The following is a 144,179-nucleotide window of genomic DNA, read 5'->3' on the forward strand; positions in this document are numbered from 1 at the left end:
AGCTATTTCATGGACAGGTGTGGGCTATTCCCTCGTTATTTCATTATCAATTAAGCAGGTAAAAGGTCTGGAGTTGATTCTAGGTGTGACATTTGCATTTGGAATCAGTTGCTGTCGACTCTCAATATGGGATCCAAAGAGCTGTCACTATCAGTGAAGCAAGTCATCATTAGGCTGAAAAATCAAAACAAACCCATCAGAGAGATAGCAAAAACATTAGGTGTGGCCAAATCAACTTTTTGGAACATTCTTAAAAAGAAAGAACGCCACGGAGAACTCAGCAACACCAAAAGACCCGGAAGACCACGGAAAACAACTGTGGTGGATGACAGAAGAATGAATTCCCTTGTGAAGAGAAACCCCTTCACAACAGTTGGACAAATCAAGAACACTCTCCAGGAGGTAGGTGTATATGTGTCAAAGTCAACAATCAAGAGAAGACTTCACAAGAGTGAATATAGAGGGTTCACCACAAGATGTAAACCATTGGTGAGCCACACAAACAGGAAGACCAGATTAGAGTTTGCCAAACAACATCTAAAAAAGCCATTACAGTTCTGGAACAACATCCTATGGACAGATGAGACAAAGATCAACTTGTACCAGAGTGATGGGAAGAGAAGAGTATGGAGAAGGAAAGGAACTGCTCATGATCCAAAACATACCACCCCATCAGTGAAGCATGGTGGTGGTAGTGTCATGGCGTGGGCATGTATGGCTGCCAATGGAACTGGTTCCCTTGTATTTATTGATGATGTGACTGCTGACAAAAGCAGCAGAATTAATTCTGAAGTGTTTCGGGCAATATTATATGCTCATATTCAGTCAAATGCTTCAGAACTCATTGGACGGCGCTTCACAGTGCAGATGGACAATGAACCGAAGCATACTGCAAAAGCAACCAAAGAGTTTTTTAAGGCTAAAAAGTGGAATGTTATGCAATGGCCAAGTCAATCCCCTGACCTGAATCCGATTGAGCATGCATTTCACTTGATGAAGACAAAACTGAAGGGAAAATGTCCCAAGAACAAGCAGGAACTGAAGACATTTGCAGTAGAGGCCTGGCAGAGCATCACCAGGGATGAAACCTAGCCTCTGGCGATGTCTATGCGTTCCAGACTTCAGGCTGTAATTGCCTGCAAAGGATTTGCAACAAAGCATTAAAAAGTGAAAATTAGATTTAGGATTGTTTAGTTTGTCCCATTACTTTTGGCCCCTTAAAAAGTGGGAGGCACATATAGAAACCGTTGTAATTCCTACACCGTTCACCTGATTTGGATGTAATTACCCTCAAATTAAATCTGAAAGTCTGCAGTTAAAGCACATCTATTTTGTTTCATTTCAAAGCCATTGTGGTGGTGAATAGAGGCCAAAATATGAAAATTCTGTCAATATCCCAATATTTATGCACCTGACTGTATATATATATATATATATATATATATATATATACCAACATGGTGCAGCACTCCAGGCTATAAATAAGATCACAGTCACAGTGGCATAGTGTCAGTCAACGTTTCAGTGCCTTTAATAAGTGGCACTTTCGTCAGGTCGAAAAGCAATACAAGCGTCTTACCTTAAGTAGACGTCAAAACAACACCGAGTGCGAGCGCCCCTGAAAGCGGGACGCACCACCCGTCCCGGCGGCGCATTATACATCACGTCATCATCTGATGAGTCACTGCATTGCAGCCATCACCATGGTAACTAAATATAAAAATAACAAAAACATAAACATGGGCATAATAATACACATGATACAAATATAGGAGAATCCACTTAATAACATAGAATCTATAAAGGTTAAACTAATAACCCATCCTAAAATATTAAAAAATAAATCAAATATAATAGATGTAAAAACTGATAAAGGTCAATAATTACATATAAACAAGCTAAACAACAGATCATACACAGTATTGTAGACCTAAATGGTCATTAAATCCCTTGGGAACAAGGGTCCCTAATTTAAATATCCACCTAGTCTCACATTGGAGAAGCTTGGCTGCCCGATCTCGACCTTGTATATATAATGGAATGTGCAGCTTATATGCGCAATGGTAAACAATTGCTTGTCCTGCGTGCGTACTCGCATTTGCGTACTCTACTGAATCAGGCCCATTGTTACATAATCACATGGTTGTGGAATTGGTGTGGCCGCCTGAGTGTGGTATCACACAAAAGTCATTTATGTAGGTTGGGGCTTTTTTTTTTTTTTTCCTGAATTTTACAACATGAAATATTGGCAGGTGTCAGAATCTTATTACTCAAGCTGGATTTCATCATCTGCTGCAATAATATCTTACAATTACAGGTTGCGTATCCCATTTCCAAAATGCTTGGGACCAGGGGTATTTTGGAAATCGGAATATTCCGTAATTTGGAATATTTGCATACCGTAAAGAAATATCTTGGGAATGGGACCCAAATCTAAACACAGAATGCATTTATGTTCTATATACACCTTGTACACACAGCCTGTAGGTCATTTTATACAATATTTTCAATAATTTTGTGGCTTAAACAGTTTGTGTACATACATGAATTTCATTTATGTTTCATATACACCTTAAACACAAAGCCTGAAGGTCATTTTATACAATAGTTTTAATATACCCTCTAGTGTGTGTATGTCTATATTTGGTTTCGCAGGGGTTAATGTATTGTTCTGTTTGTTCTGTGTTATGGCCAGTTTGCAGTTAGCCAATCAATTGCTTATGGGATAGTTTGTGGAGTTATCCTGGTTGTTTCTGGGTAGAGGTGGTCTCTTGGTTTCCATATCTTCCCTCCCACCCACAACATATTTTTTCTTGGTTGTCAGCTTTGTTGTGGGAAAGAACGGTAGCAGTGGCTGTCTCATTAGTAGATCTGGAGGTGCTCTCCTAGCCAATACACGGGTTAGACTGATTCTACCCTGCTGGCATCAGCGGCACCACTGATGCTGGTGGGACTGTGTATAATTGGTAGGGGAGTTTGGAGTGTGTGTATATTGGACTGACAGAAGGTCCCTATCTAGGTCTGATTGGGTGGTGAGCACCATTATTTCCCTACCTCCTTATATTTTATTATTAAATACAGCTGTCACTTTTTTCCCGCTAATAAGTCTTAGGGCCGTATTCAATTAGGAGCAAAAAGTCAGTTTTTGCGGAAAAGTATCGCCGATGACGTAATTTTCACTGATTTCATTTATCCCCGTATTCAATTTCATCGTCTTTTCACCAGCGCGATAACGCAATGCAATGTAATAGGCGAAAAAGTTTCGCCTATGAACACCAGGCAGAAAAAAGTGCTGTATTGGGGTTCTGGGGTGCAAACTTGCGGGGACCACCCTAAACTCTTTTTACATCCCCCTTGACACTAACTGCGTCAAAAAACACAAAAATTACACAAAGGACACCCCAAAAAAGCACTTTGAAAAAGTGGCCGAAAAAAATAGTTGGGGTACAAATTCAAAAACTAGTGAAATAGCCTCTGGGGGGGTCCTGGAAGTATGAGGGAGTTTTTTTTATATTGCAGGTGCTTGCTGAAGGTGCGTTTATTTGTGAACTTTAAAGCTTTATTTTAGTAACTTTGAACTATGCTTGCACCCATTGTCATGTACCCCAAATTTGATGGGAATACTTATTTTCCCCAAAAAAGTTGCAAAAATCTATTCTACATCACTTGCTCAATGACACAAAATAGCGCCTATTGAGACTATTTAAAAACCCCAAATACCTTTAGCAGGGCTATTCGGGGGTACCCATAGTGAACCCCCATGTCAGAGCATCTTTAGGGGGGTGTCAGGCTGATTTCCCCAAAACTGTCAGAACTTTTTGGCGATTTCCAAATCGCCGGGTCCCATTTTCGCACATTTGCAATTGAATACAGGGATACGCGGGGATGCACGCGATACTTTTTCGCGCAGAAAAGCGGCGAGATGGCGAAAAGTCCGGCAACGGACTTTTCACTCCAAATTGTATACGGCCCTTAGTTTATTTATTTAGCGCAAGCAATGGTTTATTATTAACACCTTCACCTTCGCAAAATGTAGACAGATTTCAGACAGTAGGTAACACTACACCAAGTCGGTAATACGATATTTCTCCCCAGAGGATTGGCAGAATCCAGTTGATGCATTACTTGGACTACAGCCGTCGACTAAGGGGGCGATCTCATTGGCAACACTTTCAAACTAGTTTGGATCACTTGTCAAAAGGGTCTTGCAGCCTGCACCTCCCAACTTACTGATAAGTGATCTATTGCGGGCGCATTCTAGATCATAAAAGAATAGAAACCAAGCACCAAAAAAGTATTATTCAATACCCAAGTTTCCAAATGTGAAGGCTGCTGCTCACCACCTGGGAGTAATGCCACCACTCCCAAAAAGACACACATGGTGCAAAAATGGTTGTAAAGCAGGTGGAAAAAGCGCTGCATACACAAAGGTCACTGCAGAAGTTATAGCATAAAAAAAGTATTTAATGAATCTATTAAAATATTTACCAGTGTGAAATACAAGACAATAGCGATCTAAATTGCATGCAATCTATTCATATAACATACACATCCACATGCTATGTGGTGGCGCTGATAGAACAGGTAGGCAAAGCTTAAAAGTTCCACTGAATACAACAATGTATCACTTCGGAATGTGATAGTGATATATACTGTCCAAAGATAAATTGCCAAGAAACAAATCAGTACTTGTATAGAACCAATGATTTTGCGTATAGCAAAATCATTGGTTCTATACAAGTACTGATTTGTTTCTGACCGTTGTGTATGCAGTGCATTCTAGATCATGTAGGATGCTTTCCTCTTCAATGTATAAAGAGATGTTTTTGAATGTACTACATAGAACATATCTTTCCCCACATAGACGATTTTTGACAGGACTCTCATAGCTGCTTTAAGTGTGGTGAGTCACATGCAGACCTCTGCCATTGGCTTTGGCTCTGCCCATTGGTTCATTGGTTCTGGGTGCAGCTGTGGGTGATTTAAGGGGAGGGGGGCCAGCACAACCCTTTTCTTTATTTTTTCTCTCTTGTCTATTATTTTTATCAGTCATTATTGCTATATATTAAGATGATGGTATCATATAATGTGTTTCTTGTTCTCTGTGAATCTTCATCGCCTTAAGGTTATCCTTAACCTTTGGACTGTTTTGCTTCCAAATCTCCTATTGTAACAAAAGTTGTTTGAATTGTTGATATCGTACAACTACCTTTGTGTTATACCTTTCCAGACAATGTGATACACCTATGATCTATTTGTCATATTCACCTGTACATTCTGTTTATCATACGCTGCTGTAACATTCATTGCTTCAATAAAAATAAATAAATAAGTGAAACTATCACACTTTTGAAAGACTGGCACCTGCAGATGGGAGCAGCCTGAATCATTCGTCATTTTTAGGAGGGGTTAAACTGTGAATTAATAGAGATCAACCAGCAATTCCTGGAAACATACTGTATGTTACAGGAAATCCACCAACCTGGAAAACCTGTTGGACCTAAATCTATTCAAAAGAGCTCCGGGAACAGGGAATGATGTAACGCATCTGATGGAAGGAGTAAGTGAAGGCTTGTATTAGGAGCAAACACAAGTTCTGTAAGAGTATAGCTGTCATCATTTTAATAATATCCTTTGCTGGTTAAGTAAACACCTCAGGCCTGATGCCGAATGGAATGCAACTCATCTGTAATTGCTCCCGCATTGATAAAACTGCGTATATTTTCCCACATGTAGAGCTCTACGCATCACCCGTTGCCATCTGTAGGCTTAGTTTCATAGGCGTCATCGTTATCAGTATGCACTTGTAGCAGACCTGTTACTGGTCTGAGACCCAGGGGACGTAACTATAATGGGTGTATACTCACCTATCTGCAGTCTCCAGAGAGAGCAGCAAAAATCACACTGGAAATACCGGCAGCCATTTTCCCGGTGACTCGCACATGCGCAGAAGAGATGTCCCGGAAATAAGGCACAGGAGACATTTTCCCGGAGACCTGCGAATGCGCAGCAGATTCTGGCATTAGGCCAGAATCTACTGTGCTGTCAGAGAGGAGGGGGCCCAAACGGAGGCTGCACATGGACCCCTTCCTCTCTTAAATCGTCCCTACTGAGACCTGTCTGAATATAGGCATTTATTTGCGTATGCACAAGTCTGCGTAGCTCGCATTGCCATAGACAATCTCCAGAAATCCATGTAAATAACATCTGTTAGTCCCTATTCCATTTTTGATGGCCTGGATAGGCAGATCTTACTGGCTGGATGCGGTCAGAATGCCATCCGCTGGGATTTCGGCGGTCAGAATGCCAATGCAAGCATCCAGAGACTTATCAGAATACTGGCACCGGCATCCCGACCGCCGGAATCTGAAAGGTAAGTACTGGGGTTAGGGGGAGGGTTATAGTAAGGGGTTAGGGTTAGGTTAGTATCACTTACCTGGGGGCATCGTCATTCTAACCTAGACGGGATGCTGCCGTTTGGGATTCTGACCGCGTTGGGATTCTGATCCAGAGCGCCGGGATCCTGTACCCAACCCCTTACTGGCTGCCACTTGTTCACCTGCTGTTTCCTCATTGCTTGATCCTCTTTCCTTTGCCCACTCACCGCCAGTAGGACTGAAGTAGGGCTAGTCCCTGGTAACAGAAGCTAATCTGCAAAGGATGGTAAACTCAGTGTAAAACATGAAGGCAGCCTGTCTGGTTGGGACAGCTGACATTGGGCCATGTTTCAACATTGAACAGTGTCTATTGAGAAACACAATTAACAACTCTTGGGCGCTGTTAACATGACCATTGCCGTGAATATTTCTTCTGTTTCTTTTCTGTATGGTGTTAAGCGAAGAGCTAATAGTTACTAAAATAGCAGCATTAATGTATATATATTCTGCAAGGGGAAGTTGCGTAATACAAGATCAAGTCTTCTGTGATCAACATTTGGGGATTCCAAGAACTCTGAAATACTGAAGAGTCTGCTAAATGAAAGAAGAAGCTTGACGTGTGACTTTTCATATAGGATAATATATAAAAAAGATGAAATAAAATAATGAACTGGCAAAATGTGTCACTTTTCCCAATGCAATTTATGTACTAAGAATAAGGGGCATATTTATAGAAAAAATATTTATGGGAAATTCCCTGAAAACAGCAACAATTGAGCATCACCTGGATGTATGTACGGGGGACAGCAGCAGATAATGGAGACATCTGCTGTGATCTCGCATTTTCATTTACAAAAGCAGCCACATACAGTAGGTGTCTATGGGGGCTAAAATGGCAAAAATTACCAAGCTTCTCATTCCGGAGCGATGGCTTTAGTCATTGTAGCCTCTGGACTACACTTCGCAAGTCTTTCCAAGATAATGATGTATACACAATGGCCACTCACACATGCATGGTCTGATGATCTCAGTAGAGCCGCAGTAGCGTGTTAGCGATCCACCCAGCTCTTGCTCCGATATCTCCTGCTTTCTATATTGGTACATACCAGCAGCACTTCATTTTCCCCTTAAACAGTGGTAACAGTAGTTTCAGCATATTTTAAGGGCATAATTGATTAATAAATAGGCCCCTCTGTCTCCTAGAATACTTAAAACTGGAGTGAATGTGTGAGTAATACTTTCTATTTTGTTAACCCTCTATTGTGCTTGCAGGTACATGGAAAGTGTTTTTATTTTATTTCCTCCAATAATGCAATTATATTATATTATTACATCATTCTATTAGTAACACATCCTACAGTAGACAGCTGAGGGAAACACCTGATAGCATCAATGGCCTTAGAGCATCAAATCAAATTTCATGTTCTAAACCAGGGGTGGGGAACCTTTCTTCTGCTAAGGGCCATTTTGATATATATATATAACATTATTTGCGGGCCTGGTGCAGGCCACACTCCCTCCATGTAACGTCACATGGAGCAGAGCCACAATCGCCGGTGAATACAGCAATGCCCGAAGCATCCTGAGGATGGTCTGGGGAGCTGTAAGGGCAGTGGTGTGACCATCTGAAGCGTCTTAAGGACACTCCTGGAGACACTTCTACATAAATTCTGGCTGCAGGGTACCATTCTAGGCACCCTGCTAGCCAGATGAGGCTAGCAGAGAAAAGCTACGAGGGCCAGACCGAATGCCTTATACGGCCCCCGGGCCTGAGGTTCCCCATCCCTGTACTAAATGTATCACCACTGTGTGAAATATCTGGTACGTATGTGCAATGTTCAGTGCAATTAAAGAATGGTAAAAGTGCCATACACAGGGCAATCATTTATTTGCATTTAATTGTACAGCACCAGCATCCACAGCAACGCTTTACAATTGGGAACAAACACAGCAATAAAACAGTCAGACAATAGGTAAGAGGGCCCTGCTCACAAGCTTATGATCTACAAGTGCATAGGAGGTAGATACAAAAGAATAGGTGCCACAGAGTCTATGATTGGGCAGAAATGAATGAAGAATTTATATTCAGCTTTCTGTGTATTGGATATACAGTAGCATCAGTGCTTTCTTTGGCCACGTAACTGGCTAATAATTTTCCAAAAATGTACACAAAATTGTCGATTTATTTTTTATTATTAAATCATGTGAATAATAGCTCATTTACACTCAGGACCTGATTCAGCAGAGGACGCAGCTAATTTTTGGACGCATATTCCCGCTGTTCGGGAATCTGTACAAGCGCCAGACCCATGCTGTGTAGTACGGGTCTGCGATGTACCTCGCAGTTTGGCAGCAGACTGTCAGTGAATGACGATTTCCTGCCATTTTGAGGCAAAACAGAAGCGTTTCAGCAAAACATTATGGGGGAGTGACAAGGCCAGGATCTCTGTAGGCTGACAGAGATTCCATGGCCTCTTTTTAGCATCTGCGTGACCCCGGGGGTCAATTAGCCGGCCGATGGTCTTGCAGATGATCCAATGTCGTGTTCTAGAACGTAACTCAGATCAGTATTGTGTGTGTATATATATATAAATATATATATAGATAGTTATATACAGTATATATATATATATATATATATATATATATATATATAGTTATATACAGTATGTGTCTTACACTTCAGGACTTCACAGTCACATCTTTCTTATAAGGAGCAATAAATTGCTGTAGCACAACTCTATAAGAAATTCTACCCATAGGAAAAATTACATTATTTGATAGACTTCTTTTACCAGGGAAAACCTATCTGGTGCTGGCTACATATGACACTATGCGATATGTCATTCAATCAGCTGACGACCGACATATCGCATAGTGCATCTGTACACGTGTACAGAAGATATGTGCATCTTTACCTGCACAAATTGTACACGTACTGGTCAATATTAAGGTACTGTATACGTCCTCTTCATGGAACTTCATGGAAAACATCATATATGCCCCTAATTTTGTGAGTCAGCACTTCACAGTCCCGCTATTCATCTAAACTGCCGGTCGCACGTCTGCGACTTTAAAGCCCTTCCCTGGTGTACAACCTGTGTGTGCGAATGTGCAAGGACTGAGAAGCTCACTGTCAGCATCCATACATGCTGACATACTACTCAGTGCGTCTTTAGTCACCATGATCGGTCGCACCCTCAAAACTTGCACCTGCCCTAAGGCCGATTCTCCATATTAATATGGCATCCTATGTGAATGATTCTGCGTCCCTGTATGCAAGCATTGTCCGTGAAATCGTGCAGTGTCCAGCGCACAATCCGTGAAACCATGCAGTGTCCAGCGCACAATCAGGCCCTTTATTTGCGGCAGTTCAGGATTAAAATATACTGACTAAATACTTTCTAGGAACAATGACATTTACAGGCTTCAATATCAACACAATCAATATGGAAGAGATCTTATTAACTTTAATATAATAAAATAATATTTGCATTTAATTAATATCTATAAACTATGAGTTCAAATGTAATACATTTCAGATGCTGCTCCAGAGTGTCACCAGCTGATGTAACTGAGGACCTGATTCAGACCCGGTCGCTAAGTTGCGCTCGCTCTGAGCAATTTTTGCCCGTCTGTGCATGCGTATAATTTGCAGTGCGCGTGCGCAAGCCAGTCTTTGCAATCTGATTTTGGTTGCTCGTATGCCACTATCAGGTCGCTACTTTGAGTGACAGATAGTGCCATTTGTGGGTGGTAACTGGGGAAGGTGCTTGTAAACGGGGGAGTGTTGTCGCGGACGCAGGCGTGTCAGGCCGCCAAAACACCGTTTAAAGGGCATGCATAATTAGCAAAGTAGCGTCATTGTACACGTCACCTGTATGTATTTCAGCCAGCGCTGATCGCTGTGCTTGCGGCGGGGAAAGGCAACCCCAAGGGCTGCGAGCAGCTCCGATGGCTCTCAATGTTCCTGATTAATCATACATTTCCCGGAGATGACGTGTGTTTTGAATGGCAAGGTGGCGTCTTTATGCACCTGCGAGGGAACCCTCCCTCCCTCTAGCCTAACCCTAACCCTCGCGGGGGGTGCCTAACCCTAAGTCCCCCCCGGGTGCCCTAAATCTAACCCTCCCCCCCGCGGCTGTCTGCTCGCGGCGCCCGGCATCCCTTCGATCGGGATGCCGGGCGCCGGTCTCCCGGCGTCGGGGAAATGAGCGGCATCTACATCTAGACGCCGGGCTTTTCACCCTCGCCGGGATATGACGGGATATGATTGCAAGTGCACTTTGCCGTAGCTCGCTAAGACATAGAGTCCTTATGCGACGCAGTGCAAGCGCTTCATTTAAATATCCGGCCCCTTTTTGCTAGCGAGCAGCCGAATCTTGCGATCAGGTCCGAATGAACTCCTGAGTGTCCAGGAGCCATTGATGAGATGATGGCAGCGCAGTTGAGACTAACAATGGCAGCAGCAGGGAGGGTGCACAGTGCTGGTCAGTACCAGGTGGGGGGGGGGCACAGTGCTGGCTGTATCGTGAGGGGGGGTTAACAGTGCAGGCTGAGCCAGGAGGAGGGTGCACAGTGTCGGCTGTACCAGAAGGGGATGCACAGTGCCCACTCCCCCTGCAGAGGGACTTTTCCTCACACCTCCATGGTTTTGGGTACTGGGGTAATAAATAAAAAGTGAATTAATATTGTCCTTTACAGACAGCCTACAAATCCCAGCAAGCCTGCCTCAGCATGATGGTACTTGTAGAACCACAAGTGCCAGAATGCTTGGACATTGGGCCTGCTGGTATCTGTAGTCAGGCTTTTTTGGTGGGTGTCAAGAACCCGTGGACAACTACATGGACTGAAGAAGACCTGATCCAAGGATGTTATGAGTATTACATTTAAAAAAAGGGCTGTGTGGGGGAGTGTTTTTTGTACTAAAGCGTTCAGTGGTCGTGTCCTGTCTTTAAACTTAATTCTTTTTTTTACAGGAGGACTACAAGCACCAGCAAGCCTTTAACGTCCGGGCATGCAGGCACTTGTGGTTCTACAAGTGCCATCATGCCAGGACAGGCTCGTTTTGACTTGTAGGCCACCTGTAAAGAGCAATATAACCACAATTACCCCTGCAACCACCACCCAGGGAGTGTGGGGAAGAGCTTTCAGCCCAGGGCTGTTTTATCCTCGGGAAGGGGGACCCCATTTAATTTTTGGGGGCCCTACTTTCCAAGGAATCCCAGTCGTGGGCTGACCAGTTTTGGGCTGGTTAATTGCGCTGATCCAAATTGTGATATTCTAATCAACTAAAAAAATAGAAGTCTGGTTTATATATAGACAAATATTTAATCATAAGGTAAATCTCATTCATACAATCATATGAAATAGACTACACTGTATTACAATAATCCCAACAGAAGTTGTAATCCTTTAGTGAAATAGATCTCTGTGTAAAAAGAGAAAAAAACACTTGCTCCGTATATATCCAGTAATTTAAACAATGACTGCTAGATGTTATCCAGTTAAAGACAATTGGGGTGATGTATTATAGCGGCACTTATCGTGCCGCTATAACGCTTCCTGCTTCACCTCTTTACCTAGGCGAAGCAGGAAGCACTAATGATGAGATGTATGAACATCTCATCGGCCGGAGCGAGGGAGCGTTAACTCCCCCCTCCGGCGCTACCCGCTGGAGACCGCAGCGCATCAGCCCAGTGCTGATGCGCTGTGTCTCAGTCCCAGCCAGCCCCACTGAGAATGCACAGGATCTCGCAAGTATCGCAAGATCCCACTTGCAGCCCTGGAGCTGGCAGCCAGCGCAGCAGGGACAGCGATGTCCCTGTTGTGAGTATAGGGCATCGCCAGGCTGTAGCTGTCGATAGCGACAGCTACAGCGGGCGGAACGGTCAGGCAAGCTGACCGTACATACATACCCTGCCGATCGGCACTGCTATCTTGTAGATAGCAGATAGCAGATAGCAGTGCCGATAATGACAGGGGCACATATGCGCCCCTTTCATTTACCGCGTAACCCCCGATCATACATCGGGGAGAAGCGATATCAGCGCACATAACTTGCGCTGATACCACTTCTGAGCTTCTTACATCTCACCCAATGTATCAAGTCAATGTAGCAGCCCGCCCATACACACTTGTCGATGGACAGATATGTCTTCAGATATATACGACGTCGTTCACAGACATATCACTGGTACACACTGGCTGACGGGCACCAGATACATATATTGGCGGATCAACTGACTCGGCCAATATATCTGTCAGTGTGTACCCAGTTTAACCCGGGTAATCCAACCTGGGAATCAGCAAACACCACTGATTGGATGTTCCTGGGTCTCACTTGATGATGTCAGCGGCCAAACACACAGGCAGCACACTGCAGATAACAGCAGAGGCAGCATTCTGGCAGCCTGGAGGGGGTTAATACCACTACTGTTATTACAGTGATGTCTAATTGGAGTGATGAAGAAGAGAACTGTACACTATGCTGTCAGAAGCTGCATCATGCTCTCACTGGCTGAATCAAACAGCAGTAAAGCACAAACATTCATGAACTCAGGGCTACACAGTGGTAATCCATCAGCCATGATTCCTGCAATGCTGTGAGCAGTCCCCAAGCCTCCCTTTTGTTCCCTTTTGTCATCTTATCTTTGTGAGTCTGCAAAAGTCAATTTTGACATCCATAGGGTTTTACAAGGCTGACCCGGGTTCAGAGTGAACAGGGCCAACCCGGGAATAACCCTAGTCGAAGGTACAGTGTGAAAGGAGTCTGATCCGAGTCGCAGCTGGGTTGGACCCGTGTTTAAAATCCCAGGTCATAGCCGAGTTTGCGATCTGAAAGGGGTATAATATACTTTGTTTGAAACAGTACTTTATTTGCAACAGTGTATGTTTGGCTGACTCATGTGGCTGGAATTAAATTGACATCTGTTAGACTACTTGATACATTGTCTCTAAGTGGATAATATCTAGCAGAAATTTTTTAAATTACTAGATATACAGCCATGGCCAAAAGTTTTGAGAATGACATAAGTATTGGTTTTCACAAAGTTTGCTGCTTCAGTGTTTTTAGACCTTTTTGTCAGATGTTACTATGGTATACTGAAGTAACATTACAAGCATTTCAAGTGTCAAAGGCCTTTATTGACAATTACATTAAGTTTATTCAAATAGTCAATATTTGCAGCGTTGACCCTTCTTTTTCAAGACCTCTGCAATTCGTCCTGGCATGCTGTCAAACAACTTCTGGGCCACATACTGACTGATGGCCGCCCATTCTTGCCTAATCAATGCTTGAAGTTTGTCAGAATTTGTGGGTTTATGTTTGTCCACCAGCCTCTTGAGGATTGACCACAAGTTCTCAATGGGATTAAGGTCTGGGGAGTTTCCTGGCCATGGACCCAAAATTTCGATGCTTTGTTCCCCGAGCCACTTAGTTATCACTTTTTCCATATGACAAGGTGCTCCATCATGCTGGAAAAGGCATTGTTCATCACCAAACTGTTCTTGGATGGTTGGGAGAAGTTGCTCTTGGAGGATGTTTTGGTACCATTCTTTATTCATGGCTGTGTTCTTAGGCAAAATTGTGAGTGATCCCACTCCCTTGGCTGAGAAGCAACCCCACACATGAATGTTCTCAGGATGCTTTACTTCAGTATATCATAGTAACATCTGACAAAAAGGTCTAAAAACACTGAAGCAGCAAACTTTGTTAAAACCAATACTTGTGTCATTCTCAAAACATTTGGCCATGGCTGTAGACGGAGCAAGTGTTTTTTTCTCTTTTTAAACAGAGATCTATTTCACTAAAGGATTACAACTTCTGTTGGGATAATTGTAATACAGTGTAGTCTATTTCATATGATTGCATGAATGAGATTTACCTTATGATTAAATATTTGTCTTTATGTAAACCAGACTTCTATTTTTCTAGTTGATTAGAATATCACAATTTGGATCAGCACAATTAACCAGCCCAAAACTGGTCAGCCCACGACTGGAATTCCTTGGAAAGTAGGGCCCCCAAAAATTAAATGGGGTCCCCCTTCCCGAGGATAAAACAGCCCTGGGGTGAAAGCTCTTCCCCGCACTCCCTGGGTGGTGGGTGCAGGGGTAATTGTGGTTATATTGCTCTTTACAGGTGGCCTACAAGTCAAAATGAGCCTGTCCTGGCATGATGGCACTTGTAGAACCACAAGTGCCTGCATGCCCGGACGTTAAAGGCTTGCTGGTGCTTGTTACTTTTTATTTTCATGTTGATGTTCTTTTTAATATGTTTTTATAATTAAATATTTGTCTATATGTAAACCAGACTTCTATTTTTTGAGTTGATTACAATATCACAATTTGGATCAGACAATTATTTGTAAACTCCCAAGGGCTCACATACTGTATCAAACCTCCTAGAGAGCTGAAGTACAGAAGTTGTCCATAGCAACCTATTCGCTTCTAACCATCATTTTATAGACTGTGCTAGATAAATGATGGTTTGAATTGAAACTGGTTGCTATGTGCAACTTCTCCACTTTGTCTCTCTTGGGGGGGAGATGTGTCAAGCCTTGGAGAGAGATAAAGTAGAGAAGTTGCCTAAAGCAACTAATCAGCTTCTAGCTGTCATTTATCTAGCACAGCCGCTGACTGGTTGCTTTGAGCAACTTCTATATTTTACCTCTCCAAGAGCGGGATGCCTGACGGATCTCACTGGCGATGCGATGCATTCCACTGGTCTTCGCATGCATACTGGCGTTGGTAGCGCTGGTATGCATGATGATCACCGCAAAGGACCGCTCTGTTGGTAAGAGCATCCGGAATCCTTCTGCGCATGCCGGGGGTGCAGGGGGGGATCTGATTGGATTCCTCTATCAGCACTCTCCCGTTAGAAGCCCATAGGCATCTATCAGGAAGATGGTGTTACCCACTGCAACCACGGGGGCTTGATGCATATGAAAAATGGGGGGGTTTGACTCCATTTCTCCCTTTGATGCATCACGCCCCAAGTCTTGGATGGAAGTCTCCATGGAAGGTGTGGTACATCAGTCTTTATGAGGGGCAGGTTAGACCTCACTGGAGCCTCTTATGGTGCAAGGAAACATAAATAACCTGAATACAGTGTAGTATATAATTCCCACTGATACTGTACACTTTCCTGCTGCTTAGATGGGACATTACCTGCCCAGCAGGAAGAGGGTAAAGGGCCAGGACCAACCCAGTTAATTCCTGCTATCTGGGTTGGGTTCTGATCATCATAATAGTGGGCAATATGTAATTAGCGCCGTCAGATTTTATTTGTGTATCGGGGCTGGTTAATGTAATGAGACTCCTTGCTATAGCGTTATACTCGCGGCTGGTTCAGCCCGGGGCTGGTTTTTGGAACCCAGCTCCTTTTTGCCCCCTATTTTCCACCAATACTAGACCAGGCTGAGATGTTTTGGACTGGTTATGGATTTGAGGGGAGGATCCCTTGCATTTTTTTGCCATACATTTTAACTGTTTATGGTTATATAGACATTCATAATAAAGGCATGTCTATAATATGACTCTCGAACATTTTAACTGTCTACATTTTGACTGTCAACATTTTGACCCTGTTGACATTTTTGTCAGTAGACATTTTGGTGTCGACATTTTAATTGTCTAAATTCTGACTGTTTAAATGTTGACTACATCCACTATCTATCTATCTATCTATCTATCTATCTATCTATCTATCTATCTATCTATCTATCTATCTATCAGCACTGAGGTATTTGGTTTGATGCCCCCTGTGTGGAGTTTGTATGTTCTCTCCAGGTTGGTGTGGGTTTCCTCCAGTTTTCTCTTTCCTTCCACACTCCAAAAATATACTGATAAGTCAATTAGCTCCCGACTAAAAACAAAATTAACCTATAATATGTTTTGTAAGCTCCACTGGGACAGGGACTGGCCACATTTTCTATGTACAGTGCTGCTGAATATGTGTGCACTATATAAATAACTGGCAAGAAATAAATAATGTAAGTAGGATATCTCATTATAATACTTGTATTTTATGGAATAAAACCCCCTACTGATACTAGAAGGCACCTTGAATCTCTGTAAACTGCACTCTGGTGACCTCTAATATCTGTATATGTATTGTAAGGTATATAGGGCAGGATGTACTAATGCTGAAATGCGGTCAAAGCTCAGAAAAACAAGAGATATGGTAAGAACTTACCTTTGTTATCTCTGTTTCTACGAAGTCCATAGGGTCCACAGGGTGACCTTGGGGTATAGCTGGATCCTGGATCCTCGGGCACCACAGAGTTAAAGCTTTTAGCTGCTCCCAGGATGCACTTGGGTCCAACCTCCCCTATACCCCGCCCCCGAGCCACAGGCACCTCAGTTGGTAAGCAGCCCAGGCCGGAGGAGGAGACGAAACAGAGAGAAGGAAGACTGGAACACACAAGAACCATACTCACAGAAATGGGAGACGGAAAACCGGTGACCAGTCACAGAGCCCATATGAAGCCAGGTGCGTCAGGGCGGGTGCCCTGTGGACCCTATGGACTTCGTAGAAACAGAGATAACAAAGGTAAGTTCTTACCATATCTCTTGTTTTCTACTTCAGGGTCCATAGGGGTCCACAGGGTGACCTTGGGGATGTCCCAAAGCAGTCCAACTAAGGGCGGGGACGCTCCTGTGCTGATAGGAGAACCCGGCGCCCAAAGGATGCATCCTGAGAGGCAAAGGTGTCAAACGCATAGAACCTCAAAAAGGTCTGAATGGAAGACCAGGTGGCCGCCTTACAGAGCTGAACAGCAGAGGCGCCACGGCTAGCAGCCCAAGAAGGGCCCACGGACCGAGTGGAATGAGCCTTAACAGAGGCTGGAACAGGTAAACCCTCCTGCATATAAGCCTCAATAATAACAGAACGAAGCCAACGGGCTAGAGTCTGTTTGTTGGCAGGCCAACCCCTCTTGTGAAAACCAAAGAGGATAAACAAAGAATCCGACTTCCTCACAGAACTAGTCCGGTCCACATAAACCTGGAGTGCCCTTACAACGTCTAAGGAAGTCTCCCCAGCCGAAAGATCAGGTGACTGAAAGGCTGGTACAACAATTTCCTGATTAATGTGGAACCTGGAAACCACCTTAGGCAGGAAATCAGGACGAGTGCGAAGCACCGCTCTGTCCTGATGAAAAATCAGAAAAGGGGGACGACAAGAAAGCGCCCCCAAATCTGAAACCCTCCTGGCAGAAGCAATTGCCAAGAGGAAAACAGTTTTAAAAGTTAGCCACTTGAGCTCCACTGACTCCAAGGGCTCAAAAGGAGGACCCTGTAAGGCCCTAAGAACCACCGCCAAATCCCACGGGGCCACAGGTGGCACAAAGGGAGGCTGGATTCTCAAAACACCCTGGAAAAAGGTGTGTACGTCCGGCATAGCAGCGATCCTGCGCTGGAACCACACCGACAGACCAGACACGTGTACCTTCAGTGAAGAAAGACGTAATCCTAAGTCCAAACCGGACTGAAGGAAAGCCAGAATACGCGAAACTCGGAACACCTGGGGATCATAGTTTCTGGCCTCGCACCACTGAAAGTAAGTGTGCCACACTCTGTGATAGATCCTCGCGGAAGCAGGCTTGCGCGCCCTCAGCATGGTGGTAATAACGGAGCTAGAAAAGCCCCGAGACCTCAGGACGGCTGTCTCAAGAGCCACGCCGTCAAAGATAGTCGACCCAGATCCGGGTGAAGACAGGGCCCCTGAGACAACAGGTCCCGCCGTTGAGGTAGGAGGTACGGAGCGTCGATGGACAGGCTCCGCAGATCGGAGTACCACGGCCTTCTGGGCCACGCTGGGGCCACCAGGATCAGTGTGCCTCCGTCCTGTTTGAACTTGCGCAGGACCCGAGGCAGCAGAGATATCGGAGGGAACAAGTAAGCCAGTTGAAACAGCCATTTCACCGACAGCGCGTCTATCAGACTTGCGCCTGCGTCCCTTGTCCTTGACCCGTACACAGGCAGCTTGTGATTGTAACGGGACGCCATCAGGTCCAGCTCTGGCAGCCCCCACTTGTCCACGAGTAGTTGGAATACCTCTGGATGAAGCGACCATTCCCCGGGATGCACATCATAACGGCTGAGGAAGTCTGCCTCCCAATTGAGGACTCCTGGGATGAAAACTGCCGAGAGAGCTGGAAGATAGCGCTCCGCCCAAGCCAGGACGCGGGACACCTCCGACATCGCAGCTCGACTGCGAGTCCCTCCCTGGTGATTGATGTACGCCACCGTGGTGGCGTTGTCTGACTGCACCTGAACGGCCCTTCCGTGAAGAGCGGTGCCGGACGACTGCAGGGCTCTGTATACTGCCCGCAGTTCCAGGATGTTGATGGGAAGAATCGCTTCCTCCGCCGACCAACGACCCTGAAGTGACAAGGAGCCTGTCACCGCCCCCCAACCCCGGAGACTGGCATCTGTCGTGAGCAGAACCCATTCCGGGATCCAAAAGGGGCGCCCCTCCAGGAGATGCGCTGTCTGCAGCCACCAGGCTAGGGACAGACGCACCTCCGAGGACAACACCAGCATCTGAGAGCGGATCCTGTGTGGCAATCCGTTCCATTCTGAAAGAATCAGCCCCTGCAGGGGCCTGGAATGGAACTGGGCAAACTCCACCATGTCGAATGCCGACACCATGGACCCCAAAACTCTCATCGCTGAGTGCACCGACACTCTGCCACTGCTCAGACAACTGTGAATCCGCAGCTGTAAGGAGGAGACCTTCTCTGGAGTCAGAAAAATCCGTTGCTGACGAGAGTCCAGCAGGGCCCCCAAATGAACCATCCATTGTGATGGGATGAGGGAGGATTTCTTCCAGTTGATCAACCAGCCGTGCGCCTGTAGACAAGCGACCGTCAGGTGGAGATGCTGGATCAGTACCTCCGGGGAGCTTGCCAGCAAGAGGAGGTCGTCTAGATACGGTAGCAACCGTATCCCCTGGCTCCGAAGGTGAGCCGCCATGACCGCCATCACCTTGGTAAATACCCTTGGTGCCGTGGAGAGACCAAAGGGTAGAGCCCTGAATTGGTAGTGGTTGTGGAGAATAGCAAACCGCAGAAACTGTTGGTGCGATGTTGCTATAGGCACATGGAGGTAGGCGTCCTGGATATCCAGGGAGACCATATAATCCCCTGGTTCCATCGCCAGTATGATGGAACGCAAAGTTTCCATCCTGAATTTGGGAACCCTGAGAAACCTGTTCAGGGACTTCAAATTGAGGATGGGGCGATGAGAGCCATTGGGTTTCTGCACCAGAAACAGCGTAGAGTAATACCCCATCCCACGTTGAGACTGTGGTACGGGTATAATGACCCCCGCCGTCAGCAAGGCCTCTATGGCTTCCTGAACCTGCAAGGCCTTGGTTTTGTCCTGAGAAGGACTTGTGCAAAAAAACTGGCAAGGCGGCCTGTGCCGAAAAGACAGGGCGTACCCCTGGGAGACCACTTCTCGCACCCAGGCATCCGTGGTGGTATTGTGCCAGCACTGGGCGAATTGAAGAAGTCGGCCTCCCACTCTGGGGTCCCCCAGAGGGAGGCCCGTCCCATCACGCAGAAGGCTTATCTTCTGGCTTGGAAGAAGGGCGCCTAGCACTCCAGGCTTGCTTCTTTGGCTTTGAGGCGGTCTTGGGTGCGGACTGCCTCGGGAAGGACTGACCCTTTGCCTTGCCCTGAACCCGAAAGGAACGAAACGCCGAGCTCCGGACCTTAGCAGGTGTAGTAGCTGAAGGGAGGAAGGCTGACTTGGATTTTGCCAGGGTATCTACTATTTTGTCCAGGTCCGGACCAAATAGTAATTCCCCATTAAAAGGTAAGGCCTCCAAGCCTTTCTTTGAATCCGCGTCTGCTCTCCAAGACCGCAACCACAAGGATCTACGAGCAGACACTGCTGCCGCCGAAACACTAGAGGTCAACAGGCTAGCATCCAAAGATGCTTCTCCAATGTAGGAGGCGGCATCTCTCATCTGTCCTAACAACGCCCTCTGGAAGTCCGGAGCTTCATCCGTAAACGTGTCCTCCAAGGCGTTGGCCCACCCCTCAATGGCCTTGGCCACCCAGGAGATGGCCATGGACGGCCGGGCTACAGCCCCTGAGAGAGAATAAATAGACTTTAGACAAGTCTCCACCTTCCTGTCCGTAGGATCCTTCAGCGAGGATATAGACGGCAATGGCAAAGTAGCACTCCTGATGAGGCGTGTTACATGGGAATCGACTGCAGGCGGAGTTTCCCATTTCTTACAATGCGCTTCCGGGAATGGATAATTGGACGCCAAGCGTTTCTGTGGCAGGAAACGCTTACTGGGCGTCTGCCAGGCCACCGCCATGTGATCAGTCAACTGATCAGACAAGGGGAACGCTGTAGAAGTAACCTTAGCTTTTTTAAAACTAGGATACCTTGACTTGGGAGCGTGTGCCTCATCCTCAATCAGAAGAATAGCCCGCACCGCCTTAACCAGAGCCCGCACATTGATGGAAGACTTAGTGTCTACCTCCTGGACTGAGGCATCTGAGGCTGAGTCATCCTGTACCTCACCATCATCCGAGAACCCCTCAGAATCCGAAAGATGCGCAGCCTGTGCCATGACTGAGCGTTTAGACGCCCTGGAGGGCACGTCACTGCGCTACATCGACTGAAAAGCCGAAGATGCAGCCGCCAAATCTTGGACAGTGTGGGAAAGCGCATCCACCCAGGGTGGAGGAGCTGTCACAGGAGCCTGAAACGGCACCACAGCCGGCTGTGCCACAGGGGTGGACTGAATATACATTGGCAACCCCGCATAAGGACCAACAGGCTGAGACCCCGGGGGAGTCTGCAATAATTGTGGGACACCCGGGGAATGGGGGATGGCAGGCTGGGGCAACGCCCTAGTAGGGGCGGCAGTCGGGACCGACAGACGGTCCGCGATGGACACCAGCACCTGGGAAAACATCGCCCATGGTGGCTCCTACGAAATGGGAGGTTTAAACGTACCAGGGACCGCCTGGCACCGTCCGCACAGGCCGTCCTGTGACAAATCCTCCCTATCCACTCCTGCAGAACAGCGCCTGCAGGAGAACAATGCTGGAGCCCCGGAGTGCTCAATCTCCTCCTCAGACATGACTTAGGAAGAAAACGTGCGCACTCACCAGTGTGCTGAACAACAGCCCACAATATGGCACCGTGTAGCACACAACTGTATGTGACGGACCTCACAAATACGTGATCTATATAGGTGAGGTCAGTAGAAACACCCTTCCCCCGCACACCTGTAGGGCTTGTAGGAGAAGGAAAGGGATAGGTACAGGCTGACAGTAAGTAGAAAAAAGACACAGACAGGCAGCACTAGCAAAAGTCACATACCATGCAGGAAGATATACTCACTGCACCTTTCCACTACAATCAACCTCCCAGATTCAGTGTCTGGGAGGGCTATAGCGCTGTGTACACTGTCCTTGTCGGGGGAGAGGTACACAGGGGGACCGGTCCGCGTGCTCCCTGAGAGTATCCACGCTGCCAGTAAGAAAATGGCCGCTGGAGACCTCAGAGGAGGAGTGGCCCGAGTAGCTGCAGCTCAGCGACGCCAGACTCCGAGCTGAAAGGCGCGCTGAGCTGAGGGGAGGAGCCGCTGACAGGGAAGGCTTCCTCCCCTGGCTAGCATATTTAACCCCCAAGGTTGCGGCATCCCGCTTGCCGCTTAATTACCCTGGTGGTCTAGTGGTCTGGCGGGGTATGCCTTCGATGGAGGGGGGGCCCGCCGCCACCGCTAGCGCCCCCGGGACTGCATTTAAAAGGAACCCGCGCACCGCCGCTAATCAGCGGTGCGCGGCTTACCTGATCTCCCCGGCGTCCTCCGGCAGCAGTCCCGGGGGAAGCCAGAGTCCGGCTAGTACAGACTCTGGCTTCCCCCGCCGCGATCCCCAGTTCAGTGCTGGCGTCGCGGCGCCAGCAGGGAGAAGGAGCGGCAGCGTGGGCGTCTGTACAGACAGCCCATCGCTGCCGCTCTGGAGAAAAAGAAAAAACTGTAGTCAAAAAATAAATAAATGTAACTAAGTTAAAAAAGCTTTAGGGGGCTGCTCCTGCAGACCCCCCCCGCAGGGTGACCCGACTCCGGCCTGGCACCATCTTAAACTGAGGTGCCTGTGGCTCGGGGGTGGGGTATAGGGGAGGTTGGACCCAAGTGCATCCTGGGAGCAGCTAAAAGCTTTAACTCTGTGGTGCCCGAGGATCCAGGATCCAGCTATACCCCAAGGTCACCCTGTGGACCCCTATGGACCCTGAAGTAGAAAACGCAGTTTTCTGAGGTTTGACCTCATTTCCCATCTATAGTTGGTGTTGCCTAGTAGAACCTATGGACTACCTTTCGTTAACAATATTTCCCCTCCCAGGGTCCCCCACGGCCTGCTAATGTGCAGAAGGCCTCCCGGGTTATAAGCCCAAAGGTCCTCTTATGGCAAAGGGCAGGCAATTTTAGAAGAACTGTCCTTCATGATTTTAATCGCAATTGTACACTTCTATCTGTGTTGCATCCAAAATGCGATGCTTGATACATCCTGCTTATATTATCTCATTTAGAAATTCTGTAATGTCTAAAATTATTGACTTTTACAGATTATAACTCCTATTTCCTCATTATAATTATACTGTAAAGATGATTTGAATTGTGTAACACATACAGAACCAGTTTATAAACACTTATCAATGCAGAGCCAATTAAGTAAGAAAACTGTGAGTCAGGTGAGGCAGGAACACCTGGATGTCTGGCATGCTTTCCAGTAACATGTGGGAACGCCCACGATGCACATTATAAATATACAGTACTCTGCTCCTCAGAAGACACTGACAAGCAGAGAGTAAGGACTGAAACAGGTGAGTGCTGGGTTTTCTTCATTCTACTGCTAGTTAGTGTGATTCCCGGTTTTAGTCAGTCCCGACTACTGTCTAAAACTCACACAATGGGAGAGATGCATCGAACCTTCGAAAGAGATAAAAGGGAGGAGTTGCAGTTAGCAAACAATCAACCTCTGTCATTTTATAGACTGTGCTAGATAAATGATAGCTCTAGTAGATGCTGATTGGTTGCTAAGGGCAACTTCTCCACCTTACCTCTGTCTAAGGTTTGATACATCTCCACTATAATGTTTTAGAGAGCAGAGCAAGTTATACTGCTTTTATACCAAAGTTCCGGGTCTGACCCAGAGGTTGGAACAGGGTTTCAATCCGGATCAGACCCGGAACTTCCCCGGTGCCGTCCCAGGATATTTCCGAGTTGGCGCCGTTTACACCGGAGCCGGGTCTGCAGTGACCTGGCTCTTCCGGCATTGAAGTGGAAGCTATGGATCCACACTATGTAGATATATCTGTATATCTATCTCTATGTATGGTTGTTGTAAGCCAGAAGCTTTCTATTCTGATGTGGTAAATCAGACACCGGGGCAGAGTGACACTTCCTGTGCTGTGCTGCTATCCCCCATGGCTGATGTCACAATACTGGGTTGGTCCTGGCCCTTTACCCTGTTCCTGCTGGGCAGGTAATGTCCCATCTAAGCAGCAGGAAAGTGTACAGTATCAGTGGGAATTATATACTACACTGTATTCAGGTTATTTATATTTCCTTGCACCATAAGAGGCTCCAGTGAGGTCTAACCTGCCCCTCATAAAGACTGATGTACCACACCTTCCATGGAGAGATGTAGCAAGACTTGGGGCGTGATGCATCAAAGGGAGAAATGGAGTCAAACCCCTCCATTTTTCATATGCATCAAGCCCCCGTGGTTGCAGTGGGTAACACCATCTTCCTGATAGATGCCTATGGGCTTCTAACGGGAGAGTGCTGATAGATGGATCCAATCAGATCCCCCCCTGCAACCACGGCATGCGCAGAAGGATGCCGGATGCTCTTACCAACAGAGCGGTCCTTTGCGGTGATCATCATGCATACCAGCGTTACCAATGCCAGTATGCATGCGAAGACCAGTGGAATGCATCGCATCGCCAGTGAGATCCGTCAGGCATCCCGCTCTTGGAGAGGTAAAATATAGAAGTTCCTCAAAGCAACCAGTCAGCGGCTGTGCTAGATAAATGACAGCTAGAAGCTGATTAGTTGCTTTAGGCAACTTCTCTACTTTATCTCTCTCCAAGGCTTGACACATCTCCCCCCAAGAGAGACAAAGTGGAGAAGTTGCCCATAGCAACCAGTTTCAAACCATCATTTATCTAGCACAGTCTATAAAATGACGGTTGGAAGCGAATAGGTTGCTATGGACAACTTCTGTACTTCAGCTCTCTAGGAGGTTTGATACAGTATGTGAGCCCTTGAGAGTTTAGAATGTCCTTCACCTCACATGTAGCACATATTTGGATGTTGGAGTTTCTTCTTAGGACTGAAGTTAGAAATGACTAGAGGTGTGTGCAGATCCCCATGTTTTGAATTTGGTAAAACCACCCTGAAGTGTTTTGGTTTGGTCTTACTTTTGATATTGGATTTCTTTAAAAATGGATAAAAACTGCTAAAATCATGAAATAAAAATAAAATCAGAAAATTCCAGTCAACTTTGAGCACCTCACAGCAAATTAAATCACGAGGGATGGATTTACATGCAATCCAAAATAATCGTAATCCGGTTTCTAAATCCGAGTCCCGAACTTGGCGAGAGACCAGAGTCGGGACTCGTTTCGGGTGTGTTCAGTTTTCAGCAAAGCATCTTTGCTCCTCTCTATAGAACTGGCCACAGTGGGAAACCTTTAATAGTTAAGAGATCTTGAAAAACAAAATAATTCTGAAATAGAAACACAATTATATGTTGCTGCATTGTGTCTTATACAAAGTGGTACTGTAGCTTCCAAACGTACGTGAGTTAGATATGGTCATTTATCAGCATTACACCTGAACACATGTACCTAGAAGATAGTTGTCATTTTGAGTCTTCAGTTTATACCTATAATCCATATTTAATGCACTAGAATAAATGCAGCTCTGTTTATTTATTTCAGTGAACCCGGCCAGCCTACAATTACTCACAAGAAGGTAAGAATCAATGCAAATGTAATGTATTTTATGTAAATGAAACATTTCAGTCAGTATTATATTACTTTTATAAGGTGTGACACACAAATATATTAAATGCCATATATCAGAGAGGGATGGGTACGGGATGCCGGGACTCGGGATCCCAGCGGTCAAAATCCCGTCACCGGCATTCTGACAGGGTTAGGATACCGACATCTGTCGGTAGGTATCCTAACCCTCCCCCTCTCCCTACCCTAACCCTCCCTCCCCGGTCCTGAACTTAACTCCCCCCCATGGCCTGTATTCAATTAGAAGCGAAAAAGCTGTGATCCGCAGAAAAGTATCGCCGATTGCGACTTTTAGCATGTCGGAAAAGTATCACCGTATTCAATTCCATTCACTTTTCGCATACGCGAAAACGGAATGCAATGTAATAGGTGAAAAAAATTCGCCTATGAATAGGTGGAGAAAAAAAGTGCAAAATCGCTATTTAGGGGTGCAAAGGTGGGGAAACCACCCAGCACCCTTGGGACAGCCCCCCAAAGGATTACTGTGTCAAAAAACAACTAAAAAAAATAGAGGAACACCCCAAAAAATGACTTAGAAAAAGGGGCAAAAAAGTGCAAAGTGGGGGTACAAACTTAAAAACTAGCAATATAGTCTTTTGGTGGGTCTGCAAGTATGGGGTAGGTGTTTATTTGATTGCAGGTGCTTGCTGAAGAGGCGTTTAAACTTAACTTTAGCGACTTTAAACCATGCTTGCACCCATTTTCAAGTACCCCAAATTTGACAGGACTACTTATTTTCTCCAAAAAAACCTGCTTTATGCTATTCTTCACCACTAGTGCAAAGACGCTAATTAAAGGCAATTAACACAGCTTAAGTACCCCAAATAACTTTATTTACTAGAGCTATTCGGGGGCATGTACATTGGTCCCCAATGTTAGTGCATCTTTTATGGGGTGTCAGGTTGATTTCCTCATTTCCGAAAGCACGCCTGGTTTGCATTCGCCGGTTGCGTTTTCGTGTGTTTTGGAACTGAATAGGGCGAATCGCGGGAAGGTGCACGATAAGTTACCGCGGCGAAAATACGCCATGTAGGCGAAAAGTCTGGCAGGCGAAAAAGTATTGCGGGTACAAAACTAATTGAATACTGCCCCTAGTGCCTAAACCTAACCTCCCCCTCCCTGCACTCTAAACCTAACCCTCCCCTTAGTGCCTAGCGCTAACCCTCCACCCAACCTCGCTACCTACCTTCAGGATGCCAGCGCTGGGATTCTGACAGAGTGGGTACTCTGTGTGTAACCTCTATTTAGGGTTAATCCAGCAAACAGGTGATATGACTATATGAACTGTGTTAAGAATTGAAATATAAGTATTATTATATAACTATTATCTCTGTTTAATGGTTAATATAAGTATAATTGTACCACAAATATGTAATAATATGTGTACTTATACATAACTGGTGGTGTGGGCCAGAATCATCCAGAAGGTTCTGGATGCCTAAAACCAGTTAGAGCTAGTTCTGCTCACTGTGCACACGGACACTGAGGAGAAGTGACAGTTGGAGAGAGGGGTCAGTTAGAGCTAGTTCTGCTCACTGTGCACACGGACACTGAGGAGAAGTGACAGTTGGAGAGAGGGGTCAGTTAGAGCTAGTTCTGCTCACTGTGCACACGGACACTGAGGAGAAGTGACAGTTGGAGAGAGGGGTCAGTTAGAGCTAGTTCTGCTCACTGTGCACACGGACACTGAGGAGAAGTGACAGTTGGAGAGAGGGGTCAGTTAGAGCTAGTTCTGCTCACTGTGCACACGGACACTGAGGAGAAGTGACAGTTGGAGAGAGGGGTCAGTTAGAGCTAGTTCTGCTCACTGTGCACACGGACACTGAGGAGAAGTGACAGTTGGAGAGAGGGGTCAGTTAGAGCACAGCTGACCTGAGGTGACGACTGAAAGAGGCGGGAGTCTGAGACAGGTCCCTGATGTAGAGAGACGGAGCCCGTGCTCTCTAAAGTGGACAGCAGATGAGGAGAAGTGATGAGTGGCAGCCATTGAGTAGGGGGATCAGAGCAGATTTCTGCCCCTTTAAGCAGAGAGAGAACTTACCTAATGTCTGAGGGGAGCAGCCAGAGCTGTCAGTAACCGCTGGTGCTGACTGGAATACGTTGGGAGAGGTCTGTAATCTCTCCACAGTGACAGCCCTATATTCCCTTCTTACTAATACTATACCCACTAACTTATACACAGAAAAGATCCTCTAACATATCATACTATGGGCATAATTGTGAAGGCAGAAATGTCCCCTGCAGCCCTCCTCAGTGACTAGTGAAATAAGACTGCAGCATCTGGGTATATCTAATACTAGACTGCTTACTACTATTATATCAGGAGCTCTGTGACAGAACGCAGCCACACAACCTGGAAGTCAGTCAGCTTCAGCCAGAGCCAGACAGGTGTAAGGCTTCTATAACCTCATTGAGGCATTCACTAAGTACAACAGCCTAAGAAACAGCCTTTGACCTTACATTAAGTGACTGCGTTCACCTGCCTCACTCAGCATATATACAGACAATAGTCACATAACATATAATTATATATACCCTTCAAAACTACAGCTGCAGCTTAACTGTGTGCATCGCATCACCTATATCTAGGTTGTAATACTATTCAGTGGAGGATATTCCCATGTGCAATCATCACCTGCAGGAAGATAACAAAACTATCATTTTATCCAGCTTTGATAAACCCATATATATATATATATATATATATATATATATATGCATATATATGCATATATATACATCAACTTTCTTCACACAGTGATTGTTATGCTAACCAACTTCTCAGTATGGAACATGTAATGTGGAAGTAATGGAGGATCAATAAGTTCTGTTCTGATAGCCATTTATTTAAGGGTTAATACTTTAGCTGCCATATATTATCTCTTTCTGGTCCTTAGTTTGAAGAAGCAAAACAATGGTAAAGGATTGACCATTATTTATTTTAAAGAACAATATAGTTATTTATATGTATTTACTAATATTGTGGTAACACTGTAAGTGTATTATAAAAGGTAAACCAATAGGTACAGAAACTATTACAGTGGAAACCAAACTGTGGGTGGGTAATGTGTATCTAACCCAAGAGTTTGTATACAGTTATATATATATATATATATATATATATATATACAGTATATACAATTAAGTTAGTGAAGAAAGTATATAACTAAAGATTATAGAATAGGTGTCCTCACCCATATTAAAGTATGTAGTAGGAGTGTTATTTATTCAATCCATTTGTAAGAGTAGATATGTGCTTGTGGTTTAATGTTACATTGTGTAACTAATGTGACCATCATTTTTGTGTGAATTATGCATTATATTATTGTGCATCCTTAGTATAACCCTCTTTCATAAGATCTGCGTCCTGAAACGTTCCAGCCTAATAAAGTCTGTATTTGTGTCAGATATATGTCATCAGTAATTTGTTTATGACCGGGTTTGGTAAAAGGGGATAACCTTTCTCAAACATTCTCTCCCACAGATAGGGGTTCTCCCAAGCCAGCCCCTGGTAGCTAGCTATCATATATACAAGGCTTGGGTGGAGGCACTATAGAATTAGCCTAAAAGCATAGCAGACGCACAGATAATCTGAATTTAATAGTAAAGTAGGGTCACATGTGTATGTGTAATCGCAATGCAATCGCTGCATGCGCACAGTGCGACTAACTTGCATGCGCAATGGCAAATAGTCGCTTGAACTGTGTAAACATCAGTATTTTTAAGTCTGATGCTGAATCGGGCCCTTAGTAAACAAACTGACCCCAGATACTTTATTGCAGTGGGGAGAAGCACTTTGCTTAGGAGCCACATAAAGGGCCACATTCAGAGGTGGACGCTGTTGTGGCATTTGATGCAAGTGGCCAAAGTTTTCAGTCTGTGCGTACATCAGAGCCAATCTCCGTCCTGATGGTTACCACTGGGAGCTGCAGAACGAATTTGGATGCAGAGAGAGGCAATTCCAGAGGGCATTCCCGGGAGGTAACTAGGGGGTGGCTACCAAGGCAAGTGCGACTGCTGCTTTATCCGCAGTTGCGCTGGCACCGGTGGCTATGTGCAGACAGATATTCTGCACCTCCATAGGGCTGGTGCAATTTCCAATGGTGCGTCTTTGTATGCATGGTGGCAGATTAGCGCCACAGCTAGTGGGCGTCACAGTAAAAAGCCCATCAGCTGCGTCATTACTATAAAGTCGCAGCTGCAATAGCGTCTGCCAATGGCCTTCACAAGACATACTTGCCAACAATCAGTTCCCTCCTACCGGGAGGGAGCTGATTGTCAGCTAACAGCGGGGGGCGTGCCCGGCCATGATGTCACTTTTGGGGGCGGAGCCGGGGTGGAGCTGCGTGATCGCGTCATTGTAGCCCCGCCCCCTCTTCACAATGCCATTATTTTTGGCATTGTGAACCAGGGGACGGGGCCACGATGACGCGATTCAACGCAAATCACGTCACCGCCCCCCCACTGCGGGGGTTTTGCGTTTATTCTTGGGGGTGGTCGGGAGGGTTGCCGGCTGCCGGGAGGCTTGCCTGCCTTTCCGGGGGGCCGGGAGCGGCTCCCGAAAATCGGGAGGCTCCCGGCCAAATCGGGAGGGTAGGCAAGCCTGCTTCAAGATAAGACCAATTCTACCAGGAAAAGCAGTGTGCCTACCCTGCACACCGTGGCCACGTAGCAAGTAAGTCGAGGGGAGTGAGGAGTGGGTGGGGGGTGCAAGGACCGAGGGGAGGGGGACCGGGGACCTAGAGGGGCCTGTGAAAATATTGTTGTGGGTCCCCCTAGGTCTAGTTACACCATCACACACAGCTGACACATATCGACACAATAGGTTCTGCCAATATTTATCTACTTACCTTTGTCACCTTTTTCATTAACACAGGATAATATGGACATTTCACCAGAAGAGACCATCACAACCTCACCATGCACAACTATTCAGGACTATGTGGAGATTTCCAGAATTCCTGCGTTTCGACTTAATTTGCTGGATATGTTAAAGAATTTTGATATAAACGGTAAGAAGTGAACATCTATTTCCTACAATATAACAATAAGGGGCATATTTATTAATTAGCGGGTAATAGACCCAATAATTATTATTTCTTGATACCACTTATCGAAACAATAAGAAATTAAGGGGGAGATTTATTAAAGTTTGAAGGGCGGGATGAAGTATTGCGATTTTTGCGTTCAAACCTCCAAAAATTAAGTATTGCGATTTTTGCGTTCAAACCTCCAAGAATGAAGTATTTGGAGGTTTGGACTTTCTCTGCATATGCACCAAGCCCCAGAATATAATACATTCCGGGGCATGGATGATGTGGGAAACGCCACGGTGCATGTGTCACTCGATGGATGCACAGGACTTCTGGGTCATAGACTCGGAAGTCCCTCTATCGCAAAAGACAGCACTTACCGGCATGCATGCGATGAGTGGTGGGAAGCATCCCATGCAAATTGCAAAGCTTGATGCATCCCGCCCCAAGCAGAGAAAGTGGAAAGAGATAAAGTACCAACCAATCAAATTTTAGCTGTCATCATACATGCTGTGTTTGACAATTGCTGATTGGTCAATACTTTATCTCTCCACTTTATCTCTCTCCAAGCTTTGATAAATCTCCTCCTGAGGATTGCCAAAATGTATTAATCAACACATGCAGGGACAGGGGCTCCTATAGGGTTTTGTCCCTGCAATGTGCAAAAGTAAAGTAATCATTAATGCAATCACTTTGCTTCTTGGTTCTGGGGCTGGTTGCGCTACTGCACACGTGCAGTCTTTGCCGATATCAGTTACGGTCCCCTGAACATTCATCTTTGTGGTACTTAATATTGGTGGGTGCTTATTATACTCCTTCCCTTTTTTGACTCCTACTACTGATTAGTATTCACTGCATTATTGGCGGATATTGGATGCACATCTAATACCAGCATAGATGTTATGGTGTCAGTGATCCATTGTGCAACTGGGTGACTGCTGTCATACTTTCTCCCCCCTGCAAAGTATTGTTTACTAGTCAATTGTTTTTTAAGTACTACTAGTAGTCTTCTTGGTCCCCTTCTGGGATGAAAATCCAGTCCCAGCAGCAGGCATAGCCCTCCAGGATTCTTCTAGGGCAGGGACTGATGTGAATGATTTAAATATTTTTAAAATGCCTCCCCTCCTCCCCTTTCTCATAAATTTGCTTCGGAATCAAATAATGAAATTAAATTTACTACTAATGAAATATTGCTTTCCCTGCCTTCAACTACATAAATACTCAAACTCCCTCAGGCCTCTTGAATAATAAAAATATTTGTTTCCTGATGTGCCATGTTGGAAGTTGAACTGCCACAGCTGCTGCAATCTTTGACATGCAGCTGCTGAATGCCAAAAAAGTCCAGAAATGTTTAAGGCCACAGACAGCATCTCCTGCATGCCCCTTTAATTTAAAAAAAATATTCTGAACCACCAAGTTGATTTTGTGGGCAAAACATGGGACATATTGTTCACCCATTCTCTCCCCTCATAAATTTACTTTGGAATCAAAAAATTAAATTAAATTTACTACCAATCAACCCTTCCTGTCCCTGTCTTTAACTACATACATACTCCACCTTCCTCAGGCCTCTTGATTAATGAACACATATGTTTCCTTATATGGCATGTTGAAAGTTGAACTGCCACGTGTTTGTGCCGCCCACTGCTGCTGCTTAGGTGGTGCAAATTTTTGGCTTAAATCAGATGAAACCAATATTGTGAGCTGTGAGGTGGTCAAAATTGACTGGAAACGAGTGGAAATGAATGTTATTGAGGTTAATAATACTGTAGGAACAAAAAAAGCCCAAAGTATGTGATTTTAGCAATTTTTATCGATTTGTGAAAAAAAAAATACAGATCCAAAACCAAACCACGCAAGGGCAGTTTTGAGAAAACCAAATCCAGATCCAAAACACGAAGGACATACAGATCCAAAACCAAAACACGGGGTCGGCGCACATCCCTAGTTGCTATAGGAAACTTCTCCACCTCTCTTAGTTTGAAACATCTGCCTCACAGTAATAAAACAAGTATGGGGGTTCCACAAGTTTTGCAGTTTCTAAATAACCAGACTTAGCATAACAACAGATGTGCATTCATGTATTTCAGATGTCTCAATCTTTGAACAAGATGATAGAGAGGCTGCTCATGAGTTTGGTCCTTACATAACTTCTATCCGTGATCTGTCAGAAAACACATTTATCGTGAATCGTGACATAATCTGGGCAAAACGCCTGATGGAGGGAGACAAAAAAGGTAAGCACAATACACACAGAGCCATAAGTGGCAAGATGGTTCTCATGCCAATATACCTCTTTGTTTCCACTGACTGGTATAAGATTCACTTCATGACACGGAATTGATGTAACATAAATTAAAGTCAGTGAGCAGAAAAGATAATTCTGAAAACAGTTCCTGCACAGTATATAGTAGAAAAACAGTGTTAACAGGCAAAGGGTGATCACACCACAGGGGCAGTACTCCATCAGCAGCTGGGCTGCCGCTAGTCACCTCCCTGCACTGAATGGATGCCGCACGCATGTACGCACAGTTGTCACGATCCAGACCCGCTCGCTAGGATGCGTTCACACACAGCCTGCCGATGTTTGCGTATGCAGCGCAGTGCGCGTGCGTGAACCAGTCCATGCGATTGCAAAGCGATCGCCCCATGTGCATAGACACCTCGCTAGTTTGACTGACAGGACGAGGCGTTTGTGGGTGGCAACAAGGGTTGGTCGATGGAAACGGGGGGAGTGGTGGTGCGAATACAGGCGTGTCTGAGCATCTTAACGCCGTTTAATAGGCTTGTATAATTAAGACGCAGAGTCATAGTACACGTCACATGGCTGAATTTTACACTGAAGCACTCGCAGTGCTTGCGGTAAGGTATGGTCTGCCACAAGTGTACCGATTGTTGCATACACTTCTTGGAGATGACGTGTATAAGTGGGCGTCTTAAGATAGGCTGGTGGGCATCTAAATGCATACCGCGATCGCATGCCAAGAAATAGTGGGCGTGCTATTGCCTTGCCGTGCGATCACCGGATTTGCATACTTTGACAGCAGATGGATGCATGCAAACACATCTAGCGAGCGGGTTTGAATCAAGTCCAGTGTCCGGTGCTGTGGAGCACTTACAAATCAACCACAATAATTAGCATGGCAACCCAACAAAGTTGAGGTTCAGGACTTCCACATATCCTGTACTGTGGTCAGTGGCGTAACTAGGGCAGGGCGAGCGGGGTGCTTGCCCTGAGCGCCGTGGGATAGCATTTTTTTATGATTTCTCTAAAATATATGCATATTGCTGAGAAATTATGAGGATATTTAACCATAATAATTATTACTAGCATAGTGAACGATCCATCAATTTAGATGATAAATTGAGTTCCCTCATCTATCAATTCAATTTGTATGAGAGCGTTCTACTATAAGATTATACAGTTATTGACAATTTAATTCATCACAATTCAATCATCATATTTAGCTGGAAAAGTGTATCACTGTAGAGTTCTGTATTAACAAGATACATTGTGTCAGTGGGGTATGAATTTGTAATATGAGACTTTGGGCCTGATTCAGACCCACTCGCGAGCGGCTGTCCGCTCGCAAGTGGGTCGATGTTGTGCACTGTGCATGCGGGAGGGAGCTCTGTCGTGCGCATGCGCGAGACGCGACGAGCGAAGGACTTTCCTTCACTCGTTGTGTCTGATCAAAGGGGGCGTGCTGTCGATGTTGATTGACAGCACGCCCCCTTTGGTGGGCCTCCCAGACGGGGGCGTTCCAAAAGGAACGCCTACCGTCAGAAGCCGGCCCACTGACATCACTAGTGATGTCAGTGGGAGTGATTTTGGCTCTGATAGAGCCAAAATCACTCCGGGCCTTGCGGTTGAGAAACTCAACCGCAGGCTCCGGCTCGCAGTGGCGATGGTCAAGACCATCGCGACCATCACCCTGCACGCTCGTATAGGCTGTGGGTGCTGACCCACAGCTATACGAGCGTCCAGGAGGACCTCATTCAGAGCGTGCGCTCTGCTCAGAGCGTCCGGCTCTGAATGAGGGCCTTTGTTTCTCTTTATATCCCGTTACAATACCTTGGTCAACTGATACATTTTCTAGTACAGAACTTGATATACTTGAACTATATCTTCTCTACATTAGCAGTTAATTAATGGGACATAGTGATAATTACAGCATTTATTTTAATACCTATTTTCTTACTTGATTATTTTCTTCACTTATCTATACCCATTTTAATTAGCTGGATTTGTTTGTAATTATGTGTTTATTAATATGTATTATTAAAGGTTAAGTTTTATTATTATACGTTCATGCAATTATAGATGCATTCCTTTGCAAGGACCCCTTTTTCTTGATTTCTTGATGAATTTGCATTTCGGGTCTGGGAATAGCACCCCACAATATTATAGGATACATAATTGAGCTTTTAGTAATATCTGTATGGGTTTTTTGCATGAATGTAGTATTGATACAATTTCCCTTGGTGCGATCTTCCTTTTGTGTCATTATTAGGAGGACCTCTACTGGGGGCACCATTATTAGGAGGACCTCTACTGGGGGGGCTATTACAGGGGGCACTTAATCGGGAGGGGGAACCTCTGCTGGGGACCACTACTTGGGGGGGGGGGAACTACTACTGGGGGCATTATAAAAGGGGCCTACTGCTAGGGGCACTGCACTGGGGGACCACAACTGGGGGCAATAAGAGGAAGGACCACTACAGGGACCACTGGATAGGGGGGGTCACTACTGGGAGCCTGCATCAGGGGGACCACTACTGGGGGCACTGCATGGGAGGGGGGGGGGACTACTGCTGGGGGCACTATATAAGGGGCTTACTGCTAGGGGCACTGCGGGGACCACTACAGGGGGCACTAGATAGGGGGGATCACTACTGGGTGCCTGCATAAGGGGGACCACTACTGGGAAACCTGCATGGGGGGGACTACTGCTGGGGGCACTATATAAAGGGCACTGCATAGGGGGTGGGGACTACTACTGGGGGCACTATATAAAGGGCACTGCATAAGGGGATACAACTACTGGGTGCACTGCATTGTGGGGACTGCTACTGGGGGCACTGCATAAGGGGGAACACTACATAGGGCACTGCATTTGGGGGGACCACTACTGGGGGCACTGAGTAAGGGGGACCACTACTGGGGATACTGTATAAGGGGCACTACTATGGGCCTGCATAAGAGGGACCACAACTGCATACTGGGGGTACTGTATAAGGGGTACTACTGGGGTTAAGGTGCATATGGATGGGAATGTTCAGCGTGAAAATAAAGGGGTGTGTCATGTTGACACTCCCCATTTTTAAGTGACCGCACCCATTTTTTGCCGCTCGCGCCTTCGTCGCACGCACATATCGGGATTTTGGGGGGGCTCCGTTTTCAAATTTGCCCTGGGCTCCAAATACCCTAGTTACGCCACTGACTGTGGTGTGGTAGCGGTTGAACCTTACTGCACAAGTATTGGTCATATGCATTATTATGAGTCTGAACTCCCCGCAGGGCAGGACACCAGCAATCCTTGTACAGAGAGCAGTGATGCTCTGGAACTGAGGTTGCCCAAAAGCGACAGAAGAGTGAATCTAATTCCACTTTAATAAATATTAGCCCCGCGATCAAGGAAGAGACAACTCATTTAGGTTTCTGAAGTGAGGCAATATATTTAAAATGAATTCCCTACATTTTCCTGACTATGAAAACTTGTCTGAAGAAACAGCTGCCAGTTTTCTTTTATTTATTTCAGAGTTCAAGTCAATTTTGATCTAATGTGATATTTATTCACTGTCTTTTAATGTAATTTCCACCACACGCAAATATTAATTCTCTAATATACTGTATGTCTCACCCAACAGCACAATTCATACTTACTATATACAGGGGAAAAAAGGCTCTTGTTACTATACAAGAAATTGAGACGGGCCTGTATCTGTCCTGCATACCGAACGATTCTGGACACCTGCAACTGTTGGTGAGTTCTGTAAATTGCACAAATTTATTTTATATTTATTTATATAGCACACACATATTCTACAGCCATGTACAGAGAATATTTGGCCATTCACATCAGTGCTTGCCTCAGTGGGCGGGATGTACTAAGCATCGCTTCCGCGTTATGGTACATCCCGCCTCTCTTCAGGTAAATACCGCGGTTGATTACTGCAGTATATATTTACAAATGAGATTTACATCGCAAAGGACAGCTCTCCCGATTTCACACCCCCCGCGGCCGGCTGGGAGCGATCCAATCAGATCCCTCTCAGCGTAAGCGTCCCGGTAAGAAGTTAATAGGCTTCGATTGGGTAATGCCACCTGAAGGTGGTGTTACCTACTGGGAGGAAGCATTCCAGTGCTTAGTATATATGTACATATGTAAAATGCGGTAGGTAAAACCCCTGTTTCTGGGGTTTTACTGCATTTTCAGCTTTAGTACATCCCGGCTTATATTCCCTTATATTCCCTAACACATGGTCCCACATACACTCTAGATTTTATTTTATTTTTTGGCAGAAGCCAATTAACCTTCCAGTATATTTTTGGAGTGTAGGAGGAAACTGGAGCACTCAAAGGAAACCTGCACAAAATCTGGGAGAACATACAAACTCCACTTAGAAATTGAACTCATGATCTCAGGGCTGTGAGGCTGACCTCTACACCATACATGCTGCCCACTAGCTTTAAAGTTCTCACACTCCTTTTTTATATGGAGGCAATTTTTGCGCTAAGCGTTGGTGCATATCAAAACTCAAGGCACATAAAATTAACGTTAGATTCACAGAAGTAATATCTGAACTACAGAAAGACAGCTAAATGGTTCCAACAAGTTTTTTTTGTTTTCATATTTACAAACTAAAAATGGGTAAGAGGGGCAGATGGGAAGGGGGACCCTCTACTTCTATCACATACTGCTGGCATGTTCTACTTTCAGTAGGTTGTGATCTACTTTCTTGTGTCAAAACTAACCATGCTCTACCACACCTTCCCAACACCATTCCTATTTCCTGTTGCTATAAAGAGTATTCAGCTGAGCATTTGGTAAACCGTTAAAATAAATGCTTAGTTGTTAAAATAAAAAGACCCAATTAAACAGTGCAATAAGGGGATGTAGACAGGAAGCCAACGGTCGAAATGCCGACCACTGGCTTCCCGACAGTGAAAGCCCGGTATGGGACTAATGACAGGCGTCTAAATACCGACGGGAGCTCATAGCCGCGGAGGGGGAAGGGTTAGGTTTAGGGACTTCCGGGGGGACTTAAGGTTAAGCACCCGCCCCCGGGAGGGTTAGGCTAGGGAAGGGGGGTTAGGGTCAGGCACCACCAGGGGGAGGTTAGGGTTAGGCACTCTCCCCCAGAGGGTTGGGTTTAGGGTGTGAGGAGGGGGGGCTGGGTTTAGTCAGCTCTGGGGAGAAGTTAGGGTTAGGCACTAAGGGGGAAGGTTAGGGTTAGGCACCCCTAACGGATGGTTACTGGGGGAGAGGGGAGGGTTAGGGTACTTTCTTACCTTAGTCGGGATCTTCATCTGCTGGGCTTAGGTCCGGCGGTAATACATAACGATTCCGTAATAAGGGCCTGATTCAGAGCCGTTCGCTATTTGCGGTCGTTCGTTCAAAAACAAGGGGTGGCTATTCAAATGATTCGTTCGCAAATTGCAGTCTGTTCACACCTCTAAGTCTGAACGAGAGAGCAAAACATACGCTCGTTTATTTGTTAAAAACGCCCTCTGGCCGCTCGCACCATACGTCATATCCGCTATTTATTAGATTAATCGAGTACATCGACCAGCGTATGAACTGCTCGCTATTCTTGTGGTTGGTTTTTGCTACCACAATCTTGCAAGCAGTTCTGGCTATAAAATAACCCAGTGACGTGGTCAATGACGCTGCTGTATTAATTATGCACACCCATAAAACGCCCGTTTTGACCTTTAAGCACGCCTGCGTTCGGATCTCCACTCCCCATTTTCAAGCACCTTCCCCTGTTACCACCCACATACGCCTCATTCTGTCACTCAAAATAGCAGGCATTCGCTATATAGCGAGCACATGAATTTCGGCCGCACTGACTGGTTCGCGCATGCGTATAACGATCCGTGCGCATGCGCAGATGTGCGAACATCGCTCGGAACGAGCGTACTGCCGCTAGCTAGTGGCTCTGAATGAGGGCCTAAGTTTTGAATAATAACGTGCACAGAGAATACATTCATACAGTACCTTACATGTGAATGTGACGCCAGGGTCTGCATCTCAGTCACCAGCTGTTGGCGGTCAGGGCAGTACTGGGTGAGGGCCAGTCTCAGGGAATCCCGCAGGTGTGCATCTGTCAGGTTGGAACATTCTTTAATTTACATAATTTTTTAAGTAGGATAATGCAGATTAACACAAGTGATCCGAGCCGAAACACGACTGTAGTATCTCACGGTATCTTCTCACATGTAATTTTCTGTGGATACCAACCTTCAAAATGAATCTTCTCCTGTCTGAGCCTTGAGAAAGTTTCATCATTAGACTTATATAATATATATCCCCCCCTCCCTAAAACACAGTGGCAGCACCCCTTCCTCACCAAAGCATAGTGGTGCCCTGCCCCCCCCAAAAAACACAAAAACATAGATATGGCTACCTTACCTCTCTCAGAACACAGTGGCCTCTTCTCACCCGCAGCAGCCCATTACATGGCTGGCTACCCTTCCAGGATCTCTGTCTGGCTGTGACCTCCCTGCCAAGCCCAGCAGACAGCAACGTGTGGTGGGCTGGTGAGGGAGGCTGCTTCTGCTGCTGGGCAGGGATCTTGGAGCGGCCGGAACCAGAGGCAGCAGGAGGTGCATGCACACTGGAGATCTCCAGGAACTTTACCAGGACAGACCTTTAGCACAAGGTCTGTCCCAGTATCAACTCTGAATTAGCACGAGACGAGATTGGAGATATGGGGGTCTATTCATGTAGAACATGAAGTGGCTACTGAAAAATATCACTATATATTGCATCACATCGATGTGATATATAGTGATGTTTAGTAGCCATTCATGTACACTAACCAGCCTGATGTCTTCATGTGCCCCTCCACGATCATGGAAAGTAGTGAGAAGACAGACATATCGGGAGCACGATATATCTGTTTCTCGCTGCGCATGCACCGACGTCTGAGAGCAGCAGGTCAGATGAGACCTGCTGCAATGGACACTGGGTAACAGGGGGCGGAGCCAGTGCTGGGTGCTGGGCAGACAGCGGGAAAGTATGCAGCTTCCCTGCTCTGTTCGGTGCACTATACATATTACGCTATCCTGAGATGGAGAATATGTACCCAGGAAAGGAATAGAAAGTTGAGCTTTCCGTTCTTTTATGAATTGCACTGAACATATAAAAGTATGGTGATGCAATTCATACACGAATCGGGGGTCCACAGTAACACCCTCTATGAATTGCCCAAAGCACTGAAAAGTCTCGTTTTCAGCTAAACAGGACTTTTCACTGCTCTAAGAATAGAAATAGTTTAGGCATAGAACCTATAATATGTGAGCTTTAGGTTTGCATGTATATTTATTTTTGATGTTGGAAAGGCTATCTCTTCCCTTGCAACAGGATGTCTATTATCATCTTTATGGTGGAGCGGTAATTTTAAGTGAGGATGCTGGGTGGGGGGGTGACTGTCTTGGGCCCCACAGTTTCTGATTACAGCCCTGCGCCTATGTTTCAGGGTTAATATTTGATTTTCAAGAGATGTCTGGTTCATTGAGGAGGTTTCACTGATAGTGTCTAAACCTTATCTTAGTGGAAATGACAGGTACTTGATAATTGTTCCAATTCTTCAGATGTTACTGAATTTTCCTTCAGACTCTTGAATAACAGCGCTCACATACTTATCGGTTTGCAAGGCAAAGTCGGGATATTTTTCCTGAGGTCCTGCATGTTAAGTGGCTGAAGATACTGTTTCTAAGGTCACTCATCATTAGAGGAAACTGTGCTCATTATTTCACCAAAACATTTGTTATTCCCAGGTAGTTGTAGGTTCATATGACCAAGTTAATCAGTAAAGTCAGCCAGAAATTCCAGGTCTAATAACTATTCCTCATCTCTTAACTGCACGTGCTTATCATCACCCCTCTCCTTTGAAAACTAAATTATTTTCTTTTAAAAATGTGTACCTACTTAGCCAACTTACACCTGTGTGTAGAATGAGATCTGGTTCCCATACTCAAGAGAAAGAGACTGAAAAGGCATCTTTGAAATAGAATTTCCACGAATTGAATTGATCATTTTAAAAGTTATGTCCATGACATTGTTTGTGTCGAGTCCCATGCTTGGAAAAAAAATGCTAGTAAGTGATACAGTGGTAGTCAATGGAATCAGGGAAGTCATCATTTTGTCAACAGAGGGCAATAAATCCATTAACATGACCTGTCATAGCTTTCGCTCCATCTGTAGTGATACCGGCAAGGTACCGGTATTTTATTGGTGATTTAAGATTAGTAACAACATGGTGGAAATAATTATTTCCTTACTTGTAGTTCTCCCTTTCAAAGAAACAATTCCAAGTAGTTTTTCTTTGATGCAGAAAACTTTAAAGACCATATGAATAAAAACTAGTAACTGGGCCATGTCACTCATGTCTGTAGATTCATAGATATGTAAGGATAAAACATGTCAATGGGACACATCTTTCAGTAGCTGTTCTCTTATATTTCTACCCAATGTGTCTATTCGCTGTACAACCGTATATCTAGATAGTTGAAGGTTCCAAGAAAACTCGCTCTCTCACAAACTCCCCTTCAGTCAAGGGCAGAACTATGGGAGACAATGGAGGCGCCTGCCGCCGGGCTCGAGCTCTGAAGGGGCTCCTCCTCCATTGTTCACAACATATTCACCCCACTTAGGGCTGTAACTATGTACCCGGAGTGTACCGTCTCGCCACCCAATACATGGCACCCTTTCCCGGCACCTGAGAAGCCACCATACACTAGTGGAGAGCTCTGTGTCAGACCATCAGCTGCCGTCACCGTCTATCTATAGCCTGTCTGCATGTGAATTGCTACATTACAGTGTCAGCGGCTATGACGGGGGAGGAACAAGTTATAACTTGCCTCCGGGCATCTGGAATGAACACTGCCTTCAGTGAAACGTTTGCTTTCCTGTGCAGTCAGGTTGCTCGCCATGAAAGATGCATTGGTTACATTGTTATAACATTAACTGGGTTTTGCCGGCAATTGTTGCTGAGCTCCTCTCTGAAATGTATATTCAAATACTGCAATGGTTCCCAAACTTTCTTGGTTCGCTGCATCCTTATAGTTTCTCATCAGTTTTTAAACTACACCCCTAGATGGGGTCCTACCTCTCCTTTTCTGGGTCCCACAAAAATATACTTCTCATGTGCCCCTTTTATGCCATCAGAACCCTCCACAAGGTCCTTTGTATACCTCAGTGCACCCTCATGCCCTTATATACCTAAGAGCCCCCTCATGCACTGTTAACATTAACATTATCGGCCCTTATATAACCATCATGCATTTTTATGCCTCAGAAGCTCTGTAGTAATTTTTCTTTTATAAATGTCAGCCACAGAGCCCCTCATGCCCTTATATGGCAGCCTCAGAAGCCCCTGTCATGCCCCTTTAGTTTATATATGCCAGCATTAGAGCCCCTTGTCATGCACTATGTATGCCAGATTAAGAGCCACTCATGCCATTACATGTCAGCCCAGATACCCCCTAAAGGCTTACTTTCACTAATCACCACTGCAGGCTCCAGCATGCTCTATCCACAGGCATCTTGAAATTATGAATTCATTGGTGTAAAAATATAGATATATCAAGTAATTAAGGGGCCTATTTATTATTGGTGGCAGTGGGGCCTTGTAAACTGCCAATTGCTAGCACTGCATATTATCATGGCGATAAAAAATTATTTTGTGTGTCTACTTATCAACATTTTCTTGTTGGGACAGTGGCTCAGAATCATGCAGAAACAGCCATTTCCACATCATTTTTGCTTAATAAATATGCTGCTAAATTAGTGAAAAGAGTAAGAGAAATACTGATCCAGAGTCATGTTGGTATTACCTGGAGGAATTGAGAGCCTTAAAGGTCAATTCATTGTTTAAAGACTCTCCTAGATTATAACAAAGCAAGATGACCTCTTAAAAGGAGGTTGCAGTATATCAGGCGGGATGGAGTGACACAGTATATCAGGCGGGATGGAGTGACACAGTATATCAGGCGGGATGGAGTGACACAGTATATCAGGCGGGATGGAGTGACACAGTATATCAGGCGGGATGGAGTGACACAGTATATCAGGCGGGATGGAGTGACACGTGGGCATTGATCTATAGTCAGTCATTTTACTTATTTCTTTGTACTTTCAATGTTGATGAATTAATGTAGCAAACCCTAACACATTCTCTGTGATTCTTACTTAGCCCCTAGGAGAGAAGACTCCCAACTTCACAGACCCTGAAACATTTAATTTATTTTTCTACATTAAAAATTCTGGAAATCGCTTGTACTCATTTGAGTCCTTTACAAATTTGGGCTTGTTCCTTTGCACACACAAAGATCGTGTAACCATACAGCGGGGAACAGAGGAAAACAACTTTCGTATGGACTTTAAATTTGACCCAGAATACCACATTGTGATCCCAAACCGCTTAAAATATGTGCTGTCTAGGACACAAAAAGCAAACAGTAAGTTGTCAGTGTGTGAACGATGCCATTATTACAGATGAGTATTGATTAGCTTTCCTTATTGTGGTGCCTGTGGCAATCTGGTTAATGGCTGATGCTGGGTCTGATGTGATAGAAACAGCAGATGGAATGTGTTAGCCCTGGGCCAGGACTGACAGTCTGTTCAAACTGGCGCTTGCCAAAGGCGGTGGTATGCTTAAGGGGGCCGGTCTGGGGTTCCAAAATTAACTCCTCAGCCTCCCAGCTCTGCTATCAGCAGTGCCGCACTGTGGCTGCTGCATGCTCTGCACTCTGCTCTCCCTCCGGTATGGGGTTCATACTGGCACCAATAGATGAGTACAGGTGCAAATTGTTGTTTTTTTCCCACTTTTTGGGCCTGATTCAGAGGTACAGTGCAGTCGCATCTGTTGGAGGAGCTTTGGCAGCGATAATATGCAAATGCTAGTTTCAGCTTTCCCTTTGCAAGCCCTGAGACACCCACTTTCAGTGTCTATGCGCGCTGCAACACAGCCGGCGGTTCAGCACCACCGACACTTGCAACAGCTGTATGGCAGGAGCAGTTCTGCGTCTGAACATGGCCCCTGTGGTGGCGGCTCGGCATCTGAGAACACAGCAGCTTTCACTGATATGAGCGTGATATTCCAATTATACGCCCATACAACATGCCACCTCCCAGTTCCACCCAGGAACACCCATGTTTTTCCCATTTACCAGTTCTGATACCAGTGGTCCCGTACGTAATAACACATTTGTGCATACACTGTGGGTAACATATGAGCTGTAAGGGTTTACAAAATACCTAAATACCGGCAGCCGGCTTCCCGACTGTCATATCCCGGCAAGGGTGAAATGCTGGGCATCTAGATGTAGACGCCCGCATTTCCCCGACGCCGGGAGACCGGCGCCCGGCATCACGATTGGACAGCCGCGGGGGGGGGAGGGTTAGATTTAGGGCTCCTGGGGGGACTTAGGGTTAGGCACCCCCCTGGGAGGGTTAGGGTTAGGCTAGGGGGAGGGAGGGTTAGGGTTAGGCACCCCCGGGGGGGACTTAGGGTTAGGCACCCCCCGGGGGGACTTAGGTTTAGGCAGCGGGGAAGGGGGTGGTTAGGGTTAGGCACTTAGAGGGGGGATTAGGGTTAGGCACTTGGTGGGGAAGTTAGCGTTAGGCACCCCTAAGGAGGGTTAGGGTTAGGGGGCTTAGGTTAGTAGATACTCACCTATCCACGATCAGGATTTCCAGCGCTGTTGGGCTTCCGCTGCTCGGAACTCTGCTGATGTCGGGCTGCTGCTGACGGGAATCGAACTGCCGGCCATGGGGCCGGCGGTATTTCATACCAATTCCGCTAAAACATAAAGGGCGTCCTTATGCGACGCAGTGCGAGCACTTCATTTAAATATCCGGCCCCTTTTTGCCAGCGAGTGGCCGAAACTTGCGATCAGGTCTGAATGAGCTCCTTAGCGTGCACCTCTGCACGCTCTATGTGTCTAAAATTACCATTGGTTTCAAGTGCTGCACAAATATGGACTGATAATTGCCAGGGCTGTTATTTCATCAAATTTACAGGCTTATTTATCAATATTATTTTAACTAAAATAATGTGAAATTGGGTGTTTTCATTTCCTTTTCACGTTATTTAAGTATCGCCTAAATGTATGAAAGGGTTTTTGGAGAAGAATTCGCCAAATTCTCCTCCAACCCATTACATTTTTTAAGTAATCAGATTACATTACCCATACTTGTAACTAGAAATACAACATGCTTTAAATTTACAAATGTTCAAATGTAAAGAAAATACTGCAGGAAGCCATGCGATAATAACACTATCTTCAGATGGCGTTATGCAGGATTCCCTCTGGATTCCCGACTCCTTTTCTGCTCTGCCTGACATCTGACAAGAGCAGGTGCCTATCATCAGCCTCTGTGTCTAAATAGACCACAGTCTGATCACATAGGTGTAGGAATAGAAAATAAATGTAATAAAATTTACCTGCACCAGACAGACGGCACTTTCACTGCATCTCAGCTGTCTGCACGCAACATCTGATCGGGTCACAGAGAGGAGATCACCGATCAGCCATCTGGTGCTTGTAAGTTTTATTTTATTTATTTTCTACACCAGGGGTCAGGGGGCTAGGGCAGGCAGAGCAGAGGGGAGAGCAGGGATAGGAGAGGCAGCAGGGTGCCATGGGGGCGCATGCATAAACACATGCTCATTGTATTTTTTCAAAAGGGGATTCGCAAGGGATTTATTGTAACATTCAAGTAAATTCGCTAAGAGAATTTAGGCAAAATATCACACTACGACCACATTTTAAATACGGATTGTAGTAAATATGCCCCTTAGTCACTGGTCTCTTACCCCGCTTCTAGTACACACATACAGTTAAATCAGTATTATATACTGTACATATACTACTGCTGGTAAATGCTGTGTTCAGTATATTGGCTACACATAGCTTCCTCTGCCGTCCAGCTATTGCTGTTCAGATAAATAATGTAATTTCCATCTCTTGTCTTTCTTTCTCCAGTAACTGATAAGTGGAATAATCTCTTAAATAACAAAATCTTCCATGAAAGATCCGAATCAATATTAACACGTGAAGATTTTACCATGCCTGTAAATGCCTTGACTTCAACTCCAGAGTCTTCATACACAACGTCCAGACAAGGCATCCTCTGCTAAAGGGATTCAACCACAATTATCATGAAAGGTTAGTTCAGGGACAAGTGCATTAGCGAGTCCCCATGTGGTACAGAACTCATCTAGTCACTCTGCTTAGCCACTGAGTTGCCAGATGTCATCCTGTTTGGCCAGCAACGTTTGTGGTTACCAATAGGAAGAACTTCCCTGTCTTATCAGAAAATATGGAAATCTTGGTTCATCCATGTAGCATCAATAGCAATGGTCCTGCACTCACCAGTGTATCTGTAACCCCACCGAGGGCTCTGTTTTATCATTTCAACCCCAATGGTGTGGTCGGTCTCTAACCAGGACCGACCACATAGTAAAGGTCTGTCTCAGCGGCAAATTTCCAAATGCCAAAAACATCTGTTGCTTTAAGGCAAATGAGTTGTGCCTGCGAATGTGCTGTGTGGCCGTGTGTGACTGCCGCCTGGTAAGAGTACACAAGGCCACCTGCAGATGAGAGGCAAAAAACAGGGAAAGACTGGCGCTGTGGAGTGTAAAGCAGCTCATTTCAAAATAAATTCATGATAGCAATAAAAATTAGTGCTAAGTGTCTAAGTGTTAGTATAATATGTTGCTATATGTACACATTGCACATGCATTTTTTAACATTAAAATAATTGTTAAAACTGCCTTTTTATTGCGGCAAGGTTATATAACATAATATAACCACATCTCTGATGTTCATTACCCTTTTTTTTAAAAGGGATGGAAGAGCGGAGTAAATACAACAGTCCCATATTACCGCTGGTATCGGAGGTATGTCTCCCTATCTAATCCTGTCTTACCTCCTGTTGTTCCATGGCGCTTTGTGCTTGGGAACGTGGTTCCTGCTGGTCACTTGCAATAGTGACCAACAGACAATGGGTAGATGTATGATAGCGGCACTTAACGTGCCGCTACACCGCTTCCCTCTTCGCCTCTTTACTGAGGCGAAGCAGGAAGCACTACCGATGAGATGTAAGAACATCTCATTGGCCGGAGTGGGGGAGCGTTAACTCCCCCCTCTGGCGCTACCCGCTAGAGACAGCAGCGCATCAGCCTAGTGCTGATGCGCTGTGTCTCTGTCCCGGCCGGCTCCACTGAGCATGCGCGGGATCTCGCAGGTATCGCGAGATCCCCGTGTGCAGCCCTGGAGCCGGCAGCAGCCCCAGCAGGTACAGCACTGTTCCTGCTGTGGGGACAGGCTAGCGCCAGGCTGTAACTGTCAATAACGACAGCTACAGCCGGCCGAACGGTCATGCGGTATGACCGTTCGTACATAGCCCTGCCGCTCGGCGCTGCTGTCTTGTAGATAGCAGCCCGAATAATGACAGGGGCGCAAAGCCCAGACCCCCGATCATACATCGGGGAGAAGCGGTATCAGCGCACGTTATGTCGTACATCTACCCCAATGTTCTGTGCTCACTGTAGGGCAGCACCTATCGGGCTTCAGCAAGGGAACAGCGTGCCTGGTATCTTGGTGTACTTAGGTATGACGTCACTGCTCTGGAATTGTTCTTTTAGTGTTGTAAACCGCTCACTGTTCATGAGTTCTACGCGTTTCATACCATCAAGGTACTTTATCAAGAATGTGTTTGAATTCAACAGGAAGTCCTTTTATCTTCAGGAAAAAAAACTTTTTCTTTTTTTTTCAAAAAAACTTTATTAGTTCTGTTTAAAAATAGACCTCTTTGCATGGAAGTGAGGTCATCAAAAAGGTGGGAAACTGAGTTGAGTTTCTGTTTTCAAAAGTGCAAGTGCAAATGTGCAAAGGAATAATAAATAACAATTTATCATTAACGGTAATAGGGCTCTATTTATTAACATTATTTTTACTGAATGTTTTTATTATTTTTATGAATGTTTTCACACCCTTTTCACATTATTTTAGTTTTACCTACAGTTACTATAGGGCAATTGGAGTAGAATTCGTAAAATTCTACTCCAACCCCTAATTATCACTTATTTTTAGTAATCAGATCGCATTTCCCATAATTGTAATGGGAAATGTGATCTGACCAAAGTTACTAAAAATAAATAGTAAAAAAACAACGGGGAAAGCCCTGTGATAATAACGCCACCTGGAGGTGGCGTTATCCAGGGTCTCCCCCGGTTACCGGGCTCCTACTCTGCTCTAAAAGGAAGCCGGCCCCAGTGATCAGCTGTGTGGTCTAAACAGACCGCAAACTGATCACTGCAAAAAAATAGTAAAAAAAAACACGTCACTTACCTGACTCCATGGACCGGTGGTCGGGGCTCCGGTGATGACTCCCCTCCGGTCAGCTGGTCTCCCATGCTGCACTGCAGCCCGGTCATCAGCTGACCGGGTCATGGTGCAGGATGGGCGATCAGCTGACTGGAGGACATGGAAGACATCACCGGAGGCCGGATCATGCAGGTAAGTGTAATTAAGGGAGGGGGGTCCACGTTCGCGGGGGTGGGACTTAATGATGGGGGCGGGGCTTAGTGCCGGGGGGTAGCAACGGTGGCCGGTCGGCGCGGGGCACTGGTCACGGCATTTTTTTGCGAAAATACCATGACTAGTGTGCGGAGGGGATTCACAGGGACAGAGCTTTCTCGCAAGCTCTGTCCCTGCAAGGGATTTGTAGTAAATCCCTGCAATGCGAATTCAGTTGGTAATATCACACTACAATCTGCATTACAAATGCGGATTGTAGTACATAGAGTACATAGAGCCCATAGTCTTAAAATGTATATTATGTAAAAATATTATTTTATTTATAGGTATAAAATTGTAAATATATCTAAAAAATTGTATATAAAATGTATATAATATGTAAAAAATTATAATGGAACGATGTTATATGTTCAGGTAGGGATTTCTTCATAGGAAGGAAAGCATTTAATTCAATTAATTTTAAGATTGTTTTTCTGAAGATAAAAGGACTTCCTGTTGAATTCAAACAGATTCTTGATAAAGTACTTTGATGGTATGAAACGCGTAGAACACAGGAACAGTGAGAGGTTTACAACACTAAAAGAACAACTCCAGACCAGTGATGTCATACCTAGGTACACGGGATACCAAACGCGCAGCTCCCTTTCCAAAGCCCGATAGGCTCTGCCGTACAGTGAGCACAGAACATTGTCCATCGGTCACTATTGCAAGTGACAAGCAGGAACCATGTTCCCAAGCACTCAGCACCATGGATCAACAGGAGGTAAGATAGGATTAGATAGGGAAACATACCTCCGATACCAATGGCAATACGGGACTGTTCTATTTACTCCGCTCTTCCATCCCTTCTCAAAAAAAGGGACATAAACATTAGAGATGTTATTATATTATGCTATATAACCTTGCCGCATTAAAAAGGCAGTTTTAACTATTATTTTACTTTTATAGGTGCATGTGCAATGTGTTACATATAGCAACATTTTATACTAACATACACGTAACGCTCGTTTTTTATTGCTACACATTCAAATGTGGTTATGATTTTGTGCAATAGTTTCGCATTACAAAACTGCACTATTGCGTGGAAGTTCCTGGAGCCTATTGTAATCTACGGGGACTTTCTTCCACTGTGGGCAAAGTGAGACAGCAGAGATCTGACTATTTCTCAGTTTTTTTCAACTTTTTATAAATAATAGGAACCTATTTTCCTGCTAAAAAATAGGAGAAAATGTCTTTTATACTTTTATAAATATAGCCCTTATTAACTGCTTTGGATCATTAGGAATGGTCGCTTATTCAACCGCCTATAACCAAATCTTTCATTAATAATATAGCCATGAAAGAGAATTCATACACGTTCCCCTCAGGTCTGCACAGTATTTCTTTAACTAACGGAGCTCTACCGAGGAACAGTTTACATTATTATAAACTGATCAAATATATAGATAGCTCATTGTTTCTAACAGCAAGATAATTAGGACACAGAGTACATCCCTCACTTTAGTAAATACAATAGGTTTTAATTTTTGTTTTTATACACTACATAGCTCATGTATACCAATCCATAGATATCAATTATTCCAAGCCTCCTGACATCACAGAGCCATAACTAAACATTTGGTGCCCTGTGCGAGAGAGAGCATTGGCGCCCTCCTGCCACCCCCACTACCACCTCCGACCCAACCTGACTACCTAGAAAAAAAATCACTGGCAAAAACACCCTCTACTCTTTCTTCTGGTATACCTTCTCACAGATTTAGCACCTTGTCCTCTCTTTTCTCTCTCGGGAACCCTTCTCTCTGCTATGGCACCTTGTTTCTCTCTCTCTCTCCCCTTCTCTCTCTCTATCTCTCTCCCCTTTTCTCTCTCTCCCCTTCTCTCTCTCTCCCCCCTTCTCTCTCTCTCTCCCCTTCTCTCACTCTCTCCCCTTCTTTCTCCCCTTCTCTCTCCCCTTCTCTTTCTCTCTCCCCTTCTCTCTCCCCTTCTCTCTCTCTCTCCCTTTCTCTCTCTCTCCCCTTCTCTCTCTCCCCTTCTCTCTCACCTTCTCTCTCTCTCTCACCTTCTCTCTCTCTCCCCCCCTTCTCTCTCCCCTTCTCTCACTCTCTCCCCTTCTCTCTCTCTCTCCCCTTCTCTCTCCCCTTCTCTCTCTCTCCCCTTCTCTCTCTCTCTCCCCTTCTCTCTCCCCTTCTCTCACTCTCTCCCCTTCTCTCTCTCTCTCCCCTTCTCTCTCCCCTTCTCTCTCTCTCCCCTTCTCTCTCCCCTTCTCTCACTCTCTCCCCTTCTTTCTCCCCTTCTCTCTCTCTCTCCCCTTCTCTCTCTCTCCCCCCTTCTCTCTCCCCTTCTCTCTCTCTCTCCTCTTTTCTCACTCTCTCCCCTTCTCTCTCTCTCCCCTTCTCTCTCTCTCTCCCCTTCTCTCTCCCCTTCTCTCACTCTCTCCCCTTCTCTCTCTCTCTCCCCTTCTCTCTCTCTCTCCCCTTCTCTCTCCCCTTCTCTCTCTCTCTCCCCTTCTCTCTCCCCTTCTCTCACTCTCTCCCCTTCTTTCTCCCCTTCTCTCTCTCTCTCCCCTTCTCTCTCTCTCTCCCCTTCTCTCTCCCCTTCTCTCTCTCTCTCTCCCCTTCTCTCTCTCCCCTTCTCTCACTCTCTCTCCTTCTCTCACTCTCTCCCTTCTCTCTCTCTCTCCCCTTCTCTCACTCTCTCCCCTTCTCTCTCTCTCTCCCCTTCTCTCTGCCCTGTCACCTTGCTCACGCTCTTGTGCACAGCTGGCTAAAGAGACTAAAGCGGGGCATACACGGTGCGATATGCACCATGAATGACAATGGCAAATTAACATTTTCACATGCTTTTCTAGAAATTAAGTTTTGGGGCCATTCATCACAAAGGTAATGTAGGAGAGATCACAGATACAGTATCTCCTGCTTACCGTTCACTTCCGATGTGACCCGCTGTCCCACATACACTAGTATGGGGACAGAAATTCATCAAGCTACGAAAATACAATATTTTCTGAGCTTGACTGCGGGACCATTCGCCATCTTCAGATGGCGTTTACTCCCGCACTCGGCGCTCACCTATGGGAAGGAGTTCCGGGTCGTTAAAAAAGATCTGTGTGAACTCTAGGTCACGCAGGTGCACTAGTACTGCTGAGTCAGACTCGGCAGTGATAAGTTTCACTGCTGCAAAAGGAGCAGTGAAGCCATTCGGGGAGACATCTGATTTCCAGAGCAGCTACTCCGTGCCGAAGCAGTGATGAATAGGCCCCTTGCTGCACATATACTGTATTTAGATATCGCACTATATGTGCACTACATTGACTGAGAACTGTCTTGTCGGCTCATGTACTGTATGCAGGGTTGGACTGGAAGCCATTACTTAGCCAAGGGAAGCCCTATCCGATTTAGGACTTTTTCTCCCTATAATAACCTCTTATTGTCTCTACTGTGTAAGAAGATATGTTTTATTCATTTGAATCAGATGTCAACAGCCAAAGTGTGTGTGTGTGTGTGTGTGTGTGTGTGTATATAAAATATATCCTTATAAGGAGTCAGTCCCTCCCAGATAAACTACACATTTGTATTGCCCAACCCTCTTATAGTATAGTGTTATGAGTGACGCTATATTGTATATGTTAAATTATTTAGACTAACCTGGCAAGGCTATTTTTGCTGCTTACGCCTTAGACCCGACAGAAGCACTCAGAGATTATATGAGCGCTTTAGTGTATGCTAACCAGTAGAGAATGGGTCTTGCATACTGGTCACAGCACTCAGCACTGGGCTCTGTACATGGTGACTGGGCTGGTCTATTGCATTCTCCAAGGCACACTGCGGTTATATTGTTTGTGGTCACTCTTCTACTATAATATGTCATCTCATTGCTCTCATTGGGTCATTTTAAGTACTGTACCAACCTCATTTTTGAATATTAGTGTTGGTAATAGTAAATAGGATGGGGTCGTGACTATAACCAACTTTGATTGTCAAAGTAGCTTGTCCCGTCATTTAATAAACATTGACGGGTAATGTTTGATCATCGTTACATAAAACAAGTTGCAATTTATTAAATATATGTGATATTAATTTACGGTTTGTAGCCCTTTACCTTGGCTTTGATTGATATGTTTTCTATATTTGCTGTTGTCAAAAAACAAAAAATACTAACAATGTGTTTATGTTTTACCTGCAAACAGCGGAATGGAAGCCGGCTAAATATGAAAATATAGACTGCGGTCATCAGTTACACAAGAGAGATCCATCATCTTTTCACCACACTCATCAATTCACAACTTGTATTATGCCCATTTTAAAACTGTGATCTCTATGTTAAAGTCATTATTATCTATTATTCTTTACTGGTATTAAGGGATGAGACAGGCTAATATGTAAATCTGGTAACATATAAATGGTAATACAGATCATTTCCATACTCACAGTATACTCTATCTAAAACAATATGGGGTTATTGATTTGCTAAAGTGGAATGCACAGACAGTAAAATTATCAATTATTCCCCAATATGAAACAGTGCCCTAATGGGATCTAAAACAGGTCATATATATGAGAAAGCTGTCGTGCCAGTTGCTGTGTTTTTACTGGCATTTCCCCTTTTTATAAATCAACTATTGCAAACAGAACATTTATTGTGGCACGTCCACAAAGCTGTCACTACAACTCTGCCTACTCAGTAATAGAAGATCCTCCAACCTAACTCGGCAATTTGTTTTGAGTACTTTATTCAGCTCAGTACACAATTTGATAGTTATCTATTTATTTAAAATAGCGGCATTACTTGTACTCAATAGAAAATACATTACTTTGTTACTTTGTTATTAAATTATATATGATTGCACGTGTGATATAACGTGTAGTTTAAACTTTAAATATTTGTAGACACCGTTATTTTCAAGAAAAAATATTCAATATGTATTTGTGTCAGTAGTACCCTGGGTGGTCACAGATAAGTTAGGTGTAGATAGTATCTTACAGCTGAGATGGCAGCTCTTCTGTTGAATATAGCAATTTCATTAGAATAGTTAGCAATTCAGTAGTGAATAGGCAATGGGCAGTAACTTTCCAATAGGGCAATTTCCAATAGGGCAAGTTTGTGTTTAGATGTAACATTGTGGTCCCATCCTCAATTGTAATGTTATGCAATAACCTCCTGTCTAGGCTGTTTTAACATTATTTAACACTAACCTGTGCTGTATCAGTTCTGTTTTGAAAGCTTATACTTCTTTTTCACACTATCGGAAAGTTTCATCCTAAATATTAGTATTACTATCAATTAATTTAGCAAGATCTTGTGTATATACCCAATTCAAAGTTTCTCCAGCTATTCCGGCTATATCAAATTTGAATAATACTTGAAAACAATGAGACTCATAGATAAGTTATGATGCTGATTGGTCTATGGTTTTTATACTACTTCTCCTATCCTTATTTCTAGACTTAATTACTATATACAGTATATAGTGCACTTCTACTAACAGTAGGTGTCCCCCAAGGTTCTGTCTTGGACCTCTTGCATTCTCTCTTTAGGTTAGCTTATCGGCTCTTTTGGCTGCCAATATCTACTATGATGATGATACTGACCTCTCCCCCTCTCTCCTGACTCATATCTCTAACTGTCTCTCTGCTATCTTACAGCACTTTCTTATACTTAATATGTAATATGTCTAAGACTAAAGTGATCATATTCCCACCCTCCCGCATAACCTCACTTCCCACAATTTCATTATTTATTGAATGCACAACCATCTCCTTTAGCCCCTAAGTGCGCTGTCTTGGAGTTATACTTGACTCCTCCCTCACCTTCAAGCAACACATTCAGTACCTTTCACAGTCCTGCCATTTCCATCTCAAAAATATCTCCAGGATCAGACCCTTTCTGACCCTGGATGCTACCAAGACCCTCATACACTCACTGGTCACCTCCAGAGTGGACTACTGTAACCTCCTCCTATCTGGGCTCTCTGACTCCTGCCTCTCTCCACTCCAATATGTCCTCAATGCTGCTGCTCATCTCATCTTCCTCTCCAAATGTTCTACAACTGTCCCCTCTCCCAGTTGCATCTCTTACCTTATCTGCCTTCACACTCCCATACGCCCTCTTTGCTCCGCTAATGAATGCCGCCTCTCCTGTCAACTGATTAATTCTTCCCATGACTTTCTCCAAGGTTTTGCATGTGCTGCTCCCTACCTCTGGAATTCTTTACCTCTCCCTGTCAGACTCTCTGCAAAACTTAAAATGGGCTCTCAGGATCCATTACTTCATGAAAGCCTTCCACCTCATCCTAACATTCTGTCCCATGCTATCTACACCATCTGTGCCACCCATGTCTGTCTACTCCTACTCTTCAGAATGTAAGCTCTCAGGAGTGGGGCCCTCTTACCCCATGTGCTTTTCCTTCCCTTACTATTACTTACAGAAACTAACCCTTGACTTCTGCCACTAAACTATTTGATTGTTATGACCGTTGTTGCAGCAATGTTTATATATCTTGTACTTGTCCTGTATTATCTTGTACTGTGAGTCACTGTTCTCTTGTTCTGCTCAATTGTTTATGTACTTTGTTAGGCGCTGCAAAACCCATGTGGTGCCATATAAATAAAGGATGATGATAATAATAATAATAATAATAATAATAATAATAATATATGTGTCTTGCACTGCTTTCTTTAAACTGTCATGTGTGATCACTGGAATTATTCTACCAAGAAAACATATTCCATATGTATATAGTAGTAACAATTTATAAGTTTCATATCCACATATATAATATATATTATCATGTAACATATAGGACCTAGACACATGCATTATATCAGTGCAGAGATTATTTACAAATGTTCCATTTCCATTTGCTGCCTTTCATTCTTTACAAATTGCTTTACAATATTTTGGTGCAATAATTCCTAGTATCATCTACTTTCCATTTTCAGTAAGGGGCCTATTCATTATGTTAATTATTGGGGTCTGATACATTTTCATGTCCATACAGTGTAAGTGAACAGATCCAACAATTAGGCTGATTAAGTTCCTGCCTAATCTTACTATGATATGATTGGATGCAGATTAAGAAAATGCTCTTGATCCACCTTACACCATTTTACACATCTTTCTTCAGGAGACTATCCTCAATACCGACAGATACAAATCTCACTTGGCAGCTTCTCATCACAATCTTGCATTTTTTATAAATTTCCTTCTATAATTTTATATATATATATATATATATATATCCAATAGTGCGGCACTCACAGCGCTAGTACAAGAAATAAATAGCACATACACAAAGTGTATATCGACATTTCAATCTATATTGATTTTCTTCAGGACATATACAAAAAGCATAGAAACATCTTACCTTTTATCCCAAAGCCCAGCACGTGTCACAACAGCCCGCCGGAGCCCCGACCAGGCACACCAAGATGACATCATCGCGTATCCACGCGACGCACGTCAGTGATCCCATCACCATGATAACAGAGCAACAAAATACATTGAAACATAGACGCATATCACAATAACATAGATTGCAAAGTCACAAGACAATTATATCAAAACAGACTGCGTATAACCTACGCTGCACATAAGCCCTAATCAATAAATAGGAACTATGAGAAAAAAACTATAAAAAAGAACTCTCATAATCAAAGTTGTCAGCATACACATCTTCACATTGAAAATATCAGATATATAGATCATATTCAACACAGAATTTAAAACAAGCAAGTCAAAGGGTGAACCTCATTCATCCCTCTAGGATAAATAACATCAAGGGAGTGTATCCAAAACGCTTCCCTTTTAAGTAAAAGTTTGTTTCGATCGCCCCCTCTCTTAAGTGGAGGGATATGATCGATCATCCTATATCGAAGAGTGACCAGACTGTGTCCAGCCTCCAAAAAGTGGCGAGCCACCGGCTAGTCACTACTTCCATTCAGTAAGGCTGCACGTATAGATGACCGATGCCCTCCCATCCTCTCTTTAAACTTCCTAGCTGTTTTACCAACATACACATAGCCACAGGGGCATAAAATCTGGTATACAACATAAGTTGTATCACACGTAACATGATACCTAATATACAATTTTTTACCTGAGTGTGGATGGAAAAAAACATCACCAGTAAGTAAATAGCCGCACGTAACACATGTGCATTTGAAGCAGCCAGGTTTCTTAGCAAGAAAATTAACTGCTGTGGGTTTTTTAACAAGACCAGAGACATCAGTTTTAACCAATAAATCAGGTAAATTACGGGACCTAGAATAGCATAGCATAAGCTTAAATTCAGATAATCCAAGATCTTTATCTGACTGTACCAAATTCCAATGTTTTTTAGAAACCTTATTGATACTAGATGAAATCACGTTATACTGGGTCACCCAAGGAAATTTATTAGCAACCTCCTTCGTTTGCTTATTAACCAATAAGGCCTCCTAATCCAACCGAAGTACTTTGCGCTTTAACCCCACTAAATATTGATAAGTCATAACCCCTCATCACAAAACGATCAATCAGGTTATCAATTTGTACCTCTGCCTTAATAGGGTCATTGTTAATACGCATAACCCTAATCAATTGCGAATAGGGGATGCCAAATTTCATATTTCTAGGGTGACAACCACTAGCATATAAAAATGTATTCCGATCAGTTGGTTTATTAAACACAGTAGTATCAATATGAGATTTGGTCAGACTAATTTGCACATCCAAAAATTCAATTTGACTTTGATCCATCTTAAACTTGAATTTTACAGGGCTATCTGTGGAATTATGTGACACAAAGACTTCTTCCAACTCTTCCTTGGTACCACACCAAATAAGAAAGGGGCCCTACCATCCCTTTAGGGGTGACCACACAAACCGAAGGGGGCCTAAGAAACGACCAAATAGAAGGGGCGGCCAAAATAGGCGTCAGCGGACGTGAAAGGAAACCGCCCGCTCAGCCCAGGAAGAAATAATCTTTCATTTTTCTTCTTATATATTGTCTGATTGTGAATGTAGTGTACTCTCGAAGGGTCTATCTTTTGTCCCTTCCAATAACGTTAATGATTTGAAATGGCAAAGTAAAAAGCATAATCTTCATTGTAAACTTAAGTTAAAAGAATTTTATTCTAAAACTGAAATTGGAGTGAACCAGCCAGCTGATGTTATTCCGGCTAAATTGAAACATTTGAAACCGCCCTCCACATTTGATCCACTGTCCAATAATCCATCGATTAAGACTTTTATGAGGGTCTTGGAGCGAGATGTCTCCCAAATTGTACAGAATCAAAAACCAGTATACCCTAATCTTACTATGGATGAAAGGAAAGCTTTACGCCGTTTGAGGGATAACGACCAACTAATAATCCGACCTGCTGACAAGGGGGGAGCTATTGTGCTCAAGGACCTCCCAGATTATTGTACAGAAATGTATCAGCAATTACGTGACCCCAGAGTTATTGCAAATTGAGGGGGGACCCTACTGTTGCATTTCGTAAATCCCTTGTGGAGATATTATGTCTTGCTAAGGATGCTTCCCTTATCAATGAGGAACTGTGTACAATCCTACTACCGGAGTTCCCTATTACACCATTGATATATACTCTACCGAAGATTCATAAGGGGTTAGTCCCCCCACCCGGGAGGGCGATTATTTCGGATCGCGGATCTTTGTTTCAACCATCTTTGTTTCAGCTCGCGTTTTGGATACACTTCCTTGATGTTATTTATCCTAGAGGGTTGAATGAGGTTCAACCTTTGACTTGCTTGTTTTAAATTCTGTGTTGAATATGATCTATATATCTGATATTTTCAATGTGAAGATGTGTATGTTGACAACTTTGATTATGAGATAGTTCTTTTTTATAGTTTTTTTCTCAGGTAAAAAATTGTATATTAGGTATCATGTTACGTGTGATACAACTTATGTTGTATACCAGATTTTATGCCCCTGTGGCTATGTGTATGTTGGTAAAACAGCTAGGAAGTTTAAAGAGAGGATGGGAGGGCATCGGTCATCTATACGTGCAGCCTTACTGAATGGAAGTAGTGACTAGCCGGTGGCTCGCCACTTTTTGGAGGCTGGACACAGTCTGGTCACTCTTCGATATAGGATGATCGATCATATCCCTCCACTTAAGAGAGGGGGCGATCGAAACAAACTTTTACTTAAAAGGGAAGCGTTTTGGATACACTCCCTTGATGTTATTTATCCTAGAGGGATGAATGAGGTTCACCCTTTGACTTGCTTGTTTTAAATTCTGTGTTGAATATGATCTATATATCTGATATTTTCAATGTGAAGATGTGTATGTTGACAACTTTGATTATGAGATAGTTCTTTTTTATAGTTTTTTTCTCATAGTTCCTATTTATTGATTAGGGCTTATGTGCAGCGTAGGTTATACGCAGTCTGTTTTGATATAATTGTCTTCTGACTTTGCAATCTATGTTATTGTGATATGCGTCTATGTTTCAATGTATTTTGTTGCTCTGTTATCATGGTGATGGGATAACTGACGTGCGTTGCGTGGATACGCAATAACGTCATCTTGGTGTGCCTGGTCGGGGCTCCGGCGGGCTGTTGTGACACGTGCTGGGCTTTGGGATAAAAGGTAAGCTGTTTCTATGCTTTTTGTATATGTCCTGAAGAAAATCAATATAGATTGAAATGTCGATATATACACTTTGTATATGTGCTATTTATTTCTTGTACTAGCGCTGTGAGTGCCACACTATTGGATATGTCTATATGCGTGAGGGTTGCATTGTGAGGGCACCGGGTCAAGTTATCTGTTTATGTGAGTGCCGGACTTTTTTGACTACTATATATATATATATATATATATATATATTCCCATCAACTGGGAATTTTCCCTTATTTGTGAGTAAAGTGAATGATGAATGCAGCTCCACTCCATTATTATTACCTGCTCCCTTCCTATCTGTACCATTACCAGGTCTTACTACTGAAACACTTTTAAAATAATGTTCATAAAATATAAGAAAGTCAAAGAAAGAGTCAAACCAATGATAATGCCAATTAAATGATCAATGTTTCTTTTCTCTTCGTCCATCTAAATCAGATCCCATCTGTCACACCATGCCATTTTCTACTTTCCTGAAAAAAATTTGCTATATCAGCAATTGAATCTCTCTCTCTGCTGTGTTGTTTAGGTTCTTCATTGGGTCGACTACTTTCTTGCACTGGGATGCATGAATCCAAGTGTCTTTCTCAGCAACTTTCAATGCTATTGTCATTGTCAAAAACACTTGGTATGGTCCTCACTATCGACAACCAGAACGTAAACATTTTCTGACCATAACACATTTTACTGGCTTTATCCCATGACTTTTCTCACTTTGCATTTGTGGTGATATTAATTTTAATGTCTCTTGTTGTTTCTGCAACTGTTGTTCATTTGTACCAAATATTTGACAGTTATATCTTGTGTGACACTTCAAAGTCTCTTGTGGGTTTACAATGATGCATGGCTGTTGTCCAAACAAAATCTCATATGTGGAGAGATTGAGTGGAGGCTTGGGAGTGGTTCTGATGCTGTGCAATACCAGAGGCAATGCCACAGGCCATGCTAGACCTGTATCCTCCGTTACCTTGCTCAATTTATTTGTAATAGTACTATTTATGCATTCTATTTTGCCACTAGTTTGTGGTCTGTATAGGATATGTAATTTACTCTGAATTGTTAATAATTTACACATTGTTTGTAAACTTGCCCTGTTAAATGTGTACCTCTGTCAATCATCTGCAGTATACCTTATCTACAAACAAATTCTTGTAGTAATTTAGTAACAGTAAATACAGGTTACAGCTGTTGAACTTGCTGCGGGGAACTCTTCAAACCAGCTTAAAAACATGCCACAGACTATGAGGGCATATTGAAGATAACAATATTATTGCAGTTGAATGAAGTCTATATTATATGAAATGGAACCTCGGTAGAAGGACTGTGTGATAGTTTTGTAAAGCATGGCTTGACCTGGGTTCTTCTTCAAACATGTAAAGAAGCTGCCTTTTTACCTGTAAGAGAATAGAAGCCAGGTGTATACCACTAGGCCCGTATAAGTCTACCCAACCATCCTTGCCCAAATGGGTCAGCCCATGGACTACCTCTGCCCGTGATGGTAGATAAGCTTTAGGGGCCATTGGCGTATTTCCATCTCTCAACAAAAAGTGGCATCTTCTCGCATCCACCATTTCCTGACGAGTACAAAACTTTTGCATACTAATAAATTACTTGTCAGTAATTAACAGAAACAACGTTAAATTTACATCCTGTGAAAAAATGTTCGTTAGTAATGGTCTGCTTGCTACAACTTTTGCTACCGTATCTGCTCTTCTATTGACCATAACATTGGGTCTTTAATATTCATATGAACCTGAAATTTAATCCATGACTATTGAATGGCCTCCAACGCTTTCATTACTTGTTAAGAGTATATTATCAGAGTACTTTGCTGCAATGGAAACGTCTTAATGTTGCCATAATGGGCCAAAATCAAGAACATAGTCAAACCTACTATATGTGTATATTTATTCTTTTTACCTTTCACAAAGTCACATGCTCACACATGGTGAGTGCCACTAGATAATATATTTTGGCAGAATGAGGGGGACCTAAAGCCTGTGCCTCAACAATACCATCACCTGCTGCCACCACATATCCTATACACAAGTCTCCAGTCTCAGTTTGCCAATAATAACTACCATCTACCGGTATGTACAAAGTAAGATCTACTTCTGATTAAGGTGTACTAATATTCTGATTAATATTATATTATATTAATATTCTGTTAATGATCTAGATGTAAATGTCTGGTCTTAAAATTGTAAACAGTCATGATTGGGCATTAGTAAGATAGTATAGTAAGATGATTGGGCATTAGGTCAACAGACACATGCATATCAATATTGTTCTCATCTTCCACTGACATTCTCATGCACAATAGGTAGGAATGTAGCAGGAATAAGAGCATCACAGCTCTAAATGGTAACATGAAGAGGGGCCATTAAAGTCAATTCCCACTGTGTAAATCTTGCCGCAGAAACATGCCGCGTTTCAGATGAATTCATCAAGGTTGAAACTGCATGTGACACACAAAGGGTTAACTCTTGGCTAAGTACTAAATCCTCTGTCAGATCCACCAGCAGGGCTGCAACTGCACATAAATAGGTTGGTAGGAAATGAGCAAGTGTCCAATTGTACTGTACACTGTAATAACCAATAGACCTTACAGAGATCATAAACAGAGACAGTATAAACTTACATTACAAAACATTGCAGAACATGGACAAAGTTTATAAACATTTCTGCGGCAGCAGTCACGGTTCCCAAATAAGAAGCAGCGTGGCCAAGCCCAAAAGATTGATACTGTTGTTGGCAGTGGCAAGGGTTTAAGTGAGGAAAAGCACATAAGGGAAGAGGGTCCTGCTCATGAGAGCTTACAATCTAATCTCATCTTCACTCCAGAATTCTCAGAATGTATGTGATTGAATCGTAGTCATTTGGAATTCTGTATCTAATACACAAGGAAAGGGAGAGAAGTCTGTATATGGTGCACATTAAATAAAATGTAACCTTTATTAAATATATTAAAATGTGTCTTCAAAGCAAGACAGTAGCGAATTATATTTAAAATATAGTTCAAGAATGTGTGTAAGGATGAAATTCATGTAATAAAATAAGAATTAAATATAGAAACCGGTGCCACTTTTGTGTCTTCTTTCTATATATATGTTGTTATTCTGCATATATTGTCCTAAGAAATATTATTTTAAATATTGAATATCTCAAAGACCCCTTATCCAATAAATTGGTCAATGTAATAGTCAGGGCCGTAACTAGGGTGGTGCGACCTGTGCCATGGCACAGGACACAGCAGGGCAGGGGGCACTGTTTGGGTCTGTCAATTTTCCTGTTTATTATCACTATCACTTGTAGCTTTCTCCTCTTTTATCCCCAGCATCTCCTGGCCTGCCCTATCTCTTCCCTGACCCTTCCCTATGAGGCCATGGCCCATCTTCAGTTGCACTATCTTTTGTCCCTATTTGAAAAATGGGGGTGCCAATGCTCTCTCTGGCACAGGGCACCAAAAAGTCTAGTTACGGCTTTGGCAATAGTCACTCCTAGTATGTACAAATAATTGGGTGGTCCTGAAATTCCAAATTCCGCAGGATGTATCTTTCTCAGGATAAAGATATAAAATTTTATTAAGTTAGATATGACGTGAACTTTAGGGCTATTAATTACCACAAGGTGGAAGATTTTCAGCCATTCATCATCATTTTCACACCTTAGTACAGAAAGATACTGCGTTCAGGAGAATGTAGTATTGAATTCCTTAATGGGTATCCTGATTCTACAGTATATATTTTGACAAGCTCTTATATACCACTTAGTAAATATATTTTATTTGATCTCTGTCAACAATTTCCCTTCTGTTATTTCCATGCAGCTTATCAGATCTGCATGTAGTGGAATTCAATTGAATTCATCTAAAATGCTGATACAGCAGTAGGAAACAGACAGCTCCTTGATGCATCTGCAAATCTAGCGCTGCGACCGAGGTCACAGCCTGGGATTACCATCGCAACCGTTTCGACCATTGGTCATGGTGGTTGCTCCTTTGGCCAGGCTGCGGAAGCTGAATAATACTGCAGCCTGACTGGGTCTTGTTCACTTGCAAGGCCAGAAAATCTGCATACACCAACCAGGAAAAGTTGCCAGCCACACCCTCGCTCCACCCCTCAAATGCCACAGCATGTTAATCATGCTGCAGCTTGGAGGGGTCCGCCTGCAAGATCTCAGTACCCATTCTGCACATGCTCAGAACAGGTCCTGCACATGCGCAGACCCCAAAACATCAGAGATAGTGCTAACCATCAGGTTAGCGTGCATCTCTAAAACAGGCCCAAAGTTTTGTCATTGGGCTACTCTGTTGCTGGATGATCACTGACATATAACATGCATGTATTTGCAATTCACAATTGGTAATACAATTGCCGGCCCCAGATGGTAGGCGTTCCCATGGGAATGCCTCCATCTGGGCAGCAATGCCCCCGGCATGCCCACCAAAGGGGGTGTGCTGTCACTCGACATCGACAGCATGCCCCTTTTGTAGCGAGACCCATAGCGACGGCTTGCCCGTCACTATGCGGGTCTCATGCATGCACATGATGGATCCGGCTCCCTCGTGCGCATGCACACTTGGCCAACATCGACCCGCTTGCGAGCGCACAGTTCTAATTGCAATATATCGCAATTATCCTCAGCACTGCACAGTAGCAATAACAATAATGTTATTTAATTCAGCTCAGTATTCACACAAAATAGCTGCTGATCTTTACACTAACAAACTCAGACACTGTTTCTCTAGCAACTCAAACAAGAAGAAAATCACACTGTTTACTCAAACTCTGTCTCATACACAAGTCAGGATTACATACTACTTGAAATATAGCAGATCTCAGCAATTTTCTCTGTAACAGTTCTCACTAGCTCTCAAAAAGTTCTCAAAAGGCTCATAAAAATTATCTATAATCCTGCAGCTCAGTAGAGATATCTCCCTTTTACATCTTTTTACTCACTCACAACCTCCATGGATCTCAACTGCGGCTCCCAGTGCTGACACATTGTCTCCAGCTTTTAGTCTCAGCTGACATTTCTGCAGTGGTCACTCAGCCAACATCAGTGGTTTCTGACACCTCACCACTTTAATGATAATGCCTTGTCCAGTCTCTTGTCTCTCACAGCAGATTTGCGGCATCTCACCCTGCTCTGCATTCTGCTCCTTAGGTCTGCCTGTCTCAAACACACTGTCCTGCTGCTGACATGTCTCAGCCATAGATGTTCACAGAAACTGTCATGGTGGGTGCCACAACAGGACCTTCCCCTCCGCTACTCACCTTGCCCCCCTGTTTTACCAGTATAATACACCTTCTCATGTACTGCAATATTAGAACACTTTAAAACAGTGCAAAAACATAAAGAGTACAGTAGTAAAATAATTAAAAAAAAATATTAAATAAATAAAAAATTTCTCTAATATTAAATTTTGATCACATGTATTAATAAATCCCATATCTAGCATTATTATACATATACATGCCTATGGACCTTTTAGGGCTCCAGCTTCAGAAACCCCAACAAGACATAACCTTGCCCCAATGTAGAGTGACCATAGGGGTGGCAACAGAACGCTTTGGTCCCTGTACACTCATCCCTTGCCAGAAGATACAGGTCTGTTGGCTTGAGTCTTTCCTTACTCATATGGTGGTTTCTCTGCAATGGGGAACCTCTGATGAAATTGATCCTCCCCGGGCAGACAGTGTCTTCAGTCTGTATTTGCTACTCATGTAGAAGTGGTCTGTTTGCATAGGAATATATCCAATGTCATCATCCCATAACAGAGGTTCAACCAGATAAAATATAGTAAAAGAGGTTTTGTGGCAGGGCAAAATGTGAACTTCACTGATCAAATATTTTAATATTATTAAACTATAATTGTTTGTTATAACATTTGAATCTGTAATATATATATATATATATATATATATATTTGTTTTTTTGTAGAATTGGTGCCTTAATAAAGATTATTGTGGCCATCCTTCTAATCTTGCCAGTTATGGATAACCTCCAGTCACTACCCCCCACAGGTTCTCTCCAGCCTCATCTGCTTTATTTCTCTCTGGCACCATCCCCCTTGTTTCTCTCCAACACATACCCCTATGTCTATCCTGCAGCCCCATCCACCCTGTGTCTCCCAAGCAGCTTCATCCCCGTGTGTCTCTCCTGCAGACTCCTCTACTCTGTTTCTCTCTAGCAGCTTCATCCCCCTCTGTCTCTCCAGTAGCCTCATCCTCCCAGTGTCTCTACAGCTCCAGGCAATGCTCCAGCCAACACTTTTGTCTGCTCCTATTCGCAGCTACTCTGCACTTCAGCAGCACAATGTTAAAAGGTCAAGTGTGCCGTTTAATGAGTTGATAGGACTCCCCCTTTATGCCTGCACCCTGCAGATTACTGTAGTGGTACAGGTACAGTCAGAGTGAACTGGCATGGGGGATATTGGGGACCAGTACAAGTGTCCCCCTTGTACCTCCATGTCATCAGGTCTGCATAACTTGCAGGGCAACAATGTTGGGAGGTATGAATCTGCAGAGCAGGTAAGTCGTTGTGTGTGGCTATTTAAACCACCAAGCTGTTGAGGTTTTCCTTTTGACAATAACAACTTAACATACTGTAATAATCTCTACTAAACTAAGCACAGAGAGACTTGATTTTGTGATTTGGTGTAAACAGAAAAGTCATATTTTTTTTGATCATTGGAATAATCAAAATGGAAATGGTGGCCCAGAAAACGTATGCACTGAAACACAACAGGTGACCCCAACCAAGTGCTGAAGCCCAAGTTGTGGGACAGCATCTTCTCCTACCTGGCCAGGTCCCATCTTCAACTTCAGTTCTTGCATCCTGCTTTGAGTCACACATCTAACAGTTCCCCATACTGTACATCCCCCATATAATATTGGAGAATTGGTACAAATTAGGGATCAGCGGGTTCGGATTTCTGAAATCCAAACCCCCCCGAGCCCACCCGATCCGAGCCGGGAACCTAGTCCGGCTCGGGTTTTCCCGCCTGACTCGGAACTGAGATCGAGGCAAAACGTCATCATCCCACCTTCCGGATCTCGCAGGTTTTGGATTCTATTAAAGGTCCCCCCGTCGGCGCCATTTCTCACTCCGGCTGTGGACAGTGAAGAGGGAGGGTGGGAGTTAGGGCTGGCTGGGCTGTGTTGTGTTGTGCTGTGCTGCTGTTGTCCATAGGGGCTGTGTCCACTCCTCCAAAGTCCATAGGGGCTGGCTGGGCTGTGTTGTGCTGCTGTTGTCCATAGGGGCTGGTTTGACTGTGTTGTGCTGCTGTTGTCCATTGGGGCTGGCTGGGCTGTGTTGTGCAGTCAGTTGTCCATAGGGGCTGTAGTCCTAAAGGGGTGCTGTAGTGTTGTCCAGGGGGTGATCTGTCCATCAGGGGTGCTCCACCCAAGTGCAAAAAAAACATTTATTTCTGTGTTTGTAAATTGTGTGCACTGTAGCTGCACGTGCATCAACAAAGGAGCAGCACCAAGCACCAACCTTGACATATATTTAATACAGTGCATAAGACAAAAAGGGCTGTAACTAGGGTTCTGCAAAAGGGTCAGCTGTTCATAGCACTCATGGGAAAGCGCTGAATTTTCTTGTCACGACTCTGAGTGATATCATTTTTACATATTTACTTGTGAATGTTATTAGCAGCTCAACATTAATATATGACATCACTTTTTTGTTTAACCTCCCTTTAAATGCTATTGCGTCCACCCCTGATTAATAGAATATCATTAATCACTGCAGTCCTAGAAGTTCCACATCAGGATTCCTAGAAGATCATTGTTTTGACCTCGCGGAAGTATTTAATCCTCATACTGTAAGTAGGTGTCAAAATCTACCCTTCCTCATATTCAGAATTATTTTGTGATGACTCAGAAATCCCAGCTTGAAGCCTGTGCAGTCATGCCTAGTGTAAAACTCCGGATGCATTTGAAACCACAGTGTCCTGTCTAATGTTTGTCAGCAGTCGAGGGGAGTAAATGTGTTTAATTTTTACCTGAATGCACATCTTAGATGGCCTCCTCTTGTATAATAAATACATTATAAGGATGACGTTAGTTGCAGGATGAATCGAATATTAGGTTGTGGTTCTGATGCCACGTTAAAAGGATGGAATTTAATTGATAGTTTGTACTGTGCCACATTTTTGAATGGATAAATGGGTAGCGGTGTGCATTCAACTAACCTTTACATTAGAGAAATTAACTACAGTTCTACATTTCTTCTATCCCCTGAACAGTACTGATCTTAGCCAGTGACTCTTAGGGGTAAATTTACTAAATTGAGAGTTTTTAGAAGTGAGTTTTAGATGATAATGTTGCCCATAGCAACCAATCAGATTCTACTTAACATTTAACTAGCACCTTCTAGAAGATAATAGCTAGAATCTGATTGGTTGCTATGGGCAACATCTCTTCTAAAAGTCACTTCTAAAAACTCCTCACTTTAGTAAATGTACTCCTTGCACATACTTGCCGACAATCAGCTCCCTCCTTCCGGGAGGGAGCTGATTGTCGGCTAACAGCGGGGGGCGTGGCCAGTCACTGACATCACATTGGGGGCGGAGCTGAGGCCAGGGCCGCGCGATCGCGTCATCGTGGCCCTGCCCCATCTTCACAATGCCATTATTTTCTGCATTGTGAAGCAGGGGGCAGGGCCACGATGACACGATTCAGCGCGAATCACGTCACTGGCCCCCTTCTTGCTGCCGGGGTTTCAAGTTGTAGCCCTATTATAATATAGGGTAGACACATGTTAGGGATTGTGACCCCTAGTTGCACTGGGAGTGCTGTCTGGCACCCTGGTGCAATTGACCCACATGTATATATGTATTGATAAGTAATGTTTATGTTATTTGATGTGACATATGTGATTAATAGTGATTTGAGGGTTTGGTCTGTAGATTGTGAGGGGCGGGGCAAAGCCACAGCAGAGACAGTGATGATATTTCTTTTTACACACAGGGGCTGTATTAGAACCGGGGGCACGAGGACTGGAAGTTTCCAGATGCAGCGCGAGCAGAGAGAGAGCTCGCGCTGTGAGCGGGAAGGGTAGTGTCGTGCGGCGCTAGTTTAGATATATATAGGGCTGCGCTGGCGCACAAGTCCAGTCTGCTGTTCCCCCCTTGTGTGCCCGCATCGCACTGACCTGCAGGAGCCGGCGCTCTGGTCAGTGGATAGCGGGGCCAGTGAGGGGCATCTGCGGTGGAGCTGAGGACCGCCGCTACTACCGCTGGTGGAAGGCGGGTGTAGGTACGGCTCCTGAAGACGGGGGAGTGTCAACGAGGATCTCCCATCGCTGTTGGCCGCACAGGAGACGGGGCAGAGGAAGCTGTCATAGCGGCTACTGGCCAGTAATAGGAGATCGGCCAGCCGCCAATCAAAGCCGGGGGCGGAGCTCTGACGTGTCTAATGAGCAGCAGCAGCAGCCTGTCAGAGTCACAGCTGTGCAGGAGAGGCCAGCCTTAGTTCAAGCAGCGCTGAGAAGGATGTGAGTAGAACAAGAATACATACTCACTAGAAATAACTACAGCAGTGCATTGGGACATAATAACCCTGAGGAGTAGAATACTCTGGTATATTTATTAAGCCCCTCAGATACTATATATTATAATAAGGGGCATACTCATTTATTCAGGCTATCGCTATACCTATGCCGGATTATCAGGAGGGAAGGCATCTACATAGGGAACAGCTTATAGTCGCTGAACGATAGGGAGAACTATCTTTATGAGTACAGCTGCTGGGACTATAATCCTTATGGAAGCAGCTTCTAAAGCATTCAACCTAGCATCAAGGGTGTGCCCAAGCCAGGATTTTACATTTTACCTTGGCAGCCTATAAACATTGTAGTACTTATATAGCACATCGCCATCTGCTCTGGCTCTGCACCATAACCACAGGAGGAGGGTTTCTGTTACAGGAAAGGAGTTTAATACCACGTGTTCTTATACCAGTTTACTTGGAATACATATATATATTTACATCCGAGACTTTACACAAAGGCACAGGAGGAGAACCAAGACTTTTAATATATTCCAAATTATCATATCGTTAAATAAAAAGGGACATATAAAGGACAGACTTTATCTACAAGGTACTACTGGGTATGAAAATAGTACTTGGACTCTATATATGTATTGGTGGATAGCTAATGTCACAACCATCTATATAATTTTGCATTATAAATGAATACCATCTGTGTAAGCTATATGAATACGTATAAAAGTGGTCTAAAAGGAAATAACTGTCCTTGTTGAGTAACATTTACCTTGTGTATCACTCGGAGAGCCGTGGAATAGTGAACATCTGTCAAAGAAGAACAGAGTAAAGGTGGTAAATGATATAAGAAATAAATGTGATATATAACTTATGCTTATTGAATGACTGTACACCCACACTATAGTTCATATTAATAAGTGTATTACACCAAAGAGTTAATTAGGTTTTTCCAGACAACCTGTAATCATCTGGGTGGAGGCACATTTATCGTAGGGGACCATATACCATACCCCTGTCAGTAACTTAAGGGTTACAAAGTTTATTCTGGGGGGGAGGTCGGGAGGGCTGGGGGATTCCGGGAGGGTTGCCTGCCTTTCTGGGGGGCCGGGAGCGGCACCCGAAAATTGGGAGACTCCCGGCCAAATCGGGAGGGTAGACCAATCCTAACCCATTAGCTGTCTATGGTAACCCATGGGGGGAGGGGGTGGCAGGAGACATTGTCTAGACAGCTCAAGGAATTGATTGGAAGGTGCAGGCAGTCATTGGTCAGTAAATGACTGGTCACTACCCACTTCCTACTGTCAGTGTATAAAAACTCACCAGTGCTTCTACTATGCCAACCTAAGATTAGGGGGCACCTAATATCGCTCATTCAGCAATCATATTTTTCCCGGCCTCCCCTATCTCTTCCCTGGCCCTTCCCCATGAGGCCATGGCCCTTTTTCAGGTGCACTATTTTATGCCTTATTGGGGGGGGATGACGCCAATTCTCTCTCACAGGGCACCAAAAAGTCTAGTTACAGCTCTGCTCCGTGGGACCCCACCTCATCCGAGCTCTGGGAGCTTCCTTCTGGTCACCTGTGCAGGAAGCCCCGGGCTCCTCCTCCTCCTCCCTACACCAGGAAGAAGATTAGGAGGAGGCGGAGGACCCAGCAGGAGCACGGGACGGCAACCATGGAGTGCAGGTGAGTGGGGGCCAGTGCTGGGCGGCGAGGTGGCAGCGAAGCGTTGGGTGCGGTAAGAAGCCCATAGGCTTCTATAGGGTAACGCTAGGTTTTTCTGGAGTTACCCTCCACACCGAAAATAGGGCGGCCGGGGTTTAGTACATATGGGAATGCGGTAAAAACCCTGAAAACAGGGGGTTTTACCGCATTTTTCCTTTAGTACATCCCGGCCTAAGCACCTAAAGAACTTTCTTCAACTGACAGTGGAATGTTCACAGTGATCAGGTCACTCACTGACCAATCAATGCCTGCTCCCTTATGTCAGCTTTGGAGAAGCAGGGAATGTGTAGTGTCCTGTGGGATTGTCTTTCCGTGCCTAGTTCTACTTCTTGCCAGAGGCGTTACAGAGAGAGAAAATACTCCCCTATGAATCACAGCTCTGTTCCAGTATAATTTACATATATGTTGAGTGACATAATCTAGGTGTTACTGGCTGCTTGTTTATTGGCAGAAGCTTGTATTTAGGCGGCAGATTTACCCATAGTACTTTTTGGGAAATCCCCTAAAAACATAATAAAGTACTCTGCTCAACTTTACATATTGCTCCGCACATTTCACCCTCCCTTCATCTCTATGTTATGCCACCCAGCTGCATTAGACTCTAAACCGCTATTGACATTGTAATGAGTTTGGGTAATTGAGTTTCCATCCCACTCAGTGTGAGCCCATGTAGCCTGCAGTGTAAGCAGTCACTTCTTTGACATTAGTCAGCAGAGTTGCCAATGTGTAGTAATTAGGTATTATATCATTCTTTGTTAGAATTCTCCCAGATAATGAAATTGGGGCCATGTGTGAGAGCTCTGATTCTGCAGTTGCACAATGCTGCTGGTGCTTAGGTCAGGAATTGTCCCATGATTCAGGCTATGAATGCTGAAGTCACATAAGTCACATAGCCCCTGGCATATCACCAGCATTTCTAATGCTAGTATAAAGGCAGATCGAGCACAACGCGTTTCACATCTGTCTGTACTAGTGTTTTTATTCTCATTTTACCTGCAGTAAACACAAAAAAATATATTGCATTCTGACAAATGCTTCTAATTGCAACACAGAAAAAAAGAGGACATGATGCCGATTTAGCTGGTAGCAGTAAGCAGAATGGAACGAAAGGCATTATGTGAACATGACAATGGTCTTGATTCAGAGTTTTACACTATTTCTGTTGCAGCTGCAATTTTCGCAGCTGTGGATGTGTGAAAATATGCTAATGCAACAGCCGCCAGCACTTGTACCTGAGTCATGGCAGCTGTCCGCAATAGCATACATGGAGCATCGGATGCAGATCACGTAAACATTGACTTCTCGAGTGAGTCTATGGTCATTTAGATTGCACGCCATAACTGAGCCATATACCTTGTGTATGGGATCTCAGACTCAGGTTGAGGTGCCTCCGAAATGATCATGACTTGCCTGCATTCCTCGTGACCTCCCCCGCACGCTCCCTAATTGTCAATCAGACTGTGAATAAATACATTAGGCATATGACTACGGTAATATACCTTGACGCAGTGGCAGAAAAATCGCTCCAATTGCGTAAACATCTGCGTAGCGCACATCTCTGAATCAGGCCCAATGTCCCATAATGTCTTTCCTTTCATTAGCCCAGATCATATGATCTAGATTTACCTTTCTGTTAGTTAACACTGAGAACAAATCTGGAGCCAGCTTTGACACCCGTTAGCAGCTATTGAAAAATATATCACTATTGAAACGCGTCTGAAGCCTGGGAGTGGTGTCTAACAGAGGGGTGACCATTAACACCAGGTACAAGCAGTACAACGACGCGGTGCCGCTTATGGCTGACTCCAGCTTATGTTCTGTTTTGCCCTGCATATGTGTGCCTTCTAGTAGGAGACCAATCCATGTGATTCTGTTAGTGACATGCTTGTTGTTTTATCTGTTTTTAAGTGCAATGTATTACAATATATGAAGTTTTTATCTTTAAAATGTTGCACTAAATATATTTTTCTGCTTGGTATCCGGTCCGATGGTTGGCAGTAACTATGTCGACATCCTGTACTTAATGTCGGCACCACAGATCAGAGTTAGTCTGCGGCGGGGGAGGGCGTGTGTGTGTTAGGGTTAGGCACTGTAAGTTGTTATGTGTCATCAAGTTGATGTCAATTTATGGCGACCATATGGATAGCTGCAATAAACAAATTCCCATCTTCAGTCAACTGGGTCAGAGGTCTATATACTAAGCTGTGTTAGGAGGTAAAGTGAACGGTGATATCAGGGGTGTTTCTAGAGAGGAGGGGGCTCGTGTGCAGTCTCCGACATGCGCCCCCCTCCTCTCCACCCGGCGGCCGGCAGCGCACTGAGCTGTGCGCGGCCAGTGCCGGAGTTATAGACTCTGGGCACTAGAATGTGCCCAGAGTCTATAGTGTCTGCACAGGTCACTGGGAAAATGGCCGCAGCGGCCATTTTCCCTGTACTGCGCATGTGCAAACTACGGGAAAATGGCAGCCGCGGCCATTTTCCAGTCGCCTTACAGCGCCGGACCCACACGCCGATGTGGGACTCCGGAGAGGTAAGTAATATTATGGGTGCAGGGTGTGCGGTGCGGGGCCCCCCTGGACCCAGGGGCCCGTGTTCCCCGCACACCCTGAACCCATTATAGATATGCCCCTGGGTGATAAGGTACCAGCCAATCAGCTCCTAACTGTAATTTTTCAAACACAGCCTGTGAGATGGCAGTTAGGAGCTGATTGGCTGGTACCTTACCTCCATTCACTTTATCTCCTAACACAGCTTAGTAAATAGACCCCTCAATGTTGATAGGGTGGTATCCATAGTTGTGATTGTTGCAGGCCATCTCGCTGCTGGTCTTCCCCTTTTTTGCTTCTCTTCACCTTTTCCGAGAATGTCTTTCTCTAAGAATCCTGTTCTGCACATAATGTGTCCAAAGGCGTAATCTTGTCATTTGTTATACAGTACGGTCTAATGGAAATATTATGTAGTTACTGAGGAATTTCAAATGCAGACTGTTACCAGGTATCAGCTTGTTTTATTACTGTCAGTAGCAGTAAAATAACACGCATCCGAGTACCACTCTGCCTGCATTATATGGTATTATACTGGTAATCAGAAAATTAAGGTCGTAACCTAACAATAAAAATAGTAAAATTGGGGGAGGTATGTTGTACCTAGGAATGGCATGACCCCTAAATTCCCCTCCTGACTTTATATCTGAATATAACATGCATAGAGCCTTCAGTTGTAATCAAATATCTTTTTATTCCAGATATCTGTAAACAGGTTTAGCCACATAGACAAAGCCACACCTCTTTTCCAGTAAACTGGAGCTGCTCCCATTTCTGATTGCATAGGGGTAAAGGTGTGACAGATGCAAAAGCAAGCACAAGCAGTTTCCACACCTGATTCCATATTAGGATATTGTTCTATGCATTTTATACATTTGTGACACACACTATTGCCAATCACTTAAATGTTCTAAAGGTAAATGTGAGTTGCAAAACATTTTTAAAGGATAATATCACCTAAAGCATAATATTTAGGAAAACATTTCACATGCCCTCAACAAGCAGAACTGTGTGGGTTCACTTCCAAGGACCACTGAGTTTAGGAGAACCCACCTGCCAGTGCTGCAATGGCTTCTAAATAGAGATATGCAGTTCGGTTTTACACATTTTACTTGGTTATGTTCGGATCTCAAAAACTGCATCATATTGGCTATCCGGCTCTAACGTGTTTTGGATAGCAAATATGTAAATCCGAACAGATCCGAACTTGCGCTAATTTGGTGAAAAGAACCAGAAACCTGACCCACATTGTTTACACCTGCACATACCTGTCCCACATCATTTACACCTCCACATCCCTGTCCCACATAATTTACACTTCCACATACCTGTCCCACATCATTTACACCTCCACATCCCTGTCCCACATCACATACACCTCCACATCCCTGTCCCACATCACTTACACCCCCACATACCTGTCCCAAATCACTTACAACTCCACATACCTGTCCCACATCATTTACACCTCCACATACCTGTCCCACATAATTTACACCTCCACATACCTGTCCCACATCATTTACACCCCCACATACCTGTCCCACTTCATTTACACCTCCACGTACCTGTCCCACATCATTTACACATCCACATACCTGTACCACATCATATACACCTCCATATACCTGTCCCATATCATTTACACATCCACATACCTGTCCCACATCATATACACCTCCACATACCTGTCCCACATCATTTACACCTCCACATACCTGTCCCACATCACTTACACCTCCACATACCTATCCCACATCACTTACACCCCCACGTACCTGTCCCACTTCATTTACACCTCCACATACCTGTCCCACATCATTTACACCTCCATATACCTGTCCCACATCATTTACACATCCACATACCTGTCCCACATCATATACACCTCCATATACCTGTCCCACATAATTTACACATCCACATACCTGTCCCACATCATTTACACCTCCACGTGCCTGTCCCACATCATTTACACATCCATATACCTGTCCCACATCATATACACCTCCATATACCTTTCCCACATTATTTACACATCCACATACCTGTCCCACATCATTTACACATCCACATACCTGTCCCACATCATATACACCTCCACATACCTGTCCCACATCATTTACACCTCCACATACCTATCCCACATCTTTTACACCCCCACATACCTGTCCCACTTCATTTACACCTCCACATACCTGTCCCACATCATTTACACCTCCATATACCTGTCCCACATCATTTACACCTCCATATACCTGTCCCACATCATATACACCTCCATATACCTGTCCCATATCATTTACAGATCCACATACCTCTCCCACATCATTTACACCTCCACATACCTGTCCCACATCATATACACCTCCACATACCTGTCCCACATCATTTACACATCCACATACCTGTCCCACATCATTTACATCTCGCCATACCTGTCCCACATAATTTACACCTCCACATACCTGTCCCACACCATTTACACATCCACATACCTGTCCCACATCATATACACCTCCACATACCTGTCCCACATCATTTACACCTCCACATACCTGTCCAACATCTTTATACCTGCACATACAGTACCTGTCCCAGATCATTTACATGGGTTGGGTATGAAATCCCGGCTGTCGGGATGCCGCTGGTCATAATATTGACAGCGGAATCCCAACAGTCAGAATCCCAAGACCCATAAGGAATACAGGTAAGTCTAACCCTAACTCCTACCCTAACCCTTCCTCCCTGGTGCCTAACCTCCCCCTCCCTGCACCCTAAACCAAACACTCCCTCTATGGTTCCTAAACCTAAACTCCCCCCTAGTGCCTAAACCTACAGTAATCTCCCCCTCCCCGCACCCTAATCCTAACCGTCCATCCCCGATGCCTCACCCTAACCCTCCCCCAGTGCCTAACCCTAACCCCGCACCCAAACCCTAACCATGGGATGCCAGCGGTCGGGATACTGGTGCTGGGATCCCGACCTGTCGGGATTTCAGCGCCGGTATTTAGACGAGATGTTGACTACAGCCCCATTTATACTGCCACATACCTGTACCACATCATTTAACCCATTTTGAACTTCACCTGAAAACTGACATGTCTTTTTTGGCCAAATTACGCTAGTTAAACCCCTCCAAGTGCGGGATTATTCATTGGGAGTGGTGTATCAGAGGTTCTGCTCTGTGGGCCTGATTCATTACGGATCGTAACTGCGAATGTAATAGCGATTACACGCGCAGTTCAAATGCGATAGTATGCTAATTCAATGTGATCGCTATGCCGCCGCTGCACTACATAAGGACGCCCACTTTACCTTACACACATCCGTAATGTTTAGCAAGACTGCGAAAACATCGGTACAATCGAGTACCATCACAGCCTCCTGCACACTTGCACAAGGTCTGACCTTACTCAGAAATTCCTAACTTCCACACACACTATCAGGCCTCAGGCTGCATACGGCATCGCAGTGGATAATTTATGCACGCCCCTGCAACGGCGTTCAAACGGACCGGCACGCCTGCGTTTCCCTGACCACCAGCCGTCACCCCTCACCAATAGCACTTCCTGTCAATCACTCTGTGATGGGTCTGCATAGCTGCTGTGATCGCAGTAACGATCGCAGTGGCTGTTTCATGCGCACGCACTGCAATACATACACATGCGCAGTACGCAACAATCGGCCAACTGCGTGCGTATTAGCAGTTGCGTTTCTTGCTGAATCCAAGCCCTGTGTTCCGACATTTTGTCCTCTAGATAGAGATTGTCCCTACCTTTTCACCTACTCAGCAGGGTGCACACAAAAAAACCACAGAAATTTGCAGTGAGTTTGCCATGAGAACGACTCACAGAACCCAACTCGCACCTGACTGAATTCCCGTAGAATTGCTTAGATGAATGTGTATCCACCGGCAAATAATCACTGAAATAAAATGTATATAATAAAATGTATATATAGAAATACACTTACTCTATAATTACCTATGCCTGGTCTCCCACACCCATTATCACTACATAATATGCTTTAAACCTGCTGAGTAATGTTACCCAGCACCACAACATTAACATATACTACACCCAGATCAGGAAGTATAAAAGGTAATCATCATATTAGAAAATAATCAGACGTACAAGGAGACCTAATAGGTAGGTGCCATTTGTCAGATTTCCCACTGTTTACCTCTTTGTACTATTTAAACAGTTGAATAGTATACAGTATAACTTTTGAGAGATAGAATTGTATCCATTATAAACACAGCAGTGAGTGTCTGCATTGTGGGCATTAGGGTATTGCTCTAGTAACAAGGTGGGTTTTCAGAAAGTGTTTACAGATATTAAGGGAAGGGGGTATTTATTGATATGACCCGTTGGTGTAGAAGCTGGGTAGTGGTACCAGCAGAATGTGAAATGGAGGTGAACCTATACCGGTGTCCTAAACCAGGCTTGCAGGTTTAATGGTAACAGCGGTAAAACACTCACAGTGGTAAAGCAGGTTAAACAGCGGTGGTGACAGCCATCATAGATCTTACCCTCTGAGGAGCTAAGTACTGTGTGTGTTTGCGGAGTGCTGCGACACTCAACACACAGTAAGTTGCACAGGTTGCGCATGCTCCGTACACAGGTAAGAGGGCATGCTTAGTTTTTAGACGTGGAGATGTTGCCCATAGCAACCAATCAGATTCTACTTCACATTTATCTAGCACCTTCTAGAATATAATAGCTAGAACCTGATTGGTTGCTATGGGCAACATCTCCACTTCTAAAAACTCTAGGTAAGTATAGTGTTAGGTAAATTTACCTAACACTATACTCTCACAGGGGGATAGTTTACATCAGAGCAATTCATTATTGCTCCGGCGTGGGGACAGCTGCTCTGAAAAGCATCTGTCCCCTCGGTTAGTATCGTAGCTACAGATGTAGCTGCGTTACTTACCTCCTCCCCATCAGCCCTGCTACGCATGTGTGACCCGAGGACACGCATGTGCCCAGCCGCCGGGGAGTCTGTGAGAAGGCGGCGGAGGGATCTGCTTGGATCCCTCTTTGCATCCCCGGAACTCCCTCCCATAGGGAGGAGCGGGGGTACGAGAGCAAGCACCGTCTGAAGATGTCGCTTGTTCTTTTGAGCAAACTCTGAAGACTTTCAGTTTTTGTAGTATGCTGAATATCAGGGGGTCCTATCGGACCCCTGATGATGAATGGACTGGTAACTAAAATATGCGGAAACTAGTGTTTCCACATGGTTACCGGGTTATTTATCTATGATGAATAGGCCCCAATGTGTCGGAGTTTACAGGAGAAAACCAGGAAAAATACAAACAAGTTTATAATGATGAACAGAGATATACACAAATGTAGTCATTAACACGACTCATTTTCCCAGTATAACTGTTGCAATAGCAGATATATATTGAATACATTATCAGTACCTGGCTCATATCCCAATAACGCCCTCATTGGAGACAGGAGGAGACAGATATCCTAAAGGGATGGAGAGTTATCTAAAAGCTAACCATCCAATATTATGGGAGGATCACCCATCAATAGTCTGGTTTCATACCATTCTGTATTTCTAAGGGAATGTCTAATCCGACCCTGAAACTCTACTGGGAGGATAGCAATATAACTTTCCCGGGACTCAAAACATTTTGAAACTAGTTTCTCTTTATCGAAGGTAGTTTCCAACCAGTCCATTTGAAAAATGTGGTGAAGCTTCCCATTGAACAGGTTCATAAAAGGTGGGAGGGGGAGAATCCATGCTTGCAGAATAGATTTGCAGGCTGCCGCACTTTTCGCAAGCAGCAACTTCCGTTTTCAGGTATAATTCCAAAGATCGCCCATTCCGGAATAAAGCATATTTTTAATTATATCAATTTGTTGCTACCATCTGCAGATGGCAATGACTGAACAGTTATTGTGGTGGTACAAGTACTGCTGCAATACTTGTTAAATAGGCTTCTCAATTCAAGCATTGGTAAATCCCCTTCTGGAAATCCTGCATTTGCCCTTGTCCCTTCCACTGCCTTAACCCTCCTCCGTCTTCCACTGTTGGTGGGTCCTGTGGGACCGCACAGTGCAGGAACAAGAAGACAATGACAATGTGAGTCAGTGCTATAACTAGCCAGCACTGCGCCCTGTGCCAGTTATGCCCCCTGATTGGAAGACGTCATGACGTTCCAGGCACTCTGCTAGCCAGTAGCCAATGCCGTGGGACAGCGATGGTGTCACCCATAGAGCCCTGCGCTCAGTGCTTTGGCACTGGTCATATACCTCTAGTTACAGTCCTGCCGTGAGTACCCGCTGTGTTTGCTCATTTTTTTGGCTTTTTCGCATGGTCTTCTCAATTGTCCACCAGCTAAGGGAAAACATTGGCAATATTTACACCTATCCCAGTTGTAATATACAGGGGAGTATTAAGAGAGGAGGGGGCGCATCTGCATTCCCCATCCGGCGCCACCTCCTCTCTCCCTGGCTCCCTGCAACGCATTGACCACAACAGTAGACTCTGGGCACTAGTATATGCCCAGAATCTACTGCGTATGCGCAGGTCATGGGGAAAATGGCACTGCAACACTTTCTTGCGTGCAGGGCCATCAAGACATATGGCAGATCCGGGTGATACTGAGGGGGTGTGACTAAATCGGGAGGGATGGCCACTTCCGAGAAAATGCTATGCGAGACGCTGCTTTGTGCCCATCGACAGCTGGCCCGGGCCCCTGCGGGCCCCATGAACAAGCCCAGTCCCGGGCAGTTAATACCCGCTCCCCCCCCCCTCCATCGGCGCCAAAGCTTACTTGTTATAATTAATTGGTGTTGTCATCCATTAATAGCATCTTCAACTAGAGTGCGATTCCAGAAGTGAAAAGATGTATGTCCCCTTCTGAATATTTTTGGACTTTAGATGAGTCTGATGTTAGGCAATATCTATGTAAAACGAATGTCAGGAAGGCTCCAGGTAGGGTTTTGCGTGAGTTGAACAGTTAGTGAACATTTTTACTGGGATTATTAATCTTTCATTGGCTCAGTGTATTATTGCAGGATGTTTTAAAACTGCTATGATTGTCCCTGTCTCTAAAACCTCATCGGTATTTGGTTTGATTGATTACGTCCCATTGCTCTCACTTCGTGGTTTATGAAGTGTTGTGAGAGAATGATTTTGGGACACCTTAAGAGTGGGTGAGTCATTCGACCAGTGAGTCTTGTAGAATTAAGCTGGGTACACACTAGACGATATCCTGGCCAATATATCGGGCACATTGTCTAGTGTGTACCCACTATGTGCCCTCCTGCGGGTCATTCATTGGGGTCGTTCCATTGGCCTGCAGGCACGGGCGATGGAGTAACCCAGCTACAGATCATGTGGTCGTTCACCGGATCATGCAGTGTGTACCGACCACCTGATATATCGTTCATCAGCACCTTTGGATGTTCCTTTGGCAGGGTGCTAAGTGTGTACCCATCCTCAGACTCAGCCGGCAGACGCACTGCCCATTTCCACTGTAGAGACATAAATCAATGATAACAGCACGTCTTCCATGTGAAATGCTCAGCATATCTGCTTGGTGTTTTTGGAAAATTTTTCAGACTCTTTTTTTTCTTTTAAATATCTTGTGTTTCCCCAGGCTTAGCATAAGGATCCATGGACTACCCCCAGCTAGAGACCAATGTTTGCGACATGTCAAGCTGGTATGATCTTCCGGACATAACTTATCCAACTCCTCCCTACATATCCCTCCGGGAAGACATTGGACCTACCCCACACCCTCCATACATCAGACCTCGGCAGTTCATGGACACAATGAAGAAATTTGATTCAAGTAAAATAAGTATTACTTTGAAATACTTTAGCGCATAGAGATATCCACATTGCCAGCTGTTGTATGTAGAGCCATACATTACACAAACCCACCCTCTACCAGTCTCTGCTCAGATATACCTCAGTGCCAACCATATATTCCATATACCCCCCCGCCTCATTGTTACACATATATTACGCAGCGATACCCTTATTGCTAGCTATATACATAACTCCCAACATATGGTAGGCGGGAATGAATGCAACCTGCGTGTGCCTGGAAAAGGGGAGTGGCCTCCTGGCAAGGGGGCGTGGTATCATGCCATATACTGTATGACATGAGATGGTTGCTACTTCACATAGGTTCAAAGTGTATGATAAGATATATTTCCCGGTGAGCATTTCACATTTGGCAGTTTTGTTTCTGAAAAGCTAAAAATATGTAAAGGGAAAAAATTCAAGTGCAAATATATTTCCAGAATATGTATTTGTATAATATAACTGATTTATGTTTATCATTTTAGTTATCACACTAACGACTGAGAACGTCACACTAGATAAAGAGGTAAAATATAAGAGAATTAGCAAATTTGATTCCACAATTCATGACATGAGATTCAAATGGTTTGTGCTTGATGCGGCCTCCGGACAGCTTAAAGCAAAAGCATTACAAGGCGCAAATGACAGATTGAAAGGTCAGTTCTTGTCTTTTTATCTTATGTAAGTGTAATATCGATAGATAATATAATACCTAGAAATAGGGGGCCCACCTGACACCATCGCCATTGCTTGTTAAAAGTCAGTTATCCTGTCCTTTTATCACTTGCCATAAACAAGGGAGGAGGGTGGTAGGGGAAGGTTTGGGTGTTGCAGCCATGAGTATGCACACGGGGGGGTCAGGTGCCTCCGCAGTCAGTAGAGAGCTTCCTGCAACTCAGCCTCAAACACGTAGCCAAAACTTTGGGGTGCCAGTCAATGTATTAAAGAGGGGTAATGAAGCACTTTACTCCATTCTCAGTCTGTGCAGTGCAGGGGCCATGTAGCAGTCTATTGCTACAGTGCTTGTCCCCTGCCTCTGAGTTCTGCCTTCTCCGTGGTAATCGGAGTTTCCTCCTCCATACAATCTGTTTCCCGTTGTTGTGGACCACAGTAATAAAATAATAGAATTCAGAAACACAATCTGCAGTAGACCAGACTTTGGGGTCTTGGATAGTAGAACAGGGAGGGGGGTAATGGGTATGGTTGAGGAAACTACTGTATATAAGAGTAAGGGGGTAAGTTGTGAATGGGCTTTATCATGAGGGTGAGAGTTAATGCTGTAAAAGCGTTTACATGAAGGGGTAAAGTTTTTTTTACAGTTAATTTTTTATGAAGTTTTTCTCTTTTAGACTGAGGGAAGTAATGACTTTGAATGTAATGAATCAATTGTGGGGATAAGGGAATGTTTATATGGGGAGAGGAGGGGTAACATTTTGAAAGGGATTGTTATGATAATCCTGAAAGAGTTAATGATTTTTTTAGGAGGGATTTTTAAGACTGAGGGTTTAATATTGTGTGGCAGTTTCAAAACTACTCTGTATTGCTATTAACATGCTCTCTGTATTGTATGGCAATCACAAACTCTCTATTGTATGGTGGTCACAAAACAAATGTTCTCAGTAATGTATGGCAATAACAAAAATGCTCTCAGTAATGTATGGTGATCAAAAAAAATGATCTCTGTATTGTATGGCAGTCACAAAAATGCTCTCGGTAATGTATGGAGATCACAAAATAGCTCTCAGTACTGTATGGCAGTAACAAAAATGCTCTCAGTAATGTATGGTGATCAAAAAAATTATCTCAGTATTGTATGGTAGTCACAAAAATGCTACCTGCAGTGCATGGTGGTAACAAAAATTCTCTCACTAATGTATGGAGTTCACAAAAATGCTATCAGTAATGTATGGCAATCATAGACGTGCTCTTTCTTGTATGGCAGTCACAAAAAATTCTCTCAGCAGTACATTGTGGTCACAAAAATGCTGTCAGTGTCATATGGTGGTCTCAATTATGCTCTCAGTAATGTATGGCAATCACAAAAATGCTTTCATTATTGTATGGCATTCACAAAAATGCTCTTGATAATCCTAAAAAATCCTCTCAGTATTGTATGGTGGTTGCAAGAATGCTTTCAGTATTGTATGGTGGTCACAAAAATGCTCTCAGTAATGTATGGCAGTCATAAGAATGCTCTCAGTATTGTATAGTGGTCACAAAAATGCTCTCAGTAATGAATGGCAGTCATAAGAATGCTCTCAGTATTGTATAATGGTCACAAAAATGCTCTCAATATTGTATGCAATTACAGTCAATGGAATTACGGACAGGTGCACCTCCTGTACCAGGGATAGCACCGATGATAGAAAATGATACCTATCATTTCTTATCACAAAAACGCTTTGATGAACTGAAAATGTGGTCCAGCATAGACACAGTGAAAATCTGCTTCAGGTGATGTGAAGCGGACACAGGGCCTGATTCAGGGATTAACGGATTTGCAGAGCCACATACAGTACAAGTGAGCGAGATCTCAGGACCCGTTCTGCACATGGGCAGAATGGGTCCTGCACAGGCCCCTAACAATCAGAGATGTACATTCATCGTAGGATGAGTGTACATCTGCTATCGCTGACATAACAGCTAGGGCCGGCACTATGGATTCTCTGGTTAAACAAGCACATATAGTGCCCGATAATAGGATGGTGCCACAGCAAAGTTCTGACAGTGTGATGATGCCTGTGTACCACATCTGTTGCCCAGCCCATAAAGTGAACAGCCCTAGAAGATAGGAGTAAGAGCGGGGGTGACTGTGTGTGAGTGGACGGACACTCGGTATGGTGCTGTCTGGAATCCTTTACATATGTCAGAAGACATACCCTATCAGAGTTGGTTGTAATGGATCTCAGTGTTGTCTCCACTTGTGTATGGGTGAGTATAACTGGATGGCTACAGAGCATTCATACATAGGATAGGGTTGCCAGCGTGTGCAAATGGTCAATTCAGAGATCAGTTGCACCTCCTGAACCAGGGATAACCCTGATGATAGAAAATAATAACCATCACTTCTCATCATTAAATGGATGATATGTGTTTTGTTTCTTTATGGATTAGTTCGCTCTGTAATGATTTATGTTTTGTTTCTGTGGTTGGAGGGAGGGGTGGGGCTTTTTAAGCTTTCCCTTCAGCTCCAGTTGTCATTGCATGAACGGATGAAAGGTGGGGGCCCCAAACCAGTATCTTGCCCAGGGCCCCATCAAGTCTTAATACGGCTCTGTCTTCAGTCCGCTGGCTGCAAACAAAGGGCCCGATTCAGAGATGGACCCAATGCCGATATTTATGACGAATGAGCAATTGTTTGCTAATGTGCATGCATGAAGGCCGCAATGCACACGCGCATCGTTTGTTTAATGACTATGGGCCTCATTCAGACCCACTCGCAAGAGGCTGTCCGCTCGCAAGTGGGTCGATGGTGTGCACTGCGCATGCGCACGACTGAGGGAGCTCCGTCGTGCGCATGCGCCAGACGCGACGAGCGAAGGACTTTCCTTCGCTCGTTGTGTCTGATCAAAGGGGGCATGCTGTCGATGTTGATTGACAGCACGCCCCCTTTGGTGGGCGTGCCGGGGGCGTGCCTGCCAGACGGAGGTATTCCCAAGGAAACGCCTACCGTCAGAAGCCGGCCCCACTGACATCACTAGTGATGTCAGTGGGAGTGATTTTGGCTCTGATAGAGCCAAAATCACTCAAGGGCTTGTGGTCGAAAACCCCGACCACAGGCTTCTGGTCGCAATGGCGATGGTCGCGATGGTCAAGACCATCGCGACCATCATCCTGCACACTCGTATGTGCTGTGGGTGGTGACCCACAGCTATACGAGCGTCCAGGAGGACGCTCCATTTTTATGGAGGACGGCCCTCATTCAGAGCGAGCGCTCTGGTCAGAGCTTCCGGCTCTGAATGAGGGCCAATGTTAGCATAGAGGAACCATTTGCAAAGTGAGTGACAGGTAGCCAGCGTTTGGGAGTGGTAACCAGGTGGGTGTGGTTAGAAGAAGGCAGGCATGTCTGACCAATGCTGTTACACAGGCGTGCATAAATTAGCCATTGCGATTGCCTTTGCAGCATGAGAGCTCTCTGCGTATCAGGAGAGCTGCAGTGTTTGCAACTGGTCAGACCTGCCTTACATGCTGCGGAGCTGCTTGATGTGCGTCAATGGGACCGATGTTTATGCTGTTGCACGTCGTCATACAAATATGAGAAGGCAGTATTGGGCGTCCCCATGTTCGGCTGAGCTGTGGAAGGCATTAGCATATTTTAGCAACTGTGATCCTTGAAAGAATGCAATTGCGGATGCATTACCGTCCGTCTCTGAATCATGCCCCAAATGTGAACGGGTTGATAATGCATCTATGTGATCACACTGCTCCAATCCTGCACCTATGAGGGCAGCCCTCATTACTATCATAGGCAGTTACACCTACCTCACACTGGGTGCAGGAGATTTATCTGAATTTGACGTCCACTCCCAGCCACACGGAAAACTGGGCAAATCTCCCACACCCCCACTACCCGCTCGCACCCCCTCCACCCGCTCGTATCCCTTTTGCATCTGGGGCAGGGGGCCATGACACGAATCACATTGAATCGTGTCATTGTAGCCCCGCCCTCGCTTTTCAATGCCTGTTTTCTCGGCACAATATAGCGGGGGCAGTGCTACGATGATGCGATCATGCCACCACGCTACCTGCACAGCCCACCTTTCTAGCCACCAAGCCCCCTCTATGCTGACCTTGCTGCCCGCTCGTGGAGGAAGGGGCAGCAAAGTCGGCAAGTATGACTACAGTTGCCTAAATATTCTATCTACCCAGCTGTTTATACCAGCTTCCTAATATTACCCATCATTCTGCAATAGAACAGTGCTTTATAATAAATGATAATTATTTCCTTTTGTATTTTCAATTTGCAGCCACATTTGAAATATCAAGTTATGTTCCAATGGATTCAAATGTAGGAAAAAAGCCAACTACTTTGAAAATTAAAGGCAAAAACTTATATTTGTCCATTAATCAATCTGGTGTTCTGCAACTAGAGGTGAGTCGTTTATCCATGGAATCTTGGTACTTTATAGATAACTGGGTCCTTGGAGGGCAATAATTGGCTCATTGGGCAGGTAGATGGAGGGCTTTGTACAGCAGCATTCCTTACGTGGTTACATTGAAGAGTATCTGTTGGTTATACAGTCCATTATGAAGCACAGATGCTCTATGGTTTGGACCTATATTCAGTCTTTCAAACCAACATGATTTAGCAATCTTACTGATTGATGAGGCACAGAATGCCTTATGACTCTTGATGCACTAGTCTAGGCCTAACCAACCTATGGCTCTCCAGCTGTTATGAAACGACAAATCCAAGCATGTTTTACCAGCTGATAAGTGGGTGGGTATGTTAGAACTTGTAGTTTGACCATAGCCGGAGAGCCATAGGTTGGCCAGGCCTGCACTAGTCCCTTGTGAAATGAAACATTGCATTCCTTTGAATATTAGTTCCACTCACAACATGTTCCTGCACTGTTTGGGTGAAATGTACACTGAGACAGTTTGCTGGCTCCTAACGGCAATGAAGGATGTGAACTACCAGGTGGCAAGCTGTAATCTAAATGATACAACCCAGGAACGGGATGGCCACTGATATGTTTCAAAGCATGCCATACAAATGAAAATGCGGGCATTAAGTACCAATCCCCCACCTCTAATTAATTGATTAATGCCACTCGTATTCTAGGTATTCAGTCTTTATATTATATTTTTGTCCTACTATGTTGATATTTATCTTAAGAATCACCTTGTCCCCCTGAGATCTCATGTCATGACATACAGTATATATTTGGAACTTGTGTTAAAAGATTTAATGGAAGAAGTCTTAAAATGTTTATCCTTGGATGTATCAGCATTTTATGCACCTATTCCACATACAATTGAGTAGAATCAGTTTAATTTTACTGGGATTAAGATATGGGGATATCAAGGAGTCAATGTGATTTTTTTTGGAGTCCATCAAGTTTTTATTTGAGCACAATCATTTTCTGTTTGCCACTTCTTACTATCACCAGTCTGTAGGTACGGCCATGGGCACCAGGCTTGTTACAGGATATGCCAGATTATATATGGGCAGTTTCAAACAGCATCAAATGTGAGATGGCCCATATCAGTTAGTTCTGGTGTTGTGTGGCTTATAGATTGATTACATTTTTATCATTTGGGAGGGGGATTGTAACACAGAAAATAAAAAAAATAAAAAACACAGGTGCTAAAGGATATGTATGTCCAACCCAATATTATTAATTACATTTGAATTTGTGAATTTTGTTAATACCAATAACTTGGTTGTTTTATGCACTATTTTTATGATACAACAGTGAACTTCCTTGATCTCACCTGCAATATAAAGGATGAATGTACAGTATCCTGAAAATGTTTCAAATTTGTAGTTTGCCAAAATGACCTACCCTTTTAAAACATACTCCAAGGACTGTGGATCAAGGGCATTTCAAAAGGCAGTTAGGAAGAATAAACTAAGACAATGTTAGAAATCATTGGAGCACTTGGTTACCCTGAGGATCTACTCACCGCCTCCCTTGAGGATATGAGGAAACATTGAGCTCTGAATTGTTATTCTATTTAAAAAAAAGAAGAAAATAATTGAATAAAACTAGTTTTAAGTTGACTTTTATCAGTAAATATAACAATAACTTTATGGCAATTAAAAATATTATGACATTGAACTATTCCATTCTTAAGACAGATCAATCATTGAACACAGTTATTCTGGAATATGGAGTGGTTATATAGAAAAACAAATTGTAATCTGAAAAGTTATCTAGCAAAAGTGCCTCATAAAGCATTATATAACCTGGTTACACTCAAAGCCTTCTGTTTTTTTATATGTAACAAATCTGCCTGTCTCACATTGGGGTTTGTGAAAATGTAAGAATGCTATGAGATTTAAGGGCATATTTATACATTTCTTTTTTCTAAAATAATGTGAAAATGGGTGTTTTCAAACCCTTTTCACATCATTTTAGTATTACTTAAATGCATCAAAGGGCTTTTCCAGGTATGGGAAATGCAATCTGCATACTAAAAATATACAAATTTGAGGACATGGAGGAGTTTTAGTATGCAGATTGCATTTGCCATACCTGTCATGGGAAATATGATCTGTTTCAGATTTACTAATGGCAAATTGTAAAATAATACTGGAGAGAGCCTTGCGAAAATAATGCCATCTTCAGATGATGTTATGCAGGCTTTGCTCCATATGCCCTAGTCTTGCTCTGCCCTTCCTGCATGCGGCTTCTGTGATCAGCTTGTGTGTCTAATAGACCACAGGCTGATCACAGAGAAAATAAATAGTTATAAATAGAAAATAAATAAAATAAAACTTACCTGCACCCAGGGATCAGTGAGCTTCATCTGTGACCTGGTCGGCTGATTTGTTGAGGTAAAGTGGAATTCCCAGCCAGTATCTCAGCTGATCACTGATCTCTGGGTGCAGGTAAGTTTTATTTAATTATTTTCTCTCACAGATGGGAGAGGGGCAGGAGAGGAGACTGGGAGCTGGGCAGCAGTACATAAGGGATGATTTGGGGGGTGGGGCAGACTCATAAAGGAGGGGAGGCATGGAGGAGAGGTGGCACAAAGGAGGTAGGGGTGCAGGGGGGATTGAGGCAGGGTACAAAGGAGAGGAAAGGGGCATAGAAGAGGTAGGTGCACAGTGAAGGAGTAGCTGGCACATGCACAGACACATTCTCAGAGTTGCAGGGAGGGGATTCGCAGGAACAGAGATTTCTCGCAAGCTCGGTCACGGGATGGGAATTATATCAATTTGTGCAATATTTGCAAATATCAAATTGCAAATTTACTCAAAAATTATTGCACCACAAGCGGATTGTAATAAATATTCCCCTTAACAGACTTTATCAACTGTGATTCCACCTTTCCCGTCTGCATACTGTAATGCTCCTGTAATTTGCAGTATGGGGGAAGAACCACAAAGCCCCTCAAGAATAGATTCTGTGAGCACAGTTTCAATATTCTTAAGGGGTTCAAGTCACATGCTCTATCAAGACACTTTAAGGAGGGTACACAATAGTAATCTGGTTGGACTATGTTTATTTTGGTTGAAGTTATACAGTAGATGTGACCAAGAGGGGAGCAAAAGTGTTTTACTTCCAAGAAGACCTTTGGATTCTTAAACTGGGCATTCACTATACAATTATCTGTCAGATATCTGTCCAATCTGACTTGTTGAAATGAAAACCTGGTAATGTATGCAATGAAATGACAATCGTCCATTTGCTCACAAACACTGGAAAACAGACAAAAATGGACGTTCAGCCAAATTGGTTAAAACACACAAATTTAACCAATTTGAACAATTGTTTTTTGTCCGTTTTCCAGTGTTTAAAATCAAATGATCATCTGTCATTTGCTCCCATACATTACCAGGTTTCCATTCCAACCAGCCAGACTGGACAGATATCTGACAGATATTGTATAGTGGATGCCCAGTTTAAGATTACATGCACTATTTATGGATGAGCTAAATGATACATTCGGGTTCAAGACCTTCAATTAAAAGCTATGAGGTTTTTGGTCTCTTAAATTATTGAGCCAATCAGTATTTTCCTGTGTGGTCTGGATTAGAATGCCATGAAGGACTAGACATCTATTAATTTTGTGGTCATTCATGACATTATTGGTTGTTTTCTTCTGTGTAAATATGTACAATATTCTACACATAAGATTGATAATTGATATACAATAGTGTTAGAAATTCAGTAATGGGGATATTATATCAATATATTTATATACTGTATAGTGACAAAAGCACTAAATAAGTGATTAATGACAGATATATATGCCCCAGGTTCCTATCTTAAGGTATCCATGCATCTGTGACGGATCGTTGTGATGTAGCGATGCGATCTGAAATGCCGACCGGCCACCATCGATGTTCAGCGATCCGTCACAGTATCGCTGAAATTTTACATGTTAAATGTCCCTGATTTGATGATCACGATCATTTTTTGACCTCGTTCGTCATAATCAGGGAAATCCAACATGTTGGACTTCTGCGATCCTGCGATGCTGGGTTACGGCATCGCAGGATCGCGGCAATCCGTCGCTGATGTATAGGGGGCCTATTCATCAACACTAAAATAAAGTTTTTAAGGACATTTTCAGGTTATTTTAGCATTCATGAAGACTCTTAACAGGAAATATCACTGATATCTCCTGGTTAAGTCCGCCTGCATTAATTTCCACACTCCCCATACATTCGTACATTAGTAAGGGGGTAAGGAAATTATGTTATTCATCAAATTCTGAAAATTAATTTTCGGAATTTGATGGAGTTACCATCCGCCACTGTGAGGTGGCGTATAGTAGGTGACACTTACCTGTGTCAGCGTGGGCAGTTCCTCCTTTGCTCCCCTCCGGCGCTCCCTGGTCTCTCCTCTGGCTCCCTGGTGGCTGCTCTGACACTGTGGGCAGAGCTGGATTAAGGCTTTGGGGGGCCCGGGGCACTTAAGACAGGGGGGCCCTAAAGTCTAAAATTAAAATCATTCATCATCAATCACTAGAGAGAGAATTACGGTACAATTCGGTGGTAAATATTAATATTATATATAGCATATAGGTATCCTGTAGAAAGGAAAAAGCTGCACTCCACAGACTTTTAAAATAGTTCAAATTTGTTTAAATACTTACCGATATTTCAAGACCTCTATGAATCTTTTCCTCAGGGTACATATTTACACTAATTTAAAAGTATGTGGAGTGATGCTTCTTTCTTTCTACAGGATACTGTACCTATTTGCGTCTACTAAAGTAGCAGTGCACTCCGGCATACTGTTTCTTTTCCAGAGTGCCAAACTTCACATTTAAAAAAAAGTGACTTACCGATAACCTACATCTCCAACTCATTTAGCCAACTGAAGCCATGTCACTTTTGTGGCATCATAGGCATTGTATAACACAGCGCGGTTGCTGCGTGCTGAACAGCGATGCGTTCCACCCGCGGCACGCAAACCCCTGCGCATGTGACCAGTGTGTGTTAACCAATGGGCGCTTCAAAAGAGAGTTGCTATGCAACATGATAAATACACAATCTGAGTATAAAGAAGCAGGGATAAGCACTCAAAAAAAAACCTGTATAATCCAGGCAGACTATCTTGTCCAGGGGGTAAAATAATATAGGGACTTGGCCATAGGGACACACAAACCAATCTCCAATTATTGTGTCAAAGTACAAGCATATCACTTCTAGCTATACCAGATACATATATATATATATATATATATATATATATATATATATATACACACACACACACATGTACATATACTGTGTGTATATATATATATATATATATATAATTATATATATATATACATACACACACATCTATCTATCTCTCTCTATAGATCTATATATAGATATATATGTATAATATATATATATATATATATATATATATATATGGAGAGAGAGATTTATATATAGATTTATATGTATATGATATAGATCTATATATATATATATATATATCTATATCTATGTGTATATATATATATATATATATATATATATATACATACACATAGATATATATATATACATAGATAGATATATATATATAAATATATATAACAAAAATTGAGCTGCCTAAACGAATAAGGTCTGTCACTGACTTACCCTAACACTGGGACAGACAGTGCACAGACCAGGCTCCCTGCTGTCGTTGTTGAGCCCAGTGCCCGCTCCTCAGTGGTGAATAAGAAAGGAGGCCAGGGTGGAGGACCGGCGCAGGCAGTCGCGCAGCGTCATGAGATGGGATTGAGTTCATGACGCTGACGCGGCGCCACGCATAATGTATGCGCAGTGCAAGCATCTGACCTCTGCCGGCGGCGCCCACAGCCCATTCAAGTAAGAAAGACGGGGGCCAGGGCCGGCGGTGGAGGCGATGCAGAGTCTCCACTTGGAGCCTGGCTTTCTGCCGCAGAAACGTCGTGCGCATGCGCACTAGGGCACCATCGACCCGCTTGCGAGCGCTCAGCGCTCACGAGTGGGTCTGAATCAGGCCCTGTGTTCTCCAGGCAGAAAAAAAAACTTTTTTTTTTTCTTCTAAACTTTACTGTGTTCTGCCTGGAGAATGTTTTTGTTCCTATTGAACTATTTTACACATAAAAATATTACTTCTCATCCACATTGCAACATGCATTATACATTTGAATTTTAGATTTATTTGCTTTTATAGCGATGATGGTTTTAAAAAAAAATGTTTTGTGCACATCTATTGCAAACATTAGATCTATTTAACATAAAATAGGCTTTTCTGAATGATTGCTACAAAAAAGAACACAATCCCTCTGCCTCAGGAAAGCAAGTGGCATTATTCAATTATTTAGAGGTGGGGGAATGGTATTTTAAGCATGTGCTTCCAGTTGTATGGCATGCTTTGAAAAAGTCTAAGGTGATGAAACTAAGTCTAAGGTCAGTAGACATCTAGTTCTCATGTCAGGTCATTTGGATTACCGCTTGCCATATGGCGGTCTTCATCTTTCATGGCCATTACGAGCCGGTATACTGTCTGAGTGCAGAATAGAATCACAGCTACAGTCACCCTAATCAGCATTGTATGCTAATTGTATGGCAGGGTAACTCCTAATCAGCCGGCTGAGGGCTCTGCTACATTATTACAAGCTCTGCAGCAATTTCTCAAAATGCATCTGTTATACATCTAAAAGGTGAATAATACATTTACTATTGGAACTTTTTTTGCACTCTTTAGAATACCTGATATCGGAGAATTGACTCCAGGATATTCTACCCCTAATAGTGAAAACAGTGTATTTAGGGCCTGATTTAGAGATGGGCGCTAATGCTGCCTTAGCAGCGAGTTTGTAGGTAGCGGCTGTGCAGAAATATGCAAATGTTGCCGCTGCCGGGTTTTTTATTGACAAACCCACCAGCGGCTGCGTACAAAGACGCAGCTCGGTCGCAGCTCAGTCAATTATCGGACTTCAGAGTAAATCTATGGTCGTGCGAATGGCGGTGGGAACTAAGACTGAAGCCACTGTTACTGGATATTGGATGGCAGTGACACGCCTGCATTTGAGCCCCCACCTCCTCATTGCCACCTACAAACGGTCCCTGCCTGTCAGTCACTTTGCAGATAAATCCTCTCTGTGAACGACAAATGAAAATTATTCTTGACGTACGGTATGTGTAGTGCAACCCGTACACATGCGCAGATTATCAATAATCCTTCAAACTGCGTAAACATCGATATTGTGTCCATCTCTGAGTCAGGCCCTTAGGTAGAATCATGCTTTTACCCTAAAAGACTGTTTCAAATTCAGAGCTACTGGGCTATATTTACTAAAGTGCGAGATTATAGAAGTGAAGATGTTGCCCATAGCAACCAATCAGATTCTAGCTTTATTATCTTCTAGATGGTGCTAGATAAATAAGTAGAAACTGATTGGTTGTTATGGGCAACATCTCCACTTCTATAAACCCGCACTTTAGTAAATATACCCCAGTGTATCTACTGTGCTAATACAGGTTCAAATCATTAATGCTTGCAGATACAGGCCCTGATTCAGAGCCGAACGCTCTGACAGAGCGCTCGCTCTGAATCAGGGCCGGTCTTTTTTTTTTTTAGAACGGCCTCCTGGCCGCTCGCATAGCTGTGGGTGACCACCCACAGCTATAGCAAGCACCCAGGAAGATGGCAGCGATGGTCAAGACCATCGCGACCATCGGGCTTGCGACGAGACCCTTGTGGTAGGGTCTCGTAGCTGCAAGCCCCAGAGAGATGTCGTGATGTCGTGATGTCAGTGGGGCCGCCCCCAAACGGAGGCGTTCACATGGGAACGCCTCCGTTTGGGCAGCCACTCCCCCGGCCCGCCCACCAAAGGGGGCGTGCTGTCACGCAACATCGACAGCACGCCCCCTTTGGTACGAGACCCGGAGTGACGGAGTGGCCGTTGCTATCCGGGTCTCGCGCATACGCACGACGGAGCCGGCTCCATCGTGCGCATGCGCACTGGCCCACCATCGAACTGGTTGCAAGCGCACAGCGCTTGCGACCGGGTCTGAATCAGGCCCTCAGTTAGTACTATCTATCTTACCGTTCCAAGTGCCTGGGCCCCTAAATACTTGCTGATTTGTATTTATACATTTATATTATATGTTATTGTGTTGTCCGTGATTAAACATGTGTGTCTCAGTTTTTATAATAAATAGATGTTCTTTATTTATACACTTGTGCATTTCCCTGAGGGCGATCAGGATTATTATTATTTTGGCTAACATAGTGCTCAAATTGAGTGTTCTATTCACATTTGGTTGTTATGATACTGAGAAATGCCAATGGCTGGAGTAGAAGATCAGTAGAGATATTCTTCTACATGATCCTGGCAGTGACCAGTTACAGTCGGCAGTGACAGTCTGGATGAGTGTCAGAATGTCAGCTGCAGGTTCCTGACAGTCAAAATACAGATGAATCCCAACGGTGAGTATCAGTGTTAGGGATAGGTTTATGGTTAAGGTTAGGGTTAGGCACTAGGGGGAGGGTTAGGCTGCAATAGAGGATGGTTAGGGTTAGGCTGTAGTAGGGGACGGTTAGGGTTAGGCACTAGGGATAGGGGTAAGGGTTAGGCTGCAGTAGGGGACGGTTAGGGTTATGCACTAGGGAGAGGGTTAGGGTTACGCTGATGAAGGGGACGATTAGGGTTAGGCTGGCGAAGGGGACGGTTAGGGTTAGGCTGGCGAAGGGGACGGTTAGGGTTAGGCTGACAAAGGAGACTGCTAGGGTTAGGCTGGCGAAGGGGACGGTTAGGGTTAGGCTGACGAAGGGGACGTTTAGGGTTAGGCTGACGAAGGGGACGGCCAGGGTTAGGCTAACGAAGGGGACGGTTAGGGTTAGACTGGCGAAGGGGAGACGGTTAGGGTTAGGCTGCAGTAGGGGACGGTTAGGGTTAGGCTGACAAAGGGGACGGCCAGGGTTAGGCTAACGAAGGGGACGGTTAGGGTTAGGCTAATGAAGGAGACGGTTAGGGTTAGGCTGGCAAAGGGAATGGTTAGAATATTCGCTAATATTCGTCGGGATTCCACTGCTGATATTGTGACTGTCGGGATCGTACCCAACCCATGTGGGGCATCTAAATATATATTGTGCAGTGTTACACTACTACACACACCCATGAGGGAAAAGGTTTAATGGGTAGAGTTACTGTCATTTCTAAAAAGAAAAAGTGTAGGCGTTACCCATATCAGGTTCTAGCTATCATTTATCTAGTATAATTTAGAAAATAATAGTTAGGATCTGATTCGTTGCCATGGGGAACACCTCCATTTACATAAAATGATGCAGAAACTGCAGTATTCTGTATACTTTTCTGTATACTTTTCTGTATTATAGTTATGTACTACAAGCACAATACAGGAGATTTCCCAGAAATCTCCGGCAAAGTGCTGATTAGCACTTCAGATCACAGTCCCCATTATCAATGGGGGCTATGATCTGACCCCTATGTACTAAACAAACTCCAAAAAAACAAACATTTCGTAGTCTGGCCCCAGTAATCTACACCATCTTCAGATGGTGTAAATTGCTGTAAGTCTATGGAGGCTCTAGGGGCAGTAAAGAGATCTTTCGATTGCTCTCGCAGCCCCCAGCCGGCTCCGGAAGCTGAGACTGTGCGCATGTGCAGTGTCAGCTTCCCCCGAATAAGTCTTTCACTTCTGTGAAAGACTTGTACAATTTTCTGGGGATATAACTCGCAGGGACAGCGGTTCCCCTTTGTACATAATGGGGAAATTTTCATTAAAAATAAAAATATCCCTGGCGATACGGATTTATAATAATTGCAGCTGGTCTGCGATTATTAGTACATAGACCCCTAAATGTTTAATAAAAGTTATTAGTGCACTGTATTCTGTATTGTTGATGTTTCTAAACCCTAACAACTTATATTCTCACATATGTACTATAAAAATTAGCTTTTTATATATTTTTTATTACTATTTAGACAACTGAAAACCTTGACTACATAGAAGGACCTAGAAAACGATTCTTATTCTACCGAACAGGAGACAATGTAACAAATACTACATTTGAGTCAGCTATGTCCCAAGGATTCTTCATCAGCACCATGGCGCAAGGTGACTCATCGGTGACCGCGGCATCCGGCACACCGACAAATACTACGCAGATCATTGATTTTGTTATGGACAGTGAACTGTACGGGGGGCTTCTTAATCTCGGCTTTAAGAGAATCTCTTTGCAACCGCCAAGGAAGCTCAGCCCAGGCGGCTTACAGCCAATGTGCTCAACTAGAGTTCTAAATCCTCATGTTTGGTGTTAAAACAGTGTGGGGCAGTAGGAATGGAAATATATAGCTAATTAAACATGTTATTATCTAGGGCAGTACCAAATAGAGATATGAATTTAGGGCATAGGTTTACTTATCATTTGCTACATCTACAATAAAGGTCATTTATTGCATCTCTAAACATTCATAAACGGATACATTAGAAGAACAGGGACATGTAATAGTAAACAGTAAACAAAAACAATATAAAGTTAAACATAGTTTCTGTATATGACCACTGTTATCATATAGCAGCATAGCTTTGGTGTTCAAAATACAGTATTTACTAATACAACAGTTATGCCTGTCTTTTGGAAACCACCATTGATGCTTATCGGTTTGTGAAGTCTATAAGCCCCATCAGTTTACTTGATTCCAATGGAAACCAGTATCAAATGCACCTGTGAGTCCATAAGAAATGGCCAATAACAGACAAATACTTCCTGGAGCTTTTCTATGGTTTCTCACATATCACTTGCTCTTTTCAGAGAGGTTGTTTGTTTGGCACTGGAGATACAGTAGAAGGAAGCTTATTCGTCTTGTTTGTCTTTGTGTTCAGTGTTTAGATATGGGGGGTGGAGGGAGAGTGTGGAGGAGGCCAGGGAGCCAGAGGTGACTGAGTAGGGGTAGGGGGTAAGGCACAATGCAGGGGGAGATTGCCAGCCTGCTCAAATTAAATCACGCAGAAGTGTGCGCTTCTCGTCTGATGATAATGTGGCCCTTGTATCAGCGACAGTCCCTTGCTATGACCAGAGGTGACAAAGGCAGTGGTGGAATTCTGTAGTGCAAAAAAAAACGTTCAGGGGAACATTGCAGAAAGTGTTTTTTGTATATAAAAAAGGTGCGTTAAGGGTTAGGGTGAAAAGTATCTACAAAAACTGGAGGTGGGCCAGCCCTTGTAATGGAGAACCTGGATGATGAGGAACTAGCCAGTGGAATCCTGCCTCCAAAAATCATGGTGGGAATCAATATAGTGTACCTCCCCCTGCCACAGCGTGGTTAGTGTCCATTTCAAAATATATACTCAAAGTGCAATGTTTGTTTAGATCATAGTGCCCGACATTCACTCTACCCCCATCGAGAATGGGCAGCCAGGTGAGAGGTGCAGGAGGCGTAGCCCTGTGATTGCATCATCGTGGCCCCACCCCTGCTATACAAAGCCACGGTTTCCCATATTGTAAAGTGTGAGGTGTGGTCTCAATGACACGATTCAGCATAAATTGTGTAATCAAAGTCGCCTCATTTCACTTAGCCTTCTCTTCTCGGGTCCAGGAGAGCCATCTGAGATTGGGGAGCACACACGTATCTTCCAGGTAACACAGCTGTCTTGGTATGAAGCCAAACAGATGCCATATAGGTGCTTAACAATAATTTAGTGACTTTTTCTTCAAGTATCCTGGCTCACTTACCTAATATAAGGCTACCATTTTGGCAAGCAGCACTCCACCCTCAAGCACCTTCTGCCAACACCTCCCAGACGTGGTGTTAGGACCCCGAAGGTGGCCAGCCACCGTGGTCACCCTGAAGAAAGGTCACATTCTCCTTTCCCTAAGAAGAGAAAATTTTTTTTAAATGTGTGTATATATTAATTATGCAGTAAAAGCCAAATGTATGTCACGTTTCTTTTTTAATGTACTCTAATAGAAAGTTGATAACCAGAGTTTAGTTATATAAATAAATAAATAAGTAAATAATATGGCTTATGCTGGGTACACACTGGCAGACATATTGGCCGATCGGCCAGAGTGTACCAGCGATATGTTTGTGAACGACGTCATTCACGGACATATTGCATTGGCTCTGCTGCACAGCTGATGCCTAATATATCTTGTTAAATTGTAAATAAACCTTTTAATATATTCCTTCCTATAAACCTCTAAGATTCACCTGCCTAGAACCTCTAAGACAAAACCCTGCCTAAAAACCTCTAAGACAAAACCCTGCCTAAAAACCTCTAAGACAACGCTAATTGCATACGCAGTATGACCGCAAATAAAGACAGGAGTGGAATCTTGTGGTTCCAACGCACAAGTATTATTCAGGTAAAAGTACAGTCAGTTACACGCAATCTATACATACATAATTTAGGCGTAAAAGAAAATAATACAGACCAAGTACAGTTATACATACGCTGCGCCTCTGGATCCAGAGATAGACTTCTCACTAGATATCCTCAGCTCACCCAAAATTCAGCATGAACTGCCAAACCAGTGTTTGGACACATGTATTTATTCCCCCCCAGACTGAAACAGGACAAAGGGGAAACTTCCTGCTGATCTCATTGGTTCCCAGAGGAGGAGCATATGTAACGACACATTTAACAGGTTGTTTCAAATAGACTTTTCCTGCCTCTAACAGCCGGGGTCTTTCTGGTAACGCCTCCTGTAACATTCCATCAACTAAAACATTTTGTTGCTTATAAGTTCTGCGATCCATAACTTGAGTTTGCATGATGCGATCTCTCCACCGATAACACCGGGATTCTGTAAAAAGCGTAGGCATCAGAACGAGATCAAACATACCTTGCTTATCATATATAATACCTTAGATATCAAAAACCTCTATTTCTTAGCATTTAAACTAACTTAACCAACTTGAATCATACATTTTGATGCTTATGGAACCTTATGTGCGAATATGTAGTGTGTGGGTATTTGGGGTTTGATATAAGGACGCTAGTTATTAATGGGTGAGATTTAAGTGCATAATCTCTCATACACGAAGTGAACATCCAGCAGTGTGGATGGCTGAGGGTTGTAATTCGACATGCCCTCTGTCAGCAGGCCCCCACCTGCTGTGTTCAAAGGAAAACAAAACCTCTTTTGTTCTCACAGACACTTGTGTGAAGTGCAAATGTATTATCACCTCAAACTATGGGATTAGGAGACATCTTGTCTAGTATTCAGGCAAATCCAATTGTGTAGATATTATATTACAATTGCCACAACTATACTTTATCTGCATCCCGGGATTCCCAATTTGTATGTAAAAATATCCATTGTCTCTCCTTATCTACTTAGAAAGCTGGTTTTTCCCGTTGCCCTTGGTGTTAACAAAAACATTGCCATCTGTTCTTAGTTAATGGGTTATAACTTGAATTAATGCTGACCACACAAAATGATGTCTTGTGATCTCATTTCCAAAATGGCGTCACTGCGATTAAATTTTAAACTGAACTTGTCTCACTCAATTATTCAGCTTTGACAATCTGCAGATATATTGGGGCATCGTGCTGTGTGTACGGGCGGTCCACGGACCGCTAGTACATTTGCAGCGGCAGCGGGGCGTAACTCTCTCTCCCGCCAGCAGGACCCACGGCCAGAAGACATATGATGGTTGTTCAGTGTGTATGAACAACCATCACCTGCAGATATATCTGCAGATCACTAGATCTGTTGATATGATATATTTGTTAATGCTGCGTACACACTGAACAGTGAATCGAGTGATCTGCAGATATATCTGTAGATGATGGTCGTTCATATACAGTTATACACTGAACGACCGCCATCTTCCAGGCAGCCGCGGGGGGCGTGACTGATCGCGGAGGGGGGGGTCCTTGCAGAACCTCCCCAATTCATCACCCTTTCTAATACATTATGCCACACACATAAAATGCCCTTTATAATACATTATGGGGGATATGTATCAACAGTTTTTTGCATTAAAAAAAGTGATTAAAATGGTTTTCGAGTGTTTTTCGCTAGAGATAAGTTTTCGAGGAAATGTATCAATGTTTTTCGCATATTTTTTCGATTTCTTTTTTTCCCGTCAAAGTATGGTTTTTGTTTTTTTTATTATATCATTATTTTTGTTGTAATTGAAATCAATGAGAGCCTTATGTATCATCATTTTATCATTTTTTTTTAAATGAAAATTATAGTGGTTTTTTTCTACATACTTTGGCTGGTGATAATTGTATTCCAGCATCACTGATGTTGAAATAAGCTATGCTAGTTATTGCCATTTAGATGAAACTTATGAAATTGAAACAATCAGTATTACTTGTAATAATATATATATATATATATATATATATATGGCACGCCGGATTGATGGCTCAGACGGCAGCGCCGGGGCAGGCAAGAGCGGGCCAGTGCCATCTAACTAGTCGGCACAGGCGGGGAGACTGTGGCCGCACCCTCAGGCTGCAGTAGCCCTGATTGCCCACCCCTAGAACCGCCACTGATCTGCAGATATATCTGTCCATCGCTTGTGCAGCACAGTCAACGCGAAATGTCCATGAACTACGTCATTCACAGACATATCGCTGGTACACACTGGCCAACGGGCACTCTATATATTGGCCGATCAATTGATTGGTCAGTATATCTGCAAGTGTGTACCCAGCTTTAGGATGAGCGGCATATCAGATTCACTTTAACTGATGGGCATTACGGGGGGTGATCTGTTCGCAGTGGCCACATCTCCCTGAACTCCCCCGCTGCCCTCCGTGTACTCCACATCAACTGCCGGAGAGGCATCAGGGAGCACCGCAATAACACCATGGCACCCGCGGGAATACTCCAGGCATCGGCGGCGGGACTTTCCAACTCCCGACGCCCAGCCTAAACACCGGAATCCAGACCTAACGCTGCAGGGTGATACCGTGGCCACCATCTTGGAACCGTCCGCTCTGTAATGCAGCCGAATACATCTGGCTGTTACTCCTCACTCCCCCTGACGCTGTACATTGCTATTGTGCTTTGCTTTATTTTGGGCTTGCCTTTAACAAAGTGTGTTCTATACTACATTCTGTGGTGATGGATTCCTATCACTATAAGCTTCTGCTAGCCTATGGCTATTTGGTGATGGAGCTGAGGAGAGGAGGAGGATGAGGTCGAGCTGGACCAAGGAGAGGCTGATAAGGAGGGAGACCCACTCCCATATGCCCTGACCCCTGACCAGAGGAGAGTGAGTACAGCGGAGCATTGAGTGTTTCTCATACTGCACTACAATACAGCTACTTTTTGGAATTGCACATCAAAAGTGCACTGTGGAACACTGTCAGCTATTTAGTTTACTGGGCCATTCATCTATTCATCCATTGCTACAATAGTTGCTTATTCTTAGCCATCAGACACATTGTTGTCAATTGGGCCTGATGTAATGATCAGAAAACAAGCAGAAACTGGTGCACAGGAAACAGGCAGAAACTGGTGCTTGGGAAACAGGCAGAAACTGGCGCAGGGAAACAGGCAGAAACTGGCACAGGGAAACAGGCAGAAACTGGTGCTTGGGAAACAGGCAGAAACTGGCGCAGGGAAACAGGCAGAAACTGGCACAGGGAAACAGGCAGAAACTGGTGCTTGGGAAACAGGCAGAAACTGGCACAGGGAAACAGGCAGAAACTGGCACAGGGAAACAGGCAGAAACTGGTGCAGGGAAACAGGCAGAAACTGGTGCAGGGAAACAGGCAGAAACTGGTGCTTGGGAAACAGGCAGAAACTGGTGCTTGGGAAACAGGCAGAAACTGGCGCAGGGAAACAGGCAGAAACTGGCACAGGGAAACAGGCAGAAACTGGTGCTTGGGAAACAGGCAGAAACTGGTGCACGGGAAACAGGCAGAAACTGGCACAGGGAAACAGGCAGAAACTGGCACAGGGAAACAGGCAGAAACTGGTGCAGGGAAACAGGCAGAAACTGGCGCAGGGAAACAGGCAGAAACTGGCGCAGGGAAACAGGCAGAAACTGGCACAGGGAAACAGGCAGAAACTGGTGCACAGGACACAGACAGAAACTGGTGCAAAGGAAAAGGGAAACATTGCAGGGAAATAGGCACTGGTGCAATAGTCAGAAGACAGGCATAAATTGGTGCACAAGAAACAAGCAGAAACCGGTACAGGGAAACAGGCAGAAACCGGTACCAGGGAAACAGGCAGAAATTTGTACAGGGAAACAGGCAGAAACTAACTGGTGCACAGGAAAGAAGCAGAAACCAGTACAGGGAAACAGGCAGAAACTGACACAGGGAAACAGGCAGAAACTGGTGCCCAGGAAACAAGCAGAAACAGGTACAGGGAAACAGGCAGAAAATGTGCATGGGAAACAGGCAGAAACCAGTACAGGGAACAGGCAGAAACCGGTACAGGGAAACAGGCAGAAACTGATGCAGGGAAACAGGCAGAAACAGATGCACGGGAAACAGGCAGAAACTGGTGCATGGGAAACAGGCAGAAATTTGTACAGGGAAACAGGCAGAAACTGGTACAGGGAAACAGGCAGAAACCGGTACAGGGAAACAAGCAGAAACTGACACAGGGAAACAGGCAGAAACCGGTGCACAGGAAACAAGCAGAAACCAGTACAGGGAAACAGGCAGAAACTGGTACAGGGAAACAGGCAAAAACTGGTGCACGGGAAACAGGCAAAAAATGGGGCATGGGAAACAGGCAGAAACCAGTACAGGGAAACAGGCAGAAACAGATGCACGGGAAACAGGCAGAAACAAATGCATGGGAAACAGGCAGAAACTGGTGCACGGGAAACAGGCAGAAATTTGTACAAGGAAACAGGCAGAAACCGGTACAGGGAAGCAGGCAGAAACTGGTACAGGGAAACAGGCAGAAACTGACACAGGGAAACAGGCAGAAACTGGTGCACAGGAAACATACAGAAACCGGTACAGGGAAACAGGCAGAAACTGGTGCACGGGAAACAGGCAGAAATTTGTACAAGGAAACAGGCAGAAACCGGTACAGGGAAGCAGGCAGAAACTGGTACAGGGAAACAGGCAGAAACTGACACAGGGAAACAGGCAGAAACTGGTGCACAGGAAACATACAGAAACCGGTACAGGGAAACAGGCAGAAACTGACGCAGGGAAACAGGCAGAAAATGGTGCATGGGAAACAGGCAGAAACCGCTACAGTTAAACAGGCAGAAACTGGTGCACGGGAAACAGGCAGAAAATGGTGCATGGGAAATAGGCAGAAACCAGTACAGGGAAACAGGCAGAAACTGATGCAGGGAAACAGGCTAGAAAATGGTGCATGGGAAACAGGCAGAAATTTGCACAGGGAAACAGGCAGACATGTCACAGAAACAGGCAACAACTAACGCACGAGAAACAGGTAGAAATTTGTACAGGGAAACAGGCAAACATTTCAGGGGAACAGGCTAAAACTGGTGCACGGGAAACAGCCAGAAACTGGTACACTGGAAAACCACAGTATTAGTTCTAAGTAGCTGGAGCAAGACAAAAAGACCTAATTCTCTGGCAGCAGTTTTTTGACATTGTGTTATCCAGCAAGAACTGAATAAAGCAACATCTCAAAAAACAAGGGCCTGCAAAGAGAAAAGGAGCAGTTGCAGGCAGAAGCGTGATATTTTAAGACCTTACAGTTTAAGCCGGAAAGGACACTGCAAATACAATAAGTATATAACCTTTGGGGGTGTTCTTAAATGACTCAAAATAGATGGTATGCTAAAATAGCATATTTATCAACATATGCAGAGCTGCACACATCGTGTCACGTATATGCCTATGTAGCAGGTGTATGCGAGGTATGCAGTCGGGAAGCTGGCAGACCTAATCCCGACAGCCGGCTTCCCGACTGTCATATCCCGGCAAGGGTCTAAAGACAGGCATCAATATGCCGACACCTGTCATTAGACATACGCCGTGAGCCCGACATCCCGATCGAAGGGACGCTGGGCGCCGAGCGCAGATAGCCGTGGGGGGGAGGTTAGGTTTAGACTAGGGGAAGGAGGGGTTAGGGTTAGGCACTCCCGGTGGGAGGTCAGGGTTAGGCACCCCCCGGGAGACTTAGGTTTAGGCAGCGGGGAAGGGGGGGTTAGGTTTAGGCACTTAGAGGGGGGATTAGGGTTAGATACTGGGGGGGAAGGTTAGGGTTAGGCACCCCTATAGGGAGGGTTAGGGAGGGAATTAGGGTAGCTAATACTTACCTGAAGACGATCGGGATTTCCACTGCTGCCGGGATGCTGGTGTCGGGATTCCAACCGCCAGACCTGCGTCCGGCGGTAAATCATACTGATTCCGTATGCGATGCACCTTCTGTTCTAGCAGATACATAGGTGTATAACCGCTGGTCTGCATGAGCCATATTTACATGAACAGGCCCTTATTGTACCTTGTCTACATGAGAACAGCCTCATCAACACGCAAGATAGCGTAAACATCGGTAACATGGAGAACCATCAGACCCATTAGCATATTAGTGGTTGACCTGAGCTTTCGCAGGATTTTGGCTGCTTCCTGTGTAGAGCTTACGGTATGGCTGCATATGCCACCGCACTGCCTTAATTATACACGCCCCTATAAAGGCATCCCAATGCACAGACACGCCTGCGTTTGCCTGACCATCCCCCCGTCACCACCCACAAACGGCACTTCCTGTGAATCAATTTCGGAAGGGTCTGCGTACACACTGCGTGTAGTCTGCGTACTCTAACCCGATTGCACTGGCTAGATCGAGCATGCGCATTATGATGCATACGCATGTGCAGTGCAAAAACATCGGCCAAGTGTGTGCGTTCTCTCCTGTGCGTTCCTTGCTGAATCAGGCCCAGAGTTATCTGAAAAGAATGTGCTAGTCAGATGGAGTGTGGTGGGGAGGGGGGGGATAATCACAAGTACAAGTTGTCAGCTCCCAGGATACAGTGCGGGCTTATTGTACCAAAGAGTCTTTCAAAGAAAAAAAAATTATGTAATAAATGACGCAGCATTTGCAGATTCTGATTATCAGTTGCCATTTGGGAAAGCTGTCCAAATTACATCTGCAAAGAAACGTATAATGTAACAGATCAAAGTGGACATGCAGAAACACTAAAAGAGTATGCTCTGGGAAGGACAGTGGCCCTCATTCAGAGGCGGTCGCCAGAAGTGATCACTCTTTCTGAATGAGGGCGGCCGCTTCTTTTTTTTAGTGCGGCCTCCTGGTCGCTAGCTAAGCTGTGGGTTACCACCCACAGCTTAGCGACTGACCAGGGTGATGGTCGTGATGGTCAAGACCATCGCGACCATCGGGGCTTGCGACGAGACCCTAAGGTTGGGTCTCGGCAACCGCAAGCCCCAGGGAGCTTCCTGCTCTGATCGAGCAGGAAGCTCCCCACTGACATCACTGCTGATGTCAGTGCGGCCGCCCACAAAACAGCAAGCGTTCCGCCAGGAACACCTCCGTTTGTGTAGCCACTCCCCTGCCCCGCCTACAAAACAGGCCGAGCTGTCGATCAACATCGACAGCCGGCCCTTTTGTAGTGAGCTCCGGAGTGAGAGAGCATGCGCGGGACCAAAACATCGACCCAGTTGTGAGCGCGCAGCGCTTACGACCGGGTCTGAATGAGGTCCTGTGTGTGTATGTGTGACGATATGCAGAATAAGATGGACAATAAGAAAACAGGTCCAGGTAGTGATTTTAGTGACAAATGTGACTAATTTGTCTGGGAAAAGGTTGATAATCTATACACTATACCTCTGGTCAAGGATGTGGTATACAGACTGTAATTACACTAAAGAAAACTGCTAAGAGGAAATCAGACAGGAAGCAAAACCAAGCTAGAGAAAGTCTGCATAGGAGAACAAACAAGAAAGTTTCACAACGTGATGGGGAAATCAGAAAGAAAGATGCTGAAAGTGTCTGTGTAATGGTGACAGGAAGTAAGAGAGTACTGGCAAAATGCCAAGAGGAAGTGTATAGCAGCGACATATGGAAAGCAAAAAATAAAAAAAAAATAGCCTTTGCTACAGTCATTTACCCCCAGAGGTTGTCAGGTGAGAAGAGCAATGGGTCTGATTCAGAGCCGCTCGTAAGCGGCCGCTCGTTCGCTCCGAGCGATGTTCGCACATCTGCGCATGCGTATGGGTTTTAGTACGCATGCGCGAACCAGTCATTGCAGTAAAAAATCGTGTGCTCGCAAAATAGCGAATGCCTGCTAATTTGAGTGACAGGATGAGGCGTTTGTGGGTGGTAGCAGGGGAAGGTGCTTGAAAACGGGGAGTGGAGATCCGAACGCAGGCGTGCCAAACGGTCAAAACGGGCGTTTAAGGGTGTGCATAATTAACAAAGCAGCGTCATCGACCTCGTCACTTGGTTCTCTTTTAGCCTGAACTGCGCGCATGATTGCGGTAGGAAAATCCAACCACAAGCACTGCGAGCAGTTCATACGCCTTTCGATGTACTCGATTAATCAAATAAATAGCGGAGATGACGTATGATGCGAGCGGCCCAATGTGTGATAGTAACAAGCTAGGGGTCATATCCAATTGAAAGCGCGACTTTTGTGGCAAAAGAAAGAAAGCATATCTCACCCATTTTTTCATTACCATAGGTATACGGACTCACGATATCCGCAGTATCCAATTTAAGTAAACTGGGTGCAAATTTTTTTAGATGCCCATACGAAATTTAGAAAAAAAAATGGGAAATTAGCCTGTCCCCCCCAAAAAATAAAAGATTTAAAAAAAAAACCTTTTTCATAGAATTTTGTACAAATAAAATGCAAAAAAGCAATAAATAAACCATATAAGAATGTCAATGAAAAAACAAATAAAATTAAAATGTTAAAAAAATATAAAAACAAACTTTTTTCATTTAGTTGAAAAAAAATTACCAAAAAAACTAATTGAAATAAGGTGATTTTGGGGTAATTTTAGGCCAATTAAAAAACAATGTAAAAAAATATAAAGCTACTATTTTTTCATTTCAATATTTGCTTTAATTAAAATTGGGGTGCATAAACACACAAGTTGATTTTGTGGTAATTTGAAGTCATTATTGGTTAGGGGTTCTGAAGCAAGTCCCAACACTTTTTCTTAAAAATAATGATTTTAGGAAAAATTGGACTTGCTCTGAAGATGCTCAACTAAAAAAAAATTGTGTGGCCCCAAAAAATAAATATCTTGCACCGAATTGTATACCAAAAATTTTGCACCTGTAGGTAAAAGCCAGCAGTGTTAAGGTGCGTACGCACTGGGCGATAATGAAAGACAGTACGATTAGGACATCATAATCGTACCGTTGTTCCTGATCACCTGTAGTGTCTATACTGAACGATTAGTCGTTCAGTGCAGGCACAGTCCATCATTCCTTAACATGCCAATCTGTCATTATCGGCAGATTGTGCTACATGTTCAGGCGATGGACAATGTCGGAAACGACCAGCGGGTGCGCACATCGCTGGTCGTTTCTGACATAAAAGTGCAAGATTTGTGCACAATTACTGAGCGACTGCACGATTACGATGTCGGAATCGTGCAATCACTCAGTAATATCGCCCAGTGTGTACACACCTTTAGATTTTTGCTAAATTTGCTCCCAATTGGATATGCCCCTTGGTGTCACAAGTTGGCCATCTGTTCAGGCCAGGGAGTACTGGACCTACCCCACAACATTGGAAACAAGAGATTATACACGTTTTTGGGACTCAGTAGAGTAAACAGTAAGGCGAGAAGCTAATGAGCAAACCATATGAGGCCTGGGTATATATTAACAGACAGCAGAGGCCTGAGAGAGCTCTGCTATGCAGGATAGCTACACGCGTGTTAGTGAGGCTGGAGGAGTCAGAACTCCCTATTGTTTACTATTTTTGATGGAAGTTTACTTTTGTTGCACATTGAAGCACTTTTATGGTGAAAATATTGCTGGCTGAAGATCATTGACCCTCATACTGAGCACCACTGACTGACTGCTTCCAATCCATATGAATCAAGGGCCTGATTCAGCAAGGATCGCATTTGCAAGGCTGCATGCAGTCTATAGATATGATGTATGCACGCAGGCAGCTTTGTAATTGCGATCCTTGCAATAATGCAAATGCAGCAGGAGGTGTATGACACCCCCTGCAGCATTTGCGTTCCCAGCACTGCGACGAAAGTCGCAGGCTGCGATCACCATCGCGACCATCGGTGGTCGATGGTCGCGATGGTGGATCGTGCCGGGAAGCCGGCCAGCTGAGTAAGCCTCAGCTTACTCAGGCTGGCCAGCTTGCGAGCCCAGCAGACTGCGTCCGTCCACGCAGTCCCTGGACTGGCCACTCCCGGAAAATGGAGCCTACATGCATTCCTTTCCAGGAATGCTGGCCGCCCCCGCACAGCCCCTTAAATGCATCTGTCTGTCAATCAGGCAGAGACATTCAAGGGCTTGCATGCATCTTAGCAGGACCCTAACCCTCCCTTAGTGGTGCCGAACCCTAAAGTCCCCCCGGTGGTGCCTAACCCTAATTTCCTCCCGGGGGTGCATAAACCTAACCCCCCTCCCCCTCCCCGTACCCTAAACGAAACCCTCCTGGGGTGGTGCCTAACCCTAACCTCCTCCCAGGGGTGCCTAAACCTAACCCCCCCCTCCACGCACTCTAAACCTAGCCCTCCCGGGGTGGCACCTAACCATAAGTCCCCCTGGGGGTCTCTAAACCTAACCCTCCCCCCCCGTGGCTAAACACTAACATTGACCGGCTTACCTTCGTTCGGGAAGCAGTCTGTCTAGATTTCGGCATCAGGATTTAAACGGCGTCGGGATTTCGACACCTGTCTTTAGTCCTGCGTCGGTATGTAGACGTCGGGATTTAGACAGACGGCCTCCCAGCCGTCAGCATTTTGACTATCCCTATAAATTTTTGTCAGAACCTATAGTGTTGATAGGTGTCAGCGGTGTGTGATGGATGTCAGTCCACATGGCAGATAACTAAAGGTGGGTATACACCTGACAGATATATCTGCAGATCAAGTAATCTGCAGATACATCTGCAGATGATGGTAGTTCATACACACTGAACGGCCATCATCTGTGTCTTGCTGCGGGTCCCAGCAACCAGGGGGCATGTCGGGGGCATGTCCTGGTGGGCAAGGGGCGTTTCCCGCCCATCTCCCCACGGCTGCCACTGTGTGTGTACGGGCGGTCTGCAGACCGCCCATACACACCTGCCGATGGACAGATATGTCTGCAGACATATCTGTCCATCGGCTGTGCAGCACAAGCCAATGCGATATGTCGGTGAATGCCGACTTTCACCAACATATCGCGGGTACACACTGCCCGACGGGCTGCAGATACATTGGCCGATCAATTGATCGGCCAATGTATCTGTCAGTGTGTACCTAGCTTTGAACAGGTATATTGGTTTGTTAAATTACAGATAACAGGATGCAGGGAAACACATGGTTAATGCAGGTATGCACATACAGCAGTTAGAGACAGATCCAGTCAGGAGCTTATGGGGTAATGCAGGTGGTGTGCACAGGTGGAGTAGCGCACACCTGTATACGAGGCTGTACTTGAAAAAAATAAACTGTACTGCGTGAGTTAAAAGGGAGTGGGGGAACATTGATCTTGGACTATCTCACCCCTCTCACACAGATCGTTTGCTGTCACACAATGTTCGAAGAAGTTGTGTTTTCCCATGCGTCGTAAAAATGCTTAGTTCAAAAGTAGAGCAATGTGTTAACTTTAAATTTTTTGTTAAATTGGACAAAACGCCCACCAAATGTGTGTGTGTGTCAATGTCATCTATAGGTGGTGTTGCCTTATAGAAGCCTATGGGCTTCTTTTTGTATAATTCCCTGAAAGGGATCCAATAGAATCCCCCCAGTGTCCCCCGCGGCTGGTGCATTCGCTGGCTGACAGCTGCTCGTGCACAGAGGGACTCCCTGGCCATAACCCAGACGTCCTCACACCGCAGAGGACAGGTCTTATCAGAGGAGATGTTCTTTGCAGTTTTATTGTAAATCTACATGCATACGGTGATAATAAACGCTGCTTTGCATGCAATAAGTGGCGGGATGTATTGCATTCAAAATGCGGTGTTTGATGCATCCTGTCCAGTTGCAAACGCAGGATTTTGAAAGGGGGGTTTCCAAATCCTTGGTTGCTGAAACAATGAAAAACATCTAGCCATAAATGTCCCCAGTAGTAAGCCCCTTATATAGTGCCCCCATTAGTAGTCCCCCCTATGCAGTGCCCCTTATAAAGTGCCCCCAGTAGTAGTCCCCCCATGGAGTGCCCCCAATAATTGTACCCCTTATGCAGTGCCCTTTAAATAGTGGCCCCAGTTGTAGTCCCCACCTATGCAGTATCCCCAGTATTGCCCTTTATACAGAGCCCTCAATAGTGGTCCCCCGATGCAGTGCCTCTAGTAGTAGTCCTCCCTTGTAGTGCCCCAAGTAGTACTCCCCCCTGTAGTAGTGTCCCTAGTAGTAGTCTCCCCCTTGTAGTGCCTGTCGAAGCTGGATGATTGGCTGAGGCAGAATCTGTTTACAATCAGAATCTGCAAGACGCCATTTTGCGACTGATCTCCCAGCACCATTTTAAGTTACAACTCACGAGCTAAGTACAGATGGCAATGTTTTTGGTAATCCTTTTAGAAGCCATGACAAGCCCATTCTGGGGACAACCTTGCATAGAAAAATACCAAAACAAACACAGTATCAGTTAGTAACTAGAAAAACAGCTTCCTGAGAAAAGTAATTAGAAAAAACAATACACCAGGATACTGTGGGTGTTTTTGCATGTAAATTAAGAGACCTCACATGTAGGCAGGTATAGCTATGGCAATTGAAATATAACCCAGACAATGATCTGCACAATTGAATTTGTAAATAGGCAGAAGAAAACCTTTAGTTTCACTGTCAGACAGGCTGGCACCAGCAAACAGCTGGGGGTCTCCACCCTGTTTGGGTGTGAAACTCATTACTAATAACACATTGCATTGCAATTTAAAAATGTTAGTAAAGGATGATATGTGTGTGTATATATATTGTGACACAGTTAGGTTAGGGGGTCCCTCTCCTGGGTAGAGGACTACTTCCTTACACACACACACAGCAGCAGGGAAGCAGCACACCAGTCTGGATGCAAGTACAAGCTGGTCGGCGCCAGTCTTTATTGTACAATGTCAGAAACATAAAGAAAACATAAATATAAATCCTAGCCCTGTCAGGGCACTAACTTCACAGGTAGTTCCCTCACTACCAGAACCTGGCAGGGCCTAATGCCCTCGCCAGCAACAAAAGCACAGCACAACACTCACGGTTAGGTTTCCAAGTGTCTCTGAGCAAACTCCCTGTCTGCTCTCCCAGGTGAGACAATCGGCCCTAAACACACTAGGCTTATATTGGCCACTCTCAGGTGGAAAACTAACAATCCTGTTACCAGGCTGCGAGAACCAAAACCTGGAGTGGCCGTGGGTGGAGCCCTCCCTCTCCTCTCACCAACAACCCCCAGGTCCCAAACCGGCTTTTCAAAAAGCCGAAACGCAAGCCTGCTACACTGCAGACTTTCTCCTGGGGGTTTAAAACACAAAAGACAGGAATCTGGGACAAATGTACCTGCCACAGACCACTTTACCAGTGATCCTATCACATATCCCCCCCCTTTGTTTCGACCTGTGGGGCGGAACAACTGAAGCCCCCAAACAATGAACGCATAACAACGCGGCAGCATTGGCCAGCTGGCTTCCTGGCCTGTGTTCCACTGAAAATTTAAAAGTTTGTAACGCCAAGAACCATCTTGTAATTCTCGCATTACTGTCCTTATTTTCAGACATCCACTTCAGAGGGGCATGGTCAGTGATCAATTTGAACTTTCTTCCGACCAAGTAGTACCTGAGAGCCTCTAACGCCCACTTTATGGCCAACGCCTCCTTCTCCACTGTGGCATAGTTTCTCTCATGTACATTCAACTTTCTGCTAAGATAGAAAATAGGGTGTTCCTCACCCTCCTTGTTCTGGGACAGGACCGCTCCTATACCTACTTCTGATGCATCGGTTTGTACTATGAATTCCCTTTCAAAATTAGGAGTCATCAGGACTGGTTGGGAACACAACGCTACTTTCAACTCCTGAAAAGCTTTCTCTGCCTCAGGACTCCATTCTACCATGACTTTTTGTTTGCCTTTGGTCAGGTCAGTCAGTGGGACTGCCATGTTGGCAAAGTTGGGTATAAACCTTCTGTAGTACCCCATAATTCCCAAGAAGGCTCTCACCTGCTTCTTATTCAGAGGCCGTGGCCAGTTTTGTATGGCATCAACTTTATTGAGCTGAGGCTTTATCAGGCCTCTGCCAATGGTGTATCCCAGATATTTTACTTCCTCCATGCCTAGACAACACTTTTTTGGGTTGGCTGTCAAACCTGCCTTATAGATGGAGTCCAACACTGCTTGCACCCTGGGTAAGTGAGACTGCCAATCAGGACTATGAACGACCACGTCATCCAGATAAGCAGCCGCATACCGTCTATGGGGCCTTAGAATCCTGTCCATCATTCTTTGGAAGGTAGCAGGTGCCCCACGTAGCCCGAAGGGCAACATCTTGTACTGAAACAAGCCCTCTGGCGCTGAAAAAGCTGTCTTTTGTTTGGCGCTCTCGGTTAACGGTACTTGCCAATACCCTTTGGTTAGGTCAAGAGTGGTTAAATACCTTGCCGTCCCTAGTCTCTCAATCAGTTCATCCACTCTTGGCATCGGGTAGGCATCGAATTTTGAAACACTGTTCAACTTTCGGAAGTCATTGCAGAAACGCACACTAGCGTCGGGCTTTGGAATCAACACAATGGGACTTGACCATTCACTATGTGATTCTTCAATAACCCCTAACTCTAGAATATTTTTAATTTCTTTCGACACCGATTCTCTTTGTGCTTCTGGTAACCTATAGGGCTTTAGATTAACTTTAACCCCTGGGTCAGTGATGATGTCATGTTTAATGACCGAGGTTTTCCCAGGTACGTCAGAGAACAGCACCCTATTTCTAATCAGAAACTCCTTGACCTCTTGTTGTTGAATTGCCGACAGGGTTTTTGCCACTGTCACTTCGGGAACTAAGGGCCCTGGACTTACTGGAGGGTCTCGGACGGCCGACAGTACCGTTCTATCTATCCAGGGCTTTAACAGATTTATATGGTATATCTGTTCCGGCTTTCTTTTCCCCGGCTGGTAAACTTTGTAATTGACCTGCCCCACTCTTTCTAAGATTTCAAAGGGCCCTTGCCATTTAGCCAAAAGTTTATTTTCCACAGTGGGAACCAATACTAACACTCTGTCCCCAGGAGCAAAGCGGTTGTATACCCTCTGCTGTGCCTGTTGAGCCTGTTCCAGGTGCTCTCTCACTATCGGCACTACAGCAGCAATTCTCTCCTGCATTTGAGAAACATACTCAATCACCGTTTTGTAAGGACTAGACTGCCCCTCCCATGTCTCTTTGGCAATGTCTAGTAACCCCCTTAGGTGTCTCCCATACAACAAGTTGAAGGGTGAAAACCCGGTGGAGGACTGGGGAACTTCTCTTATGGCCAACAATAAATACGGCAATAAGTAGTCCCAATCCCTACCATCCTTGTCGACCACTTTCCTAAGCATGTGTTTTAACGTCTTGTTAAACCTCTCGACCAGCCCATCGGTTTGGGAGTGATAAACCGAAGTTCTTAACTGTTCGATTTTGAACAGGCGGCATAACTCTTTCATGACTTTGGACATAAACGGTGTACCCTGGTCAGTTAGTATCTCCTTAGGTATACCCAGCCTGCTAAAGACATGAACTAGCTCTCTGGCAATGGTCTTGGTTGATGTATTGCGCAACGGGATCGCTTCCGGGTACCTGGTAGCATAATCCATTATGACCAGAATATACTGGTGTCCCCTGGCAGACTTCATTAAGGGTCCAACCAAATCCATCGCTATTCTTTCAAACGGCACCTCTATGATAGGCAATGGAACTAGTGGACCCTTAAAATGTGGCCTGGGAGCATGATACTGACACTCAGGGCAGGATGCACAAAAGTCAGATACCTCTTTATGAAGCCCGGGCCAGAAAAACCTCTGCATTATTCGCTCAGTGGTTTTCTCTACCCCTAGATGGCCTGCCGTTATATGACCATGGGCCAGATCCAACACTGTTCTTCTGTAGGCTTTGGGAACTATTAGTTGTTCCACAACATCTTCCCCCTTCTTAGTCACCTGATATAACAAATCCTGACACATTGCCATGTGGGGATAGGACAAAGGACTATCAGGGTCTACTGGTTTACCATCAACTACTTTTACATTCTCCCTGGCTTTTACAAAAGTAGGGTCATTCAACTGCTCGACGACAAAGACCTCTCTTCTGACCTCTAAATCAGGCAGATGATCACCTGGCCCAACAACACTTCCCACCTCAATGGGAGGCACATCAGTTGGCGGGCCACCGTCACGTTCCGCATTCTCTAGTTCACCAACCATAGTAGAAAAATGGAATAACTCTGACTCAGAAGAAACTCCCTCCTCCACTACATCGACAACCTTCTCAAATAGATCGGGGTTGTTCACCTCTGGAACAAAATGGCTTTCCCACAACTTCCAGAAGTGAGCAAAGTCTCTCCCCAATATTGCATCGTACACCATACCATGCACCAAACCCACAGAAACTATAGCAGAGCCACATGGTGTCTCGATGTTCACCTCGGCCGTAACATTATATCGAGTATCCCCATGTATGCAGGTCACACCAACAGTTTTCCCTGTATGCCTCAAGGGGTTCACCAGTTCAGCTTTTATAAGTGTCACCAAGCTACCAGAGTCTAACAGTGCCTCTACTCGGTTGCCATCTACAGTGAGTACACACATGTGCTTATCAGTCTCAGCCTGCCGGTCAGCCGTACAGGCTATCTGTGCAAAGAAAGACCCCCTGCGGTAGACATGAGCAGTATCACATTGCATAGGTTCAGTTGTAAGTGCACAATTAGCGGCAATATGGCCGAAGCCACCACATCGGAAACACTGAGTCATATTAATGTCTAGTCGTTTACGGGGCAAGAACCTTCCCGGCCTGGCAGGCCTGACTCCAGGTTCTACACCTTCAGTCTTAGGTACATTCCACCGCCCAGCACCCTTCTCCCCTGGAACAGTCTTACCAGTGTCTCTGGGAGTTCGCCAGTGCGCCATCGGGGCTCGGTAGGGCATACTCATCAGCTCCTCAGCCGCCACGTACCTCTCCACCAGCTCGACCAACTGGTCCGCGGACTTAGGGTCTGCATGGCTCACCCACTTGCGCAGAGTCACAGGTAATGATCGCAGGTACCGGTCCATCACTACCCTTTCCACGATCTGTGGTCCCGTCAGCGTCTCGGGCTGTAGCCATTTTGAGGACAGATGGACGAGGTCATGCATCTGTGAACGTGGAGGCTTGTCCTTATGGAACTCCCAGTGGTGGACCCGTTGGGCACGAACAAAGGTGGTGACTCCCAAGCGAGTTAGAATCTCCTGTTTTAGTTTTTTATAGTACTTGGCATCAGCCAGGCATAAGTCGAAATATGCTTTTTGTGGCTCCCCAGACAAAAAAGGTGCCACCAGACTTGCCCACTGCTCCTTGGGCCAACTCTCCCTTTCGGCCGTTCTTTCAAATGCGGCGAGATAGGCCTCCACATCATCGCCCGAAGTCATCTTTTGGAGGAAGTGACTGGCTCGTACGGAGTGAGTGGTGGTGGGAGGACCAGTATTAACATCTCTGGGCCGGGCGACCAGGTGCTGTACCACCTCTCTTATGGCCTGGCTGTTTTCCACTAAGGCCTGGCGGGTTTCCTCAATGGCAACGTGTTGTCCCTGGCGGATTCCTGCTGAAGTTTGTTAGTCTCCTGCTGAGCCCTGGTAGATTCCTGCTGAGCTGCTGTAGCTTGGAGCAAGGCCTTAATAATGTCCTCCATTTTGTCCTGGGGTGTAGGTTGGAAGCTGAACCTTGCCTCCTCTATGGGACTCCAAGGACACAGTGTTATTTCCACACTCACAAATTGGGTGTCTGTCCCTTTAATTCTTAAATGGAAAGTTTTCCTCTTGCTGCAACTTTAGTGTGTGTGGTTGCCCGCATTCTCCACCATATTGTGACACAGTTAGGTTAGGGGGTCCCTCTCCTGGGTAGAGGACTCCTTCCTTACACACACACACAACAGCAGGGAAGCAGCACACCAGTCTGGATGCAAGTACAAGCTGGTCGGCACCAGTCTTTATTGTACAATGTCAGAAACATAAAGAAAACATAAATATAAATCCTAGCCCTGTCGGGGCACTAACTTCACAGGTAGTTCCCTCACTACCAGAACCTGGCAGGGTCTAATGCCCTCGCCAGCAACAAAAGCACAGCACAACACTCACGGTTAGGTTTCCAAGTGTCTCTGAGCAAACTCCCTGCCTGCTCTCCCAGGTGAGACCATCAGCCCTAAACAAACTAGGCTTATATTGGCCACTCTCAGGTGGAAAACTAACAATCCTGTTACCAGGCTGCGAGAACCAAAACCTGGAGTGGCCGTGGGTGGAGGCCTCCCTCTCCTCTCACCCACAGCCCCCAGGTCCCAAACCGGCTTTTCAAAAAGCCGAAACTCAAGCCTGCTACACTGCAGACTTTCTCCTGGGGGTTTAATACACAAAAGACAGGAATCTGGGACAAATGTACCTGCCACAGACCACTTTACCAGTGATCCTATCACAATATATATATATATATATATATATATATATATGTATATTAAATCCATCATAAATAGACACATGCATAAACACCGTACATTACGCACAGTTGCGCTGTTTCACTCTACAAATAAACGCACCACGCATATTAGCAACTTTATGCAATATTCTCTTACACTTACACATACACAAATTACATGAAAGGTTCCCTAATATTAAAGTGTAATAGTCAAGGTTTACTCAGTGATTATTAATGTTGTGAAATAAAGATTATTTGATATCTAAGGTTTAGCACATGATAAGCCAACCATGTTTGGTAGTGTACTGATCTACTCTGTCTCAACAGCTTTCCGATGTCATCGGTGAGAAGATCGCAACATGCATTCTCTACTTATGGACTGTAGAGAGTTAAAACACCAAAATATACTTTGTAATGTTAGCAGTTGCATGTAGGGGGAATAGAGGAGACAATAGGCTGTCGGGGGCTGACCTGTGTCCATTTGAATCAACCTGTTAAATATCCTGTAACAGATGCACCCGCACTGGGAACCAAAGAAACCATGCCAAACTTTTCTATTGTATTGATTATCCCTGTAAGGGTATAAATGTGCTTACAGACTCCAATCTGGAGTCTTCATGCTGATGCTGTTGATGGAGGTTTCTTATGGATGCCGGTAACTAGTCCCAGTGTGCGTGCGAATGTATAACTGTACCTTGGGTCTGTATAATTTCTTTGTGCTAAATTGTCTTTAGCTCACAGCGTGTAACCTACTGTTTTTATGTTGAATAATATACTTTGTGCTTTGGAAACACATTTTCAAGGTCTGAAGGCATTTATTTTACTGTATGACTGCATACGCAAATAGCGTCAATTTTAGAAGGTATAGGCAGGTTTTAGAAGGTATAGGAAGGATTGTTCCAGAAGTTTAAAACCGTTATAACAGATGGGGGCTCAGAGTGAGGTCACTTACCAATTCACACGATAAACATACGGTTATCGATCTCTCACCAAAGGGTGGAGTGGCCACACGCAGTTTACCTGCAACCACTTGATGCTGAGAGATCACTATCCGTTATCGTGTGAGTCAAGGTACGCCGACTAGAATCCAGGGACAAGAAAGGAAAAAGTTTGTTTTCCTTTGTTGATAGAATTGCATGCTAAAAGGGGTGCCGCAGTAATGCGTACACGGCTGGGTCGCATTTTTGCGTATGCAGCAGACGCATTTTTGCGTATGCAGCTAAGGGTAAGAGTGATATGGTTGTGTAGTAGTTGCATTATTGTGTATGCGACTAGCCGCACAATAGCGTATACGTATTTCCGGTCTTGCTGCCACATGTATAAAAACAAAGCTGTTGAGATTACTTTATCGATTGTTGTCAATACCTGGGTTAACGTGTATTTTTCTGCGCAGGAAAAAAGTGTGTAGCTGTGAGTATTTGTTTAGGGTGTAACACGGGACCTAAATGTTAAGGGTATCGTAGGACCCTTAAGTGCTAGGCGCAGGAGTTGGCCTAGTAACTCGGTAGCAGCTTACCGTTTACTTTACACAAGGCAGGTGTATAGGTTGTTATTTTTGTTAGGGTTCAGCTCCCAGTGTGATTATAGTATTCAGTAATCAGTGTGTGTGATCGGTTAGGCTTATTTGAGCACTATAATTGAACCGCATAGTTTTGGGATAAACTGTGATTGTGAACTGGTGAGAGAGTTGACAAAATCAACTGGAAAACAAAGGGTATTTATTGCCCCCTAGCAGTTGGAAAGTAATCAAAAAGGGATTTCTGCATGATAGCAGCTTTTCTTCCATAGGTGAGTGGAGGTGTCTAGAGGTCCTCCATAGGGTTCGTGGATACACCCTCTTTCAGAGGCGTCCGCAGGTAAGTGAAAGTATCTTGACTGTCTTTCACCAGTTTAAATCTTTATTGAAAAACGTAGGAGTTGTGCCAAGATGGGAGCCACGCAAACAATAGAGATGTTAGACAATGATGTGCTGCTAATGGAAGCACCGCTTGGATCAGCCCGTCATATTATACATACTAAGTATGGTGCTTATGCAATAAGGTATTGTGACGTATGGTTTAAGATAACGATGAAGAGTGTTAGACCGTTTCCCAGAATTGGTAGTTTCGATAAGGATGTATTGAACAATGTTCGAGATCACATCAGTCTGGTGCGTTCTCGAGAGAAAAAGTAAAAATATTACGAATGTTTAAAATTGTTTCAGCATGAAGGGGATGCGTGGCTTAAAATTGTGAAAGCGATGCAAACTAGCGTTGCGAACGCATTGCCAGAAAATACTGCCACAGCGCTAGATTGCAATGCGTGCGAGCCGCGAAATAGCACGCACGTGCAGCAAGGTAGCGTTGTGGAAGGTATTGCCAGTGGTTCACGTGCACCACCACCACCTTATGTGGATGGGGGTGCAGGTACAGTTATTGAGAAAACCCATAAAAATGTAACAAGTAATTTGTACCCTCTCTTAAGCAACCATAAGGAAAATGTTTATGATGTGGATGATGAGCCTATTGTCATGTCTGCCATTTCCCAAGCTGCGCACATGTTAGATGCTGCACCATGACAAGCACAAGTGGTGCCACCATCTCCGTCAGTAACAGTAAGGGAGGTGTTAACATCCACTGCACCCGTAGAGGAAGTTGTTAATACTATACGTAGAAGTAACAGACTAAACCCCCAGCCTCGAATGAAAAAGGTAAAATATAATGAGTGTTTAAAATTGTGGCAGTGTGAGGGGGATGCGTGGCTTAAATGTGTGCAAGCGACGCAAACTAGCGTCACGAGCACGTTACAGGAGAGAGCACCCGCAGCGCTAAACTGCAGTGCGTGCGCACCGCGAAATTGCGCACACGTGCAGCAAGGAGCGTTGCGGAAGGTATTGCCAGTGGTTCATGTGCACCATTGCTGCCCTATGCGGATGGGGGTGCAGGTACAGTTGTTGAAAAAAAACCATAAAACTGTAACAAGTAACCTGTACCCTCTCTTAAGTAATCATAAGGAAAATGTTTGTGATGCGGATGATGAGCCTATTGTTATGGCTGCCATTTCCCATGCTGACCACATGTTAGATGCTCCACCACAATAATCACAAGTGGTGCCGCCATCTTCATCAGTGATAGTACAGGAGGTGTTAACATCCACTGCACCCGTAGAGGAAGTTGTTAACCCTATACGTAGCAGTAATAGACTAAATCCCCAGCCAGGTAACAAGGTCAAAAGTAGCAGTGCGGCTGGTCTGCATCCTATCCGGACAATAACTGTTCCGAATGGGAATGCGGATGTGAACGGAGTAGTGCCCACAAGGGAAGTAGTAATGCATTTTCCTTGGACAAGAGTGGAGCTAAATTCCATAATGAATGATTTCCCCGATCCCAAAAAGTAATTAGCCAAATGTCAAAGATTTTTGAGAAATTTGGGTAGTTCTCACGAGCCAACTAACAAAGATTGGCGAGTGGTGTTAAGGGCTTGTCTACCACGCAATACCAACGTGACAAAATTCATCACGGATTGTGTATTGGATGGAGATGTTCCCTTAACAGACAAAATTAATCAAAGAAATATTTCCTGCATTGTAACTCAATTGGGGGTATATTTTCCAGTAGTAGTTAACTGGAACAAAATTTTCACCATAAACCAAAGGAGAGTGAATCTGCAGAATATTATTGTGACTGGGCTCTGCAGGCTATCACCCAGTACACTGGGTTAGAAGATATTAAAGATAGCACTCACCACAGGGGAATGATACTCATAATACTCATGGATGGTCTTAAAGAGAACCTAAAGACCCGGGTTCAGACCTCACAGCCTGGCTGGAGGGGAGTCACAATAGATACCCTCATAGAATCCGCCATAGAACATGACAAAAACATCTCTAAAAAGAAAGGGACCCAGAGCAAGAAACTAATGGTTGTCAGTATTCAAGCTCTAGAAGGAATGACGGTAACATCACAGCCAACCGACACACCTGCACCCACATCCACACCTGCACCTGAACAGTTACACATCCTCACTAATCCCACACCACTGCAAACACAGCCCTACTCCACTTATCATACACAACCACAGGTCCCATACTACCCACAAACTCCATATCTCCCACAATATCCTTTCCCTCAATATCCTTACCCATACCCACCACCTTTCTCTCCTGCTCAACCTACACAACAATCTTTTCCTTCTTCCAACCCACGAAAGTGTTATAATTGCAACCAGCTAGGACATGTAAGTAAGAACTGTACGGTGAAGAGGATAAGATCCCCTAATCAGGGAGCACCTGGATATCACCATAAAGGATAAACACAGAGACCAGCAAATGTCCAACAGGCACTATCTCCAATTGTGGCCGTTAATGCTTTATTGGAGAGTGGGAGCCAACGCTAGGACTCGGGTCATACCTGTGGTCTACAGATAGACAGGTTGACGGGAAGTACTAGGGAAAAACCGGTAATGGTAATTGATGTAACTGATACCCAATCTCTGTTCTGCTTTCTTCCCTGTGTCCTAACAACCTGACTGTCAGTATCTTTTTGCTTTCACATAGGGGGAGGTGTACACCACACATGGACATGAGTGTCCCATGAGTTCATAGACAACCCCAGTATCTTCTCCCAGGCCTTATATGACTGTTTACAATCTTTTCAACCTGCCAATGGATCTGTTCTGATACAATATAAGGACGATTTATTGTTGTGCCCTGTTTCATTTATGCCCTGTTTAAATGATACTAAACTGTTGTGCTTCATCTGTCACACACAGGACACAAGGTTGCTAAGGAAATATTGCAGCCATGCCAGGCTAAGGTCAAGTACTTGGGAAGCTGTCCCAAACCCAGGGGCTGAGACACTACCTAGAGCAGTAGCTATTAATAACAAGGTTTAATTGTACAGAAGGTTGTATGCGGATACGGTATCCCTAGAGTATAGGGATACTCATTTCACATGTGTGGTCATCCAGAAGCATGTGTAAGTTGATGAGTAATAGCAGCACCAGGACCACCCCCAGGTCCCCTCTAAATCTGTCCCCCTTTGAAATTCTGTTTGGTCAACAACCTCATTTGATTATAAGCCCGAAGGAAGATTCGAAAGGTAACAATGAGGTAACTGTAAAGTATCTTATATCAATGAGTAAGCAGTTAAAACAGTAGTAGCAGAAACTGAAATTGTTGTCACCTGATATGCCAGAAGCAAATTGTCATGATGTCAAACCTGGAGAATTTGTTATGATCCAAAATTTCTTATGCTCAGGTTGTCCGGTAGATCGGTGGGAAGGTCCGTATCAGGTGTTGCTGAAGGTGGCTGAGACAGATACCTGGGTCCATTCCACTCACTGTAGAAAGGTGAACCAACCAGTGGAGATACGGGGCGGAGTCGCGGCAGATAACATGAACCTGTTGATTGCGAGCCTGTTCCGGGAGGGTTAAAAGATGCGGTGAGATACCTGAGCTAAAGAAATGTGTAGGTCAGTGCTTCCAGCAATGGAGTGGTCTGCTGTGGTCATCCTAGTTCTTTCTTCCAGAGTTTCTGTCATGATGAACTGTTTGGGAATATCCAGTTTCTGTGATGGAGGACAGAGGACGGAGAGGGGAGCTGATTGTGATATCAGTGAAGTGGAGTCGAGAGGAGGAGTACTATGCCAAATCAGGGGAGTGTCTGACCAATCTTAGTACCGTAATTGTTATGTTATTTGGGAAGAATACTTCCAGAAATTATGACCCTTACACATGGTGAAATGCTTGGTATTCATAAAAACACACCATCACCATATCTTCACACACAGTATGAACACAGAGACCAAAGAAATATGATACCTGGTGATGTGCATAAAGCCACTCAGTTAATTAGTGAGACAACTGGCTTTCAAGTTTTAGTAGCATTGGATCCCACCAGGATCACTCGGGGTACACTAAATTTTAGATATATCCAAGATCTTGCCAAATTAATAGACAATATCACCGAGATGTATGGTGACACGTTCAGATATACAGGTAAAGAGTTACAAGCTTATAAGAAAGAACTTGTGCAGCACAGGTTGGTGTTGAATTATTTAACAGCTGTCACGGGAGGGTATTGTGTAACATTGGCCACCCAGTTTGGAGTAAAGTGCTGCACATATATTACTAATAACACCAGTGACCCCAAGGAGGTGATAGACCGGAAGATGGATGAAATTCTGCAGTTAAAATGGGAATTCCGGAAGAATCATAATGCTTTATTGAATGAAATTGAGTAACACGTAGAGGAATGGTGCGCGTGGTTGAACCCTGTGAAATGGTTCTCCGGTCTAGGAGAGTGGGTCCTGAATTTGTGTGTTTGTGGATAAATATATAATTTATGTTATTTTAAGTCATCTTAGGTAACGCAGTCCCAATCCCCCCCTTTCCAAACTTCCTTTATAGGTGATATGAGTTCCCACATCCTGCCAATGGTCCCTTGAGGATCCGCAGATGGTGTATAAGGGTTGTTTTACCCTCCTGGAGACGCATTGTCTAAATGGTTCAAATGACCAAACCGTGTCATACCATATATAACATTAAACGGTATATTCTCATGCATGACTAAACAGATTCAGGACAGAGTATGATAGCATGTTGTTTGCTATCAAAGAGTGGACTGTCGAAGCTGGATGATTGGCTGAGGCAGAATCTGTTTACAATCGGAATCTGCAAGACACCATTTTGCGACTGATCTCCCAGCACCATTTTAAGTTACAACTCATGAGCTAAGTACAGATGGCAATGTTTTTGGTAATCCTTTTAGAAGCCATGACAAGCCCATTCTGGGGACAACCTTGCATAGAAAAATACCAAAACAAACACAGTATCAGTTAGTAACTAGAAAAACAGCTTCCTGAGAAAAGTAATTAGAAAAAACAATACACCAGGATACTGTGGGTGTTTTTGCATGTAAATTAAGAGACCTCACATGTAGGCAGGTATAGCTATGGCAATTGAACTATAACCCAGACAATGATCTGCACAATTGAATTTGTAAATAGGCAGAAGAAAACCTTTAGTTTCACTGTCAGACAGGCTGGCACCAGCAAACAGCTGGGGGTCTCCACCCTGTTTGGGTATGAAACTCATTACTAATAACACATTGCATTGCAGTTTAAAAATGTTAGTAAAGGATGATATGTGTGTATATATGTATATATATATATATATATATATATATATATTAAATCCATCATAAATAGACTCACATGCATAAACACTGCACATTACGCACAGTTGCGCTGTTTCACTCTACAAATAAACACACCATACATATTAGCAACTTTATGCAATATTCTCTTACACTTACACATACACAAATTACATGAAAGGTTCCCTAATATTAAAGTGTAATATTCAAGGTTTACTCAGTGATTATTAATGTTGTGAAATAAAGATTATTTGATATCTAAGGTTTAGCACATGATAAGCCAACCATGTTTGGTAGCGTACTGATCTACTCTGTCTCAACAGCTTTCCGGTATCATCGGTGAGAAGATCGCAACATGCATTCTCAACTTATGGACTGTAGAGAGTTAAAACACCAAAATGTACTTTGTAATGTTAGCAGTTGCATGTAGGGGGAATAGAGGAGACAATAGGCTGTCGAAGGCTGACCTGTGTCCATTTGAATCAACCTGTTAAATATCCTGTAACAGATGCACCCGCACTGGGAACCAATGAAACCATGCCAAACTTTTCTATTGTATTGCTTATCCCTGTAAGGGTATAAATGTGCTTACAGACTCCAATCTGGAGTCTTCATGCTGATGCTGTTGATGGAGGCTTCTTATGGATGCCAGTAACTGGTCCCAGTGTGTGTGCGTATGTATAACTGTACCTTGGGTCTGTATAATTTCTTTGCGCTAAATTGTCTTTAGATCACAGCGTGTAACCTACTGTTTTTATGTTGAATAATATACTTTGTGCTTTGGAAACACATTTTCAAGGTCTGAAGGCTGTGTACTCATATAGCGTCAATTTTAGAAGGTATAGGCAGGTTTTAGAAGGTATAGGAAGGATTGTACCAGAGGTTTAAAACCATTATAACATGCCCCTAGTAGTAGTCTACCCCTTGTAGTGCCCCTAGTAGTAGTCCACCCCTTGTAGTGCCCCCAGTAGTAGTCCCTCCTTGTAGTGCCCCTAGTAGTTGTCCCCACCTTGTAGTGACCCTAGTAGTAGTCCCCCCCTTGTAGTTTCCTCAGTAGTAATCCCCCCTTTGTAGTGCCCCTAGTAGTAGTCCCCCCCTTGTAGTGCCCCCAGTAGACACACACGTAATAAAAAGAAAACACTTTCCTGAATTACCCACTGCAGGAGCTGGAAGATGGAGCTCATGAGTGAGCTCCAGCCCGGCTCCAGCAGTGGGCTCAGCAGCTGCCATTGCTGGCGGCTGTGTGTCCGGTCAGCACTACACGCACGGTGCAGCTGTGTCACAGAGACACAGACTGCCCTCGGCCCGCAAGGTCGCAGCCAAGGCGGCAACACCCTCCACTATGTGGATCCCTACTCGGCTGCGTACCAGAGGGGGACGCTCTTCACCGAAGGGTGGGGTCGCTCGTCACGGGGGGGGGGAGGGTTGGCTGGCGGACAGTGCTGTAAAAAAAAACAGTTACTCACTGGCCACGGCTGCAGGGAGCTGGAGGGCCCCTTGAAGCTTTGGGCCCTTGAGCAACTGCCCTAAAAACCCAATGGAAGAGACGGCCCTGGCGTGGTGTACCAAAAGGGGGCATTACCTTACGGCAAGGGATGTGGGGATTGTTCTGCCAAAATCACACATTGTCCTCCACTGGAAAAATACATACACATTGGCCCCCACAGAAATAAAAAAAACTAATCGGCCCCCACAGGAAGAAAAAAACACATACATTGGCTTCCGCAGGAAAATATGAAACACATTGTCTCCCACGAAAAAACCCCAAACACATTAGTCCCCAGAGGTAAAAGCCGTGGGTGGCAGTACAGCAGCAGCTAAGCAGCCTCAGTGCAGGCTCCAGAAAACTGTGCGTATACCTGCAGTTGCCACCAATCTTGATCAGTCTAGGGTCTCAGGTACGGCGGACGCACTGCGCCCCCTTTGGAATGGCACCCTCAAGCTGGCCCTACCCCTATGCCCCCCCTTAATCCAGCTCTCTGGCACCGTTGAAATGGAGGCTGTTAAATATGACAGCCTCAGCCAATAAGAATCAGCCTTTTTGGCTATTGCTGTCACAGTACAGCCGACAGAGGCATCCGTGGCTTCAGCTAGCCGGTCGAGGGTCCATGCTCATCCGGTCGAACGATGCTTTGACCTAGACTGCCCCAAGCTGTTCTTCGATAAAAAGGTTACTTTAAAGAGGAAAAACCTCTGACACAAGGCATCGCTCTGGATAAATAATAAATAATAACTTGAATCATTGAGGTTGGTTTTATAAAACATTTAATTTAAACCTTAAATAAGAGCAATAAAATCAGGGAGACGATAAGGGAGTTTCCTGATAAACCACTATATAGGAGACAAAGAGATGTACTGTAAAAATAATAAACATAAATGTAGTTGTTGGCATACATCCTTTAAAAGAGACATTTAAAATGTTAATTACACATGTTCCTCTTTTTAAGACCCTTCGGGCCAAATGTAATAGCATGCGAGTTGCAGTAAGTGCCATGGAATCATCCATTTAGCTGCAAGATTAAAAGCAGCAAATTTTGTTTAAGACAAAAGCAGGTTGGTATTTCCTTTAAATATTTGCAGTTTTTCTGTTCTGATATTGGATATGTATATTAAAAAATTAAAGAATTTCTAAAAAAAAATATTTGCCGTTTTAAATCTCGCAGCTAAATCAACGAAAGCTCTACACTTGCCACAACACAGACTATCACAATTGTACCCTGTCAAATGAAGCTTTTGTATGGGGAAGTTAGAGCCTCCCTTTAATAGAATTGCCAGTATAAAGTATATCAGCATTGTGTAATAAACACCAGTATTTTGGACCCATCATTTGCCTTTTTGATAACTATTGCAGCAGTTTTTTTTTCACATCTATGTCTCCCCCTCCCTCTCTTTCTCTCCCACGCCTCGCTGTCTCTCCCCCATGTATCTCTATTCTCCGCATCTCTCTCCTCCAAGTCTCTCTTGCTCTCTGTCATATATCTCTCTCTTTCCCACACGTGTCTCTCTCTCTCCCCCATGTGTGTCTCTTTCTCCCATGTGCCTCTCTTTCTCCCCTACATGTCGGTTTGCTGTGGGTGGAGAGGTGTCCTGGCAGCCAGTGAGAGCTGTGTGGAGAGAGTGGGTGGGGCCTCCCTTCAGCTCTCTACTTGACTTGTGCTAGACACATAGATACAGGATTATATAATAGTTTGTTCTTCAGCATTGCATCCATTATTCTGGTAACACATTGCACGTATACATACTTTATTATCAATGAATTATTATGTTACAATTCATTTATTATCTCTATATAATAGTGTACTTTTATTTATGTACTTTTGTTAAATAAAAACCTGTCTGTCCTACACCTCTATCACTTGCAACTGCTATCTGAAGAGATTCTAGGGGAGATGTACCCTTTGTAAAGATAATCTTGAGAAGTTCCCCTTAGCAACCAATCAGCTTCTACTATAGCTAGCATTTATTTAGCACAGTCTAGGTTGCTATCTTTAACTTCTATCTCTTTCAAAGGTTGGATACATCTCCTCCATGGGATGGGTACAGGATGCCGGCTGCTCAGGATGCCGAAGGTCAAAATCCTGATGCCAGCATACCGACAGGGTTAGGATACTGACACCTGTGGGTAGGTATTCTAACCCTCCACCTCTCCCTACCCTAACCCTCCATCCCTGGAATCGGTATGTTATATCGCTGGACGTCAGCCCGGCATATGAAATACCGACGCCGGAAGGCCAGCACATGGAGATCCCGACAGGGTAAGTATAAAGGCTATCCTTAACCCTGCCCCCTAACCCTAACCCTCCCTTAGGGGTGCCTAACTCTAACCTCCCGCCTGGGGGTGCCTGACCCTAACCCCCCCTTCCCCTAACCTGACCCTCCCGGGTGGGTGCCTAACCCTAAGTCCCCCCGGGAGACGTTAAAACTAAAACGGCTATCCACTCCCAAAGCCTGGCTTACCTATGATCGGTATGGCGGGCGTTGGGATGTCGGCGTGGGGCTAATGATAGGCGTTGGTATTTAGACGCCTATAATTAGTCCCATGCCGGGATTTCACTGTCGGATTCCTGACTACATACCCCCCTCCCTAACCTCCCCCCCTAGTGCCTAAACCTAACCTCCCCCTCCTGGTAAATAAACCTAACCCTCCCCCCTTAGTACGTAACCCTAACCCTTCCCCTACTGCCTAATCCTAACCCCTAATCCTCCCACCAACCCCACTATTTACCTTCGGGATGCCAGCGCCGGGATTCTGACAGGTGTCGGGAGTCAGGCGCCAGTATCCCCTGTATCGGGATACAGAACATATCCCCTCCCCCATTGTGTGAGAGCTGTCAGGACTGACTGAAACCCGGAATCACACTGTTTGCAAATAGAATGAAGAAAACCCAGCACTCACCTGTTTCAGTCCCCACTCTCTGCTTGTAAGTGTCTTCTGAGGAGCAGAGTATATTTATATACAACATGGGTGTTGCCACATGTTATACCCCTTTCACACTGCCATCAAGTAACCCAGATTATTGCACACGAACGCGCAGCTGCCCGGGTTACTGCGCAGTGTGAAAGGGCCAGGCTGAAATATCCCGAGTCGAGCGACCCTGCATTTCATAATGTAGATCTTTGCGCTTAATTATATGAGAAGATCGATATAAATGAAGTACAATTGACACAATGTATAAGAATCATTTTACTTTTACTAATAATTGATTGGTTGACTGGTCAATAACAAATAAATAAAACAAATATAAAACAGTCACAATAACAATATAAAGGAGGAATTGCTGAAAGAGGTGGATCCAAAAATGTGTATATAAAAAATATATCCAATAAATGTAATGTATACGTTATTCCTAGAAAAGTCCACACCTGCGTATAGTTGTAATACATTGTTCTCACCAATATAAAAATGCTTTGGTGCTCAATCAAACCTGCTCCGTAGAGTATTAAATCCTGAGGTAAATCTCATGCAAGAATAGATAAGATGATTATAGATACGTCCATATCCAAATGTAATGGGAGCGTGTAGGTTGATAAAGCCCCAGAATTGTGGAGCGAAACGCGCCAGTGGAACTCTTTTTGGATACATTGGGATTACCTGGAATTACCTGAGCACCTGCCAAACAGTACAATTCAGGACGTGAGATCAGCGATCCCGGCGGATGCACGCTGGAAGTCGGAGTGGAGGCCAGGATCAAGACGCGGCTGGAACAATATCACCGCATCGCAAGGTGAGCCGCTGCATTATCTGTCTCTCCGGGTGCAACAGCCTCCACCGACACCTGCACCCTCCCATTACATTCGGATATGGATGCCTTGAGACTAGGGGCATCCCCTAAATTTGTTTCTGCCATTTGGAACAATATTTAGAGTAGCTGCACTTTTCATGAGCACACAAAATATTTTATAAGATTACCAATGAGAATTATGGATACCATAAAAAACAAACAAACAAACAAAAAAAAACCACTTTTATGTAAACATAAGTGTAGAGGTTCCCAAACTCCACCATTACAGTCCAGGTTTTAAGGATATCCATGCTTGGGCACAGGTGACTTAATTAGAACTTCAGTCAATTTGATTTAACCATTTGGACTCAGTCATGGATTAAAACCTGGACTGTAATTGCGGAGTTTGGGAAACTCTGCAATAGTGTTTATTGAATTTTACTGAGAAAATGGGGTACAGAGAAAAAAAAAAGGGATACATGAGGAAAACATAGAAAGGCCAAAAGGAGTACACAGACCGCAAAAACAAATACAAAAAAAAAATACACTAGACCAAAGCCGGGTACACATTACACGATGTGTGCACCTGGACGACGATCGATGAATACCCCGTGCAGTGTCTTTCATAGTGAGTACACACTGGCCGATGTGGACGATAAGTCGACCTGATACGCCGGATCGGGCGACATATAGTCTAGTGCAGTGGTCGGGGAACAGTGGTAAATTACCCCACATGGGGCAAAAATGAAATCCTGGAAGTAATGGACGGACAGCCACAGCTGTTGTGCCACAGGGAGGCTCTAAGCCAGACGCCCGCTGAGATGTTATTACCAGCGGGTGCCCGGCTCCTTCCCTGCAGCACCGCGTTAGCCGGAGGCTGAAGTTCTCTTCTGAACTCCAGCTTCCGGCTCTCTCCATGCGTACATAATGACGTCTCTCCCATATTCCGAGGAGCAGCCAGGCGGACAGGACGGCGGCGGATGCAGGAGCGGGGATTAAGGTAAGTGGTTTTTTTTGTACAAGCGGCACTACAGGGGCATTATATGGGGGCACTACTACAGGGGCATAACTATGGGGCACTACTACAGGGGCATTATACGGGGGCACTACTACAGGGGCATTGTATGGGGTCACTACTACAGGGGCTTAACTATGGGGGCACTACTACAGGGGCATAACTATGGGGGCACTACTACAGGGGCATAACTACGGGGGCACTACTATATGATTTTCTTCCTTTCAAATCAAGGGGGTAACGTCGGCGTATCTAAATATATTTTGGGGTAAAAGTTAAAAAAGTTCCCTGACCCCTGGTCTAGTTTGTACCAACCATAAAATGAGGAGAGCTAAACAGGAACATTTGAAGCCAGTCTCATCGTAAAGATAATCTTACCATCTGAATTACTTCCTGAGAGCTGTGAGTGCATATATAATTATATATGATATAGTACATATACTTATATGTGCCACAACAACATGGTCCTTGTTCAGAGTTGAAAGTGAACAGAATAGCAACTTGCATCTGCAAAACAAAATGACATCTTTGCAACCTATGCAGAGTCAGATACAAGCGGTCGTTCTGAATGAGGGCGGCTACTTGTGGTGTGAAGTGCGGCCTCCTGGTCACTAGCTATGCTGTGGGTTACCACCTACAGCTCTAGCTAGCGACCAGGTTGATGGTCGCGATTGTCAGGACCATCGGGGCCCTGCGACAAGACCCTAAGGTTGGTCTCGGCAAGCGCAAGCCCCAGGGAGCTTCCTGCTCTCATCGAGCAGGAAGTTCCCCACTGACATCATTGCTGATGTCAGCGGGGCCGCCCCAAAACAGTAAGCGTTCGGTCGGGAACGCCTCCGTTTGGCCGGCCACCCCGCCTGCACGCCTCCCAAACGGGGCGAGCTGTCAATCATCATCGACAGCTTGCCCCCTTTAGTGCGAGACCCGTAGCGATGGAGCGCCCGTGGCTAGCCGGGTCTCGCGCATGCGCACGTCGGAGCCGGCTCCGACGTGTGCATGTCCAGTGGGCAAACATCGACCCGGTTGAGAGCGCTCAGCGCTTGCGACTGGGTCTGAATAAGGCCCACAGTCCCTGCCCTAGACATACTGTACATGGGTCTGATGTAATTGGAGCATGACTGAAGTGTGATTTCACCATGTATTCACAAAATGTGGAAACTTACAAAATACAAAGCAATTGCATTACAGTGAACGGCCAGAAAGAGCGTAAATGGATTGATGCTTCAATGCTTAGTGGAGCAGACACAATTCTAAAACTGTATTATTTTTAATGACAACACTTACAAATATATGTGCAGGCTTCCTCCTCCCTTACTGAGTGTGGCCCCCATTTATCATTTATACCCTATAGCAAGCGCTAAAGTGGTTGTGCCAGGTTTCTAGATTTAACAAATAGCGGTAATCTTAGATTACTGCTGTTTGTACAGCATAGCTCTTGCCATCTTCTAGGTGGCTAGCGCAATGCGGGCCTCATTGCCGGCAATAGAGACCCTGCTGTGCCTTTCAAGCTTCAGCGGAGCCTTCCAGACACTGCCGGGTCCCCTTGTCATGCACATGCGCAGATGGACCGCCACGCATACGCATAACATTGGAGCCCCATTGCTGGCAGTGTTAGGCTGCCAGCAGCCCAGCAGAGGACCTCGCCGAGGTCGAGGACTTTGCAGGACACCTCTGGTGTTTAATACTGTTGATAAATGAGGGCCTATGAAACATCATTTATTGGTGTAAAATAAATGATAGAATCATCTTTTAAAACACTGTTGCAGCAGTTTTTGGAGTTGCATAAATGGGCAAGCTTTCACCATATGTGACCAATCAGATGTAGTTATCATTATCAACATTACACTTACACCAGGATCAGAGCACACGCTTGTAACCTTTCGCTGGACAATAAAGTCGCACTTCGTGACCAGAGCTGTAACTAGACTTTTTGGTGCCCTGTGCCAGAAACAGCATTGGCGCCACCCTCATTTTTCAAAGGGACATAATGCACCCAAAAAAGGGCCATGGCTTCATGGGGAAGGGCCAGGGAAGAGACAGGAGAGGCCAGGAGATGCTGGGGATGAAATAAGAGGAAGCTACAAGCAAGAATGATAATAAACAGAAATTTGACAGGCCCAAACAGCACCCCCTGAGCTGTGGTGCCCTGTGCGATGGCACTGGCCGCACTACCCTAGCTACGGTCCTGTTCGTGACTACAAACCTTACTGTAGTTTGGTCACATCTGCATGCCCACTGCTAGCGTAAACACAGCCAATGTCTGTGGCTACAAGCCCATTCCAGACCCAGTTCTGGCCTCCTAAGTATATGCACTCACATCACAGTCATATCACTAAAAATTCACACATGTGCAATTCAAAAATGCAACTTACAGCTAAAAGAGGCAGAAAACTGCATTTACGTCTTGCTCTGAATAAGGCCTATTTATCTGTTTATTTCATATTGGGTTCTTTTGTGCCAAAAATCCATCTTCATTCTGGGTGAGGTGAATGCCAGATAGGTGAAGGTTGCATAAGTCAAGATGATGACTAAGAGAGATGATGTGATAGTGAATAAGAGCTCTGGTAGTGTCTTAATTAAAACAAAGATGTATCCTGGCAAAGTTTCAAAGATGGATGTAACAGTTCTTGGAGACTGAATGTGTGGATAAAGCAGTGGGCAGAGGCACGTGTGACACAAAGGCCAGGCTTGGGAGACTGAAGCAGTTGTGGTGATATTGATGGTGGGGGAAATTGGCGGGTAAGTGGTGAGATAAGATGACAAACTCTTTTTTGGACATGTTGAGCATTACATAGCATTAGGGCATCCATGTGAAGATGGATGTAGTGTTCTCCCCATGTTGGCATGGGTTTCCTCTGTATGCTCCAGTTTCCTCCTACAATCCAAAAACATATTGATAGGTTAATTGGATACTGACAAAATATAATCCCTTGTGTGTGTGTTTGTTAGAGGGGAGTGTGTTACCGACATGTCTTCTCCTCTGCTGAGATGCTCCGTCGGGATGACATTACTGCTGAGCTCATGTGCATGTGTGAACCCCAATACAAGATGTACACAGTGGGAAAAGTGGAGGACCAAGAACAGAGCTGTGTAGGAACAGATAGTAGGAGAGGAGAATTACAGAGGAAAAGACGCTGATGGAAATGTTAGCTAGGTCATAAGTGATCAGGAAAGAAATGTGCCACAATGGCCAATGAAGTGAAGGCTGTGTAAAAGAAATAGATGATCAATAGTCTTGAGGGTAGCAAAGAGAGTCCAGAATGATAAGTATGGAGAAGTTGCCCTTATACACTGCCATAAGTAGATTATTGACCACTTTTGTGAGTGCATTGTAGCAGAACGTTGGGGGTGGAAGCCTGATCGCAGAGATTTGATGATGGACAAACTTCTGTTTGTGCTTCAGCTGCCAATCTGGAGCATTGCACTGAGCAGCCACTGTTCTCACACACTCTCACAGATGGAACTCACACATGTACCAAGCAAAAACACCTCCCCTCCATGACGCCAGCTATCAGGGCCAGAATAACAATAGGGCGTATGGGACTACAGCTCCAGCCCTCCACCTAATAATAGGTCACCATCATGACAGTATAATGATGACCAGCCCCCAGCTGGCCAGACAATCGGCCACAAAGTATTACAGTTGTGTTTCTATTGTCTACACAAATGATGCAATGTTTCTGCTTCTACATATTTAGGGAGACATTGGGGCTGATAGTGTAGGGGGTTTACACGCTCACAGGGCTCCCACACAGCACTGGTCACAGCTCTTAGGCTTTGATCATTTTTATCTCCAGGCCCAAGTGGCCCTAATCCGGCCCTGCCAGCTGCAGATATGACCCATTTCTAAGCGGCTGTACAATAAAACTATGCCTCTAAGCCACTGCATCTCCCACTTTCCTGTGCTACCAGCAACTGCAAACCCTCCAACTCTCTCCTACAACATATTACTTTGAAGAGGTGAAAATACCAGCACAATGAAATTTACATGCATGAGTTAATACTTTAACAACTGTCCATTTAAAGGAGACAACATAAAGCCAAAGGAAAGAGAAAGTACCGAAAAATCCCAAATTTGATTTTACACAGATTGCGTTAAGGCACAAAAACCCCCAAAACCACAGTTATAATAACAAATATTCCCACTGCACAATATAACATGCCTTTTGTTCCTATGTATTGGATGAAAGGCTGTGGGGTATATTATATTTACTGATATTAGTATATAATTGCATTTGCCAAACAACTCTACTGAAAATATAAAACCATAGACCCTTAAATTGATTTATACAAATAAAATGGAAAACTAAAAATCTCTTCCCTTGTAAAAATTATGGGGAAGTGATGATTGCTATGTTTTGCAGAAGCTTTGAATTCCTACTATTGAGAAACATTTGCTATGCTGAACTTTGCTTTACTCTCTCTTACCAGGGATCAGTGACATGCAAACTTTAACTACGCGTTTCACCCATGGTTGGGCCCTTTAGTACAGGGATGGGGAACCTCCTGCCCGATGGCCGTATAAGGCCCTCGGAATCATTTGGTCTGGCCCTCTGAGCTTTTTTCTGCTAGCCTGATCTGGCTAGCAGAGTGTCTAGAATGGCACCCTACAGCCAGAATCTATGCAGCATTGCCACCTGGAGCGTCCTTAGGGCACTTCATACGGTCACACGAGTTCCCTGGATCATCCTCAGGATGCTCTGGGTATTGCTGTAATCACCAGCGATTGTGGCCCCGCCCATATGTGACATCATGAGGAGAGGGACATGGCCTGCACCGGGCTCGCAAATAATGTTATACTGTATATATCAAAATGGCCCTCGGCAGAAAAAAGGTTCCCCACCCCTGCTTTAGCACCATGCAGTCACCATTACTCAATGTAAAACATCTGGATGGGCAGTCCATTTCAGTGTTTGCAATGGTCCCCACAAGATGACCTTGTGCACACAAAGGAACATACCTACTTTCCATTTTCGACAATTGTCTTTGTGCAAAGATTCAGGAGGATCATTTGGGGGATTGCGGTCTAATACAGAAATACACATGTCCTTCTGAGGTTCGGCTTACTACAACTTTTGGACCACTTAATTAATTACACTTTTCCACCTTTACACCTAAAATAATGCTCAATTGGACCGTATAAATGTCATTGCGGGTCAGGAGACATTAGGGGATATATTTACTAAAGTGACAGTTTATAGAAGTGGAGATGTTGCCCATAACAACCAATCAGGTTCTAGCTATTATCTTCTAGAAGGTGCTAGTTAAATGTTAAGTTGTATCTGATTGGTTGCTATGGGCAACATCTCTATTTCTAAATACTCCCAATTTAGTAAATATGCCCCTAGGACTGTATTTATGTTTTGTGTCATGTTTACATGTTTAAATAATATAGTTACATTGGCATTTGTGCATTATAACTATGTCTTCCCCCCAAAAAAAGACATCTAGGTGGTGCAAAAGACATCACAATAAAAGTGTTCTCTAAAGACCTATTTCAACCCCCTCTGAGGACAAATAAACATCTGGCACTGGGCAAACCACTTAAAGGCACATTCTAGATGCCTTCAAACTCATTAGAATATTAATTCCCACAACTTCAACCCATTTGCATTGGATGCAGTATCAGATGCATTGCTGTGAAAAGTGCCTTATAGTTCTTGTGATTCAGATGACTGCTCCGCAAGGCGATTACAGATTTGTCTCACAAATAGACCCACTAGCTATCCAGTGCTTAGAGGTGCCCACTGAAAGCATCACATCCACCACTCATGCACAAAGCCGGAAACATCAAACGCAGATCAGAGGGCCATCAGCCTTCTGAGTAAAGGCTCATATACACCCTAGACCAGTGGTTCCCAAACTGTGCGCCCTGGCACCCAGGGGTGCCTCGGGACACTTGCAGGGGTGCCTCAGGTTGGTGGTCCAGCACCAAATCCAATTATTTATGGTCAATGTAATGTACATTTGTGGACAAACATAAACAAAACCAAAGGATGACAGGTCAGCACAATTTACTTCACTTTACTACTTTACTACATTTTGTGTGAATGTCTCGATAACAAACTTTTAGCTTAGGGGTGCCGTGAAAACAATGCTGATACTGTAGGGCGCCGTGATTCAAAAAAGTTTGGGAACCCCTGCACTAGACGATGTGCTGTATGAATGATATTGGTGAAAGATGTCCCTTGAACTTTCTGTAGTGCAGGACACACGATATTGGGTGTAGACAGTGAAAGATATATTTAAATATATCTTTCAGTGAAGTCATCCTGCCACATCTCTGAACAGGCAATTCTTGATGATCTCATCAGATTGGTCTGCATGTACAGTACTGACGACAAATGACATCGTTAATGACTGCATACACACGGAACGATATGAACGATATTATTATCGTCCATATCAAATAAAAATCATCGAGTGTGTGTGCGGCTTAAGTCTTAGCTGTCGCAGACGTAGTGGATCTCCAGACACTCAGAGGGCTCTCCTGCTGCTAGCAACGACGCAGTGGCAAATGTATGTGTAGCCATATTTATGTATGGCTAATAGCAATGATAATATAGCAATAAATACTTTAAGGGGATATGTGTGTTTTTAACATAGGATATAATAGTTATGTATACAATGTGTTATATGTTTGATTTAATTGTATACTATGTAATATATGTCTAATATAATGGTCTGAGGGTCAGAAAGTTCTGGATGAAGCAGCTTGAGGTAGAAGCCAGTAGTACCGTACGGGCAGGAGTACTGTTAAGTCAGTTGTTAGGTCAGTTAGTCCACGGGTCTCCCCGACGGTCCTACCTTGGAGACTGGGGGAGTAGGAGAAAAAAAAAGAAATCGTAGCGGGGAGAGCGGCTGCAGTTCCCGGCAGCAGCACTGTGGCTGTCAGCTGTCAGTAGGAGAAGCAGAGTCGGAGAGCGGCTGAAGCCCCTGGCAGTAGTGCTGTGGCTGGCAGCTGTTAGCAGTCCTTGCGGGGAAAGAGACGGTGGCCAGCTAAGTCTAGAGGCTGCTGTGAGCGTTTGACGGACCAGAGAAGGGGCCAGTAGCAGCGCTTCATATGAGGCGGTGGTGATAAATTGAAAGGTAGCAAAATTGAATGACAGCCAGTAGTAGTGTATTCCAGCAGCTGAGCGGAGGATAAATAGCTGGAAGAGGCAGTAGCGCCTGTCAGCAGCAGTGAGTAAAGCTAATACACTGCAGTGCAAACACATCACTCGGTTAAGACTGTATACTCTGGAGCCTTACAGTCTATAATGACAAAAGTATAGTTAGGAGGTATTCGGGGGAGTGCCCCAGGAGGTGTGGGTTAACTGCCTTCGGAAGTTTGGGAGGATCCTCTCAATACATGATAGTATCCATTGATCTGTTCATATTATCGCAATTTAGTACTGGAGGGGAAACTATAACTCAAGTCAATAGTCTAGCTTCGGGCATATAGCACTGGCTTGTACATCGGCTGCTGCCCAAGCATAGGAGCAGTATTGAAGCTAGCTATAAGGAAAAATAGACCTGTTATTATTTGGACCATAAGGCATCAAATAACTCTGAGCATCTGATCCCCAGGAGCTGTACGGATACGATCCAATACAGGGAACTGTATTACTAATGACACTATTCTTTATATAGTCCATGGATTACCAGAGAGACTACTTTTTTATATAATAAAGGTGGAGACAGGTTTAGAGTCTTTTGTTAGCACATTTTTTGGGTTATTTGTAAAAAGGGGAAAATTTTATTATTGTATGTATATTTACTGTGTATTATAGAAATGTTCCTGTAGTCTATGCTTAACAGCCTTAAACTGAGTTGTATATTATTGTAAAAGTACGAGTATTCATATTGTTTAACATACTTACATAAAAATTTTGTTATACTTATCTGTGGGGCAGAGTGATACTTACCGTAAGGAGACATCTGATATAGGAATCTATAGAGAGGAAAAGACATATGTGGTATTAATGTGTTAATCTTATAATATGCAAAACATAATATCTTGAGGGCTTTCCCAAGCAAGCCTTAGACAAAGTCATAGATACATAAATACAGATATACTTAACCATCTTTGGCTTGGGTGGAGGCACATAAATTTAGTATCCCTGTAAGTGGGGTTACATATGGATGCCTAGAAAACAGTGTGTAAATGGTCTGACACGCCTGCGTTTTTCTAACCACCTTCCTTTACCTCCCCCAAACACTGACTACCTGTCACTCACTGTGCGAGTGCAACCTCTGTGCAAGCGTAATTGCAAACAATCACTGCACTTGCACACTGCGGCTTACACGCATGTGCAACGGCTAACAATCGCTCAAGCTGCATATATATCGGCAGGGCTGCCATTAGAAATTGTGGGGCCTGGGACTGACAAAATAGGCAGGGCCCCTGGGCCCTCCACCCCCCTTCCCCCGCTACCGCATGAGTCATGACTTACCTTATAGCCTTGAAGAATGAGCCTTCCTTCTGCCATTCTCCTCCAGGTCTGTCTGGCGCTGCTCATCACACGCCGCGGCTCCTCTGACATCTTCCTTCCAGTGGCGTGTCATGATGTCATGCGCACCGACTCCAAAGGAAAATAACACTTGTATTGAACACGGCATACGCAGGATTTTCGGGGGGGGGGGGGGGGTCTTATATACTCACACATATATAATATATACAGGGTATAGCATATTTATATATATATATATATATATATATATATATATATATGTACATACATACATATATACATATAGCAAGTGAACGGAGGCTCTCCAAAATAATGCAACAAAGCTAGGCAAATAGTTTCAACGTTTTGAGATTTTATTATCTCGTCTTCAGGATACATCCTGAAGACGAGATAATAAAATGTCAAAACGTTGAAACTATTTGCCTAGCTTTGTTGCATTATTTTGGAGTGCCTCCGTTCACTTGCTGCATTTGGATCTCTTGCTGGGATACCTTGGAGGGCACCCGTGAAGTTTATCTGAATGGTGTTTGGAGTGCTGCCCGTCTGGTGATCTATATATATATATATATATATATATATATATATATATATATATACATACATATATATACATTTCATTCCTATAGTGTGGTGTAGCAACCACACACAAAAAGGAAAAGGCGTCACTCCTGGACTTTGTGAAAAATATTATATTGAAGTCATCAAATATACAAATAGTCTGGTCGACGTTTCAAGGTCTTACGATCTTTTCACAGTCCTGATGAAAAGGTCGTAAGACCTTGAAACGTCGACCAGACTATTTGTATATTTGATGACTTCAATATAATATTTTTCACAAAGTCCAGGAGTGACGCCTTTTCCTTTTTGTGTGTGGTTGCTACACCACACTATAGGAATGAACTTTATATACGCTGCAGGAAGGCACCTGGTGGTATTCTCTTCTTCCTGAGTGCCGAGCGACAAGTTGCATATATATATATATATATATATATATATATATATACACATACACACACATATTATACAGTTTATAGCAAACATGTATATATTATATATAACACACATATACACATTAACACATATATGTTCATATATATACACTAACACATGCATACACATATACACTCTTACACATATATACACACACAGTATGTACACTCTAACACATACATACATACATACACACTAACACATGCATACACATATGCACACTAACATACATACACACACAGTATATACACTATAACACATACATATACTAACATATATATATATATATATATATATATATATATATATATATATATATATATACACACACTAACATACATACACATATATAGTTTATACACTGTAACACAAACATACACATATATACATCCTAACATACATATATATACACACTAACATATATACACTGTAACACATACAGACACATACATACACATGCTAAAACACAGTACATACTTATTATTACTTACATTTTGATGCAACAGGAGGTTGCTAATGATATCGGGCACCTCGCATCAATAGCCCCGCCCCCTCCACAATGCCGCGATTCGCGGGTGTATGGGGGGCGGAGCTTGTCACCTTGGCTCCGCCCCCATTTCAGTCACAGGCTGTAGAGGGGAATCTGGCCGGCCCATGGGAAGGGGAAGGGTAAATAGTGTGAGCTGTACATCGGGGGTAGGATCGGGCACGGGCCCCCTCCCATACTGCAAGGGTCCGGGCCCGGGACTCTAGTCCCGGCAGTCCCCCCCTGATGGCAGCCCTGTATATCGGCATTGCATGCGGATCTGTATCAGGCCCTATGAGGTTTAAACAGGAGTAGAATTAGCATATGACGTCTCCAAATGTACAGGAAATTCTTGCAAACCGCAAACTGCATTTACTGAATTTTACACAGAGACGCACAGGAAATCCATTGTTTAAAATAGCTTTAAATTAACATGCGGCCTTTGCTGATCTCAGGATAGTCATTAACATTAACACTTCCTGCGCAGGGACGTATTAAGAGAGGAGGTGGCCCATGTGCAGCCTCCATCCTGGGCCCCCTCCTCTCTCCCCGGCAGCGAACTGAGTGCAGCTGTAGACTCTGGGCACTAATCTGTGCCCAGAATCTAATCTACTGTGCATGCGCAGGTCACCGGGGAAGTGGCACAGCAGCTACCGCCGACGCGGCGCTCTGGAGAGGTAAGTATTAAAAATATGGGTGTAGGATGTGCAGTGGCGGCCCCCCTGGACCTAGGGGCCCGTATACACCCCACACCCTGCACCCATTATAGATACGCCCCTGTTCCTGTGCGAGAATGTCCCAAGAGCAATCTCTTTCCAAATGTTAAAGCCGTATCAAAATACCTTTGAAATACATTCCTAGAAACGCTGACTACCTGTCACTCACTGTGCAAGTGATTCTGTAAGTGTAATAGCAATTCTAGCACAGTGCGACTTTCATGCATGTGCAATGGCTAAAAATCGCTGAATCGGAGTAAATATGCGCTGTGTGTCCACATTTCAACCAGGTGCATTATGCCACCATGTGGTGTAACCTTAATCGTTTTAGTAAAAGTTATATTTTATGTCAAATTAGGTACAAGGTCATACTTGCATTTACTTTCCTAGCAGGTCTAGGAGTTGCACCCCACAGGGGCCCTGCTAAATATACTGTATTTGATTACAGATCTATAAGCCAGATATAATGGGTTGAACTCAATTGAATATCTTTATCTCCCCCCATTGTCTTTGTGCATTCATCAATAACGCTGAGGGCTTGCATTAGAACAGACCTCCCTCCCCCATACAACCAGCTTGTACTGTGGGAGCGATTATAAGCAGTGGAACATTTCTGGTAACCTCACAGCAGAGGTTTTGCTTCACACCAAGCAGGAAATACCCAGATAAAGGATTGATGCAGGGGCCATTTACACAAGAGACCCTCTTATAGTACAAATACAACATAATGATTTGCATTTTTTTAGAGGGGTGGGTGTTAAAATATATATATGCATATTTATAAGGATAGAGATTAATTTATTCTTATTTTTCTGTTTTGCATCATCATAAGGAAAATCATCAAAAATAGATAAAATTTTTGTTTGACATCTTGAGCAGGTAATAACACTACAAAGATTATTTGCCCGGAAATGCAGTTGTAGTCTAAATGTATATATTTAATGTGTTAGTGCCATCTGTATTTCATTGTAATTTAAATATATTTTACATGTCACTTCCACATCCTGAAATTATTTTTAAATGCATATTTAAATATGAGTTCCCATAGTGTGTGTTTTAGAGGGGAGGGGGCATGTGAATTCCTGCATTGCACGATCATCCGGTCTACTTGCCTATAAAGTCCACTGAAGCAAAGTGACAAGCCAGTTCATTCAGACAGATAACATTTCCTCTGCCTAGAGCAAAAAAACCTCTATAGGACTAGCTGAATTCTTTAAAGCAACAGGTAACAAGTGACTTTTTGTTTCCTCTTGTATTTTCAGGATATATTTTTCAATGATTATGGGCAAAATTTGTGATAATATATATATATATATAATTTTTATTATATTTATCTACAGATTTAACAATGGCAGCAGTTCCTGAATTTAACATCGAAGCAATGGACTGTTACAGGTAATTTAGATTATTATTTTATAGAAGAATGTTGTATTACATAACCTGTAATGAGGCAGTTTGCAGCATCCATGTTGGGGAGCTTTCATGTGGAAGGCAGCAAACAGCTAAAAATATATGTTTGTTGCTGCCAAAGTCCAAATCAGTGGCTATTACATTACCAATATAAGGACATTTTGGATGCTGCCTTAAGGCCCCCATACATCAGAGTTTGATTGCAGCAATCGTGCAATTTGCAATCGATTGTGTATAAAAATCTTTCCCTTTATCAATTGATTGCAGATTGCAGAATTGAAACAATCGATTGAAAAAGGGAAAGATTTTTATAGACAATCGATTGCAAATTGCACGATTGCTGCAATCAATCTCTGATGTATGGGGGCCTTTAGACAGTAGAATTATAAAGGTTGATGGTAGAATATTTGTACCTCACATTGTCGAGAAAATATATATATTTTTTTGTATCTTCAGTGAAAACGAAGAATTTTATGCTGAATATTCCTGTGAAATGAAGGTAATTTCCACATGACAATTCTGTTATTTAAACACAAATAAATTGATTTGTAGTATTATGCTAATTTAACTCATCAGTTTAAACAGGCTACATCAGTGCAGTTAATTTGTTTTTTTTCTTTTGTTATTTTATGTGCCAATACTGTTAAAATGAATACTATTTAGCTAAATCCAGAAAAATGACACAATATGTTAGCTTTTGTAAAAAAAAAAAAAAAGAAACCCCGACATTTTAAATCTCCTTGATTTAAGCAAAGCCAAAATGTCTATTCACTCTCTCTCATCATAAAAGTATATATATTTAAAAGAATAACACACACACACACACATATGTTAATTTGGATTGTTTTGGGGGTTTTAAAGACAATATGTAAAAAGTATAAATTCAGGATTTGGAACCTTTATTTTTCAAAACAGTTTTGTTTGTAAATGCAAGTTATACATATTTTTTAGCAGATTGTTTAAGAACTTTGTTAGGTTTACATTGAAGATCAGAATACATACACAACATAGAAAATATCTGAAGTTTTTTTTTCCCTCAGACCAGCATGGAACATTTAAAATGGACTTCACATAATACAAGTTGGTCAACATGCAGATCTGGAATAAAGACAGAGATAAGAAACCCTAACAAGCCTTTGCACTGCTTTAAGAAGGCAATAACACTGGTGGTAGTTGTGGAAAAGCTGAAGAGAGGGAAAGGTTGTGACAAATTATCTTTTTTCGATGACAGTGACCTGCTGGATCACATCCTAGTGGAGGGTAAGCTCACCTGCAGTAATTAATTCATATATAGACTCCCAACATGGAACCCATGCTATTTAAATTGAGATCATACTGAATGTATATATTTGTAAAACTAAATATAAATTACCAATATAATTTTATTTTATTTTTAACAATGCAACATGTATTACTTTATACAATGATCTCATTTGTTTGCTTATAAAACAATGACATAAGTCTATTTTTGTTATGAAACTAGGACTTATTAAAAAAAGGAAATGTATTAAAAAATGGAAAAATATAAATATTTTACTAAATGATTAATTAAAAACCATAATGCATTCTGATGTTAAATATCAGACTACGGATGCTGACATACAATATAATATGGAATAGGAACAGTTTAATTGTTCAGCGTGACCAGCTCTCAGTGGTTTATATAGATTTACATGGCTTCAGAGCATTTTCTCTGACAGTCCAGGTTTTAAGAATAGTCATACTTAAGCATAGGTGGCTTAATTAGTAGCTCAGCTACTTTTGATTGCACCATATGTGCTCAATCATGGATATCTTTAAAACCTGGACTGTTAATGTGCCTTGAGGACCAAGTTTTGCCCTAAACTGCAAAATTGACATGTACCTAGCGGCTGGTATGACATAGTATATGTCAAGTAAATCCCCAATATTTTTAGAGACAGTATGACAAAGTCAAGCAGTTAAAATATTAATAATTATTATGGATATAATTTGCATTCATTCAAATGAGAATAAAAACTGAATATTGTAATAAATAAGGCAAATATTTATATATTTAATCAGTTGCCTTAGAACCACATCCCCTTGAGAGTCATTCTAGAACATTTGCCCTGCTGCAAGGTTTCAGTTCCTGTCTGGGAAACACACAGACCACACAACGTCATGTATTCTGAGTGCAAGAAAATGGACAATATACATTTTTTTTTAATTTGTGATTTTTCTCTCTTTAGAGGAAATTCCGTTAAACAACATAGAGGAAACCAGCGCGCCTCCACCCAAATTGCGACGCAGAAACACAATTGTCCACATTATTAGAGACTACAGACAGAAGTGTCTGACACTGCAGGAGTTTTCAGGCAGCGCTCGGC

The 144,179-nt window shown here is 44.2% G+C and overlaps 3 protein-coding genes and 1 long non-coding RNA gene across 7 annotated transcripts in view; 3 read left to right on the plus strand and 1 right to left on the minus strand.

Annotated features, from left to right (window-relative positions):
• The first annotated feature begins 23,201 nt into the window (after positions 1–23,201).
• Positions 23,202–54,912, plus strand: LOC148509236 (uncharacterized). Its single transcript, XM_088443192.1, has 8 exons — positions 23,202–23,240; positions 25,365–25,398; positions 30,325–30,460; positions 32,572–32,718; positions 36,353–36,468; positions 42,908–43,172; positions 45,702–45,884; positions 52,447–54,912. The coding sequence occupies exons 3-7, from the start codon at positions 30,331–30,333 to the stop codon at positions 45,854–45,856; spliced, it is 813 nt and encodes a 270-aa protein (XP_088299318.1). The 5' UTR covers positions 23,202–23,240; positions 25,365–25,398; positions 30,325–30,330; the 3' UTR covers positions 45,857–45,884; positions 52,447–54,912.
• Positions 54,913–66,666: 11,754 nt separating this feature from the next.
• Positions 66,667–96,113, plus strand: LOC148509237 (interleukin-1 beta-like). Its single transcript, XM_088443193.1, has 5 exons — positions 66,667–66,725; positions 80,301–80,504; positions 80,998–81,168; positions 85,480–85,604; positions 95,618–96,113. The coding sequence occupies exons 2-5, from the start codon at positions 80,318–80,320 to the stop codon at positions 95,951–95,953; spliced, it is 819 nt and encodes a 272-aa protein (XP_088299319.1). The 5' UTR covers positions 66,667–66,725; positions 80,301–80,317; the 3' UTR covers positions 95,954–96,113.
• Positions 96,114–132,144: 36,031 nt separating this feature from the next.
• LOC148509238 (uncharacterized) lies at positions 132,145–138,294 on the minus strand. The gene is made up of 3 exons (XR_015869448.1): positions 138,172–138,294; positions 137,644–137,669; positions 132,145–132,611 (listed from the first exon to the last, which is right to left on the minus strand). It is a non-coding gene; the product is annotated as an uncharacterized LOC148509238 (long non-coding RNA).
• Positions 138,295–139,892: 1,598 nt separating this feature from the next.
• The window catches only part of LOC148509239 (interleukin-1 beta-like), a 7,959-nt gene continuing 3,672 nt past the window's right edge, over positions 139,893–144,179 (plus strand). The window contains exons 1-5 of one of the 4 annotated variants that reach the window (XM_088443195.1): positions 139,893–140,382; positions 141,762–141,816; positions 142,288–142,330; positions 142,872–143,091; positions 144,042–144,179. The exon at positions 144,042–144,179 is cut by the window's right edge and continues 42 nt beyond it. In XM_088443195.1, coding sequence (XP_088299321.1) covers positions 141,770–141,816; positions 142,288–142,330; positions 142,872–143,091; positions 144,042–144,179 — 448 coding nt within the window. In that variant the 5' untranslated portion in view covers positions 139,893–140,382; positions 141,762–141,769. The other 3 variants (XM_088443197.1, XM_088443198.1, XM_088443196.1) reach the window with 3 other exon arrangements.

The sequence above is a fragment of the Taudactylus pleione genome, unplaced genomic scaffold (genome assembly GCF_031769625.1).
Source record: "Taudactylus pleione unplaced genomic scaffold, aTauple2 ptg000329l, whole genome shotgun sequence".
In the NCBI taxonomy this organism is placed as follows: Eukaryota; Metazoa; Chordata; class Amphibia; order Anura; family Myobatrachidae; genus Taudactylus; species Taudactylus pleione.

Excerpts from the sequence above, each read along its gene's own strand:
- LOC148509236 (XM_088443192.1), top strand. The coding sequence starts at position 30,331 with ATGGACATTTCACCAGAAGAGACCATCACAACCTCACCATGCACAACT. Across the intron at positions 30,461-32,571 it reads AAAGAATTTTGATATAAACG|ATGTCTCAATCTTTGAACAA; the intron begins GTAAGAAGTGAA and ends CATGTATTTCAG. Across the intron at positions 43,173-45,701 it reads TAGGACACAAAAAGCAAACA|TAACTGATAAGTGGAATAAT; the intron begins GTAAGTTGTCAG and ends TTCTTTCTCCAG.
- LOC148509237 (XM_088443193.1), top strand. The coding sequence starts at position 80,318 with ATGGACTACCCCCAGCTAGAGACCAATGTTTGCGACATGTCAAGCTGG. Across the intron at positions 80,505-80,997 it reads ATTTGATTCAAGTAAAATAA|TTATCACACTAACGACTGAG; the intron begins GTATTACTTTGA and ends TTATCATTTTAG. Across the intron at positions 81,169-85,479 it reads CGCAAATGACAGATTGAAAG|CCACATTTGAAATATCAAGT; the intron begins GTCAGTTCTTGT and ends TTCAATTTGCAG.